Here is a 101725-nt window from a genome sequence, read left to right as displayed (position 1 = left end):
TACCGCCAAATGAGAGTTTGTTTAGTTAGCATGTCAAAATTCCTTCCACTTCCTGAAATGAAAATAGCCACGTCTGTAAAAGTTCATTTGAACCACAACGTTGATAATGAAGCATTAAAAAAAAGATCTTTGTACACAAATACATAAACTGAAGAGAGTCACAGTGTGACAGAAAGAAAAAAGTAATTAAAACTGTTTTTAAAACAGGGTAAAGGTCTTTGGCAGAGGGAAATACATATGAAGATGGAAAATGTTGTAAATCGATCCATTAAAAAATAAAGTGCAGAAGCATATGGGGAGCTGGATGGAGCACAGGAAAAACTCTGAGTCGGTGTAGGTAGCAGATTTACAGGGTGGCATATAGTGGGACATATAAGTGAGTGAGTGCATCTAAATGCATGCATTTGCCTTTGTAGGCTGCCTTGATTCAACAACATGATTTTCCTGTGTTTTTCCTTACTTTCCCAATTTCAAAATGTCTTTCAAAAATACGAGAATAAAGTACCTTTATTGTACCACTTATACGCTAAAGGGCACAAATGCTTTCCACTGGGACACTACTCTCTGTTCCAGTTATATAATACTAAGGCAAGTTCCTTATCCAGCAGGGTAATTGCTGGGAGTATGTTACATTTTTTTCCTTATGTTATTATTATTAGTAGTAGTAAGCTGCTAATATATTAATATTATACTGTAATATTATAGATAAGGCTTCCCAGCAGTATATAATTACCAGCTATCAAGAGATTTTGTGTCAGCCAAATGTTATTACCACAGTTGCACAAAGAGGTAATAAATGAATGAACTGACTATATCAGTATACATACAGAAGTGATGATATTTTACATGATGTACAGATAACTGCAGATAAGAAAAGTGTGCCTTAAATCTTTCCACGCCCCTGGGATGGCTTTGGCACCAAATGTTTTGAAAGAACCACCCAGAAGAAAGGGGAAACACCTCCACCGAGACAGTCTGTTTAATTAGAACAATAAAATCATTTTACTTCCTGAAATAAAATAAAAAAAACACATGACTTTGTACAATTGATGGTTCGTTTGAGTTACCGCTGATTGTAAGACAACATAAAAAGACTCAATCAACACTAATTCAGCACAAATACAGGACAAAAATAAATAACAGACCCAAGACTCTGCTATAACTTCATAGTGATGCTACTAGAATACAATGTATTTATGATATTCTTTAATTTTCATGCAACAGTCTCCATTAGGTCCGGGTATTTTGTAGCCACAGGGCAATGTCGTTACATTGTCACCGATTGGCAATGTTAAAAATGACAACTAAAATGCCATTTGCCCTCTCCATTATTGATAGATTTTGGGGGTTCAGGCCTGCCTAAAAATGTGAATTGAGCCCTCTGAGCTGATACACTTCTGCAACCATTATTTAAATCAAGTCAGAAAGTTCGGTAACGAAAAAGTAAACACCCATGATGCCATAAAGCCGCAATGTAAGTTATTGCAGCACAAGCTGAAGTTAATCATTTGGCTAGCTGTAGTTTAGCGCTTCTGCAGCAATAGCAGTAACCAGCAGTAATGGAGAAGGGCACTGACGTTGGAACACATGGCTCTGTGGAGGTTACAGTTTGGAAAGTACCTTGTATGTCTTTTTGGAGCTAAAAAGAGGTCATTTATCTGGTTGTGCAACTACTCTATATGGACACATGTACTGGGCCACACCTCTTTTGAATTCAGATGCGCTCAGTCCCATTGCCACAGGTGTATAAAGCAATTCTGACTGCTTTTACGACATTTGTGCAAGAACAGGTCATTGCAAAGATTTACTGAATTTTGTGTGATCAAGTATAAGTCATATCAGTGAAAAGTTACAACTGCAGTGGCGCATAGTGCAGAGTTGCATACCTCCTGTGGCATTAATGTTAGCACAATGTGCACCAAGAAATTCATGGTATTCATAGGTTTCCAAGGATAGGCAGTTCCTGAAAGTGTAATGTGTAGGTGGCCAAGAACTTTTGCTTTCTTGTGTGGCAAAAACTAAAACTAATTAAATTCATCTGACATTAAATATTTAAATATATATTATGTATTTAAAGGAGAACTGATGGTATTTCAGATGAGATACGTGCTCTTTCCTGAGTATGAGAAGACAGGTGTGCCTGAAAGTTTTGGCTCACCTTCTGAAGTACCTTTAGTACAAAATCCTTTAAAAGAACCATCCACAAGAAGTGGAAAACATCTGCAAAGAGTATGTTTGTTTAGATAGCATAATAAAATCCTTCCTGCTTCCTCAAATGAAAAGAAAGGGTGACGTCTGTAAATCACAAGTTAATTGATATGATTGCTAGTTATAATACAACATTAAAAAAGACAGGACACACTGGAGAGATTATGTCTTATGTCTATGATGTATTGACAAAAGCAAGATGTTGTGGGTGCATGTGCCACCCCACTGAAAGAATCCTGGAAACGTCCCTGTTTCAGACCTCCTTTTCCTTTCCTTCACCAATGGCACGAAGAAGGTGGGAAGATTTGGTAGTTCTTACAGATAACACTGTTTTCTGCTGCAGGTACATTCACTGACATATGGTTTTAAGTTACTTCTGTGTTCCCAGCTATATCACAGCAAACAATAGCCTAGAGGTGGTCAAAAAATATTAGCTACTACACCTTAGAGAGCCTCTCTTTGAAACTTCTTGACACCCCGCAAAAGGTTATGCAATATTTTAAAGTAATTTTGTCTTATTTGGTGTGCACAGTCTATAAGGATTACCCTGCTTGCTCGCTCACTCACTCTGTTTTATAATCTGCTGATGATGACGTTATGCTGCAGTTCCTGGGCTTCAGTTCTCGCGAGGTTACGGGAATCCAGACGCTCGCGCTCTCTCTCTCTCTCTCTCTCTCTCTCTCAGTTCCCCCTCCTCCCCAGCCCTCCCTTCCCACGCCCCACTGCGCTGTGGGATAGTGGCACTATAAAGTATATCCTCTCTCGGCGAAAGATAAGAAGCCCGAGACAGGAGGGGGATGAAGATGGCGGACGCCAAGCAGAAGCGGAATGAACAGTTAAAGCGATGGCTTGGCTCGGAAACGGACCAGGAGCCTCCTGTTTTGAAAAAGAAAAAGACGAAGGTGAAGTTCGATGATGGCGCCGTGTTTCTGGCCGCCTGTTCGAGCGGCGATACCGAGGAGGTGCTCCGAATGCTTGACCGGGGCGCTGACATCAACTACGCCAATGTAGACGGTCTCACCGCCCTCCACCAGGTTTGTGTTAGCTTGCCGTGTGGGTTTATGTCAGCAGCCGGTACCATTAGACATAAATATCGACTGGCTGCTAGCAAAAGCTTACCCTGGTACACCTGTCAAATGGAAGCCATTCTCATCCCGTTGTTTACCTACCTAGCATACTCGTCCTTCTCGACGCAGAGAAGGGATGAATCCGTTGGCTTCCTCCTGAGGCTGTTTAACTGGTAAACCGCGCTAACTATGCATACACTTGTCTGAGTATAAGTGGCAAGAAGCAGCAGAGTCAAACACCTAATTTACAGGGCTAATTCTACTTTATGCCTCCATAAACTAGCCTGAGTCTGTAGGTGCAGTCTAATTGCAGTACTGCTGCATTTTTCGATTTGAAACATTGGCTCGGTTTTATGTTGTAAATACAATCAAGCCAGACAAGTGTCTGTGTGGTCAATTTATTATTGTCGGATCCTATTTAGTGTGTTTGGAGCTTAATATAAATGGTGTTCGTGCAGAATGAACCCAGCAATAGATGGCTGCTACCTGGTTAGCAGTAAAAGTCGTTTTGTTGATAAACCCTCCTCCTTGACTGTGGCTACTCTCTGGAGAGGAAGCAGAAGCTACCTTGCTAACTAGCTTTAGATACAACGTCATTCAGATACAGGCTAATGTTACGATTGCGAAACAATGTTTGCTTGTCACTCTGACTTAAAAAATGCAGTCCCTCATTAATAGTGGGCATATTAGTTTAATTGCCAGGAAAGAATGAATGGTAACAGCGCAGTATTAGCCCAGCGGAGTGTCTGCTAACGTACTTTAGCATGCTAAGATAAATGTCGTTAGCTGTGTGGGGCTTTAGCTGAAGTTAATTCATTCATTAACTGACCTGAGAAACGGCGTCAGTGGTAAATTATGGGCCTCATAATTTTATGCTGTTTTGTGTATAGTTAATCGGAAACGCCTGTGTCGTTAGCGCTTTTGCTACACCGGGATGTTAACCGTGCCAAGCTAGTCATTTGCCCGCTAACTGGGGTAGCTACTTTCACTAGCATCTGTACTTCCACAGCCGATAAACTGAAAATGGCACCTCATCTTGATGGGTTTTAGGCTGTGTGAGGTAGTTTTAGTCCAAATGGGGTTTAAAGCCTGATTTAAAAGCTTTATAAACCACCATGGATCCAGTGATGGAAGTAGGTTGCTTGTTGGTGCAGTAAGCTTACTGAAAGTTGTGACCAGGTTAAGTCCAGTGAGGTGTGCAAAAGCTAGACTAGAATTAAAACGTAAATAACAAAGAACCTGGTCGTGTAATTTATGAATTTGTTTCTGTTGCTTCAGAGGTAGCTTTTACCATTAAAGAAGTACATTTATTTTAATATCGTTTTTCAGTTTGTGCTTATTGGATCAAGTGATTACGGGTATACTGTTAGCTTTTACAGTGACACTTTTATAAAGATATCTTGCTTATTTTGTACCAAGAACATTGTAGTTAAGTGTTTTACTTTTTGGTGGAAATAAGCAGGGTGAACGGTTTGGGGGATTTCCCCCTTCTGACTGCATGTTTCTGCCTCTGATAAATAATTTTTCATTCCCACTGGAAAATAAACTTTTATCCCCCCCTTCCAGGATTTTTGCAGTGTCTTGAAACAGTCAACAGTGCAAACATCAGTCCAATCAGAAACTGATCTCACTTTCAGTGCTTGTGAGGCTGCTGGGGTGAGATGATCAGGATCTGTTCCATTCCAGCTTTTCATTAAGCCAAACTGTAACGCTGGATATCTGGATCCAGAGAGTTGCAGAAAACATCAGAAATATTGTGTGCCAACCAGTTGGCTCTGTGTTGACATCAGAGTTCTCTCCAAAGGTGATTTGTGCAGCTTCTTCTTTCTTCTTGTTGAGTTGCGGCTCTGCACCAGGACTGTTCTCTGCAACATCCTGCAGTCGTTTGTCGCCTTTTGCGTGATGGCGCAACTGCTGTGATAGGCTGATGGAGAGGGGCAGAAGTATTTGGTTTAAAAAGATCAACCTTAACCTGACCTTCGTTCACAAGTTAGAACATGCTGTCGAACATATTACAGAGTCAGATAATTTCCACATGTTTATTAACACTCAAACTGGAAAGTCTGCTGCTGATCTCAGAAAATGAAGTCTCCTTCTTCCCTTTACAGAGACTTTATAGATTCAGGTAAAAGAGGGTGATGTGTTTTACATGATGAGCCACAGGGAAGCAGAAAAACTGTCATCAAAGCAGACCATTTCTCTTTGATTTGTAATGTACCATAGTGGAGTTTTTATTTATCCAATTTATTTTTTTTAATTGACAGCATTTTGTGCTGTTTACATTTCGGGTTATTTCATATTAAACATTGAAGCTAACATCCTCTGAAGAGGGAAACTGTGGTTGCCCCTCTATATTTTTTATTATTTTTTTATTTTTCTCTCCCTACGTATTGCATCCTGGAGTATTTTAATTTGAAGAAATAAAGGATAATGCTAGTGGAAACGAGCATTTGTTTATCTTGTTTGCACTAGCATGGATAGTGTTTACATGATGTAAGGATTTACAAAAATATTCACATTAAATGTTTTATACTTGCATAGATCTCCTGTGATGTCACTTCATTACTCATGTCCACATGTCTCGTCTTAGTAATTATGAGCACTGCTTTATGCACCACCTTGCTCCCATGGTGTGTTTGTTCTCCAAGACTTAGGCCACTGCACAGATTAAAAGTTTTAAAAGCAGGTTTTAAGGCATGGGTCATCAGCTTTATCTGTATGTGATTCATGCACGTTTTTGGGTTTTTGTTTTTTTGTTGTTGTTTTTTTTTTTTTTACATTAATTAATCCTGCTGGTAAATTGACCTTTCTTCAAGATCGTAGTCTGCTTTAATGAAATCTGGAATTAGCATGAACCCCTCAATACAAACTCATTGGGTGGAAATGTTGCCTTTTTTTGGGCTGATGTCCAGAGATGAACTTGAGTGAGGAAAGAATTTGAAGTGCGGCTCTCCGGACATAACCATCTCTGGAGACGGGGGGTGTGTGTGTGTGTGTGTGTGTGTGTGTGTGTGTGTGTGTGTGTGTGTGTGTGTGTGTGTGTGTGTGTGTGTTAAAGGCCATGTGATCTCTAGGTTTGGTGTTTTACCAAGGAGCTGAGGAGGGGTGATGGAGGGTTAAACTGCTGTTAAGTTTCTTAAAGATGAGCTGAACAGTCAGTCGCCTCTTTTGTCTTAATGTCTTTGTGTGGCTTTTCTTGTTACATTTTAGATGGACCAAAAGAAAAAAATCCCTCCAGATAATAGCTATCCTCGTGAATGAGTGACCTCTCTCTTTGTTATGAAATGTGCCATGTTGCTGCATGAGGACTTGATCACTGGTGACCGGTGCAGGTTTATAAATACCACCACAGCCAACACAAGTTCTCCTAACTGGGTTTCAGTAGATGATACTAAGTTTGGGTATGACTCAGTCTGTAGCTTTGCTTTGTAGTTCAGCTCTAGTATAATCTCACATTTAGGCAAGAGGTTGTCTCTGAGTCATGAACCTTGTGTTTCTTTAAAAATGACCTGTTGCTGATGAACCTGTAAACACGTCAATGTCTTTTTGCAGACTTCTTAAGGTGATGCTTGAGCAGTGATGATGATGATCAATGATGTCACTATGACTGTGTACAAGCAAGAGCATCAAGGTGAAAAGTCGCACTGTTGCCAGGCTCAGTCCAAAGGACTCTGAAGTTCAGTTGCAACACAAACATAAGGACCAACGTCACATATTTTCTTCTCACAAACCTCAAATATGCACATTTTGCAAGATTTAAAAATATTTACGCAACTCTTATTGCGATTACCATGCCGGACAAAGCGATATACCACCTCATGCAGATGTAAACAAATGGAGACTTTGTTGCAACAGCTTGCTGGGGTGTTGGCAATGCTTTGCACTGCAAAACAAAACAAAAATAAGAAGCTTGACTGAATCTGAGAAAATGGTTGGTGAGACAAGACCAGCATGGGTTGTTGTTCTTCAGTGAGAACTCGGTAGTATTTCTAACTACTAGTGTTCTAGATAATATTAGCCTTAAGGGCTAGAGTGTCAGTGATACTTGCTGTGGGACTTGAAGTGTATAGGCATTAACTTCATTTGAGGTTCATTCATTCATTCACTCTTCCTGAAGACACAATTGTAAATGTAAATATCAGACATGTTTGATATTATTTGGGTAAATCTTCTGAGTCTTTGAGCCATTCCAGAGATTTAAGACTGGTTCTTCAATTTATCACATTGTCAATATTTTTGTCCTGTTTCACCTCAAGGACCTTGGTGGGTACTGATATTTGGCACTCCTCTAGTCTATTAGAGAAACATTAGTGTTTCGATAGCTGATTTGAATTTGTAACGTGATTTACTGAGACAGATTGGTTCACCCAAAACACAGACTGCACGGATGCAGGTTGAGGGTAGAGAGGGGATGTTCCAGTGAACTAGGAATCCCTTAGACAAGCTGAGATTCCAGATCACATTGGCTAAATTCGTCCCAGAGCTGTCGCATTCCAAGTCCTGTCGTTCTAGCCCGTGCATTCCTCACATGACGGCCGCTGGAAACCATAGCAAAGAGGGAGCAGAGAAGACATTCCTCAGCTGTCACCTAAACCCCTCCCCTTCAGTCATTCCCTCTCTGGCTTGACTTTCCCTATACAATGCCAAAGCCCAGCTGACTGGTGCTCACTGAGCTCCACTGAAGCAATTAGAGTGGAGGGGCTTGTTGCTTCACACAACAAAATCTACCCGCTGACCTACACCTGAACTTTTTCTTTAGCGCTCAGGATCTCTGACACCCCCCCCCCCCCCCCCCCCCCTCCCCAGACCAAGGTGACAGGATTCAGCTTAGCTTAACATGTCAGAGCTGGACATTACAATGCCCATGCTCTGTTGACATTACACACCCTCATTATTGCCCTAAAGTCTATGAACATTATCTTGCCTCGTCTCCATGACGACTCGAGGGTTGCTAGTCACTTGTGTTGGTGGATTTGCATGAACAGAGTGGGAGTTGCATAACAGACTGAACAGAGAGAGACTCTCTGGCGGTGCTTAGCAATTTGAAATACTCAGGCTCATGGATCTGTAATGGAACAGTTTCAGACTATGTAGTGGAAGATGATGATAATGTGAGGTGGCTGCGTTTCTTTTCATCCAGAGCAGCATCAGTCATTTTAACACATTACATAATTGCTGTGGATCTCACTGCAGTCCCAAACATGAGATTCTCAGCTGTGCCTGATGCTTGCAGTTGGCCACTGAGAGGAGGGCAAAAATGCCTTTGACACATTGCTGTCCTCCTGATAAGCACAGCATGTTATTCTGCTATAGAACCTAGGCCTTCTGTCTTTTTGGAAGAAGAAGGGACACCCCGTCATCTCATTTGGAGAGGTCTAGGATGGCTGCAATCTAAATACAGTGGGGCAAAAAAGTATTTAGTCAGCCACCGATTGTGCAAGTTCCCCCACCTAAAATGATGACAGAGGTCAGTAATTTGCACCAGAGGTACACTTCAACTGTGAGAGACAGAATGTGGAAAAAAAAAAAATCCATGAATCCACATGGTAGGATTTGTAAAGAATTTATTCGTAAATCAGGGTGGAAAATAAGTATTTGGTCAATAACAAAAATACAACTCAATACTTTGTAACATAACCTTTGTTGGCAATAACAGAGGTCAAACGTTTACTATAGGTCTCTACCAGGATTGCACACACAGTAGCTGGTATTTTGGCCCATTCCTCCATGCAGATCTTCTCGAGAGCAGTGATGTTTTGGGGCTGTCGCCGAGCAACACGGACTTTCAACTCCCGCCACAGATTTTCTATGGAGTTGAGGTCTGGAGACTGGCTAGGCCACTCCAGGACTTTCAAATGCTTCTTACGGAGCCAATCCTTTGTTGCCCGGGCGGTGTGTTTTGGATCATTGTCATGTTGGAAGACCCAGCCTCGTTTCATCTTCAAAGTTCTCACTGATGGAAGGAGGTTTTGGCTCAAAATCTCACGATACATGGCCCCATTCATTCTGTCCTTAACACGGATCAGTCGTCCTGTCCCCTTGGCAGAAAAACAGCCCCATAGCATGATGTTTCCACCCCCATGCTTCACAGTAGGTATGGTGTTCTTGGGATGCAACTCAGTATTCTTCTTCCTCCAAACACGACGAGTTGAGTTTATACCAAAAAGTTCTACTTTGTTTTCATCTGACCACATGACATTCTCCCAATCCTCTGCTGTATCATCCATGTGCTCTCTGGCAAACTTCAGACGGGCCTGGACATGCACTGGCTTCAGCAGCGGAACACGTCTGGCACTGCGGGATTTGATTCCCTGCCGTTGTAGTGTGTTACTGATGGTGACCTTTGTTACTTTGGTCCCAGCTCTCTGCAGGTCATTCACCAGGTCCCCCCGTGTGGTTCTGGGATCTTTGCTCACCGTTCTCATGATCATTTTGACCCCACGGGATGAGATCTTGCGTGGAGCCCCAGATGGAGGGAGATTATCAGTGGTCTTGTATGTCTTCCATTTTCTGATGATTGCTCCCACAGTTGATTTTTTTCACACCAAGCTGCTTGCCTATTGTAGATTCACTCTTCCCAGTCTGGTGCAGGTCTACAATACTTTTCCTGGTGTCCTTCGAAAGCTCTTTGGTCTTGGCCATGGCGGAGTTTGGAGTCTGACTGTTTGAGGCTGTGGACAGGTGTCTTTTATACAGATGATGAGTTCAAACAGGTGCCATTCATACAGGTAACGAGTGGGGGACAGAAAAGCTTCTTACAGAAGACGTTACAGGTCTGTGAGAGCCAGAGATTTTCCTTGTTTGAGGTGACCAAATACTTATTTTCCACCCTGATTTACGAATAAATTCTTTACAAATCCTACCATGTGAATTCATGGATTTTTTTTTTTTTTTTCACATTCTGTCTCTCACAGTTGAAGTGTACCTCTGGTGCAAATTACTGACCTCTGTCATCATTTTAGGTGGGGGAACTTGCCCAATCGGTGGCTGACTAAATACTTTTTTGCCCCACTGTATCTGGTCCCACATTTGACTTGTTTTTCTGTAGACTGTTTTCGATTCAAATTTATTTTAAAATGTGCTGATTTGGCTCTGATGCCGTCCCCATTCTGTGGTCTCATGTCCTACCTGCATAACTTTGCACATCACAACTGAAAGCTTATCTGCATCAAGCACAGAGCAACACATTCAGTCTCAAGCACCTATCGTGAGCTAGTGGAGCTATGCTGCTATTGATAAAGGTGCAATAAACATCATCTCTTGTTGAACTTCCATATCTAAGACAGTAGCTTCATTTCTGACAAGCATGCATAGTTTACCTGTTACACAAAAATGCCCAAATAATGCACTTTTTAAAGTGAAATCTATATTGATTATTAGTCTACTTAATTCCCGATTGTGTATCAGGCCTGTAGAAACCTTAAATATAGATTTCTGCATTAAAGATCTTCCCTTTTCTGGTAGTCCACACGATAAAGGTCCAGGCTAGTGACTTACTAAAAGGCTCCTAATCCTCAAATACGCCCAGCTAGATGATCTGCCTGCATAATAACCTCTAGATCTGATGGCTGTTAGATAAAGACTATCTAGGATTACATATTTTGGTGATAAGCTGGAATGCACAGTGCTGTGAGTACTTCAACATATTGTGAGGTTTTGGAGGGGCTTTATAGCATGTTGTCTAAAAGCGTTAGAAAAATAAGCACAGATGACAAAGCAAAACCTTTGCATGTAATTTTAAGTAGAAGTGTGTTAAGATTTGGTACAGTATGTGAAGCGATTTTTAAATGCATTGACATATACCTGACCATCAAAAGCAACACAATTGGGGTCCCTTTGAGTGCTAGGGATATCGTTTGCTGTTAGGTAGCTTTAGTGTATTATTATTATTTCTTGACTGGTTAAAAACTTAGCCTTCAGTGTGATTTGAATATTAAAGACAACAATCAAAATTACTTTAAAGTCCAACTGTTTGATATTTAATTCATTAATTTGTTGTGTACGACAGATGGCCTTGGGATATACAGGAAGCAGGATCTTGTGAGTGCAAACTTTGCGTGTAACACGTAACAATACATGGCACAAAGGGACTTTGATGTGTATAGGGGATGCTTGTTTGCTTAAACTCATTCACAAAACTAGTTCTAGCTAAAGAGTTACTGGGGGAATGAGAATATCATAAATAAACCCCATTCTAGAATGTTAGCTTAATTTAAACGTGTGTGTGTGTGTGTGTGCGCACGCCACAGTATTTAGGCTGAAACAGGTTCTTCCTACCCAGCAGTTGCAGCCCATTTTACAAGTCTGCTTTCAGGTCACTTTTCTTGTAAAAGGTTGCACAGGGCTTTGACGTTCTTTGTTATGGTTTCAGGGCAGACTTACAGGAGCTGCATAATCACTCATGCATTTCTAACATAATGCTGAATACATTAATTTAATAATTCATGGACATGAATGTAGACAGTCTAGTATTTTTTTTTTTTTAATTGTTCTTTGTTCAGCCCAAACAGTCTTCAGACTGTCGTTTTTGAATGTTTGACTGTGTCTTGTTGTTCCTAATCTTCATTCCTAATTGCTGCCCACTATAAGAGTTATATTTGTGTATAATTTCTAATTATACATCGCTGTTTAATATTTCAGAACATGGTCTAAAATCAAACAAGGAAACTGTACAGACCACATGAAAGACTGTATATTCTTTAGCCTCTGATTGCCATTTTTCGTAAATTTGATAAATGATTGTCTTCTCTGACAGCATTGCAGTCTTAGAAAGCCGACGAAATATAATTTCCTCATGAAGTTATTAACTACGTGAAGCAAAACGGGGACCGTGAGAGTAAACTGTAGCCACCCTTTGAGTCAAAGAGCTGACAAGAATTAGTGTGGTGCCTGACTACAATGAAAGGTGTTGAACTTGACACAGCAGGAACCAGCGCTTCATAACACTGTATGTTCGCGCGTGAGATAAATCTAAATTTAACCTTTGACATAGAACTGCAAGTATAAAGCTGAATTCCAGTCTGGAATGAATCACTGCAGCACCATTGTAACGAGAGCCTACTTGATTACTGAGTGTATATTGGAGTCCCGCAACATATTTTACTTGCGTATAATTGGCAGGTCTCTCCTTGTCAAGCTGGCCCTCCTTGCTGTTTCATTCAGCTTTTTTACCAACCCCATAATCATCAGCAGGAAGTCCCTGTGGTGTTTGCGCGCCAACACTTTGCAACACGCCAGGTCATCTGCTGATTGTGACATGTCTATGATACTTTCATGTACACTGTATTGAGATAACATGTCTGGCTTAAAACTAAATGCCATGAATTGACATGAAAAGCATTTGTAGTTAGTAAATATATCAGGTCAGTGTATATGTTTAATTGTAATTGGTCATGTAGGGTTGCTCGAGTATGGCAAAAACTTTTGTCAATCTTTATACATTTGTTAAACTTGACTTGTCTTTTTGCAGGGGATAAATAAGGGGGTAATGGAGGGAGGCAGGGGGGTTGTCAAGTAGGGAGTTGGGCCTAGACTAGCTGGTGCTTTTTACCATAAAGCTCACTTGCAAAGACAACCGGCGACTCTAGGAGATGAAAAGCAGCTGCCAGCAACTGTTAATGATCCTTCCACAGGTTCATGTATGGAAAGCTTTTATGACTTTTATTTCCACATGGATTTTCTTGACCACGGATGGATTGATCTTCTTGACGATCTTTCCATTTGGACTTTCAGTACAGTGGCGAAGCATCTCGTTGTAAAGAGAAGAGGTGTGCTTTCTTTAAAACACAAGACAAAATGAGAGCTTTGTAGCAAAAATGAAGGCTAAAAAGTAAGTTTTATCCTGGTTATCTTGTTTTCATGATCGTTAAAGACCAACATTGTAACCTAAATGAAAATCTAATAAGGCATTACCTCACTGAGTTTGCATGAAACTGTTTGCCCTTTATAAGAACTGTAGGGCAGATGATTTATTTATTTATTTATTTGTATGCGTGTGCGGCTCTGACACTGCTGGGATGAGATGCCAGAGACCTCCCCGCCATAGGACCTGAAACAGAGAGACTTTGCTGAAGTAGTTTCGTTGAGCATCGCTGCAGGTTGCAACTGGTTCACCTGGGGTCGTAACTCAGCTGGATCGAATTCCTCAGCAGAGTAAACCTGCTGCCATGTTTGAGGATTGCTGCTTCGACCTTGCCCAAAAGTGCATTTCGTGTCAAACAAAATGTCTTATGTCACACATAAGTTTTTAGCCAGTTGTAATTATTGCATTGCTGAAAGCTGGCAGCACTGCTTTATAACAATGTAGGAAAATGAGACACTGATCTCAAACCAGAGGCTGCTATTTTTACCCATTTGCTTTTTCTAAGTGTTTTGATGAGGTCAGTGTTGCACTTTCTTTGATGGTTATTTAGCACCCTTAAAATTAGACCACATCTCCTTCACTGTATCATGAAAACATTTGAGAGGTTGATGATAAATAAAATGCAAGCTCGACTGCAGAACTGGTAAAGGATTTCGTCAGGTGCTTTAACAGATTAATGACCGCCACTTGCTTTTCTGTCTGCCCCCACTTTTTCAAACTGTGTATAGTATTTAGCTGCTGTGAAATGTTTTTGAGATGACTTCAGCTTGTGGTGTTTGTTTTTTTTTTTTTTGTTCCCACCCTGTGGCATATAGTGCTCGTTTTCTACTTAAGCCAGGTGGTCTTGGAGTGATCCCGCTGTTGTTTGCTTGGCGGCAGGCACACGTCTCATGCTGAGTGTTTTTTATGAGCTGTTGTTGAAGTGAAAACACCTGGACTCAGACACTATGAATTCCTCATTGTCTTACAGAACAGCGAGTACAATTAAGGCAGAGGCTGCATGTCCATTTGTTGTCTGTAAGGGTGAGGTTACATTCTTTCCATTTAGTCTCAAAATGGCTGCATCTTCAGCTAACAAAGGGAAAGCGGCCATTGGCCCATTAGACATCACCTGACTTTGACATGTCACCCTTGTTCTTTTATTTGGCACAATTATTACTCATTGTTGTTTTCAGGTATTACATAAAAACCTATTTCATGCCCACTAAATAGTCAAAGTTGCTGCCTTCACTTGTCTGCACCAGAAATGCTACTAGTTGTAATTGATTCATATTTTATTGATGTATGACAGCAGCTGTTTAGCATCGAGAAAGCAGCAACCTCCCTGTTTTCTGATTGGAAGGTGTAAACAAACATGTTGGGAAGTAAGACAGGTTATAGTCGAACTAATAGGCGTGCTTTTGCCTTAGTTGTAAAGAGTTGCGTGTCTGCTGTGTCAGCTGGCATATAACCACTCCATTGGAGAAATGACTACATCCTGCACAGGTGTGTGTGGACATTAACCCACGCTCATCATGTAACTTCAGTGCTATATGTGCGTTAGTTCACCTGCATTAAATATACAATATGATTATTGCTGAATGTGTTTTAATGGATTCAAAAATTGACAACACACACAAAGTTGAACTGACAGTCTTAAATGTAACTCCATTAAGACTCCAACTCCATTGGGCTAAATTTTGGATGCTTTTTAATAAGACGGCTATTCTCAAACTTAAGAATCTGCGGACGGGCTCAAGAGCTCCTTTAATCATAACACTGATCACAAAACTTTTTTTTTTTTCTCTTTTGCGTTTTCACTCATCTTAAACTCTGGAACTCACTGGACCTTAGAAATAGGTTATCAGAAATTAAACTTGGAGAATATATCGATTAAGTGTAACTGTACTCCTTTATACTTGGGTGGCATTGATTTTTCTTGTTAATGCTGATCCATGTGGCCATGAGATTGACTGAACCTGCTGTTTGCTGTGTTCTTGTGAATCAGCCCATGCAGGCCATATTTTTCCCTGCAGCTAAATGTCAGTGACAGTAAATGGGCCTGGACCTTGAGAGTCTAAGTGCTTTGGCTAGTAATTTAAGTGATTCAAGATACGAGTATAGCCCCTGTGTATGCTCAGAGCTCATGCTTTGTTTTGGCATATTTCTTTCGTGTTCTTGTTTTGTCCCCCTGAAAACAAGAATTAATAGTGTGCCTGGTAAAGAAAAATGAATTGACTTTTACTGATGCAAAATACTAAATGTTGGTAAACGTGTAGCAGGATGAAATGTAATCTCTCCCTTTTGTTTTAAACTCCTTTTATTAAAGTATTTGTTTAAAATCAATTTCAGTTGATGGTGATGCAAGTGAGGGTGATACGTTGAAGTCACAAAAGTCATGCTAGCTTAACAAAAAGCCTGATTATAAAATAAGATTAGGTAAAACTTAATTAGTGCCTTCGAACTCAATTTTATTTCCTTGTTTTATGGAGCATAAATGTGAGGTCACTAAGTCCAATCAAGCTGCGATGTTAATAGACTGTAAAATTAATAATTAATGACCCAAAACCACTCAAGCTGCTGTATAGGGAACCAACAATTTATTACATTTTGGCACTACGAGCCAATAATTTCATGATCCTCTGTATAAAGATCCTGGGTCTTTTTAAGAGATCATATTCATTTGAAAAAATGTATTGCCTTTTATTTTGATGGTAAAGACCTAAGCAGTTATTTTAAATGCTCACATGTTGCGTGATGAATGTTTTCTGTTTTTAGTGAACGTGTGTAGTGTTGTCACACGTTTATCAGCTGCATGGGATGCATGTTTTTAAGAAAACTTCTCACTAACTATTAATCATTAATATGGCGACATTTAAATTAAAATTAGCATTCCTGTCCTGTTGATCTTTTTGTGTTTGAAAGAGAGTAAAAATGGATGCATCCGTTCTCTTAGAGGTGGTGATGGTCAGAGGGATCTGGGTCTTGGAGATTTCAGGCCAGAGAGGAACAGGAAGTGGCTGTTTATTTTTCTCATTTCCTCTTTGAGGCTCCGCTAGTGAGCTTGCTCCTTCCACTCCCTGTGCTTTTATCACTGACACCAGCCCATAACAGACATATGTGCGAACATGTACACTGCTACATGCACCATCGTGGTTCACAATTTACCTTACAACAGGTTCTCAAATGGTTTCCTAGATGACTGAGGGCTTTGTTGGATCTGTGTATCAGTTTGTAATTTGGGACTCACTTGAGCAGAGATTATATAAGGAGAATGCACTGAAAGAATCTTCAGTAGAAATCAATGTCTTAGTAGAGCCAACAGGGAAACACATTAGCCCCTGTTGCACTGTGCATGTGCATAGTAGAGCTGGGCGATATGAGATTTTTTCATATCACGATATGTTTTTTTCATTTCAGGCGATAACGATATCTATCACGATATAAGCCAAATAACTATGTTTGTAAGATTTAAATGTGCCGTTGCTCACAAGTAAAATGTGAAATAATCAGCAGCTTGTTTTTATTTAAATATTTATTTCCCATAATAAGTTCAACAGGGTAGATGTACTTAAGGAACATGAGACTTTTTCAGATAGATAAAGGCAAATATTGCAAACTACACAAAAGGCAGCCGCTAAAGCGTTTAAGTTTCAAAATAGAACAAACGAAACAGACTAAATTGTCAATTCCACTTAGAAACAAAATATTAATTCTAAAAATAAATCTTAGTTTGTTTTACAGAAGAACAGACAAAACTGACTAACTTTTGTCAATATCAAATAAACTGAGAACTAAAAGGAAATTCTCAATCTCTCCTTGTTGTATAGCTTAGCTTTTCAAACACTTTTAACAGTTACTTTAGTCTGACAAAAGCCGAATGACGAATTAGTGCTTCCAGTCAGAGACTGAGGCTACATCCACGGGTACACGGGTATTTTTGAAAACGGAGATTTTCCGTTTTCGTTTTAAAAAATAATCCCGTCCACACATAAAGGCAGAAATGAAGGAAAATGCTGCTATGAACATGCCAAAGCAGCAGGTGGAGCTAGATTCCTAACCGTGCAGAAATGTTGGCCAATCAGAAGTCTAGAAGCCTCGGTGGGAAAAAGTAAACAAAGCTGCGGCATAGAAGCAGAACCGAGTCGTATGTGTGGAGGGACAGTAACTGTGTGTATATGTAAGCATTTAAACACTGCAGAGAGTAGAATTAACAGTAACAGTATTGTAGAAATTCATTTCACCGAAACAATAACGTGGCGCACAGTGTGACGCATGCACCAGTTTATTATATTTCCAGACTTGCTTTCGGCACAATTTACAGTGCACGCTACTCTGTTTTTTGTCAGACTTGAAATAGCCGAAATACCTTCACACTACGGAACTTCTATGGCTCTTCCGTTCGACAATCTCTCCGGCATTGCAACCATCATCTGTTTTCTCTTCGGTCACGCTCGGTTGATTTTTCTAGTCGGCACACTCATTTCCTCCATTACGCGCTGGCTCCATTACCCGCTGGCTGCTTCCCAAACAAACACACGGCTTGGCACTTGTGCTGTACGTAACAAGTCACGCGACGTGACGCTGCGGCTGTGATTGGTTCGGCTCTGCGCTACTTAATTTGGATTGGCTGACCTTTTTTTTTTTTTTTTTTTTTTGAAAAAAAAAAAAAAAAAGAGCGGCGAAGTCTATCGCGATAGCTTAATTTCTCTATCGAGTAAAAGTTATATCGCGATACATATCGTTATCGTTCTATCGCCCAGCTCTAGTGCATAGTAGAGGTTTCCTGGAGTTTCAGCTTTGCAGTGGTGGATGTTTCTCTCTATTCATTGTCATAAAAAGATATTTGGATTTTTTTTTTAAATTTTATTTCCTGGCTTGTATCCATAATGTGACTAGCATGACTTTTGCTCAGTGCTCCTGTGGGACAAGCAGAAATGCTGTTTGTGATCCCTGTAAGACCTTTTTTGTAAGGGTGCTTGCCAAAACCTTTCAAGCAGTTTTTAAATCAGATTTCATTGGAGAGACTATACGTGTACTTATTATGCGAGTTATCATTGAATTACTGATTCATTTTAAAATGGCCTTCAAAATAACTGCCTGGATCTCTTTTCAAGGTGGTTACTGGGGTGCAAGAGTTGCTTCTAGAAGGGCTTTGCCCCTTTATGAAATTTTTCTTGTGTACCTCAGTTCACCTTTTTTGTATCTTCAATAATCAAAAATGAAACTACCCACATAATATTTAGCTCATTTTGAGCCACTCCACTATAAATTTAGCCTTGCTATGTGGGATTGTGTAGTAGCTATTTTCTTTTTATTCCTACTCTGGTGATCCATATTTATACAAGTAGATTAGATGCATACCAGGCAGATGTACCCTTTCCATTTAACCTCTTAGGTTTGGAGCTTGGTGGTGTGAAGGATGACAAAGGACTGTTACATGGAAGGATGGTAATGTGGTTCAGTGCCTCTTCAGTCAACTGAGCAGTCTGTAGAGAAGCATCTACATAAAGGCTCTATTATATGGAAATATCAACAGAGGTCGCATCTCTCCATGGCTATCTGACCTCTACCTCTCCTCTCCCGTTGCCCGCTCTCGCCTTTAGACCCCTGACATGGAAACAAACTTGGCTCTCAAGTGAGGCTATTGTTGAAGCTTCTGAGCAAAAGCCCAGGCGATGCATACAGTTAGAATCTTGCAGGCATTTTTCCCCCTCTTCCACAATCCTGGTCTCTTTCCATGGGAATCCTGGGGCCATATATGGTTGTCCTCAGTAGCAGCAGCAGTTACACACACACACGCCTTCAGTTCTCTGTGTGTGTGTGTGTGTGTGTGTGTGTGTGTGTGTGCGCGCATGTGTAGTTACAGCTCCCGACAGAGCTCATGTAGTGTAGGGACCCAGCTGGTCGCCCTGCGGTGCTTCATCCCTCCCCTTTGAACTCTCTGGCCTCCTGAACCCTGCCAATAGCACAGGAGCTGAAAGCTCTTTGTCTCAGACGTAAATACACACTGACATAAACACACACTTTCACATGTATACCGCTGTATTAAATGTCCTACTCCAATTTTCCCTAAAAATGCATATAAACTTTCTTTGCTCTCCGGTGTATTTAATTTTTAATATTCATCCCAACTCTTTGTCTGGGTTGATGCATGTTACTCTCTCACTCTCTCTTTCTCTCACACATGCAAATGCAGACACATGGGGCTCTCATACTTACATGCAGGCGGTAAGAAGGAATTCCTTTTGTGGAAGTGGATGTGTGCCTCTGAGCCGGTGACGTAGCCCATGAGGAGTGGCCAGAGTGCTGATGCCTGAACCCTCAAGGCTAGGAGTATTACTTATCTGGGAATTTCTCCACTGGTATGTTAGTCCAGGGCCTTGCTGCGTACTGGCTAGGTGGTAGCAGAGAGAAGTTGTGCTGTTCAAGGGGGAGGGAGACGAGTAAAGGAAGGAAGGCCAGCTTTGAGCTCCAGCTGAAGCCACTTTACTGTACATAGTGTTGCTTTATATAGGAGAAAGCTGATCTTTCCCTAATCAAGAAAGGAATTATATATTATTAAGCTTTTATTTTTTCCATGACTAACACAAATTTTTGAAAGCTATCAGGGCTCTTTCTCACCTGATTCATTTTATTTTGTATTTTTGTTTTTTAAAGCGTGTAGTGAGTGACTGAAGCCTTTTGTGGACTAAACCTTTTACACAGTTACCCAACCATCAGCGTAATAATCTTCTGTTTTACTGCTGTTGCAGTTCTTATTAACAGGGAAAAAGCAAATAGGGAAAAGTCCCTATGAAAACTGGCTGCAAGGTGTGTGACTTATCCTGAGCAATCTGGACATTGTTCCTAAACAGATATGCCACTGTTGCGTTGTGAAACACAATGCCATCGGCAAATAAAGGAATAGTTCTCCCTTATATGCATTGGCTAGATCAGTGTTTGATTATAGTAAAATGATCCCTTCATGGGTCATATGTATTCATATTAAATTACAAATTATGCTCATGGCAACATTATTTCATATGTTAACTGAGTGTGGATATCAGGTAATAGAGGCCTTACATTATGTCCTTAAGTGCTAATTACATGATAATACTCCTATAACAAGCAACCAAACAGCTAAGCAGTAATGTACAGTCATGCCAAGTGAATGTTATTGTTTGCATATTAACATCTACTGCCAATGTGTTTAATTATCACCCTGTAACTCATCTATAAAGATGTGGCAGGACTATATAGTCAGTAGTACAAGTGAATCAGATGTGCTGCAAGAAAACTTGCAGTATTTGGGACTTGCATTCTGTGCATTGCATGCAGCAGTCCATAAGCATTGTGAGATTAGGTGATACCAACATATGTTAAATGGCTGATGACATTTTTGTATTACTTCTACACATTTCAAATGCTGGCTAATGTTGCATCAACTGTGGAGCAGTTTTAGTGTTTTATACAGGGATGCTTTTCTTTTAATGGGTTAATTTTGTATTTGTCATACTGTGTTGTTATTTTAAGCATGACAGATATTCAAAAAGTGTTTAACTATGATTTTCAATCATTTGTTTGCAAAAAGGAATTTTGGTATCTGTTCCACCAGATATTTATGCTGTACTTGGCTGTGGGGCTGTGTGTGGGTTTTTTTTTTTTTTTTTTTTTTTTTTTTTAACCTGCCTTTAAAAGCTACCAACTGAACACACAAATCAGTACCTGGGAGAGAGTATTTGGGTAAGTGGTTGTTCACATTTGAAAACCCGTGTATTTCCAGATATCTCTAAGTCTTTGAGGTCTGTTAGTGTGGAAGTGGACAATTACAATAAAATCAAAGCATGTAATGTTGAAGCATATGTGTTTATGTCACATTATTCATTGCACTTGCCGCACTAATAGACCACTTTCTGTGAAAAACTATCAAAAGTTAAAGGAGAAATTGATAAAAATGTTTCCTAACCATTTATAACTTATGATTTAAAAATGCACAGTGGGGTGTTTGTTTGTTTGTAAGTATATATGCCAGTTTGCTCAAGTTGAAATGATACTCTATAGGTATTATGGTTATTTGAATTCTTCAAGTTCTCCTGTTGTAGACGTCATCTGTCTTACCACTTGATGGCTTTTCTTAACACACAGACACATCACTGTCAGTCAGAGGTCCTACCGTGGGTGTGCACCATTGACACTGTCATTCAGTATAGAATAACTGCCAACATAATAGCCTGGTAGTCTGTGCCAGTGACTTCCCTGGCACTCCAAGCAGTAAATTGTGCAGAAGGCACAACAGCAGCTTTCTGCAGGGTGCTCGAGTCGCTCATCTGAGGGTGCTACTAAAGGAAGTCAAGAAGGGGAGGGGTCTTGAAGTGTCCCCTTGATGTGGAGTGCTGCTAAATTGAGCTTGGAGCTCTCTGTAAGATGTCCCACTGGATAATGGACCTACCCTTTTTATAGACGAGCAGTGGCTATACCCTGTACCCTTTCACTGTATCAGGCCGTATACTGTTCCTTATAAAGTGTCACTATGACACTTGTCAGATGGTGAGTTTAATTAAAAATGTAAATGTGTGATCTATGAAAGGAAATGAGTTTAGGTTTGCAATTAATAAAAAATGACAGTGGACACATTTGAAATAAACCATAAGAGTACAAAAGGTTTAATCTGCACAGGTTCCTCCACTGTATTGCAAAGCAGGCAGGCCAGAGGACCTCTGACTCCACGTTGGCCAGGAATTGTAATTTAGATACTTACACAACAAAAACCAAGGTGTGTGTGTGTGTTTTTCTTTTTTCTTTTCTTTTTTTAAATAAATCTTAGTAGCCTTTCTCTTCATGCTGATAATAAGAAATTAAGTCCTGCCGCTTTCTTGCTTTTCCTGTGCGCAGATGTGCATAGCCCTGCATTTCTGTCTGAGTCACTGTATTGTTAGCAATTAGCGTTACAGCAGAACATCAGATTGTACTGAAGTACTCCTGCCAAGCCAGGTCTAACAACGCTTATAGTGAAAACTAGTCAGTTTCACAGAAACTCCTGAAAAAGAGAAACCAAGGACCAACTTTAATATCCATGCACAACACAATAGGGTTCTGGGTGAATGACTTCATATCACCACACCAAGTCTTTCGAGCACGATTATTGGCAGTAGGACCTGCACATATGCGTTGTTCATCCCAGAGTGTTGGGAGTCCTTTGTTACATAGTTAAAAATCAAGTTAAGCACAACAAATGCGTAATGAATAGCTTAAGCAAGAACATGTATCTCAAAATTGAATACAGTATGTCTTTAAATAGTTGAGGTAAAAAAAAAAAAAAAAAATTAATAAATTAAAATAACTATAAGTAAAAATATAAATTGTTGTAATATACAACAAATTTGAACGTGTTAAAAGAAGTACTAAATGTCGTAAAAACAAAGGCATAATTGCACAACAAGCTTTTCTTGACTATAAAAGGTCCTGAGAGTTGCTTCAATAACAGTTAAGTCCTGCCTGCAAGAGGTTAAAAAAGAAGGATGGCACCACAGATGCTCCTTTCAGTGTTAGTTTTTTGAGGTCTCTCTCAGCGGTTTGCTGCAAGTGCTGCCTTGAAGGGTTATCCAACTAACCCCCGCGTGCTTTAAAATGAAGTCTTTTCTCTATTTATTTATGTTTCTTACAAAAGCCCGGCAAGGCCTGAACCCACGTTCTCTCTTTGGCTTTTTTGTCATGGCAACACACCGGCCTCCTTTCTTCAATACACGTCATGGGTGCATTTTTTGGCTTTTCCCATCTTGTATGCAGCACTTGTACAGAGTATGGTTTGATTCCTCCATATTATCTCAGGATTAGGCTGACACACGCAGTATTGTTGTCTCTGTCCTGATCTGCTCCATATTTATCTCTGCTGGCTTGGAATGGTTTGGTAATTTAATCTCACAACTGTACTTTTAAAAAGCCCTCCATGGTGTGGTAATTTATAAATATGGAAAGGAGAGACATGCACATTGGCAGCTACTCTTTTTTTTTTGAAAGTTTGTCTTAAAAAAAGCAAGTCAACAATGAAAGCAATGCTTGTATTGAGCATTTTTGATGACTCTGTTTAAGATGATAAAACCTGATGACATGTTCATGAGCTGTATCAATATCTTACTGTGGTTGAGTAAGGAGATGGGTTTAATTTTGCTGTTGCACAAACTGCCACTTGAAGTGGCAAATGCAGGCATATAACACAGGCATCTTGTGATTTAGATGTCAAGCCGTCTGTTATGACTGATGGGTTAAAATAGGTTTGCACTGGCCTTAAAAACCATTATAGCACTGTGCATTTCAACAATATGTACATGTGCCGGTGTATAAATTACTATGAATAGCTTTATTTACTGTAGTATAATTGGAATGTTTCTGTCAAATGGTGAGAAATCACAGAAAAATTGATAGGGTTTTTAAAAAAAAAATTGTATAGCACACTCTTTGCCTTTGCAGTATGTGGAAAAGATGCATACTGCAAAGGCAGGTCTATTCTCAGCCAGGAAAAACCCCTGGTCACCACCACAGAAATATGAAAGGAGCATAGATGATTGTCAAACTCGTTCGTTGTTTCTGATTATTTTAAAATTGCAGCAGGGTTTTCTTGGAGAACTGCACTCTCTTCGACATTTCACTGAGAGTTCTTGCTGAGCCACATCCCACAAAACCTAATGGATTAACAGAGCTGTTTTCAGAAGCTAGCCACATAATGTACATTAACGACCAGTCAAATGGAGCATCCTGCATGCATTGATTAGTTCTTGATGTATGTGTATGTGTGTACATATATTTGTTTTTCCTTCCCAGAAGTGTCAGGTTCTCTTACGGAGAACCTTTTTAGTCTTAAAGAGAAGAAAGAACTCAGCCCTGACGGGATGAATCATATGTTTAATGACGTATGGCAGCTCAGCCTTCAGTGAGTTATGACTTTGTCTCAAAGGTCAATCTAGGATTTCATTTACTTCAAGGATTAATTGGAGAACATAATTCACATTGTTTTAGCTAAAATGTTTTTGGTTTTTTACCACCTTTATTTTTATGCTTCAGCACACCTTTATTTTACCTGCCTATCCAATAACTTCAGACTTCACAAGGCCTTCTTTTCTCCTCTCCTCACACTGGCCAAACAGGTTTAATTGGCTACGTGTCTGCTTCAGAGTGAGTCACTCCATGTCTGAAAGCAAACTACAGCACCTATATGTTGCTCGGGGGCTGATTGAATTGTATAAACAGGATTAAGCTCAGCCGGAGTATGCCATCTCCCTTACATCAGCATTATAACCAAAGGTGCATGAATAGGCCTTTAGATTCTATGATGTGCTAGACAAGGATGTCATGGTACTTGTCTCATTCCTCCTTTTCTTTCCCTTGGGTGTGGGTTCTTTTAGCGTCATTAAGATTGGAGATGATAAAATGATTTCAGTAATTAAGTTTGTTTGAAATTGCACTCTGTAGCCCTGCATTTCTGCATGATGCAAAACAGAAACCAATTAATTTAACCTGTTCCACTTTGTACTGTCGTAAAGCAGAACAGAGCTGTCGGATCAAAGGGGAAATGGTACCATTGCTTTCCTCTTTGCATAGTTCCTGAATGGTGACGTAGATTAAAATGAGAGAGCACATGGGTATCTTCTTATTTGAATATGCTGTAATAAATCTGAGGCCTTTCATATGAAAATGTCCAGTTTTAGATTACCAACTTTGGGAATGTGTACTTCCAACTAATAATTTAAAAAAAAAATAACAGAACATACCTGAACTTAACTGTAAGCCTGTTAAGAAATAACCAGCAATTATTCATTATACTTGGCTATAATTAGTCTTCAAATGGATTTAGAGTAACTTAAGGTTCATGTACTATATACTGTATATAGAACAGTGCAACTTGTACTTTGCACTTTGTTGTAGATTTAATGCACTATAAACCAACTCTAGAATAGTGCTATACCCCTCACTATACCTTGCCATGGACCGCGAATGTAACTACAGTTCAATTGTGATGGTCTCTGCGGTACTACTATACAGTGTAAATGGTCTGTTGATTGGCACATGGCTGATATCTCTACCCTATTTCCTGTGATTCAATGACGGTAACTGTTAGTTGAGCTTTATCAGCTCTTAAGTCCAGCATGAGTTCATTTTCAGTTTTGATGCCAGACAATGCAGACAACTAAAATGCAAAGTGGCTGCACTTTGGTAGTACATGCATAGCAGCATTATCTAGTATAATTTAATAGGCCTGGGTCAAAGATGAGCCTAGCACTGGTGCAACATCCTATTTTCTTACAAATAGAAAATTAAAAAAATGACTTACGAGTTTATTAAACTCTTATATCCACTAATTTAAGCCCATTCTTGGGGCTCCTATTCTAGCATACTTTTGATTCAGGCTGTTAGTATGGCACCTGTCAACCACAGAAAATTACAGCTATTAAGGGATTACCTTTGTTGGGCTCCTGGTGGGAGCCTGTGAAGTAAGGCTGGTGACGCACTGAAGAGGGAGGTCGCAGCCACCAGTGCATTCACCTTAAGGGGCTTGTTTCCATTCTTGGACAAAGACTTTGAAGAGATAATAAGTGTGGGGGATGACTGAGGGGAGAGGATTTAGATGAAAGTATGGGGGACAGTTTTCAGATGAGCAGCAGAAAGCTGTAAAGATGGCCGCCAAGTACATGCACATTTTGCAGCTGTGAGCGAGGAAATGAAAAGCACTAATCTATATTGGGTGGTTTATTTTTGCAATACAGATTAAAATGTCAGATTAATAAAAGGAGACTAGCAGTTGTCTGTGCTTTACATGTCTGTTATCACTCGTGGTGTTTTGCATGTGGAAGGAAAACTTGATTGGCTACTTCAATTTGAAGTACAGTCTATTGGACAGCTGACTTTACTTCCTGGCTTCCTCTAGTTGAGGAATGCAGGAACACTCAGTCAGCTGTCTGTAAGGACCACTTATCTTTATTTCCAATCCTGCAAAGCAATAGACTCCTTTATGAATCTCTGGAGGATACGCAGAGCAAAATGGCCACAGCAAGGACGGTGATTGGAAGTGACAAATTACAGCTGGTCCTCCTTATAGGGGAAAAATATGGGAGCAGTGTCTATTTGCTTTCTGTCTGTGCTGATTAGTATTATTGCGTGCATATACAAAACTGTGACACTGAGGTTTTCTGCCTTCCCCAAAAGTAAGATCACAAGATTTTGATAGAAATGCTTATCCTTTTTCTTTTTCTAATCTTATTTTTCTTTTCATTTTTTTAAAGCAGGGTTTAATTTACTTTTACTTAATATCTTTTAATCGGGTCAATAAAACAGTAAAATGCGTAAATTTCAATAACTTTAGGTAATACAGACCAATCAGTAGTTGCGAGCAGTTGTTTTTTTTGTTTTGTTTTGTGTTTTGTGGTTTTTTTAAACATTTTTTGATAGTGAAGTAGTTTGCACAGCCAGAGGTTAGCTTAGCTCACGTTTTATGGATGAGTAAAGAAGGGCTGACTGCTGTTAAAGGTATTCACTTTTTGGGTGCTGCAGCTACTTCTCTCGGGAGAGAACAAACCCAAACAAAAGTTAAGACTGAGTCACTTACAGAGGTGCAGCTAAGATGTTGTTACTTCGAGTAAAGCTTGTTGAGGAATTAGTTCCTAATTGTCTTCTCTCCTCCCCCACTGGTCTGTTTTCTAAATGTCAACACTAGCTCCTGTGTGTGCTTTTGTGCCTTGGGTCATGACTCGACAGTGTTTCTCCAGTTTGAGGCTCTGTAGCTGTGTAAAAGCATGTCATCAATGCTTTATATCAGACATCATTCAGACTAGTTAAGGAAAATGGTCTATTTAATGTTTACCTTAATAAGGAATTGTTACGGTTAAGTTAATTTTGACTGGTAGCATTATTTGTACAATTTTTATTATAGATGTTGCACTACTGATGTGAATTCTTTGAGTCCTTTTTTAGTGGTGGCTATGGCAAAGGAAGTCAGTGGTTCAATCAGTGGATCAAGTGTACCTATCCATTTACCATTTGCCTCAGTATGTGTAGTGGACACCTTGTTTCATATCAGCCTTAATGCATGCATTAGCTACCTTATTGATTATAGCTTAGTTCGTTAAAAATAAAGAAAAACTGCACATGCTTTGGTCTATTAGGGAGTAAATTGTTTCCTGGAATAACAAAACAATTTGTGGTATTACCCATTCTGTATAACCTAAACTAAATGAAGGATATTTATGTTGAGATGTATTTACCTATACAAGCAGTATGTCGTTGAAATGAACAGGATATGGTATATGTGGTTTTGATTTTTTTAAATAATTTTTTTATGTTTATGTTTTTTGATCAGTTTTGCCAGTGCAGCTCCTGCGTAGGGACCACACAGTGCTTTGTGTTGACACAGAGGGGCACATAATTCTCCCATGATGATGGCATCAAACTAATAAACCTGTTGTACTAATGATGGGAGTTGCAGCCTTGGTTGTTGTTGATCTCTTTAAATCAAAGTCCATTTGCAGCTTCAGGGACTCGGTGGGGCATTAAACCCTACGACATCATCATACACAAACGCTCATTCACACGGTCAGTAAGCTCAGGGAGGCCTCTGCAGGCACTCTGTAGCTCTGGTGCTGTAAACGGCCCAAATTTGGACAAGGATTCCAGCCAGATAGCAGTTTGCCCTGAACGTGAGGACGCCGTGTGTTCATGTGTCTGTTTCCCCTGTCCACACATTTGTTGCCATAGCAACTACAGGAGATGGCCTGGCTGTGTTCAAATATGAGTTTGAGGTTGTTTTTTTTTTTTTTTGTTGTTTTTTTAATATATAAATTTCTTTAATATATTGCGCAAGTGGTAATTGTGGATTTCAAGTGTTTATCTCAAGTATTTACTACAATCATTTAACAGTTGAGCATTTTGTTAGGAAATCTACAGCTACATTTTTTATTTTTACTTTTTTGCACTCCAACTTCATGACTTTATTTATGACCCCTGCTTTACATGTCACCTCATGTTTGATGTGAGACATTATTTAACCTCAGGCCCTTTGTGTGCACTGAATGAAAAGTGCACTTTATACTCTTTTCTTCTGCTTTTATTAACTTCCTGATTTGGACTTCGACAGCTTCTTTTTCCTCTCTCAGCCTTTTGATAAATGAATTGTACACAATTTATAATATTTAGGTTATGGCCTAAAAAATCTATTATTTTGGTACTTAAACATGCAGAGAGAGCAAAAAAAGCAAAACAACTCCTTGTAGAGCTTGGACCATACTTAAATGAGTTTGAAAAGGGGGAAACTTGAATGAATATACACAGCGACAGTAATAATTCAGTTAATATGTGTGTGTAACTGATGTTACTGTAAATGGGCAATAAGGAGGCAATAGTTTGAAATTTTCAGTTCCAGCTCTTAAGGATCTCAGATGTAAGGAAGAGATGCAAAATGAAGGAAGCAAGGAAGATGCATTAGCATAATGAAAATTACATGTGGTTGTGGATTTAAACACTCATGCTTCTAGCATGCACCCCTGGAAGGGCAGTGAACAAATGCGAGTTCTGAAATTCACAAGAAAACAAACAAAATGAGCAGTATTTTACTGCTTAGAAAACTCGTGAAAGCTATCATGGATGCAGAATAAAATTGGCAGGCCTTAAACAGTAGTTTCCCTTCTAATGAAAAGGAAATTCGGCTTTCAGAAATGTAAATTTCCTTTTCTACATAAAATGAGTACTTGACTAACAAATAGAAAATGCAAATTTGTTCCTATCATGGTGCAAGTTTGCCTTCATAATCTAAGCAAAGTCACTACACCTCCCACTTCATGAGTCAGAGGATCTTAAATTAATCTCCTCTGTGTTACTTTCATTTTAATTGTGTCATTTGGGTAGTTTAGTTTGGTGGGGCCTTCCAGAGAGAGGTTCAATATTATCACTGCTGTAGAAGCATCATACTGGTCTATGATGAACACTAACTGCAAAGCCGCTCATATAAATTCTAAAGCAGTCTTTGTGCTCCTGATCTTGTTTAGGGACACTCTGTAATATGTTCTTTGTCCTCCTATTTTAGTGGGTGGTCTCCTTGTGTGCTGCACAGTAATATGCTTCATTTGGAGTGTTTGTGGTCTTTTGATGTTCAGAGTCAAACTATATTTAGGATGGGTTTGTGCACAGTCTCCCTCTGGTATCTTCACCCAGCCTAGAAAGTCTGTTCTAAGCTCGGCCTCTGAGCGGAACAGAGTTCTTTTAATGTGAAATCCTTCTGGTTTTACTTGTTGGGTTCTCCAATTTCCCCTCACCCCAACTTGCATACCTGTTAAGGACATCCTCCCTCCTGTCTGTAAACAAGAAACAGGCATCCTGTCTGTCACCAGCACTAAAGAATGGCAAAACCCTAATGATTGGATTGAGTGCTGGCAATTAGAGGCATTAAATTTTCTTTCCACACAGATGTTGATTTGAAGAATTCTTCATCTTCTTAGTATTACAAACCCCTCATCATCAGTGGCACGCCAGTGGAGAGAGTGGACAGTTTCCGATACCTGGGTGTCCACATCACTCAGGACCTGTCATGGTCCTGTCACATCAACACCCTGGTTAAGAAAGCCCGTCAGCGTCTCTTCTTCCTCAGAAGACTTAGAGACTTCCATCTGCCACTGAAGGTGCTCAAGAACTTCTACTCCTGCACCATCGAGAGCGTCCTGACGTCAAACATCTGCACCTGGTTTGGGAACAGCACCAAGCAGGACAGACGAGATCTGCAAAGGGTGGTGCGCTCGGCAGAACGCATCATTCAATCAGAGCTCCCTGACCTGCTGTCCATCTACACCAAGCGGTGCAAGTCCAAAGCTAGGAAGATTATGATGGACCTCTCCCATCCCAACAATGGACTCTTCTCACTGTTGAGGTTTGGGAAGCGCTTCCGCTCCCTTAAGGCCAAAACAGAGAGAATGAGGAGGAGCTTCTTCCCCCAGGCTATTCGGGCCCTGAACCAGGTGTAGGACTGGACTCTCCCAAACACGTCACTATAAGACTGGACTCTCACACACGTCACCACACACACCACCACACATTTCCTATAATCCTATAATTCCTATAATTTATAATCCTTATCTTTATAATCTCTTCTGCTATTTGCACATTCTTTACTGTAAATTCCTAAGTTAATTTGTAAATTTTTGTAGTAAATTGTAAATATTGTAAAACTTTTCTTCTGTCATTTAATGGTCGGGCATTGTACAGCTACAAGCATTTCACCCCCATGTCATAGTGTGTGTGTGTGTGTGTGTGTGTGTGTGTGTGTGTGTGTGTGTGTGAGTGAGAGACAAAATTTGAATTTGAGTATGAAGAGAATGTACTTTGTGTTTGTGCATGTGTAGTTTTTGTGGTTTCAATTACTGAGACTTACTGATTTGTCACAATACTAAACTTTCTAACTTTAGACGCTGCAAAAACAGGGCTTTCAAAAAATTAAATGAATGCCTTATTTTTTTTTCTCAAGGCCCTGTTTATTTGTCATAAAAACAAGACTGACATGAAGGTGGTGATAGCACTGTAAGTGGGAGGAGGTGGGAATATGTGGGCACTGCAGTTTGTCAAGTTGAGGTTTAGAGCAACAAAGCACAGCTGGTGTCTCTGTATTATTACTGCAAATAATGATAATTAAATAGTTTATGCATTCAAAATCCGATTTTTTTTTATTTATTTATTTTTTGACAGCTCTGTACTTGAAGATGTATAGCACAGCTAACCTTTTTTTCAGGTTTTGCGTTTCTACACTATATAACTCTCAGGATAAAGTAGCAGCAAATGTATGCACAGCACCCCAGTGCCTCTGTCAGCAGTACTATGCTATGTGGTATTTCTAGCACCCCTGCTATGTGCGAATGTTTTGAGAATGCTTCAGCTGCCAAAATCTCCCAGCAATGCACATGGCAACCAATCGGGGGTGTAATGCCCTTTCCATGAGAGATGCAACTAGAGCACAGGCCACCCCACTGACATAAGCACTCAAGCATGTGTGCATGTACCCAAGTGCACTTAGTTCAACACAGTCAAGAAGTTGTGGCCTTACTCGTTTTCTCCCCTGTCTCAGGCATGCATAGATGACAATGTCGACATGGTGACTTTCCTGGTGGAGCATGGAGCCTGCATCAACCAGCCTGATAACGAGGGCTGGATACCACTCCACGCTGCAGCTTCCTGTGGATACCTAGACATAGCAGAGTGAGTATCAAGAGGCCCTTTTGGCGCTAGTATCTATTTCATCAGGTTTGATTTCTGCCGACTCATCCTCACTTCCTGTTTTGTTTTGTGCTGCAGATATTTTGTAACTGCTAAACTCCTCCCTGAACCTTTTGTGCAAAGTTTTCGTTAACATTTCTGGACTGTGAGGCACAAAGTGACTTTAGGGCTGGCCTAGCAGTTTTCTTATCATGCATCGTCTCTGTACAGCTGGATACAGCATGAGATAATATAAGTGATATCTGATTACGTTAACACCAAGAGCAAAAAAAATTCCCTGACAGTGTTTAGAGCAGTCTGAAACCAGAGCTTTTAGTTTGCATGATATACTTGTGCACATCCTCATCTCGTTACTGGAAACTGTGACAAGGTTTAATATGAGCATCAAATATTGTCCCAGAGTGTATATGTGACAGACGTTAAGGAAACTCAAAAAGGGTTCACTTAACATTGCATGTGTGCCTTTCTGTTGTTATATCTGACACTGTGTTGACTAATATTTGGCAGTCCTTTAAGCTGATGGAGAGTTTTCTTTATCTGAGCTGCACCTGCAGACAAAGGGTATCATTTGCTGTACAGATTCAGGGGTTTTCCTCACTCAGGGGTTGAATACACCCATAAGCACATTGCATGTCAGTTGTTTGACTGAAACCTCTAAAGTGAACCAAAAATAAAATCATCTTTATTACAATGATTGTCATTTATTTATATTTTTTTTAGTATTATTATTATTATTATTTTTGGCTCTGGTTAAAATCTCCTTGGGGGGTTGTTGACCCATGATGCCATTTCATAAGGTGTGCCAGAATCAAAATGCCAAGAACCAATCATAGCCTGTACAACAATTCTCATCACATTTGGACAGCAGCGGCAGCCCATCTGATAACTTGCACATTGTTATGAGTGTACATCTGTGATGTAATCAAATATGGAGAGATCAGGGTCACCTGCTGTATCTGGAATCAAGCTCTGAAGTTTCACTCAAGCATTTTCTTGCTCATAGTGTTTTTTTTTTTTTTTTTTTTTTTTCTTCAACTGAGAAGACTGCCCATAGGGCAGAGATGTTATCATAGGATATTTAAACTAGCTAAAGGGGGCTGATGGAGCTCAGTCGTGCTCATTGTTCAGCTTATTGAGAGAGTGCTATGACCTGCTTTATTTGTGTTGCATTACAGGAACCTGGCTAAGAATGTATTCCTCACTGCTGGTGTTTTCCCAAAGTTTACAAACAGCCATCAGAGGAAAAACATCTTACATTAGCCATTTAACTGAACTGCCCAAATGGTCTTCTCAGAGCAGCAAAATCTGCATTCAGCTGGCCTGAACTTGACATCAGCACAGAAAACAAGAAGCTTTCTGTTGTCGCATTTTGAAGCAAAAGGTCAAGTGCCGATCCTCATACTGGTGACTAATGGAGACATCATGTCACGGAGAGAAACTCGACAACCTGATGTGGGCGGTGAGCTCTCAGTAGACCCATTTTAATCCCAGGATCTTCATTGACAACAGCGGGAACTGCAAAGCAGGGCTGGATCTGTCCCTAGAAGTGATCACAGCCTTCTAATTGTAGGCTTGGTTCAAAAGCTCCAGACCGCAAAGCCAGGAAAACTAGTAAAGCCAAGCTAAAATAGGCAGAATAGAAAGTGCAATCAAAAAGAGATAAAAACCTTGAAATGTAACTGTGTAGTAAGTCAGTAGCTATTTCAGGGGGGTGGGAATTGGATTGTGCGTGTTTAAAGTCTAATGAGAAGGCCTTGAATTGTGCCGCAGTTTTAATTTGAGGCAGCTGAACTCAAGATGTAGACTGGTTAACATATTTTGAGTGACTATTGACAGTAGTATTTAAAATGTAACAAAGTAGACATGAATGCAGTGTTAAATTGTGTTCTTTATAGAAGGTTTCATGGCCCAAACCTTGATCTTCCTGGAGAAACATATCTGCTTGAAGCGTGTCCTTTGAGATGATACTAGAGCTCAGAGATGCTGCTTATGTTGGGAGAAAGAAGAGGGAGGCGTACGGCCCAAAGAACACAGTCCCATCAGTGAAAAATGATGGTGGCAGTATTATACTGTGGGGATGCTTCAGTGCATCTCCAACTGGGAATCTTGTCGAGGTGTCTTCCAGCAGATCCGTTGCTCCTGGTGAAGAACTGCCTTCTCAGAATGGAAATGCTTCGTCATCATTGACCAGTTATTTTGCAGATTTAATTGTTACTACACATGGACTGGGGTTTTGCCACTCCTCGCCATCAGAATCAGAATACTTTATTGATCCCTGGGGGAAATTATTTTTTGTTACAGTGCTCCATTTTAAACCAACATTAAGACAAGACAGACAATACGCTAACTAAGAATAGTACAATACATACATACATACATACATACATACATACATACATACATACATACATAAGTCACTTATAAATAAATAGTTGGAAAAGAAACATGTGTAGTTGTAGCAGCAAACAGTGTGTTAAGTGGATGCGTTGTACAGGGAGATGGCCACAGGCAGGAATGATTTCCTGTGTCGTTCAGTGGTGCTTTTCGGTAATCTCAGTCTCTCACTGAACGAGCTCCTGTGACTGACCAACATGTCATGGAGTGGGTGGGAGGTGTTATCCAACATTGTCTTTATCTTGGACAGCATCCGCCTCTCCGACACCACCTTGAGGGAGTCCAGCTCCATCCCCACAACATTGCTGGCCTTACGGATCAGTTTATTAAGTCTGTTGGCATCTGCGACCCTCAGCCTGCTCCCCCAGCATGCAACAGCATAGAGGATCGCACTGGCCACAACAGACTCATAGAAAATCCTCAGCATTTTCTGGCAGATGTTGAAGGACCTCAGTCGCCTCAAAAAATAGAGACGACTCTGGCCCTTCCTGTAAAGTGCTGTGGTGTTTTTAGCCCAGTCCAGTTTATTGTCAATGTGTACTCCAAGGTATTTATAGTCCTCCACAATGTCAACACTGACCCCCTGGATTGAAACAGGGGTCAAGTGTTTCCTGGTCTTCCTGAAGTCCACGATCAGTTCCTTGGTCTTTGCCACGTTGAGCTGCAGATGATTCTGCTCACACCACGTGACAAAGGAGTCGACCACAGCCCGGTCTTCCAGCAGATCCGTTGCTCCTGGTGAAGAACTGCCTTCTCAGAGTGGAAATGCTTCGTCATCATTGACCAGTTATTTTGCAGATTTAATTGTTACTACACATGGACTGGGGTTTTGCCACTCCTCGCCATCACTACTTTCTTAGCTTCTTAGGTGTGGTATGTTCAGTGTTTACATAGCCGGAAGAGGACCCAATACAGTTTAAACACACCATGATGTGAAGGTCATGACTGTCTAAACTGGAGACACAGGTTGTGGTGTAGCTATTGGCTAATGTTGGCACAGAACCAAGAAAAACATTGCACGTCTCATTTTGAACAGTTTACTCATTTGTTCAAGGAGGGCACTTTTGCCTTTAGCCTATTTTCAAACCCTTGAGAGCTAAAGTTGACCGCAACCTTTAATACAGCTGATACTTGCAGTTTAAAGATTGCTCTGAAAAATATTCTGTTGCCACTAGTTTAACTCTTTTTGTGGTGTTTTTTTTTTTTGTTTTTGTGATGTTTTGTTTTGTAGGTATCTCATCAGCCAGGGTGCCAGTGTAGGAGTTGTAAACAGTGAGGGCGAGACGCCTCTGGACATTGCCGAAGAGGAGGCAATGGAGGAGCTCCTGCAGAATGAGATCAACCGGCAAGGTACAGTATTACAGTAATGTTGAACTTTGCTCTCCTAGTTTGTAGTAATATTATTTATGCAGAAGTGAACCCTTTTATATAGGTTTACAATAAGTCCTTTTGTTTTCGGTCTACAGTAGCTCTAATCTTACTATCCCACACCCCACGTAAATAAAACAAAAGCAAACAACCAAAACTGGATAATCTGCTTTTAGTGTCTCTTGGCAAATATTAATTATCTGGCACAGAGCTATAGAGATTAATTTAGCCCTTAGCAGGCCACTTGATAAGGCCTGAACAACTCTGTAGTCAATCTTTTGGGTTAGAGGACAAGGCTTTGCACCTCCTTTCACCACTGTTTTTAAGCAAAGTCAACATATGGTTTGTTAATAATAATGTCCATCAAAATTTGTGGCAGACTTTACACAGATGAGTTTTGTCTCCAGGTAAAAACTCCACCAGAATACCTGCACCTCCAGTCTCCAGCCATGACAAATAAATCAGCCAACAGTTTGTAGTGTTTCCGTGATTGTAGTGATTGATGGTGCAGCGCAGGACCCAAATGTGAAAGAAAGAAAGAAATGGAGACAGATGGGTGTTGAGCTTTTGGTTGCTGTAGTTTAGTGTCTGCACACTGTAAGTGCCTCATATTTGAGCACTGTTGTTTGTTCCAACTTAATCATGTGACATGCTGAAGGTAACATAGCAGCCAGGGGCCCCATTTGTATTCATGCATGTATGAGTATGTTTTCAAATAGGATCTGAATTCTCACTGGGTGTCAGTCGCCCGCTGTTTTCCACTTGCCTGTTTGACTGAAAAACTTACATAATATAGAATTGTGATCCACTTGTGTTATGAGCACTCGTGATGATTCAAAAGCAAAACGTCAGGTGTTACTATTTTTGGTCGGGGCGCTCTTGATGAAAGGCCCTTCCCTGTGGTGAGGGGCCATGCACAGACGTGCTAACTGGCCTGAAGCCAGAGGGGGGTGCTCCTCGGCTTCACTAATAAAGCCTGGCTAGCTTGCTGTTCTCTTAGGTACACATTGTGGTTAAGGTGCATGAATATTATGTATTTTTATATTTTACTAAAGGTGGTGCTTGATCCAACTTAGAAAGGACTAACCTTTAAAGTTATTAAAGGAAGGTTTAGCATACATGTTAATAATACTGGTGGGCGTATTCTCAAGAAAATGTCTAAAATAAATCTGCCTATATACACCCTTCTTGATCCAGGGACTGAACTCATGCATGCTGTGGAGTAAATTTTTAGTCTTGGAGGACGTATGTAGTCTTGGACCACTTTAGTTAATAGTTTGCACTGAGGTTCAAAGTTGAAACCTTACACAGGTAGTCAGATTCTGCAAGTGCATAGAATTGCACAAATTTCAGGTGTTAAGTTGCCCCTATAACAGTCTGTTGATAAAAGGCTTTCTGAGCTGTCAATCTCTGTTCTCTTTAATTCAGGATTCAAATATTTGAGAGCTTGTTGCATCCAGTGATAATTGAACCTAGAGCACTGTTTGCGCCATATTATGTAATGTCAGGGGAGTTTGCGCCCACACAGTCCTCAGGTGTCTTGGCCAGTGGCTGCTGTCAGTTTTGATTTGCCCGATGGATGATGGATGCATTGCCTGGTTCATCCTCACACTGCTTCCCCCACAATCATTGCACATTTCAGTCTTTTTTTCTTCCTTTTTTTTTTTTTTTAAACCAGATTACTGAATACATTTTCAGTATGTGGATATTATGAATTTAATTATAAACACTGTCTTGCATAAAGTGCTTGCAAGATTAAAACTCAGCTGCAAAGTGAATTTGCAAAGCTGAAGGCAGCTGCAGACAATCCACAGCTCAGCCCTTTATGCTAGAGGTAGGGCGGGCAGCATTATGCAACCAGCTGTTGTGTAACGCTTCTGTATGTTTGTAATGTGATTTTTCTCCTCGCAAAGAGATGCCAGTCATGAGGTTAAACTTGTTAGCGATTGACCGTAGTTTCGCCTTTACAGGGACAACCCTTCCATGCTCTCCTTGACCCTGATTGGGCCAATGATTTACGTGCGCTGCCATCTTCCTTGTGTTCTCCATCAGCCACAGCAAGCAAGCTGCTGCCTGTCCTTGTAATGGACTGAAAGTGGACAGCCTCACAATTGATTGAAGGTCCTGTTAGCATAAGAAGGGAGGAATGTGGATTTAGCTGGCAGCAGCTTTTCTTCAGATGAAAATGTAGCCTGATTTCTTTTGACTTGTCTTTACTTGTTTACTTGTTGGGTTTTTGGTTGCTTCGGTGTGGGCTTCTGTAAAGTTTTTCTTTTTGGGTTCACCACACAAACTCTTGGTCAAGTGGTAACGGGGCAAAGTGGGACACGATGCCTTTTTTGGTGTAGTGGACTTTCTCTTTATCTTCTTTTTGCTCAGGTAGAAGATGTGCTGTTCCCTTGTAAAAACTCAAAGTTGAACTGCTGCCAACTCTTCCACTCGCCTCTTGTTCTGTAGTCCTACTTGGCCATTTTACTCCCTGCTTTTTATAGACACAGTGCCGGCTCCTTCCCTGGAGATTATGGGTGGTTGCTTCGCCTGACCTGTCCCAATTCCCAAGATTAACACAGTGGTTTTTGGACCTTTTTTTCTTTTCAGAAGGAATAATTTTTTTTTTCAATCACTAATTAATAACTCCTGTTTTCTTCGTTTTCCATAAATAAGTCATACTTAATCAACTTGATTGAACTTCCCTGGTAGGCCATAGGACCACCATCAGTTCCCAAGCCTCAGTTGGTTCACCTCTTCATTGACCAAACCAACCTACTGAGGTTTAGATTTGTTCCAAACACTGGAAAAAGCAAAGTCTGATTAATGTTACCTTCTTGGTTCAGGACACTTCCAGGTAGATATTAAACGCACTCATAAAATTGCCTGGAAAGTTATGCACTGTTGTAGTGCATTTTTCTTTTGACAATCAATGTTAAAGGGCTGATATTTATTTAAAGAGTAAAAACCGTGACAGCATTTTATTAGAACTGTCAGGTCAGAGAAGGACACAACGACAGTGAGTCAACAGGCCCAGTCTTTGTCCCAAAGCTGCTCTCTTTGACATAAAACTTTGAAATCCACTTTCTTCCTGTTTAGTTTCACTTTCTTAGAATTTAGCTTACTAATCCTCTCAATGTGCAACATAATTATCTGTGCCATGGTGGTTTTCTGTGGTACATTTAAGATTACTGAAAAAGATACGGACAGATTTGCATGCACATTTTAGCTGCGTCTACAAGGTAAGCAATCCACAATGACTTTGTGGCCAAAGATCATAGAAAGTTACTGACATGAAGTTAGGCCAGAAAGAAAAGCACTGACAATGTAGAGTGAGCAGATCCCGTGATAAACTTTGCGGTGAGAGATTGAAGGGACTATCAATGAGAGTGCACGATACTGGTGATTGACACATCACAGATTAGAAAACACATTAGAGTGTAACCTAGACAACCGGGGCCTTAAATGTCCACCAGCGACCAGCCATCGTTTTCAAAGCGATGCAGGGTGAGCAACTTGCTCAATGTGTCATTAACCACTTGGATTTTTGGAATAATTCTTTCCCAGGTGCAAGATTTATTGGGCATTTTGTCTCATACCTTTACAAAATCTTAGGAAATTAAAATGCAAAAAAATGTTGCTCTTAATAATCCAGATGTGGGAGGGTTGTTAGAACTTCTGCAGAATGTGATTTACATTAAGTCTTTGTCAGTATGGTAAAATTTGTCAACACATTTGGCACGAGGAGATGTTTGTGCATATATGTAGTCTGAGCCTCTGATGTCGACATAAATGAGTCAGTTGCCTTTCCAAAGTGTGTGTTTGCAACAAATATTATAATCCAAAGACCCCATATGTTGTAATTATGGAAAATATGAAATTTATACTAAAAATAGTTTTTATTGTTCTCAATGTTCCTGTTTAAGTTTCATTTTTATTAGCGTGAAACGAGCAGTTGTACTCAGGGAAACGACATTAAACCACTAACAATGAGCTTTAAATATCTCGGAGATTCACATGTCCAGTATTGTGTGAAGTAAATATTCAGCCTTAGGCTTGGAAACACGCAGTCTTGGACCGCTCTTGTTTCAGCTTGTGTTGAGTGTGGGTTAATTTCTTTTCTTTCTTTCTTTTTCTTTTTTTTCTATGATATTTAATACTCATTGACCCATTATCAGAAACCTGAAAGAGTGGAAACCAATTCACTGTGTCTGTGTCTGGCGAACTTTGTTTAGGAAACAAATGTCCTTCTCATGCTCCTCTCCAGCTAGCTGAAGCTAAACCTCTGGGTAAACGTAGACTTTTCCTCTGACTGCCCTTTCCTCATGGCAGATTTGCAGACACAGATGTCCTTTCATTGCTTTAAAAAGCTTGAGGTCTTAAATCATTCTACGCTGTCAGGAAATGAGTGGTGATGTTTCCCTGAGTGCAGAACAAAATCCTAGAAGACCAGCTGAAGTTTTGGCTTCTGCCTCAGACCCTTTTTTTGGATCATTGTTTATACAGTTCATTGTACTTATCTCTCTCAGATCGTGCAGCAGAGCATTTCAGACAGTCTTGCACTCCAACCAGGTGTCATCAAGACAGTACAGGCGTGTCAATACAGGCTGCTCTGCATGGAGCATATAGCTTCAACATATTGAGCCACTTACCGGCTGGAGTGTTCGCAGCCGCCGTTGTATTGTTACATTGACAGATTATTGGCACAAAGCTGTTCCCTAGAGCAGATGAAATGGCTGACACCAGAGCATGGCAGAACCATGTTGTGTCTAGTTCCCTCCATAGAAAGTTTCTAACAATGAAATGCAACAGTGCCTGGCTTGATAAAAGTGCAGTTTGAAAATACCTAAAAATTCATCTCATTCATCAGAGCTGAAATATTTTGTTTTGTCTTGGCTGTAATCTAGAGCAGTGCTGGCAAACTTGGTGAAAAGTTCATTCAGGCCAAGCCATTCAGATATTACATTAGGTCCTCAAAAGGACAAACCAATACAAGAGATTTAAGTGTCTGCATAGGTACATTTGTTTCTATATTGTTCTAAAATGTTTTCAATATAAAAGCAACCGGGCGGACTTCATACCTTAACTTTTTCAGCTGATATTTGTCGCTTATGTTCATCAGTTAGAGTAGGCTAATCTGAGAAATGTGAAAGCTGCACCTTTGCTACACAGCTGTGGTCCCTTTGACGCACAGTATTTGCTATTGTGAATTACACTGGCTACATTATCCCTATTAAGGGGCGCGGAATTGAACAAATATTCAACATTTGCATTCTGCGCAGCTTGCGAGAGAGACAGCTGCTATTACTAATGGTCCCGTCCCCTCCAACAGAATATGAATAGGTCACTAATGCAACCTGTTCCAAACATTTGCATACCTTACTCTGGATGTAAACAAGTAGAAGTCATAAATATCTTGATCTAATTGGGTCTTGTTCTCTCTCTAGGTTCATTGCTGCAGCGGGCAGCTTGTTCCTAAGTAGCAGGTAATCCCTGGGTGTCTGTCTGTACACTATCATGCTTCTCCATTTCTCCAGGGGTTGATATCGAGGCAGCCCGGAAAGAGGAGGAGCGCATCATGCTGAGGGATGCCCGGCAGTGGCTCAACAGCGGCCAGATCCAAGACGTGCGGCATACGAAATCTGGAGGAACGGCGCTCCATGTAGCCGCCGCGAAGGGATACGTCGAGGTTTTAAAGTAAGCAGTAGCCCTCAGAGACGGTAAAACAGTTGGAGCACACTTTGGTACATAAAGTGTCTCCTGTATGTTACTTTATTTGAACACTATTTATAGTAAAGACGGTGGTGATGCCTAGCCTCATCGGTAATACAAGACATATCTCGGTCTCTGCATCTTGTCATCTTGCCTCGTTCTGACATTGTCACTGTGGGTTGTTAATACAGTTGCACTGCTCAAGGATAGAAACCGCAACGGCCTGTCCATCTGGTCTGGGAAGCCAGCCAGCACACTCTGCTGCCATAGATAGCTCTAAGATCTCTGATGTTTAGCACAACTACCGTACACGGGACAGAGATCCAAATGTTTCCCCCGTCGTGGCAGATTTATTGGCTGAAATATTTGCTAGCCTCACCGAGCTTTGCTAAGGGATGACTAAGATTTTCAGATTACGTCTCTGTTTTTTCGGGGAATCTGTATCTCATAAAAGTGACCTGGGGTTACAATACTGACGCACAACAGAGCTCGAAGCCTAGCAACACTTTGAAAAATCAGTTTACAGAATGAAATCAGTCATTCACTCCACACATTCACCCTCCCTGTGTCTTCCTTGTAGGCTTTTAATCCAAGCAGGGTATGATGTAAATATTAAGGACTATGATGGCTGGACTCCTCTACATGCAGCAGCACACTGGGGCAAAGAGGAGGCCTGTAGGATACTGGTTGAGAATCTATGTGACATGGACATCATAAATAAAATGGTGAGGAACTAGAACTAGAAGCAGTCATTAGTTAAGTGCAGTCTTTAACTCTTACGTGTTTCCCTTCAGGGTCAGACTGCTTTTGATGTAGCAGATGAAGATGTTCTGGGATACTTAGAAGAACTACAGAAGAAACAAAATCTGGTGAGTCACTTTGGCATCTGAACAAAATTCTTGAAAGATTCCAAGAAACCTTCTCATGATGGGAAAACATGTCTTAATTTTTATAGTATAATTTCATTTCCTGTGCTGGACTCATGAGTGTCTTGTTATCATCTTAATTCCAGCTGAGAAGTGAGAAGAAAGATGTTAAGAAATCTCCTCTGATTGAAACAACCACCACTGGGGACAACAATCAATCACTGAAGCCAATCAAGAGGTAACTTTCTAATGAGAAGTAATGAATGGAAATGGTTAACTGAATCAAAAAAGCTAAGGTACGACGATATCTTTAGGAGAACAATCTCACTTTGTCAAGTGTTCTCTCTAAAGTTTTTTTTTTTCTTTCTTTCTTGCTTTCATGTATGAGAGTAGCGTCTTATTCTTCCTGCAATTGGCCAGAAAGTCAAACTGTCTAAAGCCAAGGGGTGAAGGAAAATGTCTTCAGTTTACCAAACTCAAAACTCTAAAAATCTAGTTATCGTTGCTTATCTGTGAGCCCTACTCTCTACTGATGCTGCAGTACTATACTAACAGTGTTACATTTGTGTTTTTTAGCAAAGAAACGCTGCTTCTGGAGCCCGAGAAGAGCGCTCCTCGCATCGAGACCTTAGAGCCAGAGAAAGTGGACGAAGAAGAGGAGGGTAAGAAGGATGAATCAAGCTGCTCTAGTGAAGAAGAGGAGGAAGAAGATTCAGAATCAGAGACTGAAGCAGGTACTGTATGATTTTTATGTTAGACTTGTGGTGTTTTGGCTCAAGTCTTGAGCCAAAACCTTAATTATGAAGTACCAATTTTATTCTGTAATTTCTGGGCCTTTTATACTTATTCTGCATGTCAAGAATATGTCAAGAAACCATATTGTGACTATTCTCGTCTGCTTTTTTTTTTTTTTTTTTTTGGGGAACCTCAGCAGAAAAGAGCAAGCCCTCAGCAGCAGTGAGCAACAGCACAACACCAACCAGCGTCACGGTGTCTTCTCCAACTAGCCCAACTAACCAGGTGACGACCCCCACTTCACCAGTTAAAAAGGTACGACCGGGGAACTCTTTGCCGTCCTGCCCTGTCTGGAGAAAGGGGATGGGGATTACTTATTCTCCCTTTGCAACAAAAACCTGATTTTGCAGTCAGGTGTTTGCATATACAGTTCTATAGTTTAAATTAATGAGTAATATAAATTAATAACTCTGTCTGGCTTGAATGAGAACATAAATGTAAGTAGCTTTTAACAAACATGGCAACAGGATAGGGACGGTTGGAAAATTCTGCAGTATAGTTGTAGGTTGTTCTAAAGGTTGGAGCAAAGTGTACAGACAAATGCATTTGGGTGGTAAAAGTAAAACTAGGCCTTGAATTACAGTCATGTTCCACTTTTGAAACTGCTGCCCTCTGCTGACAGAATAATGCCAAGCATTTTTTCTAAAGTGAACCCTCTGAGTTTCCCCAAGGGCAGGTTTTCCTCTTTGATTTAATTGAACGCATTTAAAATATTGTGAAATATAATATTTGGTGTTTACAAAAATATGTAATGTAATCATAAACTTTGTTTGTTTTTTTGTCATTAGTGCTTCATGTTCTTTGTTCTAGGTTAAAAAAATTAGAACAGAAAAGCAAAAGTTGTAAAAACACAAGCAAGCAAACGATAAGGAAGCAAGATCGAAGTGTGAAACAAACATGTTGCACATGTAGGGGACGTTCTTAAAATTTAAATTTGAGGCACCCAAGTCTGTGATATGTGATGCCACCTCCAAACCTGACTTTAGCCCTTGAATGAACCTGAAAAAAAGGGAGGTTGTCTCACCACCAGACACCCATCTAGAGCCTTTTTGGTTTCTTTTTTCTGTTTCTTCTCTTGAGATAAACTTCTTGTTCCTGTCCTTATTTGAAGCCTGATTCTCACTCAAACCACAATGTCCTCTGTCTAATAAGTTAGCAAAGTCCAAATTCCAGTGTTTGCATCTGTCACTTATTTTGAGAACATTAATGTCAGTGAGCATTGTGTGGTGTGACTAGGCTTTAAAATGCCTGTCTTTGCTCATAAAGTGTGTTTCTTTTGCTGCTGCTTCTCTTATTCTGTCTCAACCTCTCTGTTCCTCCATGCCCTCCCTCCCTCTGTCATTCTCTCTCTGCATCATTCTCACCCTGGGCTCTTGTCTTGGTTGGCTTTAGTTTGAATGTATTACTCCCCTCATGCCTGTGGCGGAGCCAGGCTGTCCTGCATTGTGGCGTCAAGGTTTGCGCAAAACTGGCATTTCTCTAGTGCCCAAAAAACTTATGGTGAGGCCTTGGTGTGCACCAGAGTTGTTCTGTAATCCTACATGCACCTGTGCACTGATAAAGCACTAAACACCCCTAACCATTCTGACCTGATCCAGGCGATATAGGGTTTTTCCACTAGTTTAACGGCATAAACTGAACATTTCATGCTTCACATTAAAAAATTTCCACTGGTGATTGAACAGGATGCTTTTATTGTGAAGAAATAAAATGTAGGAAATGCATTTAAACCACAGAACAAACAGAGGTTAACTAGCAAATTAGCAATTTACCTGCACTAAGGATTCATCCTCATATTTTGATTACATAATTAGTATCACAATAAGTACAAAGAGGCAGTTATTGTGATTTCTTGTTAAGAAGTTGTTTAAAATTTTCCAAAATTAACAAAGTTGCCGACATAATGTGGTTTAGTTTCCAAACATCGTTATATTATCAGCTGAAGATCGAGTAGGGCTCGTCCGTGCAGTAAGCTACACAGGTGACAGTGCTGCAGCGTATGAGCCTCTGCCCCTCATACACAGGCTGATAAAATGTGCAGCAATAACAAACAGGAATAGTTTTGGTACCTGTCCCCTCCTCTGTGGTGCAATGGGGGGAAAACAGTTACCTAACCGTGGACGTTCATGGCATGACAAACCACGCGCAGTGGAAAAACCAAAATCGCGATTGATTGCTGCCAATAGCTGCTTTTCACCTATCCCCCTAGCATGGTGTTTCCACTTGTAATCACCAAATGCACTGTCTTGATCATGCTTTCATTTCACGTCTGTGTAACTTCTGCTGCTTGTAAACTTTGTTTTCAGACAAAACCTCCACAGGCTGTAAGAGTTATTGAAGTCATCATATTTTGAAAATGGCATATAACCAGGAGTGTATTTTACAGAGTATTGAAGTCAGGAAGAGGCATTCTGGTCATGTGTCACATCTGACATGTTTTTAAAAATAATAAAGTTTCCACCTGAAATAAAAAAAAATCTAAAATTTGCAGCCCTTATGGATTAATCCGACTTGTTTTTAACCTGTTTGACTTTTGCGTTACTTACCACGATAACTAAAAACCTCTAAACATCTTTGTCCTTCTAAATGGTCAACGAGGTCTTAATTAGACTGCTGTCCTTTCCTCACTCAGGTCACTCAGCCTGCTGGAAAGGTCTCAACTAAAGTGGAGGAGGAGAGGAAGGATGAGTCTCCAGCGTCCTGGCGTTTGGGTTTGAGGAAGACGGGCAGCTATGGAGCGCTGGCCGAGATCACTGCCACCAAGGAGGCACAGAGGGAGAAGGATACCACTGGGGTTATGCGTTCGGCCTCGAGCCCTCGCCTTTCCACATCTCTGGACAACAAAGACAAGGAGAAGGTCAGAAGGGATTGAAGCAGTTTTGGTTTGGTTTTTTTTAGTAGGCGGGGTTGCGTAGATGATTCTTAATTAAAAGGTTTTGTGTTTTTTATTGTGGTAACAGAGCTTTCTTGTAGCAATACTACACAGCTCCTTTACAGCTATGTCCTGCTTGTTGTGCTGCCTGCAGGAAAAGGATAAAGGAACCCGGCTTGCCTATGTGGCTCCAACCATTCCCAGGAGACTGGCCAGTACTTCGGACATTGACGAGAAGGAAAACAGGTGAATCCCTGGAGACGCGTGGCCCTGTGCAAACATGCATTGGATTGTGTGGCTCCTGTTGCTAACTGCTGGGTGCCCCAATGCTGTGCATGGTGTGGCCTTAAGCAGCTGCTTTTTTTTTTTTTTTTTTTTTTTTTTTTAAAATGTACAGTGATAGATTTAGTAATCAAGAAACACATTAAGGACGATTTTTAAAAATGGGAGACCTATTCCTTTAGTATACATGTTACTGTGGAAACGTGGGGTACGATTCTAGCTTGTGGTTTCCCAGGGACTCCACTGCTCTGATACGTAGCGGCTCCTACACCCGGCGACGCTGGGATGACGACCTGAAGAACAGTGAAGGAAGTGCCTCCACCATCCGAACCCCCAGCTACCAGCGCAGGTTAGCGCAAACCTCTGCCACAACTTTCCACCCCAATCTCGTCGTGTCCATCATACGGGTGCCTTTCATAGCTTTGAAACCAAATTAACTGTGTAGATCATCAATAGTGAATTTATCAGTCACCTGAAGGGAAATTTGCTTTTAGTGATGTCATCAGAGATGTGTATGTACATGCTTGCATTTGCAGCAGCTGCTCTGAAAGCCATGCAAATGAGCCCAGCGCCTCTCTGTCACCGCCAAAGAGTCTTTTGCATGACTCTACTTGTCCTGTCAGGTTGCTGTGCCACTGAGATATTTTACAAGCCTCAAACAATCTAATAAATCAATTAAATAAGAAATTCTCAGGGTTGTTTGTGGCACAGAACTTGGACATGGACTTGTGCTGCATTTATATCATATGGGAGAAATGCTGGCTGTGAGCCACTAATGAACTCACTCAAGTTTCAAGTTGTAAAAGCTGCTTTGGAACTTGTTGTTTCTTGCGTTTCTGAGTTTCGATGTTTCCAACCAAGACATCCTCAAATCTAATTCTGAAAAGGGGGGAAATGGTGAAGATCTCCCAACAATTGGATGATTTTAGATGTATCTCATCCTTTAACTCTTTAAATACAGCAAAGTATCATCCTTCTCCCAAATGAGATGAATGCACAAACAGTGTGTCAAAGCTTTAGAGTCTTAAATATGTATGTTTCTTTGTTCTCTGCGTGTATATATGTCTGTATGTGTGCGCCTTCACCGCTAACATGCCTCTCTCGCCCACTTGCCTGCCAACACGCTAGCACTTCCCATACGCTAGCGCTAGGGCGGAGCGGCAGCACGCGGGACGTGCCAGCCAAGTCTTCGTCAACCTCCAACTTGGACCCTAACACCTGTAATACTAAACCTTGGCAGCCACCCACCTCCCACTACCCGTCTTACAGCATTTACCGCAGGTACACCAGCCTCACCGAGGCACCACCTGTCCTCTCTCACTTTCTGCATCTCTGCTCGGCTGGAGTGACCACCTTGTGTTTTGGGTTCCCTGTTATATTAAATGTTGGAAGGCTTTTTATTTATCTGATGGTTACAACTTTCAGTACAGTTAGAATTGTGGTTTAAAACATGATTAATGTTAATCGACTACATTTACCACCCTATAGTTGTGCATTACTCCAGTACAAGGAGAAGAACGTATTAGCATCTTCAAGTGAGTAACTGTTTGTTGTTGGGATCAGTGGCATCCCGCGTGTATGTAAATGGTCACTGAAGTTTCTCCAGACATTCATATGAAGTGTGAATGTCCCAGGAACTGTTTAAAAACACTCGTGTAAGAGGGGATTTTATTTATTTAATTAAATAGAAACATAGAAGTCATATAAAACAAATTTGTTTGGATGTAGCGCCATCACTGCAACTAAAAATGCCATGGTGAGACATCATCATCTGTCCCTTCTTAACAACAATCACTGCTCCCACCTAATGTGCCTTCACCATCAATGCAGTGTAGTAAACTAGTTGGACACTAGTTGTTATACAGTGCAATGAAAAAGGAAAAAAACCAAAATTGATAAACTCATGTCTTCCATCCTAATTATTAAAGTAAAAGTGGAAACCACGATTGGCCACAATCAAACAGCTCTACTTGCATCTCATTCCATCTTGCCGATGATTCTTTATTCCACAGCGGCTCATTCGGCAGACGACACGAGGACTTGGGCTCCTCGACCACTTCCTCCGCCACGACCACCTCCACCTCCTCATCTGTTACCTCGCCCACGGGCCATCGTGGCCTGTACTCAAGCCTGGGCTCCTCCTCCACTCGCACTGGCTCCACCAGTCTCACCAGCAGGTACAATTTATTTCTTTTCAGGTTGAGAAATTCAGCTGCAGCTGAATGAATGAATGAATGAATCTATACAGTTATCATTTGAGGTCATGCACTCTTTCTTTAAACAAGCTAGAAGGCAGCGGTAATACTGGTCAGTTTCACCACATATTCATGTATTATATTTGTATAATAGTTTGTCTTCTAATTTAGTTGATAGCCATGTCCATGATGATAAATTTACCAATTTCCAGAAGTTCCTCAAAGTTTGAACAGTTTGCCTTTATTCTCTTTATTTTCTGTATTATTACTGTAGTGGAAATTTAAACACTTTATCATGTTACTAGGTTTTGTTTATTTTGTTAAAATTCAGCAGCATAAGTGGTGGATACCAAAAGCCAGAGAGTAGTGCTTAAAAAAAAGATGGTGAGCTAACTCTCGAAGTGGTTTTATAACAAACGGTCTGACACGATCATCTGGCAGGCAAGAAAATGTATAGTAATTGGCCCTGAATTGTATATACAGGCTTAGGATTGTTGCATTTGTATTACAGCAGCTGAAAGGGAATCTGTTTAAAATGTGTGTATAAACAGGTACTGGTCAGAGGAGAGTGCAGAGAGGGAGAAGGAGAAGGAGTCGGCTGCTGTCGTCCCCACTATAAACACTGGCTCTACTACGACCACCACGTCTACCACCACTACCACTGGCACTGGCACCGAAAGACGCAGGTAAACCAAACACCTACTCAAACATCGATTTCATTAGTTTTTATTAGCTCTTTAAACTTTGTGAATTTTTTTTATCGCAATCACATCTGTCCACCAAATTTATGGTGCTGTTTAAATGTAAGGAGACTTTCAGCATTTCCATAGACTTATTTCATGAAGAAAAGCTACCATCATTTCCATTTCTGTAGGTTTGTGTTCACTCTTAGACTCTGTGCAGACATTCTGGGGAGGGAGTGAGAAAGCAGAGAGCTTGTGCTTGCATGTGTATGTTTGAGTGGGGGTCCAGTGCATGTCCTCCTGTAGCAACGCTGAAATAAGCCACCTGTCACGGTGGGAGTGGGGCCGGGCTGCTTCAGAGCCTGAACTGCTCCAGCGACTTCTCCTTATAAGGAACGTGGGCAGAAGAAGCACATTTTCCTCAAGGCCAAGACCCCATTCTGGGCTGAATGAGTTCATACTTTTGTGTGGCCAATAGAAGCGTGTTTCAGCCTGAGACGAGCGATTACTGTTTTATTTCCCAAATTGTGTTGCCTTTTGGGCATGAAGCTCGCGTACCGGAACGTTTAAACCTAAAGGTTTATCTCATTTTACAAATATAACACACGAGGAGGACATTATTTTAAAAATCCTGGCTTAGAGGGAAAATGACCAAGATTTTTTTTTCCCTCTCTTTCTCATATCTGTTCTTTGTTGCTATATTACAAATATATATCTAGCAGACAGCAGTGATTTTTACAATAGCTGTTTTTAATTTCCCCTGTGAAAGTGAAGCATGGATGTCCTTTACTCCAGCCAAGCTACACTGCAGCTGACTGCTTCCTCAGTTAATATTAACATTTTTAATAAACTACCAGAGAAAAGAAATGTACCATTAGGTAAAAACACAAGCACAGCAATATTGTGGAGGTAAACGGATGTGTAAGGAGGATTAATGGGTTCCAGTCTTGACACTGAACAAGCCCATAGTAAAAAGAGAACCTGCTACTTTAAGTTGATACAAAGTATTAAATTGTCTTTAACACTTCACTCTAGGACTTCCCAGCGCACAGTGACAGTCTTACCTCCATCTTTATATTTAGATTTTGTGATGTGACTGCATCTTTGAAGGTTAGCAGGATCACATTAACAGGTTGACCTGTGTCACATGCATGATGATTTAGTCCAGTGTAGTCTAAATAAGAGCTGAAAACACGTCAGATGAAAGCAACGCCTGGCTCTTTACATGTAGTTTAACCGCATTTCCATTGCAAGCTTGTTTTAAGGTGGAAATAAAACACTGCTAAAGTCTTGTTTACACCTGTAAATGCCCCATGTATTTGTGTGAGCAGGTGTGTTAATACTTTATCAGCAAATCTGTACATTTGGATTAGGGCTGAACGATTATGGAAAATAATCTAATTGCGATTTTTTTTTTTTTTTTTTTTTTTTTTTTTTTTTTTTTTTTTGGCCCCAATATTGCGATTGCGATGCGATATGCGATTATTTTTTAAGGTCTTTGTCTTCTGTATTATTAAACAAAGACAAGCAATACATCATATAGTATGGCCAATACTATATTACATTAATTTTAAACTGTTCTTTCCTGGAAGACAGACCTCTGTTATGATGACATGAGGTGATGCATGAATTGATGACTGACATTTTTATTTAACTTCTTCAATCACAACAGTATATTTGAACATACACAATAGTTTATTTTTAGCTTACAAACATCTGAGCATAAAGTGCTGACAAGGAACCCTGGTGTAAACATTAAAATGAAAGTCAGTACAATGTGCAGATTGCAGAAATATACATAAACAAAATCAGTGGCTTTACCACACTCAGTTTTTCGACATCTGTGAACTACTAGACAGTCATTCAATTAAAAAATAATATTAAATAAATAAAACTAATAAATAAAAAATACACACATCTTACTGATCTCTGCAGTCAGTAACATTACACATAAAGTGTAAACATAATAGCAATTGTATAAACACACACACACAAACACGCCTTTAAAGTTTAAAGGCGTGAAATTGGACGGTCTAGCCTTCTGAATCAGAAGGCTAGTTCTGATTAGCGTCACCGCTGTCTCGGTGGAGTTTAATAAACTCGGCCGTCTGCTTCTTGCTATCTAAAATATAACCAGACACTGGCGTAAATTCTCGACTGTCTCATACTTCTGTTTAATAAGTTTTCTGTTTGACGTTTAGTCAGCTGTGTGAAAACCAAGGAGGAACCCACCCGGGGGATTAATAAAGTTTTATTTTATCTAATCTAATAACTTTAATCTCAGCCAAACCGATTTACTCACGAACAAACAAAACACTGAAAAAAGCCCAACAATAACATTTTTAGGTTGTCTAAGTGACTTATATATTACGTTTAACCCGAGCAGCGAAACTCCGCGGTGATCTGAAAATGATGTGCCGGGAGTTGTGCCGTTCTCGGCCGCATCAGTAACACTCGAGCTCCCGGCTAGCTGTCGAGCTGGTGGGTAGCAGACGCCTCTGAAAACGTCGAAGCACTTTTGCAAATATGGGATATCTTGATAAACCGAGCAGATATTTGATGTTTACACAACTACTTTCTCGCCTGAAAATATGTTAAGTTTATTTTGTGACCCAGAAAGATTAGTATGAGTAATTTTAAAACTTAGTAGCGGCCGCCATTGTTGGAAACTGGAGTTTGGCTGGGCCGCGCTATGAATTCTGGGATATGGTAGTAATTTGGACAGCCTTCGGCGCGTCGCTGTGACGTAATCTGTCTACAAATGCGGCCTCAGGAGGATGCAGCCCATGAATTTGGACATGTCCAGAGTATAATCGCAGCCTTTGCGGTTAGAAAATTGCACTTGATCATGTCGCGATATTATCGCAAATGCGATATATCGTTCAGCCCTAATTTGGATGCAATTTCTGCTGATTAGAGAGCCTATTTAGTAACCCCTGTTTCTTTAATGAATGGTAAAGCTCAATATCATGAGGGCAAGTACGAAGCATATTTAAGTAGATTCACAACTTCCCCATTCAGGTGGGGTTTTTTTTTTCTTCTTTTTTTCTTTTTCTTTTTCTTTTTTTTTTTTTTTACTTCCTCTAAATATTTAACCTCTGTGTGTCTGTGTTTGTGTATTTTGCTTGTGTCTCTTTCAGGTCATACTTGACTCCAAAGCGAGATGAGGAGTCGGAGTCTCAGAGGAAAGCTCGCTCCAGACAGGCTCGACAGTCAAGGAGGTCCACCCAGGTTAGTTAAACCACATCACCTTAAATATGCTGAGTCCTCATCTCTTATGTTTGCAAAGGTGTATGTTCCTTTTAATGACCCTTAACCCTGTGAGCCAAAATGTCAGGCTCAACTGTGTTTTTACTGCTCCTTGGCTCTGTATGATGTCAGTAAGAGCAGATATCCTAATATGGCCATCTCAAAAAGCTCTGTTTGTGAACTCAACCCACCTGCTGTTCTAGCCTTGTGCTTACAAGGGCTAGCCAACCAGAAGAAAGTTGGTTTACCAGCAGGGGGAAGGGAGCAAAAATGCAGTGATATAACTGCACTAAGACCCAGTAAATGAGTATAACATGCTGCCTTTAAACCATTCTTTTATAATGTTATCTGTAGGAAGGGTAAATAAAATGGGAATTTGGTATTCATAGGAACATGTTTAATTTAACCTACAACTAGAGCCTCAACCAAACCACAAAAACATAACTTATGTCTCTAATCTGACCTTTTTTTTTTTTTTTTTAAATCCCCATCAGTTTTTGTTCTTAAATGTTGGTCTGAGTCTTCAGTTGTAGGAAACCTGCTTTAACATGATCAGAATAGTCACTACTGCTCAAACGGCTAATAAGCCAAATAAAGGTGGATTCCCACATCAAAACAAACTGTTAACAAATGATGACCTCTGCATGTTCCTGGTTTGTATTGTATTTCTATGGCCACAGACTGTTCAAATAAGACTTGTTATTCTTGTTGAGACAGCCCAGACTTTTATTTTTTGTTTGTGTACACAGGGCAGCTCTTGTACCAAGAGCTCATTTTACAGAATGTGAGCTTTGTCCCTGTTTTAAAAAGAAAACTTTGCTTGGATCAGTCGACCAGTTTTTTGTTTTTTTGAACTAATTAATTACCAATTTTGCAGCATGTATAGAATCTGCAAATATAAGACTTAATTTTTAAAAATCATCCAAGAAAGAAATTTAAAAAAGACTTTCCTTCTTTCAGGGTGTGACTCTGACTGATTTACAAGAGGCTGAGAAAACAATCGGCAGGAGTCGTACCACAAAGACTCGGGAGGAGGAGAAGGAGGAGAAAGAGAAGCAGGACAAGGAAAAGCAAGAGGAGAAGAAGGAGACTGAGACGAAGGACGATGATTACCGATACAAGTACCGCACCTACGATGAGGTACATATTTTAAATGTTTATATTGTTATAATGTATTACTGAAACGACACAATATTTTATAATAATAATTTAAATATTATAGCTAGCCTGACCTCTTCATCTTACCCTCCTCTCTCCCAGCGGTCAAGGCCTTCATCTTCTTCCACCTCCACCATTTCCTCAGTCAGCACTGCCTCCACCCCTTCCTACTCTAGCACCACTTCCTCCAGTTCTAGCTCCCTCAACAGGCCTAACAGTCTGACGGGGATAACCTCCTCCTATAGCCGTTCCTCCAGAGATACAGAAAAGGGTGAGTGTTTTTCATACCCGATACAGGTATTGAGAAGTTTTTTAAGTTGTGGTTGTGTTTGATGAGGAAAAGTCTTCAAATTTAAACTGAATGCACATAAAAGCATGGCTGTATGTGTGTGGCAGCACTACACATGTCTTCAGATCTTAAACAGTCATTGCACTCTGTCAGATTTGAATTGCTCTGTAGTAAACTGGGCAAATGGATGTTTATTAATGTTGCCTCAAGGGGATTGCTAATCCCTCCTGTTTAAAACTGTGCCATCTTTGGTGAGGTGTGCTCTCACATAAAGCCATATAGGCACAGCCCGTACGTGCCTGCCGCTGTAACTGTCTCCACTGTTTTCACATGGGCCATATGCCAAATGTTGATTTAGACCATTGACACAGGAGGGGTTTGGGTTGTCTTTTAAATTAAGTACCTCTTCAATTAAACAAACCAATGCATGAAGTGTCCTTGGAAAATTGAAAGCAGCTGAAGGAAACTGTGACAGACTTGTGACCAAGCTTTTCCCCAAAATAGCAGGATGCCTTCTCAACAGAAAGGCCAGAGCTAGCTGATTAAGGACTGAGCTTTCAAAATAAGAGAAGACTGCAAACTTGCAGGGTGGCAGGGTAACAGTTTCACCTCACAGCATTAAAGTCCTTGTTTTGTATGCAAGCTAGGGCATGTTTTCTCACACAGATGCACACAGTTCAAAAACATGCATCCGGTTATTTATTTATTTATTTATTTTTTTTAATATGTTTGCAAGAGAAGAGATGAAATCCTCCATGGATGTAATTCTCTAGTTTTCTTTATGTGACACAATCATCATCTGTCCGATAATTGTTGACTTTCTTCTCAATGAAAGCAGAAGCAGACAAGAAGGAGGAGGAAAAGGAGGGAGAGGACAAGTCTCAGCCCCGCTCCATACGGGATCGCAGGCGGCCCCGCGAAAAGAGACGTTCCACTGGGGTGTCCTTCTGGAGTCAGGATGTAAGAGATTTGCACACAGTGCAAAGCTTTCTCTTTAGAGCTCAGTTTTTGAAGTGGTCATCGCACTCTTTGTGAAGTGCACGTTTCTTTGATCATTTGGATGGCCCAAAGCAGCACCTAACCTTCATATCTTTTTAAATTCCAGGGTGATGAAAATGACCCCGATCAACAGTCGGACTCGGAGGAGGGCAACGCCAAGGGAGAGCCACAGGTAACTCGGGTCATAGGAGAGAAAGTAGATTAAACTGACTAAAGGAGAAGCCCTCCAGCCTCCATCCCTCTTCTCCTTGTATCCCGTGACATCTATTTCATCTTTTGCATTTATTTACTATTCTGGTCCTTCCTCGCCTCATCTCATGTAGTTAAGGCCAAGGAAGTGGACTAGTCTTTGATATTCATTACTCTGTGCTGTACAGCTATGATTTCCTCTCCTACCGCTTATCTTTTCTTTTTCTTTTTTTGGACTCCTGCCTTTGAATTTCTTATTGTCCTCCCCCTTTCCACCTTCCGGTGATTGTCTGGTGTATGAGGGTGACCTTGCAAACCAAAGGCTCACTCGGCAACAGATCAGTGGGCTTTTAAAACATGTAGAAGCACAAAAGGAAGGAAATGCAGGTCTTTTATAGGCAGAACACACACTTAAATGACATGCTGAGGTTTCCCAAGTTTAAATTTGAGCCCTTTTTTTTTTTTTTCTTCCCCCCCCCCCCCCCCCCCACAAATGAAGTCAGAATTTCAGCTTAAAACGAACAAGAAATAACATGTAAGAATTTTCCTAAAGGTTTCTGGTGACATAAACATAAAAAAGCAGTGGAATCCAGTGCATTCATACTGTCTTTAGAAGCCACAGAGAGGGCAGCTTTGTGAAAATATTGTTGGCTGGGTGCACTTCCTGTTTGGATGGGAGTGTCCTTTGAAGCATAATGGAGAACACACAGTTTTCCTTTGAGTACAGAGATCCTGGGGATGAGAGAGAGAGACAACAGCTATTTACCATCACTTCCTTTAGGACAGTAAACAGGGTGGACCAAATCGGAAAGGAGCCCTTATCCAGAAATGTACAGGAAAAACTCTTTCATTCCAGCTCGTCTCTCTTGATTACAGGCATAAAAATGTATTTTTGAGCTGAGTTTGCAAATATTTTTTAAGTTTAAGCTCATCTAAGGTCATCCTGATAAATGTTGGTACTGAAACAAAATGCTTGGTTGATTCCTAATCAGTAGATAAGACGCTAAAGACATCATTTAAAAACAAAAAACAGCCAATTTGATTCCAGAGTCTGTCTTCAAAGTTAAGTACCTCTTCAATTAAACAAACCAATGCATGAAGTGTCCTTGGAAAATTGAAAGCAGCTGAAGGAAACTGTGACAGACTTGTGACCAAGCTTTTCCCCAAAATAGCAGGATGCCTTCTCAACAGAAAGGCCAGAGCTAGCTGAGCTAGCTGCAAAGTCTTTCTCCAGTTGCTCCTTGAATAATGTTGAGCTAGCTCTACAGCTTTTATCTCACACCACCACCACCACCAGAAGCACTCTCAGGAAAACCCAGAGTGTAGCATTGTTGTGTCACCACACTCTCTCTGCCTCCAGAAGGAGACTGCAATTTTTAAAATAGCTGGAAGACCAACCCCTCAACCTGACCTTCCCATCTGATGTCTGGCTCCATTCTCATGGCTGTGGCACTACACAAGCACAGCAGACCTAGAGGCACAGTGCAGGCACCTCAAGGCTGTAGCTGGCCTGTCAGCTGTTAGTTGTTACTGTGTCTGTATGTGCATGCAGAGCAGCTGGGAGTGAAAGTCGGGTGCTGTAGTCTAAATAACTGGTTCCATCCTACTGTTTAGTGTTTTCGTTTTTCTTTTTCTTCTTTTCTTTTGAAACCCTCTATCAGAGTTGAATCTTCTAGTATTTTAGCATTTTTTCCAAGTGTAGCGACTGAAAACATCATATGGCAGAATAAACTGCTTTCTAACTTTTTGTTTTGTTTTTCTTTCTTACAGAGTGACCGATTGTTCAGGTAGGTTTTCCCCTCCAACATGTTATGTTCCTTTTTTGTGTTTGTGTGTTTGTGTTTTAAACAAATGCCTGTCATTACTGTTGCAGGAATGAGAGCACTTCATCCTTAGAGCGTAATGACACTCTTTTTACCCGTAGCTACGGTGAAAGTCGAAGGCCGTATTCTAGCCGACTGGATAAAGATGACGCCACTGACTACAAGAAGGTATTTATTTTCAAAAGAACTCAAACTCGTAAACAAAGTATTGTACAAAAGTCTTGAGACATCCTTCATTTCTTTACATTTTGCTTCCAAGGAGTGAGGCCTAATAGTAATAATAATAATCTTAAGACTTTAGCACAGTACTGTTAAATAAATAATAAAAAATATCTATAGCACCTTTCTAGACAGAATCACAAAGTGCTGCACATAAGATGACAAATACTAAAAAAGTAAAACGGACAATATAAAACAGGCAAAAAATTAACCAAAAACAGTTTTAAAAAGGTGAGTTTTGAGTTGTTTTTTTAAAAACAACTACAGAGTCCAGGGTTCTTAATTTATGAGGGAGAGCGTTCCAGAGTCTCGGGGCCACAGTGGCAAAAGCTCTTTCACCCTTAGTTCTCAGTCTGTTTTATAGCAAGTAAGCCCTGATCAGATAACCTCAGGGACCTGCTAGGGGCATAGGGCTGTAGTAGATCAGAGATGTAGGATGGTGCCGGTCTATGCAAGGCTTTGGATGTCAAGACCAGGATCTTAAAATGTACTCTAAATTCAACAGGAAGCCAGTGTACTGAATACTTGGCGCATTTTGTCAACAGCCTAGCTGCAGCATTTTGCACAACCTGCAGACGATCCAGAGAACCTTTGTTTAGACACATAAACAACGAGTTACAATAGTCCAAACATGAGGAAATAAATGCATGTATAGCAATCTCCAGTTCACAGCGAGATAAAATGGGGCTTAACTTAGCCACATTTCTTAAATTATAAAAACAAGACAGAACCAGAGATTTCACATGCCCATCCAATGTAAGACTTGAGTCAAAAGTGATACCTAAATTCCCGATAGAGGATTTAAGATACACTGAGAGAGGACCAAGGCTTTCACTATCTGGGATAAAAATATGTCCGGAGTGCATATGCGGACTTCAGTTTTACCAATGTTCCAACATTTGATGGAATCTAAGCAGTCATTCAGAAGCTAAAGCTTAGATAAATCCTGGGGTTTAAAAGAGATGTACAACGGAATATCATCAGCATAACGGTGATAAGGAATGTCCTCAAAAGAGCCCATTATATGCTGGGAAGAAGATGTATTAAGAACAATAAAGGCCCCAAAACCGAACCCTGAGGGACACCACAAGTGAGGGAGGTTGAGGATGACCTAAAATCGGAGACCACCACAGAAAAATATCGGTGATGTAGATATGAGGAGAATCACTCTAAGGCAGTTCCAGATACACCAACCCAGTGTTTAAGCCTTTCAAGGAGGATGTGGTGGTCAACAGTGTCAAAAACCGATGTTAGGTCCAACATAAGTAGGACCGAGCATTGTTGTCTTGTGCAAGTATTGTAAAGTATCAATGGCACTGCACATGCACCAATTAACAAAACATAGGCTTCCTTTTTAATTTGTAATTGCCTAAACCGGCAGATGGTAGAGTAATAAAACCTTGCCTCAAGCCCAAATTTATTCTAATTAAAAGTAAAATGAATTATGTAAAAATGCATTTTAGTTAACTGACTAAACAAGAATAAAAATAAATGTAACACAGGTTTTTGCTTTGGAAACACAAAGGAATATTTTTAACACAGTGAGCTTTAGCAGGGTCTTTGTGCATATTTGAGTCTGGGATGTCTGCGCGTCTCTGAGGTTTGGTTTTGTAAACAAAAACTTTTTTTAAAAGCTTAAAACTAAACAGAAAAACAAGCTAAAAATGCAAACCAAAGCTTATGTATGTGCCCCATTTCTCAGTGGGTAGGCCAGTCTCAACAAATCTTTGATTATAAATAGTTTGACTGCTGCACTTTCTGACTGTTGGATCTGATTGGTCCTCTCTTCAGCTCTACGAGCAAACATTAGCTGACAACGAGAAGTTGAAGGCTCAGTTACGTGACACAGACCTGGAGCTGGCAGACTTGAAGTTACAACTAGAGAAGGCCACACAGGTATAGAGAAGCACTTCATGGGATGGCTAAACATCCTGATGGGATTGTAAAGGTTTCTGACACAGTTTTGTTTCCCATTGCAGAGGCAGGAACGCTACGCTGACAGATCACAGCTTGAGATGGAGAAAAGGGTAATGAGCTAGTGTAATAACCCACTTCTGTTGCAAATGTCCCTTTTTTATTTTATTTTAAATTAACACATTTACTAAAAACATGTATAACTTGTGTGTCTCAGACTAAATATAGTTTATTTCAGTTACTTTGGTTAAACATCCCAGTAACACTGCCCCAATGGGTTTATGTCTGAAGGTAACAAGCAGGCCCCAATATCATCTGGGTGGTGGTATGATCTTACCCTGAGTTTTTGTGTTAGTCTCCTCTTTGCTGCTGGCTGTCGTCTCTCACGTAGCTGAGGGTCAAAGGGAAGCCCGCCCTCCTTCCACGCCACCCAGAACACTGCAACCTTCTTTATTCACCTGTTTATTGAACCTCAGAGGCAGCGTGTGGTCACCACTTCTCAAGACTGCTTATTTTTGTTTTTCCAGTGTGTGAAAGTGTGTGAAATTACCTCAGTTTCTGTAGAAAGTTGAATAATTGCAGGCTGTTAAATTGCTGTTATATAAAAACGTGTGCATGTGTGTTTTCACCCTTTCTGTAATGGCTTTGGCATCTTCAGCTGCAGCTCCTGTAGCCACATCATCCATTATTTTTAAGCCCATGCTTTAATCTAAGCAACATTTTGTCATCATACAAGTCATTCTTTCCTTGTCGCCTTTTACATTATAGGATTGTCTTTTGGGTTTAAAGACATTTGACATCCTTGCCCATGAATCATTTCATTAGCTATAACCATCAAACACAACCTCTAAACATCTTCATCCCTGTTTCTCGACTCATTCCAGTCTTTAGACGGCTTTAAATGAATTGAATGTATAAGTTTGAACTGGCTGCCGCTTGCAGATGCCTCACTAGATAAGCTTGTGTTCAAGCGTGCCCTGTCACCACTACATCCCGACCATCTCCTACACCTCTCCTTCCATGCCTGCACTGGAGTGTTTATTTTGTGTCGTGGTTCAGATTTAATCTGCTTTCCTCCACCCAACAGGAAAGAAGAGCTCTAGAAAGGAAGATTTCTGAGATGGAGGAGGAACTTAAGGTACCCAGCACACACATACTGAATTAAAAAATTGTAAATGGCATATTATATACCTAATCAGATAATTTTGACAGACAGTAACACTGCTACACTTGCCGCTCAGAGTATTTGGGTCCAGGTACCCCTCACACAGGGGAGGTAATCTTACTCTTTTAACTAGTTTAGACTTAGCATCACTTGACAAGTAGCTAAACATTACCAAATGTGTCAGAGGACTCTTTGGTGAAGCCTTTGAGAACCACTGTAAGCTAATAGAAGTCATGAATCGAAATTGACAATTCTTTCTTGAATATATGGCAGGTCATTTAAAAAAAAAAAAAAAAAAAAAAAAAATGTAACTTGGAGTCACCAGCTTTGTTTATCATATATAGGGATGATAAATGATGACAGACTTTGAAATAGGATACTTATTTTTTATTTCTATTTTTTATTTTTGCATAAGATTTTTTTTTTTTGTATCCCTGGAAATAAAACAGGGAAAATATCAAAGTCAAACTAGACTGTTAGCTGTTACTTTAAACATTAGTCGCAGTGCATCCCTCTTTGTGTAGCTTCTTAGTCTCGCTCATACTAAAACACCTCACTCTTGGCATATTAAATGAATAATTAAAAATATATATTAATCTTAGGCACAGTTGTGTTTAGGTTTTTATATTTGGACCGGCACAGTTAACCACCTCTGTCTCCATTTGTACACCTGCTAATCTCACCTTCTGCTCTTCAGGGCACATCTGAGGTCAGCTGCTGTAATATTTGTCCACTGTTAACATTTAAGGATGATTAATTAAGTATTTCTTTTTGGGAAAATGTTTTTTAGCTAAGAAAAGAGGAAATCTATTAAACCGTAGCAAGCATGTGTTCTCCATCACTGTGATAACAAAGTGTTTATTTTTAGGGCTTAGCCAGCTGGCCGATCTTATCAGTGTCACTTTTCCATTCTGTCGACAAGCATCAAGCTGAACCTCTTAATCATTCCTTCAATTTCCAAAATCTGTCCCCATTTTCTAACAGTCTTCCTTTTCTGTTTTCCCCCTTTGTCCTTCTCTCGGCCCCTCTTCTCTATTAATTTATATTGTCCTGTCTTTCATTAATCCTTTCTCTCTTGATTTCTGTCTCCTCAAACATGTTTCCTCTCCTGCCACTCTCGCCCCGTCCCTCCTCCTCTTTCTTTGTTCTTTCTGTGTTGTGTTTGGTTTTTTCTTTTCTTTTTTCCCTCCTGCAGAACCTCCCCCAGGTAAAGCAGGTTCAGGCCCTACGCCAGGTTAAGGAGCGGCTGCAGGCTGAGAACCGGGCCCTGGCCCGTGTGGTGGCAAAGCTCTCGCAGTCGGCCTGCAGCCAGCTGCCCACCGTCGACCTCTAAGCCACGTCCGTCTGTCCACCACCATCTCCTGCTTCTTCTTCTCTCTTTTTCCTCTTCTGCTTCTTCTTCTCCTCCTTGTCCCCTCCCCCCTTGCAACCCCATTCTTCTCATGCTCCATTCGTGCTCTGCCCCGCACCCATAGACAGGCAGGTGTCCAGCCGTCCAGCAATCACTGGTTTTGAAAAACAACCCTTTCTGCCCCCCTCTGCCTCCCCAGAGCTTTTTGTTTTCAGAGTGGGGAGGGTGTCTTTCTTTGGTTTTCACAGCAGGACACTATCCTTTTGCAGTACACGCCTGTCAGGTGGTTTCCACACCTCTAAAACGCATTAAAACATTATCCTAAATATTTCAAATAACATCTGAATGATAACGGAATAAAGCAAAGCTCAGGTAAGTGTTTGCGGGTTGACAGGTCTGACTGTACTGTGAAGGAAAGTGTCCTCTTTGAAGTTTCTACTTGTGGTAATTACTTCAGGGGGAGCTCAGTAGTTCTGTTTGGCTTGTTTTGGCTTCTTTGCATGAAGTGGCTTCCTATGGCATCAACTCTTTGGACCCAAACCTTCAGAGACCAAACCCACCTTATCCTCCCCTCCTTTTCTGTTGAGTTTACCAAATGACATCAACAAATATTTAAGATTAATGCATACACGTATGGTTTTACCTTGGACTTGTACACAATATAGTGTGTTCAGTGTCATGAGTTAAACAAGCAGTCAGTCCTTATATGAAATCAAGCAGGTCTCTGGGGCAGTCTCCTCTAAACACTGTAGAACATGTCTCACGCCCTTGTACGAATATTTTTAAGTCATTTATTTAATAAGCTAATCATATTGAAAGCATGCTGCTGTCCAAATAGGAACTTTTCAAGTCTTTATTGTGCTTTTATGGGAGATATTTAAACTTTACATCTGACAGCCAGTTCCAGGATTTTATAAATTATGGGGCAAGAGAAAGTCTGGCTTACTTACTACAGCTCATTCAGCTCTGTGTTGCTGCCTGTAATGCATTAATATGCACATGTTTAAAAGAATGTGTTCTGAAGTTCAGTAGATGTCATAAAGAAGAGGAAACTGATGCATAATCTGGCTTTAGTTAAGTTAAACTCTCAAATTTGAGTTGTGATCACAAAGTTTTGCATCTCTGCCTGTTGCAAATTTAAAACTTTACCTGATTTAAATTTGGCACATCCTCCTCTTCAGGGTCATCTCGTTGTGCAGCCCTGCACCGCTTGTGGAGCAGCTGCTTTTTAGATCGCTCTCTAAAAATCTCATTCTGACCACTTGCGTGTGTGTGTTCGTGGCAATGTGGAAGTTGCATTGCATTTTGAAGAAGAGTTAAAAAAAAAAAAGAGCCAGGCCACCAAGCTGAGTGAGCGGTGTTGGAAGATTAGCGCGCGATGACACGTTCCACAGTTCAGGCTGTTTGCCAGCATGCTACAGTAGAGCTGGGCGATATGAGATTTTTTCATATCACGATATGTTTTTTTCATTTCAGGCGATAACGATATCTATCACGATATAAGCCAAATAACTATATTTGTAAGATTTAAATGTGCCGTTGCTCACAAGTAAAATGTGAAATAATCAGCAGCTTGTTTTTATTTAAATATTTATTTCCCATAATAAGTTCAACAGGGTAGATGTACTTAAGAAACATGAGACTTTTTCAGATAGATAAAGGCAAATATTGCAAACTACACAAAAGGCAGCCGCTAAAGCGTTTAAGTTTCAAAATAGAACAAACGAAACAGACTAAATTGTCAATTCCACTTAGAAACAAAATATTAATTCTAAAAATAAATCTTAGTTTGTGTTACAGAAGAACAGACAAAATTGACTAACTTTTGTCAATATCAAATAAACTGAGAACTAAAAGGAAATTCTCAATCTCTCCTTGTTGTATAGCTGAGCTTTTCAAACAGTTTTAACAGTTACTTTAGTCTGACAAAAGCCGAATGACGAATTAGCGCTTCCAGTCAGAGACTGAGGCTACGTCCACACGTACACGGGTATTTTTGAAAACGGAGATTTTCCGTTTTCGTTTTAAAAATAATCCCGTCCACACATAAAGGCAGAAATGAAGGAAAACGCTGCTATGAACATGCCAAAGCAGCAGGTGGCGCTAGATTCCTAACCGTGCAGAAATGTTGGCCAATCAGAAGTCTAGAAGCCTCGGTGGGAAAAAGTAAACAAAGCTGGGGCATAGAAGCAGAACCGAGTCGTATGTGTGGACGGACAGTAACTGTGTGTATATGTAAGCATTTAAACACTGCAGAGAGTACAATTAACAGTAACAGTATTGTAGAAATTCATTTCACCGAAACAATAACGTGGCGCAGTGTGACGCATTCACCAGTTTATTGTATTTCCAGACTTGCTTTCGGCACAATTTACAGTGCACGCTACTCTGTTTTTTGTCAGACTTGAAATAGCCGAAATACCTTCACACTACGGAACTTCTATGGCTCTTCCGTTCGACAATCTCTCCGGCATTGGAACCATCATCTGTTTTCTCTTCGGTCACGCTCGGTTGATTTTTCTAGTCGGCACACTCATTCCCTCCATTACCCGCTGGCTGCTTCCCAAACAAACACACGTGTGGCTTGGCACTTGTGCTGTACGTAACAAGTCACGCGACGTGACGCTGCGGCTGTGATTGGTTCGGCTCTGCGCTACTTAATTTGGATTGGCTGACTTTTTTTTTTTTTTTTTTTTTTTTTTTGAGGACAAGAGCGGCGAAGTCTATCGCGATAGCTTAATTTCTCTAACGATATGTATCGCGATACATATCGTTATTGTTCTATCGCCCAGCTCTATGCTACAGTAAGAACCCATATTAAAAGTTAGACAGTGTCACAAAGAAGTAGCATCTTCAGTCGATGCAAGAAGCCCCAGCAGCTTTAACTGCCAGTGATGATCCTCTCTGTGAAAGTTTGAGACAGAAATCAGTGTTTTCTGTCTGCACAACTTTGGGGTAAAAATCTCAATAAAATCTGAGGCGTACGTTGTCAGAACAGGATCTTCATGAAGCGGTCTTAAACTGGCTGCCGTGCTGGAGATGAGGCAGAGGTGCACAAGTAGACAGCTTTGAAGGCGAGATCAGCTGGAATCTGTGCGTTTAAAGAGTGTTTTTCGACTCGCGTGTTCTTAATGCAGCCGTTCACACAGACTGCAATTTTTAAACAGATCTGACCAATCAGATCACTGCATTTGGCAACAAGTCTGCATGATTCTGAGCTAGGGAATAATTTTCTGCAGACGATGAGCATGTGTATAATGGCCTTAAGTCAGGAACATTAACGTTAAACATTTTAACAGATTTGCACTTGATCAGATGTGACTTTTTTCCCCTCTGCTGTGTGTATTTTTGAGGCTGCCTGCAGCAGCCACTTAGATTCTGCATGGCTTTCCCAGAATCTTTGGCCTGTTGTGTGCCCGCTTTTACTTTTGACTTGGAACAAAGATGTTGGGTTTTGTTTTTACCTCTTTAATCAAAGTCGGACAGCCAAAAGTTAGATGCTGTGTGTGACTCCTGAGATTGCTTTACACAGTCTGCAGTTAACAGTTTGTTTAAAAAAAAAAAAAAAAAAAAAAAGCGCCGTGGCTGGTTTTTAACCTGTTTACGTGGCGAGACTTGTCTAAGCCTTGTCTCTCTCTCTCTCGCTCTCTCTCGCTCTCTCTCTCACTCTCTCGCTCCTGTTTCCCTTTATCACCTTTCAGATGCTCCCAGACTTGAAAGCAGACAACCAGAGACTAAAGGACGAGAACGGAGCGCTCATTCGAGTCATTAGCAAGCTTTCCAAGTAGAACAGACCCCACCCGCCCCATCTTCTGCACCCCCCTAGTCCCCCATGGCAGTGACTAATGGAATTGCACATTTAGATATTAATTGCAACAGACATCGGAGGCAAGACTCCCTTTTTTTTTTTTTTTTTTTTTGGGTTTTTTTCCCCTCTCCCATTGTTTTTCTCCCGACTCTTAATCGCCCTTTTGCTCCTTCACCACTGCAGCATCCACCCATCATGTTCATCCATCCCTCCCCTCCCCATGCACCTCCTCGAATTGAACCCACTAGATTGTGTGGCTGCTGTCCTGATAGAACCACTGAGTTTACAGAGCAAAAGGAAGGGGTGTGTGTGTGTGTGTGCGCGCGCGCGTGTGTGTGCGCGCGCGCGTGTGTGTGTGAGATCAGCATGTAAAAGCATTGTGGGCGGGGAAGCCTGAAAACTATTTAACCAGTAAGCCTTAGTTGTACATAAAGAGAAAAAGAAACACACTTGCATCGGTCTCTTCTGTCTCGCTCCTCCGCCCACTCCGGGCTATCTCTGAAGAACAGATATTATCCACCACCTGATTTTATTTGTGCCACAATCTCTTATTTGATGTAACATTTCTTCCCGTGTACGTGTTGTGTGCTGTGCAGTCCCTCCACTTCCCCTCGAAACCCTCAAAGTGCCACTTCTGCCTAATATCAGCTCCTTGTGGCCCCATCATTTTTTTTTCTTTATTTACCACCCCCCTTCTCCCCTTTCCACCCACAGATCACTAATGCACACACAGTTCTCCCACCCCCTCCAAAATTTTTTTTCTTTTTTTCTTTTTTTGTACCTCTGCGTGTCTTCCTCCAAGAGGGAAATTTTGGATTCTCGCTTTAGCGACATGAGGCGGACCTGGTGGAATTTAAGCTTTCACTGTATGTGCAATATGCATTTTTTTCATTTTCTTTTTTTAAATGCTTTAATGATGACGAGTCCATCACAAGTAGGATTTTTCACTCTTCCACCACTCCCATCGCTCACCTTCTCCCCCTCCCCTCCTTTTTTTTTTTTTTTTTTTTTTTTTTTTTTTTTTTTTTTTAGGTTTGTAGTGTAGTCAGTTTATACTCTGTATTTCTCACTTTGTTTTAGCAGGTACTGAGTGATGCTGTATATACCTGTATGTATTTGTTTGAGACCAGCACATGGCATGCATTTATGGTTCCCGTCTGTTACTATTAAAAATTCCAGAGGACAAACAGGTGTGTTTTAATTATTATTATTATTATTATTATTATAATTATTTTTTTTCCTTTATAGACTAAAGACATTGGATACAATACAGTAGAGCCTCTCTTGTTCACGGGACGGCTGGCAGTGTTCAGTGCTTTTGTTTTCCGGTTTTAAAATAAGTGTTCGCACAATTGTAAAAGTTGAAAAAAAAGAAAAAAAAAAGAGAAATAATCGCTTCACTACATTTCACTTTCTTTGTATTCAGTTTCTTGGAAGAGTGCTGTTAATTTTGTTTCCATTTTTTTTTTTTTAAGCTCTAGTATTATAGCCAAGGTGTTGTCACTTAAAAAAGGAAAAAAAAGTATCTTAGGTATTGCTAACCCAGTCCTTTCTACAATGTCTACATGCACTGTCAATGCCATGTGAGGAGTCTTGATGTCAGGTTGAAGCAAAATTGCCACCATCAAATATTCCATTCATCTGAGAACATTTTATGCATTTCAGTGGCCTTTTAAGGATATTTTAGTCAAAGAATTTAAGACAAAGTCACTGCAGATGGACTGACCATCAACTTTTTTTTTCTTTTGTTTTGTTTTGGGGTTTTTTGTTTTTTGATTTTTTTCTTTTTTTTTCTCCCATCATCTTGTAAAATAGGTGTGTGGCTTAATACATGCAAGTTGTGCTGTGACTACCAACCACTGAAGAGTTCATTAAAAATAAACTTGTACATTGTAAAGTTCCCACGTCTCTTTATTTTCCCGTGGTGTTTTTTTTTTTTTTTTTTTTTCTCTCTCTTTTCTTCATTTTAAAGGTGTTTCAGCAGATGGGACACCCTTTTATTTACAGTGTTTCTGTTCATAAGCTACAGAGGTTGTAGCTTATAAATTTGCTCATTTGTAATTGTCTGTTTTTGTCACTCTTAACAAAATGAGTACTTTATGGTTTCAATTGCCTGGTTTTTAGCCAACGGTGGGACTGGTAAACTGTGTGCCGAATTGAAATGTACGCCTCATATTTGGTTCAATTTACTGCATTCTTAAGCCAGTGGTCTCAGAATACAGATATGCAAAAGTGCATACAAAACATTGTCGTCAGAAGTCTGCTGAGGCCAGGCTATTGGCATGCTTGATCCGATTGTTCCTGGTGGAAATCTGACTGGACAGGGGTACCAAGATGAACTGCTCCGATCTCCAGGACAGTAGCTGTTCATGCACTGCCTGAGTACTGCAGGCCTTTCTGGACCAGAAGTCTGTACAAATACTTCCTTAGCCAGCATTTAGTCTTGATAGGTTTCCATTATAGCATGTTCCAAAAATTATACCCCTTTTTGCAGTTTCTATACTTCGCAGCACCATGCAGTAAACCAGATCGAACCCTTTTGCAGGCCAGTTTTAGCACAAAAGAAAAAATACTAATTTTACTAATGTAAACAAAATTTGCCCAAGACAGAAATTGTCCATGTTATTTGCTGATGTTTGTGTGGCAGGACACATCTTTATCTACAAAACTCATGGTTTATTTAAAGTAAAAAAAAAAAAAAAAAAAAGAACATTGAATTTGATTCATGCGTTCATTCTTTAATCTGAGGCAAAATCATTGCAGTCTTTAAATCCTGCCATTTAGTATGCATACATTATTTAATAGCTTATTTTTTTATATACCCCTTATTCCTCCTGCCTTTCCAGGCTAGATTGAACCTCTTGAGGTTCTGTTACTACCAGTAGATGGTGCTCAAGTTTGCAGACTATCATGTGAACTATGTACCATTTAATTATTCCAAGGCAGTCTGAGCCACTCAGTTCCAGTTCTGATCAGTCTTTCTTTATATTTTGCTTCAAAGATGTAAACGTACACAGCTCACACACTCGTGACATGTAGCTCGTGTTGTGCTCAGTTTGCTTCCTGAGCTTAAAATCCCTGCAGTAGTATTCACACTCCTCAGCCTACACTGCTTCGCTGCTTTTAATGGAAACCCAGAGGATGATACTGGGTTCTGAATAAAGTGAAGAATCAGAAAACACGCATGCACATTAAGTAACTGACCTTCCACTACATACCACTGACATTTTTTGTAAAGACCATGTGAGGAAACACCTTTGCAGCAAGCCTTTTCCCTGTTTCGTCAGTAGCTGTCTGCGTCTGTGATGATTTCCAATCCTTAGATAAAGCTTTGCGATTAAGCTGTGGTATATGTTGTAATTGCCTAAAGTCATGCAAAAGTGTCTTGCTGTTCTATTTTCCATTGCCTCAGCATGTGGTTAAGAAGTGTGGTCTGCATCTTGACTGTGATATGGACATGCTTCCTCGAGCGTCTCGAGCAAAATGTCTTCATGAGGATTTTGACAGATGATTGGAAAAGAAGATTCCTGGCCTTGAGTGTGACTCCATGTAGTTATAGGGAAAAAATGGTTTGAATTAATGCTCCCTGTCTTTGATGCTTGTTTCAAACTGGAAGAAAACACCAGGACTCAGTGTATACAGGCAAGAGTTTAACCTGGAGTTATAGGAAATTTTAGACTTCGTGTGTGTTGGTGGGATGCTTTAGGAACCATGATTATCATCACTAAAACTGGGTAATTTGTAAGATGGTTTAATTGAATTCAAAAATACTTTAACCAATGTACTTCAGATTTTTAGCCTAATTAGAGTTCATCATCTGGTGACTAAATGTAGAAAATTAAATGATAATCTGTCCAATAATTACTGAGATGTTTTGGGCCAATCATCAGGGTCAATAATGGGACCATGCAAAGTGGCAATCTTCCAGGCTGGAGTACCACAACTTGCAGTTCCCCCACTGGCCACTTGGGGCGCGCTCCCCCAAAAGTCATTGACTCTAGTGATGGGATTTCCGGCTCTTTTTAGAGAACCGGCTCTTTCGGTTCGGCTCACTAAAAAGCGCTCTTTCAGCTCTGAACCGACTCTTCAGGTTGTTTTGTTGCTTTAATTAATTTATTATTAACAATAATATAAAATTATGCACAAAAGGAATTACTAATGTAAAAAAAGTGGTTTTATTTATAAATGTTTATACATAAATATATGCGGTGGCCCCTAGAGACAAGACACGTACAAACTCCAAAACACATTTCTAGCATGAACTGAACTTCCAAAACAGAGCTACCTAGATCACCTAAATTACACAATTGAAAGCATGAAAGCATATGTGTATTGTTTGTGTATTTATACAAACACAAAACACTACAAACCACAACACAATTAAATATAAATTATAATATGAAATGAATGAATGAAATGAAATGAATATGAAAACAAAAAGAACATGCATGTCAAATCAAATCACTTTTATTGTCACATCACATGTGCAGGTACATTGGTACAGTACATATGAGTGAAATTCTTGTGTGCGAGCTTCACAAGCAACAGAGTTGTGCAAAATACAATAACGTAAACAAGCAGAATACAAGAATGGCTACATCTGAAACTAATATATGTACAATATACAATAGTATATGCATTTCTGGATGTGTATACTAAATATTTTTCTGTGTGTGTGTGTGTGTATACACATATTTTACAAATTAAATAGAGTAAACAATAAAATAAAATATATAAAAATATGCAGAGTTGAGATATTCTCTGTCATATGGGCCTGCATGAATAAACTTTCTGAATCCTTTATCATCTGCAACTGAAAATAGTTGTGGATGATTACTATACCTTTCTAATGTGACGTTGTTGTCCCTGGCTCTTTCTCTCTCTCTCTCTCCCTCCTGCTCTGTTCCTGTGCTACTGAGTGTAACTACCGCCCCTCCCCCCTCTTCCCAGCGTAAAGCACAAGGCTCGCATGCGGAGTGAAGCGGGAAAAAAGTGCGAGAGAGGTTGAGAGAAAGAAAAGGAAAAAAAAAACACTGCTCGCGATAAGGAGCTGGCTCTAAGAACCATTTCGTTCGCGACCGACCCATCACTAATTGACTCAAGGTTGAGTCAGTAAGTTTTTAAGGTTATTTAATAGAAAAACCCACCGATTAGTGTCTACTTACATCTTTCAACAGCTTGATGAATTCTGCTATCATCTATCACAGCGGTCCCCAATCCCCGGGCCTCGGACCGGTACCAGTCCGTGAGTCGTTTGGTACCGGGCCGCGAGAGTTGAGGCTCGGGTGTGAAATGTATGGTTTTCAGGGTTCTTATCGGTTTTCAGCGTTATTTTGTTATCGTTTTTATCGTTAACTCTGTTTTCCTGGGTCTTTTCACGTGAGTTATGAATAAATCTTCTTTTTTTCGGTACCGGTACTAGTTTTATTTTGTTGTATTTATCCGTGACACCTTAAAGGCCGGTCCGTGAAAATATTTTCGGGCATAAACCGGTCCGTGACGCAAAAAAGTTTGGGGACCGCTGATCTATCATCTAAAAAAGGTCCCCTCTACCAAGTAAGCAAAAATGTGACAGAAGAAAGACAGAAAGAAACAACAAACATCTGGATAAAACGTCATCGTCTTCCTATTCACCTCAAGTCTGAACTGAAGTCAGGGTTCTGAGCTATGAAAACGTGTATAAAAGTACTTTTTAAAATTCATCATACTATCGTTTTATTCTCTTTAAAAAAAGTTTAAAGAGCTTAGGCTAGCAGCAGCTAATATTTAGCTGCTAGCTAGTTCAGGATATTCTCAACCACTTGTTTTCTATTGGACAGAAACAAACACTGACTCATCAACCCGTATCAGAGAGCGGAGTGACTTATTACATATGAACGCCAGGTACCGTTGTTTGTCATACAGTGGCTACTGTATCTAGAATTATAAGAAAACAGAATTCCGTTTTCAGCTACTGACATCTAGTGGTGAGATTTTCAGAATCAGAAAGGGTTTTATTGCCAAATGTTGAGCGGGTTTACAACATTAGGAAATTGCTGCGGTAACTACAAGCTGTAACTGCTACAAATTATGTTGTTATGTTGTTTTTAATTTTCCTCTTTATGATAACCATGTAGGAGTAAATGCCTATGTAACTCAACTGTTTTATATTTTATTAAGACTTAAAGTCAAAAATGTATGTTTCTGAAAAAGATGCTTTTTCAAGTCACTGAACTGAACTGGACTTCTCAATTGTGTTTGTGTTGGTGACTAATGTTAAAACTCCATAAAGCGCAAGAAATCTCAGCAGACCTAAATGGTCACGTCATGTCATCTCCACCATGACGTGACTTGCTCTGCTTTTCAAGGTTAGGAACCATCCACAACGATGGTTAAGTGAGATGCTCTCACTCATTTTTGTTACTATGATGGTCTAATCTCCCTGTATTTTCCCAACTCCATCGTTACAGTGCCTCAAACAAACCTCCTCCCAGTTTTAATTTTAAACTCCCAAGCATAATCTTAGGTTCTGAGAGATGAGCAAAACCCTCGGCTCACTCTGTGGACAAACAGCAGGGTTTTGCTAGATGACAAACGATGACTAATCGAGGTGCACGGGTGACGTGACAGCTCAAGTCTGCCACACAAACAAAGATGAACACGATCAGTTAAGAAAAATTGGATTCAAGGCGGGTTGGATTGCGATGGGTGAATCTCGAAAAGAGGAGAAAAAGATGTCGGCTGGATTTACAGGAAACTAAACATCCTGCTCTGTCAAGGGAACACTGAAGAACCTATAGATGAGTGTAGTTTTGACTAGATTAATCAAGAAAAAATTGGCTTTGGTAAGTCACAGATGAAGCTGAGACTGATTCTAGCTTCATTACACTTTTGTTACAGTTTGAGGATATCAGCATGGGTTCATTTTCACACAGACTAAACAATTGTCTAGTTTAGTCAGTGGAAATGTTAAGGAAAAATATTAAACTAGAGAGTGGATTGCTAAATTATTAGCTAAAGCTAGCAAGCTTGGTTAGCAAGCTGGTAGCATTAGCTAATAATCAGCTTATTTGGTTAGCAAGCTGTTAGCATTACCTAATAACAAGCTTATTTGTTATATATCATCAACCTATACAGTTATTGTAAAATATACTCCAAATATTTTTTCCGTACCAGGCTGTAAATCTGTTATTTTCATGGCGATGATTAGCATCATCGAGTGGCCATTCCAGAAGCTGCAGGTTTATTAGAATATCTTACTATTACTGGGTTGAACCACCATTTATCTCTATTACCTCCTTAATTTTTTGAGTTATAGATTTAACAAGGCGCTGGAGACATTCCCCAGAAATTCTGGAGTTGCTGTAGATTTGTCAGATGCACCTCTATCTGGTCTGTTGTGGTGAAGAGAGAGTGAAAACAAAGCGGTCGATTTACCGGTTGATCTACATTCCTACCCTCACCTGTGGCCACGAGCTCTGGGTAGTGACCAAAAGAATGATATCACAAATACAATGGGTGGAAAAAATTAATACTCTTAAAAGAGGGACTTATCATTTGGTCTTGAATAACCTGCTGTTTCTTGTTTTAAACTTCCTACTTGCTATAATTTGTGCCTTGCATTCAAACCGTTTCATTAGAGGGCCAAAATGAATGGATCAGCAAATGTATCACTGCTGCATTTCTTCGGTATCTTATAGGAAGTGTGTCACCTACTACCATCTGCTTTCCGTCCGGTTAACTTCCTTCCTGCTGTTGTAGCTCAGTGCTGAGCTCTGCTGACTCACAGTCCTGGACATGATGGAGGATTAAACTACAACAGGACTGTAACAGGAAGCTCAGCAGCATAAATCCAGGATCAACTTTGGGGAAAAAGAAAAAAGAAGTATTCTTTCCGGGTTTTACAAAAAGCTCTCCACCAAGAAACTTGAATCTATACGTCCTCACATTCTTGGCCTCATTTACCAGGCTCACATAGCCTGTATTTTATATTCAGTGATTCAGTAGTTTTATTAATATATGCCCTCCTGTATTCATTTATGTGATATTGAAGTTTGGTTTAGCTTTTGAGATATTGCAATAATCAAGCTTCAGACTCTTAGATTAGCCAAGCCTCTATTATCATCATTGTGAGGTAATGCAGCGCTGACCTTTGAGAACAGCGTTAACATTTTAAAATAATTTATCTTGAAAAACCTTTCAGCAAACAAAAATGAGATATATCCAGTTTGATAAGAATTCCATCAATTGTCTTTTTAAATATATTTCTAGAGAAAGCAGTGTCAGTTTCTGAATAACACTTCCTAATGTTTGATCATGATAAGATTGGCGCACCCTTTATGTCTACATAAAATGACGCTGTTGCTTCTGCATAGGTTGACCTCAAACATCCCTTTCCCTGGGCAGCCAAAGAGCTTTGTGCAAATAGACACCAATACAGCATATTTCAAGCTATATGACAGCAAGTGACTGATCATGAAACAAGCTCTTCTTGAACTCTTGAAGCTACAGAATGAGCTGATGCCCATATTAAAATACCCAACTTGACAGAGTTGAAGAGTGTGTTTACAGTCTGGCTTCTCTAGCTAATTTCCCCCCTATTTTTAAAAACATACATTCTGTGCTGAGTGATTGGTGGGTGCTCTTTAGTCTGATTTAACAATTGTTTGTCCTAAAAGATACTCAATGTTAGCCCTGTTAGCATCTCTATTAATAACGAGTCACAGATGAGCCTCGCTAATCAAGTGTGCTCGCCAGTGCTAGCATGAACTTACAACTCCAGAGCGCTAGCCTACTATTCAAATATGGCAATACTCAACTTAAACACACAAACAGTATTAATTTATGTATTAATGCTACACTTTTTTGCCTTCATACATGCTTTAATTCTTCTGTTAGTTTGTTGGGAGCAGCCATGAGAAGATGAGTACACTGTGGGCATAAAGGAATGGACATGGTCATGTAGGCTGTAGTGTTTCAGTTGGTACTGAGGGGCCCAAAAGTGTGTCAAGAAAATCCCTCACGCCATTACAACAACACCGCCAGCCCAAACCGCTAATACCGGGCATGCTTTCATGTTATTTATTCCAAATTCTGACCCTTCGATCCAAATGACATAGTAGAAATCGAGACTCACGAGACCAGACAGCGTTTTTTCAATCTTCTATTGTCCAATTTAGGTGAGGCCGTGTAATTTGTAGCCTCGTAATCCTGTTCTTAGCTGACAGGTGACCACACCTGGTGTGGTCTTTAGCTGCTGTCTGCTTCAATGTGTTGTCCTCTTCAGGTTGTAACAAGCAGTTATTTGAGTTATTGCTGCCTTCCTATAATCTTGTAGCAATCTTGCCATTCTCCTCTAACCCTTGACATCAACAAAGTATTTTTACCCAGAGCTGCTCAGTTGATTTTTCTGTCAGACCATTCTCTGTAAAACTTAGAGTTGGCTGTGTGGGGAAAATCCCAGTAGATCTGCAGTTTCTGAAATACTCCAGCCTGGCTGGTACCATCAACCTGCATTCAAAGCCCCTAAAATTACCTTTCGTCCCCATTCTGATGCTCAGTTTGAACTTCACCAGATCTTTTTGACTGCGTCTTTATACCATGTCATGATCTGATGAACAGGTGTGCCAAATAAGGAAGTGGATTCATCACAGGAACACCTGATTTGTGACTCTTTTCTTCTATGAAACAACAACACATCACAATCACCAGATTCTCATTTAAAAATCAAAAAAATATTTCCAAGGCTTTCTCTTGTGAAAATCCCCTGTTCTGTGGACTCCTGGCCCACTCGACATCTGTGTGCAAACATCTGGTAGGCTTGGGAGAAACACTTCTTGAATACTTCCTTAGATTGGACAAACAATTTCATGGGGGAGCGAGCTCGGCTTGAGTCTGCTCGCTACAGAATTACCCACCTAATAGCTCCTGACTGCAGCATTACTGTCAAATAAATGAAAATGTGTGAATGCAAGAGTGGCTATTACACACTGTTATGTATAATATATTTTTACGTGCACTGCTCATTTTACAGCCTAGCGAGCGCTGCATTTTATTCCTCTTTACCATAAATGTGTTATGGGTTACAAAATGCATGATAGGGCCACTTATTAAAGCTCTCAGAGTCTTCTTGGGTACTTTGAATACAAATTTAGTGTTCATTATATACAGAGCCTGAGCTTGGCTATTTCAGTAATGCATTACTGGAATGCTATTGGGCATTTAAGTTGCACAGCAGCGTTTGTGTTGGCATGAAAGGAAACACTTAGCAGCAGCCTTTAAGCACCCCCGTTCCTCATTCTTTTTTTTCTCCCCCTCCTCAAAAGCAGACAGAAATATGCTAAATATGCAGCAGAGTGACCCGAGTCCATAGATCAAGGTTTATTTTTAGGAGAGGCACCTCACTCCCATGCTCCACCCAGGTTTTCTCATTATCTGTACCAGGGTTAGCACATGCAGAGATAATGGCTGAATGCCTGGCCTCCCACTCACTCCTGAGACACGTGGATAGGTCACATTTTTTGCTCTTTATGGCAGAAAAACACCAAACTAATAACATGTAAGCCAATCTATTTCAGATATGTACATTTGAGTATCCATGGTAAACTTCCCTTAAAGTCAGTGCACCCTTGTGAGCAAGCTGGCCGCACACAAATCAAACACCAATAGGCTGATATCCTTCAGCACAGGTGAGTTATGGGGCTATTAACATAGCATGAAATTAGGTTCCTGACAGTAAGCACCTATAGCAGCTTTAAATCACTGCACGCAGAGAAACCTGTGCTTGTACAGTTGGGTAATGGCATGAACGTGGCTGGAATATCACTGGAATGCAATGCAGGGTAATGAAAACGGAGCTTTGCAACAGTCAACAGTTTGCTGCAAGGACTCGCATGATGTTGTATTAATTATACTTCCTCTAACTTCGGCTCATTATGCAGGAGAACTCCAGAACAGGTTTGAAATGATAATGTCTTTGGGACTTGTTTTTAGAAACAAAGTTATACATAGACTCGACTGAAAGCTGCAAAACCTGCTGTATTTTAATGAGCTGGTAGCTGTTGTGCGGCTTCCCATCATATTAACTCCTTGTTTTGAGTTTGTGCTTGAGCTTGAAAACAGTTTTGTCATTTGCTGACTCCCTCATAAAACTGTCATTGTGCTTCTTGTCCTCGAAGAGAGCTTCTCTGGCATTTTCTTTGTGCACTAATAGTAGAAGTAAACTGGATTTGTGAAGCATCTTTCTTGAAAGCAATGATCAGACCTCAGGATGTTTCATAAAGAAGTCCCAAGGCCTGTTTCTGTGAAGTCAGGCAGCCGTGGCTCAGGAGACAGCGTAGGTCATCCACTAATGGGAAGATCGGTGGCTTTGATTCCCAGCTCCTTCAGTATGTGTCCTAAAGTGTCATCGGGCAAGACAGTGAACACCAACAATATGTGAATATGTTACCTCACAGCAAGAAGGTCCTGAGTTCAATTCCAACATCAGGCCGGGGTCTTTCTGTGTGGAGTTTGCATGTTCTCCCCTTGTTTGCGTGGGTTCTCCCCGGTTACTCCGGCTTCCTCCCACCGTCCAAAGACTTGCAGTTTGTGGGGATAGGTTAATTGGAAACACTAGATTGTCCATAGGTGTGAATGGGGAGTGAATGTGAGTGTGAATGGTTGTCTTTGTCTATGTGTTAGCCCTGCGACAGACTGGCAACCTGTCCAGGGAGTACCCCACCTCTCACCCTAAGACAGCTGGGATAGGCTCTAGCCCCCCCACGACCCTGAAAAGGATAAGCGGAAGCGAATGGATGGATTTTAATTGCTTTTTCACGTAAACACAGAGATAAAGTCATCATAGCAACACAGACTGATGTGTCACAGCTCATTGCGGCAATTTAAGTAACTGTAATTATGTTATTTCCAATGAATAATGGACTGGTGCTTATATAGTGCCTTTCTACTCTATTTGATCTCTCATTGCACTTTTTTACTGCAAGCCTTATTCACCCATTTGTGTTGTTTTGTTTGTTTTTCTACTATAACATTCATACACGCACTAATGCATTTGGGACAACATGCAGACCAGAGGAGCTGGGGATCAAACCACTGACCTTCTGATTAGGAAGCAACCTGCTCCACAGCCACAGCCACTCTACAATACAGACCCAGTTCAGCTTACTCACCTGAAACCAATCTTTACTCTTTGGGACTCATCTTGTTTTTTGTTTGAAACGGCTGTAATCGCATAAAAATATCCGCATCATTTACAAAAAGTGACAAACACAAATGAAGATTGCTTGTGGCTTACCTTTTCTCTCAGGTTACAAACATCTGCATTTTGCTATCTTAGAAATATTGTCCACGTATCAGGAAATTATCAGAGGGAATGGAAAACCAGCGAGCTGTCAGTAATATCATCCGCAGGACTTTTTTATGCTGTGACTGTGGATTTTTTTATTGGTCGAGCAACTACAAGATGAATATTGTCTTATTGATTTTACCCTGCCTCTAAGGGGTGTATAATCACAAACCTGTCACCTCACAAGCCCAGTTCTCGGGAGAAAAGGGAAAACAAGATGCTGCTCTCACTTGGAATGTAAGTTCAGAAGAAAATTTGAGACTCTGAGACATACTCACTTTAGTATTTAGATGAAAATCTGCTGAAGCCACATATGCAGTGTGTAACTGAAATCTTGCTCTCTTTTTTTGTAAACTAAGCTGAAATTGAATTTCTTGAGTTAGTTTGTGATGTTTAAGAAATTGCAAACAATCCTGAGACTTATTTGGGCCCAGAAATCATCAACGCAGTTTTTATGATCATAAAAAGTGTAGTTAATTTGGACACTGCATCAAAACAACTCCCTAAATACACTCACCGGCCACTTTATTAGGTGCGTGTTGCCGTTACCTTTTTTCTTTTTTCTTTTTTGCCTTAATTCGTTATGGAATCGATTCAACAAAACTGAGGAAGCATTCCTCAGAGATTGTTGACGGGAAAATCCTATGAAAACAGCTGCTTCTGAAATACTCAGACCAACAACAACGTGCTGCATTCAAAGTCAGCGAAATCATCTTTCTTCCCCACTCTGATGCTCGGTTTGAATTTCAGCATGTCATCGTGACCATGTGTACAGGTCTAAATGCATAGAGCTGCAGTTATGTGATTGGCTGAGTAGATATTTCTGTTAGCAAGCAGTTGAACAGTTTGTACCTAACAAAGTGGCCGTGTAAGTGCCTGAAGGCTTTTCGCTATGCTGAGGTGAAAGAATCCCTTCTAGAAGGACTGTTCCTGTCTAAGAAACACACTGAAAGTGTTCACACTAACATTTCGTTATGCCTTGTTCTCCCAAGACAAATCCCCTTAAGGCACTGTCAAATGAAACAGAACATCTTTTCACCAAATCTAAACAGAAAGGAGATGATATCCCTGTTTAAAGGCTCTTTCTGAGATCTCAGATTGAAATTTTTTTGCTCTTTTTTAATGTAATGGAGGTTTATTATTGTTATCAAACATGTGTTCTGTCTGTTGAACGCATGATTCAGTACTTTGAGGACTCGGATATTTCAGAGCAACAACTGAGTACAGATATAATTGCATGTCGATTTTTAAAGTGGAGTTTCCCGCTGTCAACGAAGTTTCAACTTTTAGTAGCGCACATTTTTTGTAAACTGTCAAGTCATAACAAAAATAAGATGAAATGAACTGCTCAGTCATCGAAAGTTGCCCTCACCCTACCCAGGGATCAAGTTTCCCTGAAAGCAGGTTTTTCATCTGATCAGAGCTGGTTGGGTGAGTTATCGGGTGCCTAAGGGACTCTGTGGGACCTGCGTGAGAGAAGTTGTTGAGAAATGCCCTTGTGCCGAAGTGTTGCACTGTGACTGTGCAAATATCAAAGGGCCACTGAAGACGTGAAATCAGCGACACTGTTGCTGTTGACACAAGTCAGAGCTGCAGAGGTGTACAGGGACTTTAACAATCACATTTTCAAAGTCTCAAACTTCCACTCAACTCTCAAAGCAAAATACAAAGTTTTCAGTGAATTACAGAAAGCTCTTAAAGCAAGGAGTGGATGGATTTTCAAGGACAGGTCTGGACCCACCAGAGGGTTCAATTTGACCAACTGATGGCTAAAAAAAGTATGAAAACAGCAATGAAATTGTAAAAAATGAATTTTGATTGCTGAGTGGTGATGCAAAGCCAGCATAACTACACAGGGGTGAACAGAATTCTAGACCTAGAGACAGTGTTCAGATCATAAAGAAGTAAAATACGAATGTTTATTACAAAAGAAACTGTACATGTGAAGAGTTGTTGCTTTTGCACTGTTAAATATGCATGCACATGTTATGACAGCAGACCTTGCCCTTATTCTTGCGAAGCAGTTAATCATGCTTTTGTAACTGGGTGGCTCATCAAAGGGGAAAATGCTTCTTCTTTACACTTTTTCTTCTTACGGCAAGGTAATAAAAAGGCCCCAAAGCTAATCTAAAGAGCATAAATGCAGATCTTATACAAATGAAAATGTTTATCAAATTTCTATTCGACAATGGAACCGATCCTTTCCTTTCTTTACACTTATTAAAGAAAGGTAAGGAGGGCTTTGCAGTCATTTTACTGGTCTTGGCTAGTTTTTTGTAAAATAGATAGATAAATACTTTTCAAAATTATAGAAAATTGTCATATTCACAGTGAAGAAATATGTTCCCCTGTGCAATGACAACAAATGGCAAACAGAAAATATATATGTATCCACATACAAAATTAGATAAATTAGATAAATAAACCAGCTAATGATTTAAAAACAACAGAAACAATTGTAAAAATAATAATAATAATAATAATAATATGATAATTAAAACTGAAAAAAGATATAAATATATACAAGCAGAATAAAAGAATCTGAGCTGCTTGAAACTTTGTACACTTTACACAACTTACATATAAGGAAGCATGAAAATACAGAAATGTTATGATAAAAATAATTAACTATATTAACCTTTATCTTTATGGAAATATCGCCGATAAGTATTGTAAAAGCTTTAACAAATGACCTTAAACCCGAAAGCACCTGTGGGAACAGTAAAGAGTTATTACACAGCGCCCCTCCTCTGTTTCGGCTTTAGTCGGAAGTGTTCGCCCACTTTCGGGATTCAAGCCGGTGTTTTCAGAGGGGCAGAGCGAGCGCCGCGGGTCCCAGCTCCGCAGACTACAGCAGTTCATGTGAGAGCAGCTCGGGCACACCTGGTTGGACCGTGAAGAGCAGTTCAGCGACCGAGACAGCTCCACTCAGGTGGGTTTCTACCTGAATTTATACCTTTGTTGTTCTCTCGTCAACTTCTCCACACTCTGACTTTCTTCTTTCGGGCGGAAAGTTACCTTAGAGATAAACGGACTTTGTAAACTTTCTTTTTAAACAAAACCCGTCCTGCACGCTGAGTATCGCGAGGTGGAGGTGAAAACACCTCCATAATGAACAGCTAAGTTTACTTGTCCTGACTTTTTATTTTCATTCTACCTTTCAGCAGCTCCCGAGTTAATCACTTGAGGAATGTGGTGCAATTAGGACAGCGACCGAGAGCTGAAAATTCATATCAACTTCAACTTTTAAGTTACTTTTTTTTTTTTCCTCCCTTCGACTTTGAACTTATCAGAAAAAAGGGATCATGGCCACAGGCGGATTCAAGTCAAGCGCCGCGACGGACTTTTTGGAGGAGTGGAAGGCAAAACGGGAGAAAATGAGAGCCAAAATGCTGGGGGACATTGCCGCAGCCACTGGTACTCCCTTGGGTGCCAGTAATACAAACAGCAGCCGTAACGCCGTTCCTCCTCCATCTCCTCCTCCTCTTCCTTCGGCCACCGAGTTCACCAACAACGGCAACCCGGACCGAAGCTCCTCCGCTGGGAACTGCCACCCCTCCTCCTACGCGGTTGCTCGGTCCTCCTCTGGCACTTCTCTAAAGAGGCCCGAGGAGGAAATGCACCACCCCGTGACACCCTCAGCCACGCCGGGAAGCAACCTGAAGAAGGCCCTGCCTCAGCCGGAGAAGACTCAGGACTCTACTCCCATGGCTTGCAACGACAGTGACAAGGAAAGCCCGTCACCCAGCAGCAAGGGCAAGGAGAAGAAGAGCACCGGGCCCAGCGCCAGGAAGGGGAAAGGACAGATCGAGAAGAGGAAGTTAAGGGAAAAGAGGAGATCCACAGGTGTCGTGAACATACCATCCAATGAGGTGAGTCGGGGGAAAAAGAGGGCAGCGATTCACCTTAACATCAGAATGGGTATAATTTGGAGGCCCATTTTGGGATTGGTCATGTTTTTTCTCTATTGGGAATAAAAGTATTCCCAAAAAAGTATTAGTGAAAGTTAGCCTCTTGTATGTGGAAATAGGTGGATGCTTAATGCTTGTGCATTTTTATTTTTTGTAAGGAAATAGTGGCTTCTGTGTGTTGCACTTGAACACCACTTGCCTTCCTACACTCCAAATTCCTCCCATACATGTGTCTGGTTTAATCGAGCCTCTGCTGGAGAGAAATGAAAGCAGTTCTCAGATGGTGGGAGAGGGTGGAGGTGTACAGTATGTGTGTTGCACATTCATTGTTATTGGATTTAAATCATCTCGCACTCCTGGCCGATTCCTGTGGTTCAGACACATGCAGGAACTCTGATATGAAGCTTGGCCAACACTGAAAAAACACTCAAATTACACAGAAATTCTCGGAATAGATGCCCACCCTTTTGTTTTTTGTTGGTTTCTTTTTTGGTAAGGGGATGGTGTTCTGACCACCTTTCATTCTCCTATTTGATAGCCACCCAGAACAATATGCCCCTGGGGCAGCACAACTTGGAGTTTGACCAGCCTGTCAGTTGGAGCCTCGCATCCTGTTATTAGGTGCTCAGCAGTGCCGAGCAAAGCCGTTTGAAAACTGGTCACAAGCCAGGCTGTAATACTGGGCTTCAGCACTCTGGGCTGCGCCAGATATGCTAGATCGAGCCCATAGGCAGCTCATTATGTAGTAAAGTGGGCGAACCGTCTATTATTGGGGGAGGTAGGAGGTGATCTGATGAGGTGGTGAGCTGATTTGTGTGAGTGGGGAAGAGGGAGAAAGAAGTGGAAGTGCTGTGGTCTGAGAAAGTTTGTAGAACTTCCTGAGGCAGGTCCTTATCCCGAAAAGTATAGTGAGTATGAGTATAAAAGATGGACGTACCTGCTGGTTTTGAATTCAGCTTTAAGTGTCCAATGAAAGAAACTGCAGGTTTTCTGTGCACTAGACTTGGGTGCTATGGTGATGCTGATGTTCTTGCAGTCCAACACTGTGCCCAGTGTGCTTGTAAACTATTTACATAACCTAATTCCTGTTAATGTTTTTTTAATTGTTATTTAAAAGTTAATTATGAACAGCTGAAGGCAGATCACTACATTTGTTAAATAAAATGACAAATACTATGCAGGTTTAAAAAAAGGTTCATTGCTGAAAGCATTTGTATTCATCTGACTCCACAACTCTGATTGGTAGGTTGTGATCATCATACTTTGTCAAGCGTCGTCACCTGGAGTTGGATAACAGTGATTAAACTGGTCCGCTTATCTTCCGTTAGCGGTGATCAAATGGAGACCTAAAGCCCAGGTGACTGCAGGCAGCCAAAGATCAATCTTTGACTTTTGTCTTCAGCTGCTGAAGTACCTCTGCTGGTAAATATAATGTGACAGATTTCCTGAATGGGAAGCCAAACTTTTCCTCAAGTCGGGCAATCAGAAACCTGCGTAACATGAGATTAATGCACGTGTTTCGCGTTATAGTTATGCCGGTGATTTCGAAGGAGCATCCCCGGGGACATTTTGACACGTGTCTGATGCTTTCGCAAACCCGTGCCAGTTATTCAGAAGGTCAGCAGGGTCAGACGGTTACCAGCTTAGACGATCGTATCTGTTTGGCAGCTATGTCAGTTATGTAAATGCATTTGTTGCAGTTAAAGAAAAGCGCTCGTGCACAGATCAGAGGACGCCATGATTCTTTGTACTTTGAGGCTTTTTTGTTTATTTCTGGGTACAGTGCTCTCATCTGCCTTCATGTATTTATCACATTTCAGTCATACTGCACGGAGCAGCTCGTCTTAAGGAAGTGCAATCAAACCAGATGATTACCGCGCCTGAGTTCAGTGAACCATTCCCAATCTCATCTGTTTTAGTGGGCTGAACCGAGCACGATGAAGCATAAACGCTCATTACTGAACTGGACTTTGGTTTGAGCACACTTGCCTGGTTTGAGTTCACCATTAAAGGGTGTACTCCTATAATCAACCTCCAGCATCTTAAATTTGTCTTGAGTATTTTCAGACTTCCTAAAGTTGCAGTTTGAAGTCATTTCCTGCACTGCCTCTGGTGCAGTAACCCCTTCAGGAAAAAGTAAAGATTTTCAATTACTGTATACCTCATTAACTCAAATATAACACTCAGATTCTACAAAAAATATAAAATTAAAGTTTTTTGATGTTGTATTGTTCTGTTTATTGATGAATTAGTGACGCTAGCTCCTACTTTTTTATCTGTATTGGAAAAAAAAAAGTAGTGCTTTTGTTGTTTTAGTTTAATATTCTTCTTAATATTCTAAGTTTTTTGGCATTGTGTCACCATTTAAAAGTAATGTTTACCCAACTGTAAGTTTTATAATCCAGCTTTAATTATGGAAGCTTTATCTCATGGTTTGAGATCCTGTGAGCTTTGCACACAGATGGAAACACAAAAATCCAGAAACCGGTTGCCCGGCAGATGGACTCCTTTTGTGAAAAGTTTTCTCTTTTCTCCTCCTGTTGGATTGGGGGGGGGGACACACCAAACTATGCAAATGAAGACTTGCTCACACAAGCTGCCTTTGTGATGTGAATATTAGTGGACAGGTGTGAATAGAGATGCCTGGGATTATCTCCCCGCTCGTTCTGTGCAGCATAATAGCTGCTGAGCGGGATTTCATAGCATCCTGGGAACCCAATCTTCTGCCTGTTGAGGCCATAATGGCCCGATAAAAGCTCCCAGCTCTGCATTGCATCAGTCAGTACCTCGTCCAGCGAGCCGGGACGGTGTCTCCTTTCTCTCACCCTGCTCACTCCTGCGGGTCCGAGGGCATTGTTGCCGATGCTGACCTTTGACCTGCACAGCACATTGTATGTGTCTGAGGAATGCGAAAACAAGAGTTTAGATTCAGTGAGTTCTCTCATCTTAAAATGTTTTGGGTTGTGATGTAAGCACGTTTCCCATCAGGTCACGCTGCCTGCAGTCTTGTGGTGATGAGTCATGTCGCTCATTGTGCCGTTGCTTTTTAAAAAAAAATGCATGACCTCTGAGAGTTATGAGGTTGTGGTCTGCCGCTCCAGCCAGTGAACTTTGTGTTTCATGTACATGACTGAGTCTGCTCCACAAACACTGCTGGGGAGCGTGGAGCTATCCGGCCCCTCGCAGCTATTTGTCTGCAGCGTCATTGAAAAGGAGGTCAACAGGTTTAAGGTGCAATGCTGGACCGAGTGCTCACGCAGTTAACACTCTGGCGATGGGATGATACAGGAGACAAGAGGGCTCCCTGTTTAACTTAGTTATTTGTGACACCACAGAGTTGTTAATACACTTTAGGCTTCGTACAAACTCATGTTAACCTGTTAACACATGAACCAGACATGACTAATTAAAATTAAACTAAACTAGGTTGTAGGAAAAATGTGTTTTCAACTGAAAATGGCTCAAAAGAACCAATTACAATGATATTATGCACTTGCAACTAGTCTTTCGATTTAATCCTAGTCAGTTTGGCCAAATTCACCTGTGCAACAATGATGAAATGATCAGGGAAGCATCTGCTTATTAAGATTGAGATTTCTTAACTCTTCCTTCACTGAAGCTAATAAATGCTAAACTAAAGATTTCTAAAGAAAGCAACTCTTCCAAACAAGCCATACTTGTTCCGTCTTTTTCTTGGCTGTCACGAAGATTAATGTTTTACATGCTGAGGCGCGTAGAGTCCGCGATGATGATGATTATTATTATTATTATTATTTTCTCCAGGTATTGCACAGTCTGGGTGTGACCTAGGTGTGAATTTGTGGGGACGCCCACTCCTGGGAAAGTTGTGACATCATGTTCATTCACACCTGAATGTTCCAGCTCTACAAACTGCCAAAATTTTTGCTTTTATAGAGGTGCTCACGCTTCCAGGTGATCGGTTAATTCAGGACAGTTGACTAGTAGCACCTGGTTGCTACTTAATATCTTGATTTCTATGGCAGCAGTAAGGGTGTACTTAGGTTTCCTGCACTACCAGTCAGGAGCAACTTGTGAAATGGCACCTGCAGCAAATGCAGGTTTAGCAACAGACCTGTTGTGAATATGTGGAAAAACACAGAGATATTTTGTGTTTGCATCACATGACACATTACTGAGAACTAAAAATGGTGCAGACAAAAGGACACACCTCAAACTGAGCTAATCAGCACATCAGTCACAGGCATCCAGAGCTGCACAGAGTTCACGGAGAGCGAGCTGTAGTCTATTCAAACACTTCATCTGAATTCCTTCCACATGGAAATTTCACCAAAAATCCATGTGCGTGTCAGGATACACAATAAAACTGTTTCAGGATAAAGTGTATATAACTGTATATGAAGTGCAGTGTGGTGCAACTCAAATTGGGCTCGTGCACAGTTGAGTTTTGGCATTGGTTCTTTCATCTGCTCTCACAGATACAGTCTGCACTGACATTAATCAGCAAATACCTTAAATTCAAACACCCCTGCCTTGTTTGTTCCCAAATTAGTTTCTGCTCCATTTTGTTCTTTGGTGAAGTTCATTGAAGGGTGAAAGTTTGGAGAAGGGCCATGCTGAGGGCAGATGTTTGGTTCCTTCCAACCCAAATCCAGATGCAGAGAAAATGTTTAAAATTGGTTTCACAGAATGGATGAAGATCAGCAGATTTTTTTTTTCTTTTAACATATTTGAGGAAAAACTGAAAATAGAGCATGTGACCTTATAAAACATTACAAGGAAAATAGGCAGTTTTTGCTCAGCACAACATCGCCATCATCACCATCACCATGGTGATCAAGCCATAATTTTTATGCTAGAAAATGACATTTAACAGATTTAAAATTTCATAAAAATCAGTTAACGGATCAAGATGAGAATTGTGACAAAATATCTATAAAGTTTCTTTCCTCTGTAGAATCAATGCATATAAAACTTTTCACTGCACGCTTCACTGCCGGACAATTTCCTTGCTCTTATTTTGAAAGTTAAAGTGACTTGGCTAGCTTTGGTCCTTATGTTTCCTTCCTTACAAGGTGGGCAGTTTACTAATGTGCCAGTCTTAAGTATTATTTAGCTGCCTCTCCAGTGAGTTGGGCAAACTCCAGGTCTATGTTCTTGTCCATGTTCTGTTTTTAAAAAACGGTTAAGAAAATAGGTTTATAATTGCTATGCAAGTTATCTGGTCATTGCCGGCTGCAGTCCAAGACCGTTGAGTTAACTTTCATCTGCATAACAAATGGAGTCACAGTTGGGAAAGTTGCTGATATTTCTCTTTGACTAAAGTTTTGGTTGTTTTGTGGAAATGAATGCAAACTGCCACAAACAGAATTTAAACTTTAAATTTAAAAGAATCTTTGACTTTTGGCTCTTCAAGCTCGTTATAGTTGAGGTGACCTAAAATGTGCAGTTCAGTAAATGCAAGGCACAAAAAAGTTGGCTAAAGTTTAAAGCTGCAATAAACTGACAGTAGAAATTAAAGTCTGCAGTAGTTTGCTTATTAAAGGCTCTCAGTTCACAGCTGGACACAAGCATGCAAGAATGTAAATTTGCATGGGGTGGAGTGTGCTTCACTTGGTGTTTAAAACCTTCTCCAAACAAGGTCACATCATCACAGTAAATACCACAGGGATTTTATCATAGGCTTAGGTAAGCATTGGGCTATTTGGGCCGGGTGTTTTGTTTCCTCCTTTTCATTTGTTGGTTGAACAGCAGGAATGCTAACCTGTTTAATTAAAGCACGTGTTCGTAAAAGTGAAGTTCCTCCAAGCGAGAAGCACCAGTTTCCAAGGAGAGCATTTTGAATTGTTTACAAAAGCCCTTGTCTGTGGCCTCAGCAAAGGAAGGAAGGAGCTGATCTGCTTCCACGATGAAGTCTTTACCAACCCACCAGGCACCTATCAACACCACATAAAGCACACAGCACCCTTGTAATGGGCTGTGACACATGGGTTAGCTCTGTTTGTAAGACTGTTACATAAATGCTTGCTCCCATTAAAGTGACCTCTGACCAGGTGAGCAGCCATTATGCTGTCAGAAGGCATCAGATCAGTGTTAAACAGGCTGTGAGATGGAAATGTTACTGTGTGTGTGTGTGTGTGTGTGTGTGTGTGTGTGTGTGTGTGTGTGTGTGTGTGTGTGTGTGTACATTTATAACTTGGTCTTTGGTCAGAGAATTTATGACTGTTTGTACAGTTAAAATCATTGATAAATCATTAAAAGAAACCAAAAGGATTTTAAACAGAATGTTTAAAGTCCTGAAAGTAGAATGAGTGTATAAATTTGTGTACTTTCAAACAGACGGCAGTAACACTTTGCTACTGATTCATATCTGCTTACATTTAGGAGATGGGTGTAAAGAAACCACATGTGCTTTCTCGTACAACTGGCCATCAACAAATCTTCCAAATAGATTTTTTGTTTTTGTCCCCCCCCCCGCCTTAGTTTGCTTAGAGCGGCGGTGTCAAACATAAGGCCCGGGGGCCAGAATTGAGGGCCATTCTGGCCCACTGGCTCAACCTGGATTTGAAAAACGTGAAAGAGGACATTCATTTTACACTTTAAACTGCGTTTTCTTAAGTTTTATAGCCTTTTCTACTGATAAAGATAAACACTTTTAAAATGGATAAACCATTAAATAACAAGGTTCCTGTTTTCCCACTGTCTGCTATAGAAATGTTTGATTTTTAACAGCAGGTTCACAAAAAACAGAGCTAAAAATGTCTTTGCAATTAGTAAAAAAACTATAGATTTTTAATTTCAGAACGGTGAGCTCAATGAGCTAACAGAAGTATTCTGTAAATTTACATATGTCTTAAAATTTAGGGCCAAAGCAGCATTTCTTTATCATGTGGAAAAACTGAGATGTTTTAAATTGCACTTCTTTTAATATACATATATTAAAATATCTCAGATTGAGTCCATGAGATATTTTCACTGGTCCAGCCCACTTGGGATCAAAGTGGGCTGTATGTGGCCAACGATGTAAAATGAGTTTGGCGCCCCTGGTTTGGAGGGTGTAACACTCTTGTTTACCACAGGTCTGATTGCTTTATCTTGATTAGATCATTAACAAAAAGTAAACTCTGTTATTTTGGTACGTTCAGCTCAGCCGTTAACTGAATGTAAACTCTTACCAGAGAGTACATTGTGGACATTTGTTATGAGACTTTGGGCTTGGTTTCAAAAATGGGATAAAACTTCAAACTCTCTTGGCGGAATTACTTGTTGTGAGAACAAATAAAACAAAAACAAACAAATTGAGGGGAAAAAAGGTCACAAAGCAAGTAAAATTACAACCTTATATGAAACCATCCATCTATCATTACTGGTAGGAGAGCCATATTGGATTATCAAGCACTGTACGACTGCAAATTCTGCCATATATAATTACATAAATGACCATACATGACAGTTTCACTCTGCTTGAGAGGGACAAAACACAAGAATTGTGACTGACTTAAAACTGCAAGATGTCACTAAAAATTGGACCATCCCGTTAGTAGTCTGTTCATTTCAGACATTAAACGATCACTTGCCTTTTCAGTTTGACATTTACTTTTGGAGTTTTGCTGCAATCTGCACACAAAGTTCAAACTATCTTTTATCTAGGTCACTGCTCTTTAGTTATGTGGGTTCAGGGACTTTGTAGATTATTACTGAAGAACGACATACCCCCTGCGCAGCGTGCACAGGAATGCACGGTCATGCAGAATCAGTCTAAATCTTGTGAGGTGAAAGCCACCCTGCATGTTTGCCTGGAGGCCGGCTCGGCTATAAGTCGAGACCTCACTGAACTTTCTCACAAATGTGATCAGATGTAGGTGATACAATCAGCCTGAGCACTGATGTCCATTGATGCAGATTTGTTTTTACACACAGTGAAACGTGTTGATTCTGCTTGAGAGTCTTCTGCCATCTTTCTGGCTAATCTTTAACTCTTGAGTGTGCGCATATCCAGGATGGAGAAGTTTGCGATCAATTGACGTATTGTTGTATTCGTGTCAGCCTGGAATTTCAAAACAAGCTGCTGAATAGAGCAGAAAATGATCAATGGTGTGGCGTTTGTACTGGTCAAATGTGGTAAAGGCCGTTTAACTGAGTACCCACCATCCATAAGCCATGCAAGTGTTTAACAGAATCCATCCTGACTGTTTTCTCTGCAGGCGCAAAACGATGTCAGAGTGAATAGCCTCGTCCTCATCTGACCTTCGGTTCGGGACATTGTTTTGGCTTTAAAGTTCACGTCTCTCTCTTTACTCAGTAATTTTGCACCTTTTTGTTTGACATTTATATCAGCGTATTGCAGAGCCTATGTCATAATTCATTTCCTTTATTTTTGTCTTCATTACCAGCATTTAAGCTGAGAAAACAAACAAGATCTGGTGTGTGTTACAGTAACTGGCATGCAGTTTATAAAAGTGCACTTTGTTTTTGTGTGCGTGGAGGCACGCACAGATAAACGATAATCGGTTTCATGCTTCCGCTTCTTAGAAACAAGCCTCCCTCCGTTGTGTACTTTGCTGCAGGGGATCTCGCTGGTTTGACCACATGCGGACACACATACAGCGCTAACCTAGCAGGGGGTGTTAAGAAACAAAATTGGGGACCAAACGAGGAGGCGAATGTTGTGACTTGGTGCGTCTGCAGTGTGTAACCTACTTGTCGGACATTCCTGTGTGTTTGCTGACGACTGTGGGGAATTTGTGAGTCAGCCCTAATCAGGCCGCTCTGTGTAGGCATTTGGGAGCTCGTCTGTTTGTATTCATTAAAGTAGAATTACTTGGAGACCCCAGCCTCCCTTTCCCACTCTCTTCTATTTTAGAGTCTGGGTCACATTTTGTAGCTTCTGAATCCTTTGGTCTGTGCTCTACATTGACAAGATATTTCAGACTACCTTTTTCCTGTATGGTATTTGGTATTTGGTATTTATTTATTTATTGTCATTGTCAAGAACAATGAAATTACGTTTGGGGCTTCCATACAACCCAAAAAAAAGAAGAAAATAATAAATACCCCTTAAAACCCAAGTGTACATATTTAACCCAGTGTGACTCCAATGCAATAAGACAATCCTTAGCAATAATGTTCGTAGAAATTCAGACAAAGACCTGAGAAACATGACAAAATACAACAATGCAACCCATTCAATATTATTGTACTGTGAGATATGATATCAGATATGATAGTTATCTATTTAAGAAAGAGGGGGGGGGGCAGGAGGGGGAAGAGAATAAAGATATGATGCACCAATGCAGACCAGTTCATTGCTATTAAGAAGTTGGATATGGTTATTGTCCGTGAGAGGGGGGCAGAGAGTTCAGGAGCCTCACAGCCTGTGGATACAGGCTGTTGGCCAGTCTGGATGTTCTGGCCTGTATAGACCTGTACCTTCTCCCTGAGGGCAGCAGATGGAAAAGGTGGCGCGCAGGGTGATGTTGGTCCCGCAGGATACTGTGCACCCTCCTCAGACAGCGAGTGGGGAAGATATTACTGATCTCTGGCAGACTTGTTCCAATAATTCTGCCAGCTTCTTTCACCACCCGCTGGAGTGCTTGCTGATCGGCCTTGGTGCAGCTGGGGAACCACACTAGAAATCCATACGTCAGAACGCTGCTGATGGCACAGTTGTAGAAGTTCAACATCAGAGATCTGGGAATGTGTGCGCTCCGCAGTCTCCTCAGGTAGTAGAGGCGCTGTTGGGCCTTCCGTACAACTGAGGTGATATGGTTGCCCCAGGACAGGTCCTCGGTCACAGTTACCCCCAAGAATTTAAAACTGCTCACCCTCTCCACCGCCTCACTGCCAATGAAGAGAGGCAGATGGTTGTTATGACCCCTCTTCCGGAAATCTACAATGATCTCCTTGGTCTTTTTGGTGTTTAAGACCAAGTTATTGTCGTGGCACCATGACTCTAGTTGTTGCACCTCTGTCCTATAGTTTGTCTCATCATTGTTGGATATAAGTCCGAGCACTGTAGTGTCATCTGCAAACTTAACAATGAGATTGGACGCGCAGGAGGAAATACAGTCATGGGTGAAGAGTATTGCACGGTTTAATGTTGCCTTAAAGTTAGGAGAGATGCAGTGTCTCTTTTTAAATGGACAGATTTTACATTTCCTCAGTTCAGTTGTGCAGCGTTGTTTGGTCTTTTTGATATTAGGTTAAAGTAGCTAGCATGATGTTTAATCACGCCATACAAACTGATGCAAGCTCCAACTGAAGTAGCAATGGAAAAATGTAAACAGGCATGTGCTATAATACTGATTGCATAATTATTTGTGCTGTTTCTTATGTACGTTAGAGAATTCAGAAAAGGCTCAGTCACAGTACAGCATCTTTGGAAAAGAGAGTTTATTACAGAGAAATGGCTCTTTCCAAAATAAAAGCTATACTATCCGCTTCTTCTGGGCTATATTCTCAGCAGCATATTAAACATATCAGGTCCCCATAAGGAGAATCATGTGCTAACGGCTGTCTAAATGACTCGGGTAAAGTTTGTAGCATGCCTGCTTGTTGTTTTTGTCTGCTTCCACTTGTCTTTGCACTAGGATGATGTCGGTGTAAATGTGCAGTCATATTTGTTGTGTTCCCACTAGTGCTGTCAGCGTAAATCTCGTTGAAATGACGTTAACGCCACAACACGGCAAATCTCCGTTAACGAGCTACCGCCGATCGCCCCGTGCGTGGGGCTGGACGGCTAACACACTAGCTCCCACCCATGTAATTGAGCATTGCGTGGCACATCCAACATACAGTTTTACTTTAGTCCATGACGCGCTTACCTTCAGGGTCATACGTCACATGAAAACCAAAATAATTCCAAACGCCACATCTGAATGAGGGTGGGGGAGGTTCAATTTGCCATGTTGCAAGGAGAGCTTAACTTCTGTCTGGCTAGCTTGCCCTGCGCTCAGTGAATCTGCGTTCGACTACTCCGCCTAGGCTGCACTGTCGAGCGCAGATCCACTGAGCGCTCAACACAGACAGCATTGTCCGAAGGAAAGTTGATAAAATAAATTAAAAAATTTTGTATTGTTCGATACATATGCGTACCGAACCGAAAGCACTGTATCGAACGGTTCAATATCGATAAGAGTATCTGTGCACCCCTACTTATTAGTGTAGCTAGGTATTTACAGAAAATGCCTAAACAGCACAGACTCCGACATAAAAGCAGAGAGGAAATACTGCACATAGTTTCTAAAAGTTCAGCTCAATCTTCAACAAACTTTCCGGTTTTTTATAGTTTGAGAAAAGTCCAATCAAGTTCATGTTTTCAAAACTTCCCAGAACAGAACAGTTCTTGGATGTTAAAAGCACTTCCAGGATTGTTAGCAGCTTTGCTGTGAATGTGGAAGTAAGGAAGCAGTGGATCTCAAAGTTAAAGATTTAACTGCAAGTGTAAAGTTGCACCTCTGTTAGTTTTCAGATGCCAAAGACTCAACTAGTAATGTATCCTTTCAGCAGGTTTTGTTATCATCTCATCACTTAAGTCTCAAAAGTATTTAAAATTTAAAATATCAAAGTACACTTTGGCTGAAATGAGCCCAGCCTCATTCATGATTCGACCAGAGACAGCCATAGCTCTGCTCACGCTGTGGTTTTATTGCATTGGGGACAATAAGCCTCAGTTATATTTGCATGAGTGAATGCACACTAACAGGCAGATTTTTGTCTGCAGTCTAACAGGTTTCACGCACTGCCTCTGGGTTATGTCACCACGGGACTCACTCAAACTGCTCTGTGAACATCGCTGCTATCAGAGGAGCTGGTTTAACACGTGTGGCCGAACCTCCACTCGACAAATGATGGACAAACATGATTACGGTTTGCAGAGCTTAAGAGGGAAAGTTGAGGAGTTAGACGGGGAAATGCTGCTGAACAGGATGATGTTTTCAAGTCTTACCAGTGCTTTGTTTGGCAGGTTTTCTCGTCTTTTCTCACCGCAAAGAGGACAAACTTAATTTTCATAAACAGAACTGCAAAAATGCATATTTTAATATGAAACTTCAGTGGTGCTCTTGGCACATGGGTTGCCCTTGAATGAAAACAAATAATATTTATTAGAACAAGTTGTGTGAGGATTTATGTGGTAATTTTGGCTGCAGTAGAAATACCAACGGATTGAATTAATTTTCAACTTTCTACTGAAAGTCAGATAGCTGCGAAGGATATTCTCCCGACGCATGGCTGTTTGAAAAGATGCACACGGGCCACAGAAAGTCACACTTCAAAAGGACACAGTATTGAAAACATGGCTCAGTGAAAGGGGCAAGGAATGCACGCAGTTGAACCCTTGAAATTGAACAAATATGTGGCTCTAAACTGCCAAACGCATGAAGCCTTGATCTTTAAGCTTTCCTCCACAAGAGAGAAGCCAGAAACTGGCTTCAGTTGAAAGAAGGCCTTACCTGCTCTCATGCATCTGCCTTGAAGCTCGAGTGTCTTTGTGTGTCAACATCCTCTTGAACGTGTGTGTACAGTTGTGTTTACCAAGGCAGTGTGCCACTTTGGGACACAATGCTACTTACAAAAGGCTCTCCTCTTGTTGACTTGGAAAATATACATTTGAGGTTCTGTTGTGTAGTGCAGACGTGGAGTGTGCATTCTTTTTCTTCATTTTGAGCCCTCAGAGTTAAAGTATGCGGTGCAGTTTGTAAGACCAGCCAGTTAATAGCTGGATGCATTGCTTTAGTGAGTAATGAGCAAATATTTTCAAGATTTTCACCACAGTGAACTTGAGCACAGCTCGGCCACCAAAGTGTTCTGCTACCATCGTAAAAAACTAATAAACTTTTATGAACTGAAGGGGACTATTGTGCATTTGTTTTTACACAGTAGAATGCCTCATATTTAACAGCCTAAGCTGCAGTATAGGCATTTATCCAGTTAACAAAATTATCATAAAATGAGAAGCATAATCAGGAAGACTGGAGAGTTTCCAGATGGAGGAAACGCTCTGCCATACAATTTATAAAATGCATATTTTGTTAGAGCAATAAATACATTAGTTTTAAAGGTAGTAAAAGTAAAGAAGGGGTTATGACTATTCCAATTATATATTGATCAACTTCCATACAGTGGAGTGACATGCAAACAAACATTTGCATTTTCAACTACAGTTTCTGGAATAAAGCATCATGACTTCTTAGCAATACTTTGACAAATGCATCTGGACTGGCCGACATGAATGCAGGTCCACTAACCAAAAAGAAAGACTGATCAGAGGTCGGTCTTTGCCTAACAGAAGAGAGAAATCCTCTCGATCCTTTTCAGTTTACATACAGCACTCTTTAATTGATTGTGAAGTCGTTTGACCAACAAGCAGAGGATTCATGTGTTTTATGAGATGACTTAGCCATAATTGGCTTAATGACATTTTCCTACTGCCGACGTGTCATCTTTTGTTGCCAATGTTCTGACCCAGCCTGCCTCACCCACCATCACCAGAAGAGGTTGAAGCATCTTGCTACTGTTTCTAGATGAGTAATGATTCAGCAGCTGTTTCGGTGTGACTTTTTTCAGCTGTCTTTGGTTTTAGGTGGATAAACGCTTGGTGGAAACTTGTGCTGTACTTTCGGTAATGTAGCAAGATGTAGAACCAAAGTGTCCACTCTGAGACATGCAGAATAACTCAGAGGACTATCAGCAGCACACAGCAGAGAGACTCACAGTTACACCATGGACAGGCTAACAGTCAAACTGATGCTAAATTTAGAGCTGCCAGTTAACCTAACATACATGTCTTTGGACTGTGGGAAGAAGCTGGATTACCTATAGAGACTCCATGCAGCATGATTTGAACCCAGGATCTCCTTGCTGTGAGACGGCTGTGCTGACCTCGTCACCTTTGGTTTCTTGGTAGAGTGCAGAGGTCCGATTCTGTGGCGTTGGCAATATTTGGTGGGAAAAACAGATTTTTGTCATATCCATTCTCCTTGTGTTTTGAACTTTGGACTTGGGATGAGACTCGCTCTTTTTTTTTTATTTTTTATTTTTTTTAGTAGAACCAACACGTTGTCAGACGCGCTCAACAACTGTTTAAAAAGGAGGAAAAAGATTTGCGTCACTTCTTGGCCTTTCTGCTCTCTTTTAAACATAATGTCAGCATGAATCATCAGAGCTATGTCGGATTCATATCGACCCTTGCTGTGTTTTTCTTTGACGTTGCTCAAGCTGTTTTGTCCGAGGTGCTTTTAACCCTGCCTCGATAACTACGTCATCTGTGCTTATTGGGCAAGATTCTCCTTGATGTTGATTTTGTAACCTGTTTTCAAGTCAGACTGATCATAAATATTTTTTCTGTTTGTCTGTTTCCCCGCTTTCTATGACAAACAGGCTTCATATTGCAGCTGAAACATCTGTTTGCCACTGTTAAATTGTGTCTGTGTTATACAAACGTACTCTCTGAATTCACACATAAAGCATGTCGGGTAAATTCATTTAAGATGCCTGTCATTATCGGACAGGAAGGTCACAGCACAGAGTGGGATGTAGACGCCGTGATTTGTTCTCTGATCTCCGATCTTCACAGACCGGGACCAATCATCTTTCTCTTTTCTCGTCTAATCAGGCTGATGAGTTGTCACGATGCTTTAAAGCATAAAGTGAATATTTTAAAAATATGAAAACAAAATTTAAAACCTTTTTAAGGTGATACTTTCAAAAAAGTATCAACAAATCGGGGCTTTTCACTCTATTCCCAGTAACTGAGGACGGCTGGCAAACATGATTTGCAATGCACTAGAAGACAACCACTTGTTATGAGACACTCGGTAAAGTGCAGACAGACCATGTAATTTCTTCCATGTTATTTTCCTCAGGGGTCTGTGCGCTCACCCCTTTAATTTTGCATCACCAGGCTCGGTGATGTAAACTATGAGCCAAGCCGATTCCAGCTGTGGAATAATTGAGACCGCTATGTTTGTTCTTTAAAAGCTATATCTTTATTTATCTTTATTGATTTAAAAAGTGTAGCTTTATTTGATGGTTTCTACTTGTTGGCGTCTGGTCGTAACACCTCTGAGTGAAAGTTGAATGGACGGCTGCAGACGCGTTTCAGTCGTTCTTTTAGTTGAAGCCTGTCAGAGTGGCAGATTTTAGCATCGAGGTGTCTTCGAGGCTTCTCTCCTTCTCTAGGTATTAACCTTTGCCTGTGGCGCTGATGGAGTCCTAAAAGATTCATAGCCAATGAAACTTCTCATCAGTGTGACAGATTGGATTTTCATCACAAGCCATCCGGGTTGATTGTATGCTTTTGCTTTTTACAGCCAATCCCGCTTTTCCACCAGCAGCTCCTTGTTTTGCTTTCTGTCTGGTCCTTTTCTTTTCTGCATTTCATTTTTCTTCTGGTATTTGGTCTCTGTACCCTTTAGGTTTATTTTCCTATTTCTGTTTGCTCTCGCTTCTTCTCCAGTTCTAATAAAAACCCCACTGTCCTCTGCTATCTCCTCAAACAGCTCATTAGCAAATCAGTCCTCGAGCCTGCATGGATGCACCGCCATTTGTTTGCGTCTAACGATTTCAGGCTTCAAGCTCATAAGTAAACATGAGGTATAACTGTGTGTGTGGCCCATGTGCCCTCTCTTTCTCCTCATCTTTATTTTTTCGCTCTCCCTCCCCGTTTTTTACCGCTGGTCCAGTAGCTAAATGTGGAGCTGTCCGGGACACGATGAATGGGTCTGTGTCACCAGCGCTCTCTGTCCACAGGGCTGGATTTATCTTCCTCGTGTCAGCCTCAAAGGTCACCCAATCAAGTGCAAACAGTTGCCTCAATATTATCCAGAGAGAGAGGGAGAGAGAGCCTGGCATGTTCTCTTGGAAATTATTTGAGAAATTCCTGAATGTAAACTCAGCGTTTTGTGTAGGAGCTTCATGATTCTCACAATAGGCATGATGTTTGCATCCAAGTGCACCTGCCTTATCACAAAATTGAGCTGTAGGCAGGAACGTCACATTTTTAGGCGAATGCAGATTGGAGCTGTAAGGTATCCTGGAGTATTTTAGTGACCTTTGTGGTTCAAAGTAACAGAATTAAAGCAGCTTTTACCAAACAAAAAAATGGAAAGAAAATACTGGGTAGGTGTAGGTGTTTTTGGTGGTGCTTTGTTAGCTACAAAGTTGAGCATAGTTATATATCCAAAAGGCTGTAAATGTAACATAAGTGCCTCTAACAATGCAGAAGTGAAGACGTCAAAACTTAATAGATCTATATTTCTTGCATTAAAAGACACAGACACATGTGATTCCCATAGTGACGCAAGTCTTGAGCCTGTTTAACTTGCTACACGTGTTTCCTGTTTTTTGTTTTTAAGTCTTAGGTTAGGTATGCTTAACACTAGCTAAGAAACATACATTTACAGTAATATAGTGAGTTCAAATTCTCTAGTTCAGCACTGAATTATATTGAGTGAGCTCAGTGTTGGTCCTCCCTTTTAACGTTCCCCCAATAAAGATTACATTTGATGACCTCCCCTCCACCGATCATGATGAATTTTGTCACCTCACTATATTTCAATAAATTTAGCTGTTTTGCCAAGGGTAGATGCATAAGTAGAGACCACACTCACTAACCTCTCGTGCAAACCCAGTAATTTTGTTCTGGGAGCAAGTCCGAAAAATGACACAAGCCCCTCTTTTTAGAAAAGAGCTTCAAGGGTTACCACTAGTGGGCCTTTAAGGGGTAAAGAGTTAAAGTGAGGTTTCTGAGAATCTGAGAAGAATTGTTCCCCATCCCTGCTCCAAAAGAACAGGAGGTGATATTAATGTAAAAAACACCTAACCTTAAAATTCAATCATGTCTGCGGGCTTGAAGTGGGAACCCATCTCATGTAGCTGATGTAGCTAGCTTGACATGTGAAATTGAATTTCTTTTTCTTCTTTTTTTCTTTTTTAGTCTTAGAGGTTTTTTTGTTTTGTTTTCCCTCTTCACAGTGGCATGATCTCATCGCGGACCACTTTTCAACAAACTGCAGTCTATTGTCCTAACAGCCAGTTTTTAATTTCCAGGCTCATGTACTTCTTCTGTCTTGGTAGTCAGGTGTAAAGGTGAACCAAGCTTGAATTTTGAGCTGATTTAAAGTCTGTGTGGTGAACGAGCCATAACCTTTCCCAGCCTGCGCTTTTAGCTGCTGGTGGGGAGTTCAGACTTTGCTTAGCATGACTCACGGTCTGGTGTGGTGTCTGCCAGCAGACAAACACAATGGCCCCTGTACACAATGGTCCTGCCTCGCTTCTGCTGGAATGCAAAACATGCCTTAACGGTTTCCAATACTGTATATCTGAGGATTATGTTACCCGGCAAGCAAGCAAGGTGCACTCAACAATATGCCCCCGGCCTAGAAATGCACTTAATTATCATGACTTTGCTGCTGTTTGTGATCCAAAGGGAAAAACCCTGTATATGCTGTCTGTCTGTGTTGGAAATGTATGACTCTGTAAAAGAAAGGATGATTAGCGTGCACAGTTATCGGCTACAATTTTCTATTTTTTTTTATTTATATTTTTCCTACAAAGTAAAATCTTTCTTAAAACTACTTTTGAATAGGAAGGAAATGTTCTTTTAAACAGGAAGTTTTGACGTGAGAAAATATGGCTTCTGATGTCAGTGCTTGGAAGTTGAGCTCCACCGGGACCTGTGGCAAATCCAAGAACATTAGTGTGATGATTGTGGCGACGTAGCCTCGAGAAATTCACCATTTCAGCCGTTCACATACCGGCTGTCAGGCTTACGCTTGTGTGTTCCAAACTATTTTTTAATTTTAATTTTTAATTTTTTTTATTTTTCTTTCTTTCCTTTTTTTACTCACTGGGAAAAGGGGGGGGTAACTGGAACTGCCGCTGTTTCTGAGACTTGAGATCCAAATTACACAACAAGTAACAAACTTGCCTCTCGTTTTGCCAGCCAGCTTTATCGGTCATTCGCTCTCCTTCCACTGTTGAGATGTTAACCGTCCACTTTGAGGCGCTCTGTTTAAGTAGGGGTCTGCCATGTGCGTGCATGCGTGCAGAAAGGAGGAGGTTAAACTGTGGTCATGCAGCTGCATGTGTCTTTCTTGTGTATCCGTCTCTGAACGCCTACCATGAAAATCCTGGTGAGTCTTGAGCACCTTCAGAGGAAAGTGATTTATAATGGTGATTGATGTCCCTCTGGAGATCCCTTACATAATATTACATCGCTTGTGCTGTTATGCAACCTTGCACAGAAGCCATCGTGACACCTCCGGCAGTGTTTGATCAGAAAGACTATTTTGGATGTGTGGAAAAGGCTAATTTTCAAGGCTCTGGCTGTCCAATTTTATGTTTGATTTATAACTTCCAGCAGGACTCACAGACATTAATGGGCAAGTCTCGAGAGTTAGTTCGGGACTCGCCGTGTGCTGTCTGGACCGACGTGCTTTCCATTAATCTGGCTGTGTTTTCTAGCCGCTTTCTTCATTTGCATGCAAAGCCCTGCCACTCTCATTCTCTTTAAGCATTAGAACTGCCCTTCTCTCCTCAAGTGACACTTCAAAGAGCAGATAAGGAGCTCTAGCCTTGAAAAATTAAGAGGTTTCAATCAGTTGTCTGTGCTTGTGTTTTTATGTGGCAGGCGCTGAAACTGAATACCTAAGCTGTATAAAGTACTGGATTCGCCTTTTAAAAACTTGGATGAATGTTTTGTGCGACAGGGTTAAAATATGTAATCATGCTGACATTAAATGCAGATAAACAAGTAATTATTTTAAATCTGTTTGTGTAGTTACATTTAGCCTCTCTGAGCTTCGGTTTGGCTTCAGGGCATGCCTGAATGCACTTACCCCGCTCCCCCCTCCCCAAACCGATGAGCAGTTGGGTTTATTCCAAGGATATCTATTATTGAAAATACTGAACTAATTCACCCGCTCGCTGTCCTTCGCCCTTCTCGTCCTCTTCCTCCTCGTGCACGCACCAAATCCAGCCCTCTTTTCTCTTTACTCTGCTGAACAAGATAAGCCTCATCAGGGCGCAGGGTCGTGGAAGAACTGCCGACGGACATCGCCCGTTTCTGTCATGCGCCGGAGAGGACCAGTTCATTTGTCCGAGCACACAGTATAATTTTCCCAGAGCCTCACGAGCAGAGCCAGCATTCTCATGAATAACAAACAGGGCTCGGCTCAGGGGAGTGAGTTCACACCAGGCTCTCGCTCCCTCTCTTTCTCAACTCAGACCTCCAGGCTGCTGCTGAAAGCCCCGCAGACTTTATTGCAAATTTCTTGGGTGATCCTCTCCACGGGCAAAGGCTTGAGCTGAAAAAGAAGCAGGGTGAGAATGTAGTAAAATCTACCTGCTACCGTGGAGGAAGAACAGGACACAAGATCAGGTCTCGTTGCCTGAGGGCCAGTGTAGTATAGAGCCCTAATTAATGCTTCTCAGCAGAGGAAGTTGACAAGCCAGCGTGGAATGCACAAACCGTTATTTAAAAGACTGTTATCCCCCTTCTGTCAATACACGCCTGTGTATTCTCTAAGGCACTGTTGCTAGCTGATATCTGCAGTCTTCAGTCACGTTTGTTATTCATATCCCCCTTTGTGTTGCCTTATCCAGGTTAAGGGAGGTTCCACAGCTCTAATAGCCCTCGGCGAATTGAGTGGCTTTTCTAATCTGACATCCCTGCAGGTTTTTAAGGAAAAGAAGGGGAAAGAAAACTGGCAAGTAACCACAAACACGCAGGCACACGGAGAGGAGGGCAGCGATAACTATCAACATCCTCTCTCTTATTTGTATGTAAATATGGGGATGCAGTGACGCATTGAATCAGCCTTGTAGAGACAGCTAGCAGGGAACGGAGAAGAGAAATTTTACTGTCGCCCAGAACTCGTCAGCGTGCTGCGCCTGTGCCATCGCATTGCACCGGGTGGGGTGGAGTAGTGAGGAATGTGGTAATCATGCTCTTGCCCTGCCCTGCTCTGCCTTTTTGTCTGCACTTTGAAACTGAAACAAAAACTACAAAGGCTTCAGCTATTTGTCTTTCTCTGAACAGCACGCTGTGACATAAAGATCTCAAATAGTGGAAAGTGTTTGTCTCGTTCTTCCAGAACAAGCTCAGCCCCCCTAAATCTTCTCTCTTATTCCTGCTATGACGGGAATGTGGTGACACAATTGGTAATCTGGGTTGAATCGTACCACACAGAACAATAAGCTGTGTTCAGTGTCTTCTCTCAGCCTTCACACGTCACAGACGTCTTCAGATTTCAAGACTCTTCATAATATTTTGGCTCGGGTTTGATGTATGGCTTTCCTTTTGCAGTACGTACACAGAAGCTGTGTGTTTCGTAAGTCCTTGGTGTTTACATTAAAAAAAAAAACTATTTACGAGACAAAGTCCAACTAAGCGCAGCCAAAAACTGTCTGCATGCTTTGCATAGCAAGATTTATTCTGAGCTGAAGCATAAAACTTATTGTTTCCTGGAGCATGTTGTGCTCCACTTCGCTGTTGTAAAACTATACCACTGCTCTGGTCTTGTGACGTAATGTTGTAACCAATCACATTTGTACAAAAATAAATGTCAGGCTCCGCACGCTTTGACGTTTGGCCTCCAGCACCAGTGCATTTTTCATTAAGCTTACCTTTATTTGCCTTCAGTGAATTTTTCCGATTATTTTCTATTTTGGGAATGAACGATTGGCAGAGCGTTTGAAGCACCTGAAATTTCAGAATTTCTTGCTTAAGGCATTGTCATCAAATCGAATTATTACTTTTTTTGTATTAAGTTAATTATATTTGGTTTGTTTTGCATATTTATTTTTTCTTGACAAAGTGACTCATCCGCTGATGGATTTTACTTCATTCTT

At 40.7% G+C, this 101725-nt stretch overlaps 2 protein-coding genes across 13 annotated transcripts; both read left to right on the top strand.

The window, feature by feature from the left end:
- The first annotated feature begins 2893 nt into the window (after positions 1 to 2893).
- On the top strand, positions 2894 to 65668 carry ppp1r12a (protein phosphatase 1, regulatory subunit 12A). 10 transcript variants are annotated; one of them, XM_026146025.1, is made up of 28 exons: positions 2894 to 3242; positions 31190 to 31320; positions 34964 to 35082; positions 40626 to 40785; positions 41381 to 41525; positions 41595 to 41669; positions 41813 to 41904; positions 42243 to 42400; positions 42601 to 42716; positions 43854 to 43961; positions 45094 to 45318; positions 45488 to 45579; positions 45851 to 45964; positions 46744 to 46896; positions 47628 to 47792; positions 48362 to 48496; positions 51634 to 51724; positions 52703 to 52882; positions 53003 to 53171; positions 54028 to 54149; positions 54295 to 54360; positions 56148 to 56164; positions 56251 to 56368; positions 58211 to 58315; positions 58399 to 58446; positions 59421 to 59471; positions 60694 to 60705; positions 64551 to 65668. In XM_026146025.1, exons 1-28 carry the CDS (start codon positions 3006 to 3008, stop codon positions 64635 to 64637), a joined length of 3291 nt encoding a protein of 1096 aa, XP_026001810.1. In that variant the 5' UTR covers positions 2894 to 3005; the 3' UTR covers positions 64638 to 65668. The 10 variants fall into 10 exon arrangements, with proteins under 10 accessions (XP_026001810.1, XP_026001808.1, XP_026001809.1 ...); XM_026146024.1 differs by having other exon boundaries at positions 2895 to 3242; positions 42598 to 42716; positions 54025 to 54149; XM_026146023.1 differs by lacking the exons at positions 43854 to 43961; positions 64551 to 65668 and having other exon boundaries at positions 60694 to 62308.
- A 13990-nt stretch (positions 65669 to 79658) lies between these two features.
- On the top strand, positions 79659 to 80974 carry LOC113008673 (PRKC apoptosis WT1 regulator protein-like). 3 transcript variants are annotated; one of them, XM_026146264.1, is made up of 2 exons: positions 79659 to 79914; positions 80150 to 80974. In XM_026146264.1, the coding sequence occupies exon 2, from the start codon at positions 80288 to 80290 to the stop codon at positions 80957 to 80959; it is 672 nt and encodes a 223-aa protein (XP_026002049.1). In that variant the 5' UTR covers positions 79659 to 79914; positions 80150 to 80287; the 3' UTR covers positions 80960 to 80974. The 3 variants fall into 3 exon arrangements, with proteins under 3 accessions (XP_026002049.1, XP_026002048.1, XP_026002047.1); XM_026146263.1 differs by having other exon boundaries at positions 80147 to 80974; XM_026146262.1 differs by having other exon boundaries at positions 79660 to 79914; positions 80276 to 80974.
- Positions 80975 to 101725: the final 20751 nt, after the last annotated feature.

The sequence above is a fragment of the Astatotilapia calliptera genome, chromosome 17 (genome assembly GCF_900246225.1).
Source record: "Astatotilapia calliptera chromosome 17, fAstCal1.2, whole genome shotgun sequence".
In the NCBI taxonomy this organism is placed as follows: domain Eukaryota; kingdom Metazoa; phylum Chordata; class Actinopteri; order Cichliformes; family Cichlidae; genus Astatotilapia; species Astatotilapia calliptera.
The sequence above is the reverse complement of the archived record's forward strand: the minus strand, read 5'-3'. Positions and strand labels throughout refer to the sequence as shown.

Excerpts from the sequence above, each read along its gene's own strand:
- ppp1r12a (XM_026146024.1), top strand. The coding sequence starts at position 3,006 with ATGAAGATGGCGGACGCCAAGCAGAAGCGGAATGAACAGTTAAAGCGA. Across the intron at positions 42,717-43,853 it reads CCACTTCACCAGTTAAAAAG|TTTGAATGTATTACTCCCCT; the intron begins GTACGACCGGGG and ends GGTTGGCTTTAG. Across the intron at positions 45,319-45,487 it reads ACAACAAAGACAAGGAGAAG|GAAAAGGATAAAGGAACCCG; the intron begins GTCAGAAGGGAT and ends TGCTGCCTGCAG.
- LOC113008673 (XM_026146264.1), top strand. The coding sequence starts at position 80,288 with ATGGCCACAGGCGGATTCAAGTCAAGCGCCGCGACGGACTTTTTGGAG.